This window comes from Thamnophis sirtalis, unplaced genomic scaffold (assembly GCF_051295495.1).
Source record: "Thamnophis sirtalis isolate CommonGarterSnake01/CBP01778 unplaced genomic scaffold, rThaSir2_p1.2 scaffold_3, whole genome shotgun sequence".
Taxonomy (NCBI): domain Eukaryota; kingdom Metazoa; phylum Chordata; class Lepidosauria; order Squamata; family Natricidae; genus Thamnophis; species Thamnophis sirtalis.
The window spans coordinates 22,488,832-22,603,069 of NW_028261383.1; the positions used below are offsets into that span (position 1 = coordinate 22,488,832).

General features: G+C 43.0%; 7 protein-coding genes and 1 long non-coding RNA gene across 10 annotated transcripts; all 8 read right to left on the reverse strand.

The window, feature by feature from the left end:
• Positions 1-14,410: 14,410 nt before the first annotated feature.
• LOC148047556 (uncharacterized) lies at positions 14,411-18,063 on the reverse strand. The gene is made up of 2 exons (XM_087711527.1): positions 17,938-18,063; positions 14,411-16,813 (listed from the first exon to the last, which is right to left on the reverse strand). The coding sequence occupies exon 2, from the start codon at positions 16,310-16,312 to the stop codon at positions 14,924-14,926; it is 1,389 nt and encodes a 462-aa protein (XP_087567653.1). The 5' UTR covers positions 16,313-16,813; positions 17,938-18,063; the 3' UTR covers positions 14,411-14,923.
• Positions 18,064-28,038: 9,975 nt separating this feature from the next.
• LOC148047557 (uncharacterized) lies at positions 28,039-29,572 on the reverse strand. Its single transcript, XM_087708080.1, has 2 exons — positions 29,466-29,572; positions 28,039-29,320 (listed from the first exon to the last, which is right to left on the reverse strand). Exons 1-2 carry the CDS (start codon positions 29,570-29,572, stop codon positions 28,276-28,278), a joined length of 1,152 nt encoding a protein of 383 aa, XP_087564206.1. The 3' UTR covers positions 28,039-28,275.
• Positions 29,573-29,919: 347 nt separating this feature from the next.
• LOC148047558 (uncharacterized) lies at positions 29,920-35,360 on the reverse strand. Its single transcript, XR_015695843.1, has 2 exons — positions 35,281-35,360; positions 29,920-30,055 (listed from the first exon to the last, which is right to left on the reverse strand). It is a non-coding gene; the product is annotated as an uncharacterized LOC148047558 (long non-coding RNA).
• Positions 35,361-37,174: 1,814 nt separating this feature from the next.
• Positions 37,175-40,043, reverse strand: LOC148047559 (uncharacterized). Its single transcript, XM_087708372.1, has one exon. It carries the CDS (start codon positions 39,373-39,375, stop codon positions 38,209-38,211), a length of 1,167 nt encoding a protein of 388 aa, XP_087564498.1. The 5' UTR covers positions 39,376-40,043; the 3' UTR covers positions 37,175-38,208.
• An 11,553-nt stretch (positions 40,044-51,596) lies between these two features.
• LOC148047560 (uncharacterized) lies at positions 51,597-55,693 on the reverse strand. Its single transcript, XM_087708371.1, has one exon. The coding sequence runs from the start codon at positions 54,741-54,743 to the stop codon at positions 53,013-53,015; it is 1,731 nt and encodes a 576-aa protein (XP_087564497.1). The 5' UTR covers positions 54,744-55,693; the 3' UTR covers positions 51,597-53,012.
• Positions 55,694-63,141: 7,448 nt separating this feature from the next.
• LOC148047561 (uncharacterized) lies at positions 63,142-79,475 on the reverse strand. Its single transcript, XM_087708387.1, has 4 exons — positions 78,689-79,475; positions 75,280-76,941; positions 70,470-70,474; positions 63,142-65,380 (listed from the first exon to the last, which is right to left on the reverse strand). The coding sequence occupies exons 2-4, from the start codon at positions 75,992-75,994 to the stop codon at positions 64,088-64,090; spliced, it is 2,013 nt and encodes a 670-aa protein (XP_087564513.1). The 5' UTR covers positions 75,995-76,941; positions 78,689-79,475; the 3' UTR covers positions 63,142-64,087.
• Positions 79,476-84,189: 4,714 nt separating this feature from the next.
• Positions 84,190-98,190, reverse strand: LOC148047562 (uncharacterized). Of its 3 annotated transcripts, XM_087708385.1 has the most exons (3): positions 98,113-98,190; positions 85,816-86,661; positions 84,190-85,779 (listed from the first exon to the last, which is right to left on the reverse strand). In XM_087708385.1, exon 3 carries the CDS (start codon positions 85,712-85,714, stop codon positions 84,944-84,946), a length of 771 nt encoding a protein of 256 aa, XP_087564511.1. In that variant the 5' UTR covers positions 85,715-85,779; positions 85,816-86,661; positions 98,113-98,190; the 3' UTR covers positions 84,190-84,943. The 3 variants fall into 3 exon arrangements, with proteins under 3 accessions (XP_087564511.1, XP_087564509.1, XP_087564510.1); XM_087708383.1 differs by having other exon boundaries at positions 84,190-86,661; XM_087708384.1 differs by lacking the exon at positions 98,113-98,190 and adding an exon at positions 88,408-88,514 and having other exon boundaries at positions 84,190-86,661.
• Positions 93,714-105,236, reverse strand: LOC148047563 (uncharacterized). Its single transcript, XM_087708081.1, has 2 exons — positions 104,019-105,236; positions 93,714-95,382 (listed from the first exon to the last, which is right to left on the reverse strand). The coding sequence occupies exons 1-2, from the start codon at positions 105,144-105,146 to the stop codon at positions 94,618-94,620; spliced, it is 1,893 nt and encodes a 630-aa protein (XP_087564207.1). The 5' UTR covers positions 105,147-105,236; the 3' UTR covers positions 93,714-94,617.
• Between the last annotated feature and the right edge of the window lie 9,002 nt (positions 105,237-114,238).

A 114,238-nucleotide genomic window follows, 5' to 3' on the forward strand; every position in this document is an offset into this window, starting at 1 on the left:
CTGAGATTGCGGTGGGTTCCGGCATGGGGACCAGCCTGTCTGACCCTTTTGCCATGGCTAGGAGGATGCTATGGTTCTATGACTAGGATTAGCTCAAAATTTTCTTTGAATGTATTATGAATTCTTTGAGTTCAATTCACTTTTTTTTATTATTATTATAATTTATAGGCCGCCCTTTTCCCTGAGGGGACTCAGGGCGGCTTACAAAACACGGGGAGGGGGGTACAAAGACAAAAAACATAAGACAATACATAATATTAAAAATAAAGCACAACATTCATTCATCATTCGGGAGGGGACTTGTCAGCCTCTAGGGTGCGTTGTCAGACTTTGTCAATGCAGGCGCAGTTCACATGACAGCCACTAGAGTGCATTGCAAAACTTTGTAGATGCAGACGCAGTTCACTGGTCAGCCACTAGAGTGCGTGTAAAGATGAAGTGAGGAAAGCTATGGCTCACAATGAAGAAAGGCTTGCCATAAAAGTAAAAAAAAATAAAAAAAGGCTTCTTCCAACATGTTAAAAACAAGAAAAAAGTTAAGGAAACAATTGGTCCATTGGTAGGACAAAGTGGCAAGAAGATGACAAGCCACAGGGAGAGAGCAGAACTATTTAACTTATGTTTGGCATCTGTCTTCACACAAAGGGATAAAACAGTCCAACCTGTCAAACGCAGCACCACAAAAATCAGATTAGGAACACAAGTTGAAATAGGGAAGAAAATGGTAAGTGAGCACCTGTCTACCTAGATGAGTTCCAATTAACAGGACCGGATGGATTACAGCCCAGGGTTCTGAAGGAACTGGGAGACAAGATCTCTGAACATCTGAACTATATCTTTCAGAAATCCTGGAGCACCAGGGAACTATCAGAGGATTGCTGATGTGGTTCTCATCTTCAGAAAAGGGAGAATAACAGATCCAAAAAACTATAGACCTATCAGCCTGACCTCAATACCAGGAAGATTCTGGAAAAGATAATCAAGGAACGAATTAGCGAACCCTAGGAGCCAGCAAAGTAATAGCCAAAAGCCAACATGGGTTTGTCAAAAACAGATCATGCCAGACTAATCTTATTGCATTCTTTGTTAATGTGGCAAAATTAGTGGACCAGAGGAATGCCGTCGATATAGTTGGACTTCAGTAAGGTCCTGGATAAGGTAGACCATAACCTACTACTAGATAAAGTAGCAGAATGTGGGTTAGACAGCATCACACCAGATGGATTTGTAACTGGCTGACCAACCACACTCAACGTGTTGTCCTCAATGGAACTGCATCTACATGGAGAGAAGTATGCAGTGGAGTACCCCAAGGCTCTGTTTGGGGCCCAGTACTCTTCAACATCTTCATCAATGATTTGGATGAGGGTGTAGGTATGTAAGCTAACAGTTGGTTTAGCAATATATAAGACATGATAGTAGTACTGTTTCTTTAATTACTGCTGTAAATGTGATTGGATGCTGTTGCCTCAAGCAGCCATAAGATGGAGCCAGAATGACTGTTAGCTCTCTGTTTGTTAAATGCTGATCGTGGGGGAACTCGTCAAATTTGCAGATGACACCAAGCTGGCAGGAATAGCCAACACTCCAGAAGACAGGCTTAAGATACAGAAGAATCTTGACACACTTGAACATTGGGCACTATTTAGTAAAATGAAATTCAATGGTGAAAGGAATAAAGTTCTACATTTAGGCAACAAAAACGAAATGCAAAGGTACAGTATAGGTGGTACCTTGCTCAACAGTAGTAATTGTGGAAGGGATTTTGGAGTCCTAGTGGACAACCATTTAAATAGGAGCCAGCCAGCAGCAGCTGCCAAAAAGGCCAACACAGTTCTAAGCTGCATAAACAGAGGGATAGAATCAAGATCACGTGAAGTGTTAATACCATTTTATAATGCCTTAGTAAGGCCACACTTGGAATACTGCATTCAGTTTTGGTCACCACAATGTAGAAAAGATGTGGAGACTCTAGAAAGAGTGCAGAGAAGAGCAACAAAGATAAGGGGACTGGAGACTAAAACGTATGAGGAACGGTTGCAGGAACTGGGTCTGTCTAGTTTAATGAAAAGAAGGACTAGGGGAGACATGATAGCAGTCCAGTTGCCCCCACCCTTGGATGGATCTTCAGGGGTAATCTCTAACTTGATTGGAGGTTCTTCTGTGCCTGTGTCCTCCGAGCTGCAGGGGCTCACCATCTTGGGCCACATGGGGCCTCTCCTCCCCCTTCTTTTCAAATGGCTCTGCGGGGCAAATACAATAGCCCTGCCCTCAGGACTTTAAAAAAATGGCTTGTGCTACTAAGAGCTGCCACTGTCACCTTTGGCCTCTTGCTGTTAACAGCAGATCACTGAGAACCTTCTAGCCCCTCCCCCCTTTCCGCTGTTTTCTTTTCTCTTCCTTAAGGGGGAAGTTTTTTCTTAAAGGGAAGACCTTCTTTAAAGGGGAAGCCTCAGCAATTATCTGAGCCTTGTTGCCCTGTCTGGGCTTCTCCGGCTAGCCAGGCAGTCAGAAAAGGATTGAATAGGCTTGCATAAATCGTCATAGCAAGGTTGCCGGAACACAGGATGACAAAGCCGAAAGGAATCCTCACCTGAAGGGAGGGGTCCCCTTCTGCAGCCTTGCCAGATGAAGAGAAAGGGCGTTGGTACTTACCTGATACGCCTCTTCTCATAGTGGGGGGAGGAGTATCCAGGATGGGTTTGACCTTATCCTCTCGTGATTGGTTTGAGTCAGATAAGCTCTTTGGGCTCCGCCCCCTGGAGGTGAGCCTGCCCAGTTTTATGACGAAAAGCTCTCTCCGACTCGTTGCCTCATTCACTCCAGACTCTTGATTCAGGTGTTGTTGTTTTTTTTTTTTTTGTCTTCAACATCAATAATTAAATAACAATATAACAATGAACATAACACTTAGTTGTACAAACCTAGTCAGGGAGGGACTGGATACTCCTCCCCCCACTATGAGAAGAGGCGTATCAGGTAAGTACCAACGCCCTTTCTCCATAGTGAGGGGGGAGGAGTATCCAGGATGGGACGTACCAAAGCCTGCACGTCCCAAGGGAGGGAGATCCCTGAGACCATATGTCCCCCACTCAGGCCTGTTGAGGCATGGGTCCAGCCCTGTGAACCGCCTGCAACACCCTGCGGCCGAACGAGGCCTCTGCCGAGGCAAAGGAGTCCAACTTATAGTTCCTAACAAAGGGAGAGGGGGAAGCCCACGTGGCTGCCCTGCAGATTTCGGCCAGGGGTGCTTGTGTGGCCCAGGCCGTGGATGTGGCTGCACTCCGTGTGGAGTGGGCTGTGATATGATTTGGTGTCCGTAACCCCTGCGATTGGTAAGCAGTGGCAATGCAGGTTCGCAGCCACCTGCCGATAGTGGTGGAAGTTACCTTATTACCCAGGGATCCTGGTTGGAAGGAGACAAACAGGGCTTCGGATTTCCTGTTTGGCCTGGTTCTCCTGAGGAAAATCCTCAGAGCCCTCCTAACGTCCAGAGTGTGCCACTTCCTCTCCAATGGGTGAGAAGGATCTGGACCGAAGTTGGGCAAAATCAGTTCCCGGGCTCGATGGAAGCAGGAGCACACCTTGGGAATGAAGGATGGATCCAGCCGTAACACCGCCCTATCTTGGTGGAAGACACAGAGATCCTCCCTGGTGGACAGCGCCTGCAGTTCGGATATCCGCCTGGCGGAAGTGATGGCCACCAGGAAAGCCACCTTCAGGGTCAGGAACTTAAGGGAAACTGCTTGTAATGGCTCAAATGGGGCACCCGTTAGAGCGTCCAATACCCTGTGTAAATCCCAGGAAGGGTACCTGTGTACCGTAGGTGGTCTGAGGTTGGAGGCCCCCTTAAGGAATTGCCTGACCATGGGATGGTGTGTCAGGCACTGATTTCTGCCACACGGGAGAACTGATGAGATGGCTGAGACCTGTCTCCTAATTGTGTTAGGAGCTACCCCTCTATCCAGGCCCGCCTGGAGGAAGTCCAGAGCCTGAGGCACCGTAGCCTGGATGGGGTTGGACCCCCGGGAGTTGCACCAAGAGTCAAAGGCCCGTCACGTGGAGCCATAGATGCGCTCTGTGGAGGGCCTGCGGGCGGCCTGGATAGTCCTTATCACCCTGGGGGGGAAGAGGTCTTTCCTCAGGATGCTCCGCTCCACCGCCAAGCGGTCAACTGGCTGCAGCTTCCGCTCCAAGTTGTCCCCTTGGTCCGGTTGAGCCAGCCGGCTCTGATGAACCCACCCCTGCTGTATGTTCTGCCCTCAGCGAATGTTGTCTAAATTCATAGGCTATCTGAGGTGCTTCTGCGATCTCTCATAGTCGGGCATCCCATTCTGAGTTTGTGGTGGGTTCTGGCATGGGGACTAGCCTGTCTGACCCTTTTTCTCCCCCCCCCCCCCGGCCATAAGGGTGCTATGATTCTATGGCTAGGATTAGCGCAGAGATATTCAGAATGTAAACGCAGACGGAGTTTAATGGGTGGCCACTAGAGTGTAAAGATGGAGTGAGGGGAGCTAAGGCTCACAATAAAGGCCTGCCACAAAGGTAAATTAATAATAATAACAACAAGAACCACAACCACAATAATAATAATGAAATAGAATAAAATACAAAAGGGGGCATCTTCCCGCCTGATAAAACCAAAAAAGATTAAGGAAACGATTGGTCCCTTGCTGGGAGAAGGGGCCCGAAGGTGACAAGCAGCAGGGGTAAGCCGAACTATTTAACTCGTGCTTGGCATCTGTCTTTACCCGAAGGGATAAACAATCCAACCTATCAAGAACAGCATCCCAAATTCAGATTAGGAACCCAAGATGAGATAGGGAAGAATGGTAGCCTGTCTATCTTAGGCAAGGTCCAATTCCCAGGACCGGGTGGGTTACACCCAGGGGTCTGAAGGAGCTGGCGGACAAATTCTCCAAACAACTGAAACTATATCTATCAGAGATCCTGGAGTGCTGGAGAACCACTATAGAATTGCTGATGTGATTTCCCCCCCCCCTTCAGAAAGGAAGAAAAAACCGTCTCGAGAGCCCAAGGCCCACATGGGTTTGTCAAAAACACATCATACCAGACTGGCCATATTAGATTACGGTGGCAACCCTAGTGGACCATAGGAATGCCATTGATATAGTTAACTTGGACTTCAGCAAGTCCTGATAAGGTAGACCATAACCTACTATTAGGTAAGTAGAAGAATGTGGGTTAGACCTAGTCACCCCAGGTGCCTTGGTAACTGGTGTACCCACCTGTACTCCTCAGTGGAACTGCCTCTTCATGGAGGGAAGAGTGCAGGGAGTCTCCCAAGGTCCAGTGTTGAGCCCAGTACTCTTCAACATCTTCATCAGTGATTTGAATGAGGGTGTTAGGTGTGTAAGCTAACATTTGGGATAGCAAAATATATGCCATGATAGTAGTACTGTTCCTTTAAGAACTGCTGTTATCTCAAGCGGTCATAAGAAGGAGCCGGAATGACTGTTAGCTCTTTGTTTGTTAACGGCTGATGAGGGGGGGGGGTCATCAGGTTAGCAGATGAACCCCCGGCTGGCCGGAATAGCCAACACTTCAGAATACAGGCTAAAGCTACAGAAGGATCTTGGTACCCTTGAACATTGGGCACTACCTAGGAAAATGGGATTCAAGGAAGTAATGTTCTACCTTTAGGCAATGAAGGTGAAGTGCACAGGTACAGGATACCTTGCTCCACAGTAGTAACTGTGAAAGGGATCTTGGGAGTCCTAGTGGACAACCCCTTTAATGTGGGTCAGCAGTGTGCAACAGCTGCCAGGAGAGCAACACAGTTTTTGGCTTCATAAACAGAGGACTAGAATCAATCTCCCGTGAAGTGTTAATCCCACTTTTTAAGGTCTTGGGAGGCCACACTTGGAATTCTGCACTCAGTTTGGTCCCCATGATGTAGAAGAGATGTGGAGACTCTTAAGGAGAGTGCAGAGAAGGCAACAGGGGATCAGGGTACTGGAGACTAAAGCCTATGAAGAACGGTTGCAGAAACTGGGTAGGTCTAGTCTACTGGAAGGAAGGACTAGGGGAGACGTGATAGCAGTGTTCCAATATCTCTGGGGTTGCCACAGAGAGGAGGCTGCCTGACTATCCTCTAAGGCACTTGAGTGCAGAACAAGAAGCAATGGGTGGAAACTAAACAAGGAGAGAAGCAACCTAGAGCTGAGGAGAAATTTCATGACAGTTAGAACAATTAATCAGTGGAACAGCCTGCCTCCAGACATTGTGAGAGCCCCAACAGTTTTTAAGAGGCTGTTGGGTGGCAATGACAATAGCAATAGCAGTTAGATTTATATACCGCTTCATAGGGCTTTCAGCCCTCTCTAGGTGGTTTACAGAGTCAGCCTAATCAACCATAGGAAGCCATTTGTCTGAGATGGTATAGGATATCCTGCCTGGGCAGGGGATTGAGCTAGAAAGCCTGCAGGTTCCTTCCCATTCTGCTATTGTATTGCATAGTATTGTATTGTATTGCATTAGCCGTTTGCCTAGTCACCCCCACCCTTGGAAGGTCTTCAGTAACCTGATTGGGGGCTCCATTGGGAGCTGCACTTTAGCAGCTGGGCTGAATATTCTCCCCCCCCCCCTGCGTTTTTCCAGGCTGCAGCGGGCTGCCGGCTTGGGATTAACAAAACAAAACACAGTTTTTGCTACTGGGGCCAGTAAGCCTCTCGCCTCTCCCGTTCTGTCTCCTAATTAAAGGAGAGTTTTCTTAAGGGGGAATCAAGAAATAGCCATGACAAACAGAGCTTGCTGGATGCCGGTCAGCCTCTCGCCCCCCCCCCTCTGTCTCCTAATTAAAGGAGAGTTTTCTTAAGGGGGAATCAAGAAATAGCCATGACAAACAGAGCTTGCTGGATGCCGGTCAGCCTCTCGCCCCCCCCCTCTGTCTCCTAATTAAAGGAGAGTTTTCTTAAGGGGGAATCAAGAAATAGCCATGACAAACAGAGCTTGCTGGATGCCGGTCAGCCTCTCGCCCCCCCCCCTCTGTCTCCTAATTAAAGGAGAGTTTTCTTAAGGGGGAATCAAGAAATAGCCATGACAAACAGAGCTTGCTGGATGCCGGTCAGCCTCTCGCCCCCCCCTCTGTCTCCTAATTAAAGGAGAGTTTTCTTAAGGGGGAATCAAGAAATAGCCGTGACAAACCCAGCTTGCTAGGGATGTCGATCAGCCTCCTAATTAAAGGAGAATGTTCTTATGGAGGAAGCCTTCTCCTGTTACTTGGCAGCCAGAAAGGTAGGGGGGGGGGTGGTTCTTCCGGCTTGGGGGGGGGGGTTGATCCACCACCTGCCTCTTTAACTCCTTTTTGCCCTTTGCTGCCTCCCTCGCTCTTGGCTAATGCCTCTGCGATCGGCTCTCACCTTTGTAGGTCTCCTCAAGTGGTGGTTGTTGTCCTGCCGGCCTCCTGAGCTGCTGGGGGCCGCCATCTTGGCCACGTGGCTTCAAGATGGCCCCCGGCTCCAAATTCAAAAGGCTCCTCTTTGCTGGAGCACATGGGAATGGCTTTTGCCTTTTCAGGCTTGCCATGCGGTTGCCGCTCATCTCCCGCAGCTGTTTTAGAGCCTTTCCGGCTCTCACCTTGTCCACTGGTGATAGCTGCCAGCACAGGTTTTCCTTTTTTTAAAAACCCTCGTGGCTGAGGGGAGCGGAGGAGCGCTTCTGCTCCTGAGAAGCCTCTCATCAAGGGCTGCCTCTAGGAGGCATGTGTGCCCGGTTCTCCTGCTTGCCCGGCAACGGTCCTCACAGAGTGACTCCACCTCACTCAATGGCCAGGGCAGCGTGCCGCCCCAGAGGGCTTGTGGCAATCCGGTCGTTGCAGGAGGAGGCTGCGATGAAGGGAGGCAGGGTTCGCCGGGTCCAAGTTTATTTTCTTTAATCCTTTGAAAATTACTGGAGGTCTGGAGAGGTGCAACCTTTCCCTTGATTGGGGTGAGTCAAATCTCCAGCTCTTACAAGCCTCAGCTGTTAGGGCTGCCTGCTAGAGGCTTCTGCCCGTCCTCCTGGTTAGGGCTACCTGCTAGAGGCTTTTGCCCTTCCTTCTGCTGCCTGGCCAAGCTCCTCACTGAGAGTCTTCGGATGTCCTCAGTGTCCAGGGCAGCCTGCCGCCCCAGGGGGGCTAGTGGCAGACCCAATCCTGCAGGAGGAGTGAAGCAGGGAGGCAAAACTCGACGGGTCCAAATGAATTTTCCTTTAGATCCTAGTAAATTCCTGGAGCTCTCGAATGAGCAACATCTCACAATCGTTTTGAGTCAGAAAACTGGGCAGGCTCACCTCCAGGGGGCGGAGCCCAAAGAGCTTATCTGACTCAAACCAATCACGAGAGGATAAGGTCAAACCCATCCTGGATACTCCTCCCCCCTCACTATGGAGAAACCTGATAATCTTTCCTCTGGTTCCAGGCGGGGGCGGGGGTGGTAGGGGTTTCTTCCTGCTGCTGGCCTTGTGGCAGATGCCTCTGCCTTTCATACTTGGAGGATAGGCTTGGGGGGGGGGATTGATCCACAGCCTGCCACTTTGGCCCCCTTGATGGAGATATGCCTCCTTTTGGCCTTTGCTTGCATCCCCCGCCCTTGGCTAATGCCTCTGTGATGGTCTCTAACCTTTTTAAGGGCTCTTCAGTGCCTCCGGTGGTTGCTGCTGCAGGGCTGAGAGCTCGGCTCCTGCCGGCCTCCTCTGAGCTGCTGGGGGCTGCCATTTTGGCCACGTGGTTTCAAAAATCACCCCGGCTCCAAATTCAAAAAGCTCCTCTTTGCTGGAGAACATGGAAATGGCTTGTGCCTTTGTAGGCTGCCATGCGGCTTGCTGGGGGCTCTCTCTCGCCTCCCCCTGTCTTCCGCAGCTCTTTCTGAGCCTCTCCGGCTCTCACCTTATTCTCTGGTGATCGCTGCCAGCGAAGGCACTCCGGCCACGGCTCGCTGCTCAACCCTTGTGGGGAGTGGCAGAGCGCTCCAGCGCCACTGGAGCCTCCGCGGCGGAGCTTGCCTTTGGAAGGCTTGTGCCCTTTGTCTCCTGCTTGCATGGCAGATTTCTTTTCTGAGTGACGCTTGTCTCACTCAGAGGCCTGGGCAGCATGCCGCCCCAGGGGGGGCTTTTGGCAATCCCTCGCAGCTCAGGGAGCTTCCAGCTCGCATCCGGCTGCTGCGGTAGGGAGACAATTGAATTTTTCCCCTTTCTTCAAATATCTTCAAATTTATCAGACATCCAGGATGGCAAACCGTCCAGTTGAGGGACTGAGTCGATAACTGGGCGGTGCCTGGTGGGCCAGGGGCGTATACCAAGAGCTTATCTGACTCAGTCCAATCAACGAGAAGATGAGGTCAACCCATCCTGCATACTCCTCCCCTCACTATGGAGAGAAAGCAAACATGCCACAATGCTAGAATAACCTCTTACATTAATTAATCATGAAATTCTCATTGATTTGGGTCAAACTTTTAGCAGTACAAAGGATTATCATCAAATATATCTGGAACTGCTGGGGATAAATCATATAATTTCAGACATATGCATACCGAGATAAATACAGATACAACCACACTTGAATAAATTGAGAAAATCTATGTCTGACCAAATGTCCCAAAATGGTTACGGTCAAACCTTCTGAGCTAACTTGGCACACGTGGCGGCTTTAACTGATAAAATGATTCCTAAAGTCTCTGCAAGATTTGAGGTACCAGTTTTCCTTGTGGAAATCCTCAGCTCCAAATAAGGCCAGAAAACACTGTCCAGAAGCACTCTGGTGACATCCCAGTTCAAGCAATCCTCACTTAACAGCCATAATTGGAACTGATATATGAGTGATTAAACAGCCCAATCATTAAGCATGGTGTCACATGACAGTGCCAACTTACATCTGCTCCTCTATAGTTGTTAAGGCTAATTACTCTGGATTGTTAAAGGCAATTTTGTATGACCGTGACTTAATTTCCTGCCAGTATACCAGTGGTGGGATTCAAGATCTTTTACTAACGGTTCGGTGGGCATGGCTTGGTGGCCATGGCTTGGTGGGTGCGCCAGGGGAAGGTTACTGTAAAATCTCCATCCCCACCTCACTCCAGGGAAGAATACTGTAAAATCTCCATTCTCTCCCCACTCCAGAGGAAGGTTACTGCAAAATCTCAATTTCCTCCTGATCAGCTGGAACTGGGGAGAGAATAGATGGGGGTGTGGCGAGTCAGAGGTGGTATTTACTGGTTCACCAAATTACTCAAATTTTTGCTACCAGTTCTTCAGAACTGGTCAGAACCTGCTGAATACCACCTCTGCAATATACCCACTGATTTTGCTTGCCAGAAGCTATCTGAGGTTACAAAAGGGGATCATGAGTGTAGGATGCTGAAACCACCATATATTTACACCAGTATGTAGTACCCAAATTGGTGCATCTCCTTTTTCTGCACCTTCACACCCACATGTACTGCTGAATGGTGGTCAATGAACAAGTGCTACAATAACCACAAATTAGTGGATCAGGTGTAAACCTTCTTTTAGGGGGCCATAGTAACTTTGAAGGCTCAGGGAAGAAGTGGTAAGTGAGGACAGTGTATACAACGGAACATTTCCAAATGGTTCTCAGTAGCTTTTTTTTAAAAAAAAGTGCTAGGGTGAGAACACATAAACCTGGCTAATACACAGATGGGGCACTAATAGGAAATATGCCAGAATAGGAAATATGCCCGGAAGAGCAATAAGCAACAGCTCACGTGCCCGGATAGATGGGTCTGTGTGCCACTTCCGGTACACATGGCATAGGTTTGCCATCACGGCCCTATACCATTCCAGACAAATAGCTGTCCAATCTTCTCTTAGAGGTTGCTGATGAATGTATCTGACAATATTGTCATCCAAAAGCTAGAGGAGAGAACTAGCAGGTCTCCTATAATTATCTAAATTTTTACTAGCAATGATGAAATGATAGAGGGGGGGTCAAAATGCCAGGAACTTTGGGGAAAGTGACCATGTCATATTGGAATTCAATACAATGTGGACACAAGCAATAGAGCAAAATTAAACAAGCATCTTAGACTTTAAAAGAACTGGTGTCAACAAACTTAGAGATAGCTTGGGAAGGATATTAAAATCTTAAAGAGGAAACTCAAGATGCTTGAGAAATTCTGAAAAATATAGTTACAAAAGCCCAGTCCAACAATATTACTAAAAAATAAAAATAGAAAATGCAAAAGAAACGAGGATGGTTGCATAAAAAACTCTCCGATAAACTGAAAGAGGGACACATAACTAAGGCAGCATACCAGCATATAGCCTGAATCTTCAAAGATGAAATCAGGAAAGCTCACACTCACAATGAACTAAGACTTGCAACAAAACTGAAAGAAAATAAAAAAAAATTTCAATATATAAGTAACAAACAAAAAGTCAAGGAAACTGTTTGTCCACTAATGAGAGAAGATGTCAAGGAAGTAACAGGCAGTAGACAGCAGTGTTCAAATATTTGAGGATTTGCCAAAAAGAAGAGAGGGGCAACTTAGTTTCCAAAACACAAGAAGGCAAGACAATTGAGCAATGACTGGAATATAATCAAGGAGAGAAGCAACCTAGAACTAAGGAGAAACTTCCTAACAGCAAGAACAATTAACAGAAGTTTAATTAACAGAAGTTGTGGGGGCTCCATCACTGAAGCTTTTAAGAAAAGACTGGACAACCAATTGTCTGAAATGTTACTGGGTCTCCTGCTTGAGAAAGGGGTTGGAATAGAAAACCTCCAAGGATCCTTCCAAGTTCCAACCCTGTTAAAAACCTCCAACGACGGAGCAACCACAACGTCTGGAGGGAAGCCATTCCCAAAGAATCAACCTTGTCTTGAAAGATACTTCTCACCAGCAGAAAATTGCAGCCAGCGTGGAGCACTCATGGGCTTAAATTTGGGGAGGGCAGCAGCTGAGATGCTTCAGCCCAGTTGCTTCTGTTTCCAGGCAGTGGAGGAAACCAAAGAGCCCGACTTGCTCCCGGACTCTCCTCCCACCTGCTCTCCTCTCACCTTCCAGCTGCTGCTTCGATCCCTGGAAGAGCCGCTCTGAACACCGCCTTCCACCCATTAGTCATCCGGAAGAGGAAGATCTTCTACCCTTCTCTTCTCAGATCCTTTCTAGAAATATAGAACTCTATGGTTTTAACTCCTTAAACTCAACCACAAGGACCCCGTATTGTTTTATGGGGTTTTCAGGCATAGACGTTGCCTGCCTGATCCGTCATCTCCTGATAGTGACTGAAAACACATGTTTGTCCCATATCTACCTAAGGCTCTTGCAAGATGCTTTCACAGATTAAATCCCATCAAGTCATTTTTATTTATTTATTTCTGGGTACTGACTTCTGAGCCAAGTGAAACATGATGCCTCTTAGCTTACGGAGATTAGCTACGCATTGAACTCTAAAAGTTCATGAAGATTTTACAGAATTACAGAATAAGCTTTCCTAGGGGTGATTCTCAGGGGAGATCAATACCTCTCTACGTCTCAAATCTTTATGACTGATTTAATGCGGCTCCTAAAGATTTATGACATTGCAGCATCAGGACAAATGCTCTCAAGGGAGGCAGCTTGTTAAAATATTTAAATGAATAGCTGTGACGGTTAGAAAATGAGTAAGAATACGCAGTTATAACTAATTGGTTGAAGAGAGCTGGCTGCTGCATGAGGCGATCTAAGATGAGATTGGCTGCTGTGAGTGTAAAGGGGAGTTTCCTTGTTTCCCGCCATTTTTCCCTCTGTGTGTGTTGTCTGTAATTTACCTCATGATGTTCCTGCTGTGTTGCTTTACCTGATGATGCTCCTCCTATCTAGTTTACTGTATATATAGTTGTAATATTTTTATTTACTTAAAAGTACAAGTTCATATCTATGACTCCATTTGCAACTCGGTTATGAAATTCCCTGACAGGTTATCGGCCCAGAAGTGCCCCCAAGAGCCAGAAGTAAAGTTTTTCTGAGGTAAAAGTTTCTTCATGAACCTGAGGGAGGTTGAGGATGAATCGCTTGTAAAGGCAGCACAATGCTATGTGTTATAGAAATGCAAGGGTAATTTTCTGTAGTTCCTCTAAAAAGAGATGAATTCTCTCTCAGGGAGCATAAAGATGGAGATGTTTCTGCAAAGGGAGGATCTGTGGACAGTTGTAAGCAATTCTCCAGCAGATTTCAATGAGGAGGGGCAAAGGCAAAATGGGAAAGCATTTTCCTCATTTTAGCCAGTAGTATTTTGTGCTTGGATGAAAGTCAGGTAATACATGTGTGTAAATTTACATCTGCTAGAGAACACTGGCTGGTCTTACGCAGGATTTATGTAAGAGAAACTGCAAGTAGCAAAGTAACTCTCACCAGAAAACTGTATAGAGCAAGGCTTAAGTCTGGAGAAAGTATGTCAAATCACTTCCAGTTAATGAGGCAAACTGTCCTTGAATTTGAAGAGCGGGGAATGGTGTTTTTAGAAGTGTACAAAGTATATGTTGCATTTAGCTCCTTTGATGATGTTTGGGACATGTTAGTAATAAGTCTTGAGTTAATGAACAAGTGTCACTTAACTATGACTTAGGAAACTGGGAGGCTTTTAGAAGAACAGAAAAGACTAGAGATTACAATAGTAATTTGCAACTCAGTCAGAAAAGAACTCCATTCCAGAGAAATAACAAGGTGGAACAGAAAGTTTATAGTCTACTGAGATTTAGGCTCTGCAAGAATGCAGATAGAAAGAAAGTATTTTTTATCTAGATGTGTTTAGAAGCAAGGATGATGTTTTCAGACACTGTTCAATGTTCCTATTGATAGGATGAAGCTGCACATCATTAGCAGCTCTGCACACAAACAAGACATTCACAAATGTTTATAGCACAGCACCTCCCTAACCTTGAGAAGCTAAGTAGGTCAAGGTTCACACTTCAAGCTTTGCTCAGTTGCAAAAATAGGTTTTGGGGTGTTATCCTGCATTCCCACTTCCCTGAAGTTTCCTTGGTTTTTGGAAGTGGATTCCCACTTTCCTAGTCCTGAGAGGACTGGACAGGTCAAGATCTCCACAATGACTTTGTGCCTCAAGCAGGACCAGAATTGAATATCTCTCAGGCTCTAGCCTGGTGACTACCAGACTGGGCCTTCTTTTCCCTCACAAAATCTATCCATTCAGCTGTTCCTGCTACTCCAGCCCCAAATTCAAGTCTGCAGCTTTCAAGATCCAGTATCCTCCAAATAATACCCCCATCCATTCTCAGCCTTCCAAGTACCAGCTGATGGGGAGGAAATGGGAATTTTGCAGTGACCTTCCCCTGGAGTGGGATGGGAATGGAGATTTTACAGTATCCTTCCCCTGCCATGCCCACCAAGCCACGCCCATAGAACCGGTATTGAAAAAAATTGAATCCCACCACTGTGCTACAAATAATGTTCCTCTCTTTATTTGAAGGCACTTTTAAAAAGAATTAAGGAGCCCTGGTGTAGAATTGAAAGAACAGGAATTGTCTCTCATCTGTTGGGAAGAGCTTTTCATTACCTTGTCCCAATGTTTACAGAAATGCTGAGAGTTCCTTTTTCTTTTTCAAAGCTATTTATCATTCTTACACAGTACTGTTTTACAAATGAAACATTACTGTACAATCTGCTTTCTCCTTTATGTGAGGAGCCATAATCTCTAACTAGTCTGAGTGCTCCTATCCTGAAGAGATGCTACCTGGGGAATTCTCAGACTGAAAAACTCAAGGACACACAGGGAGAGTGAGGCCGGGACTCTGCACATGGCATTTCTATCATCTATCATGATAAAAATGCAAAGAACACTCCCAGAAAGGTTTTTTTTTACCATGACATATTTGCCTACAAAAAATCAGGCAAATGCTTTGTAGTCAAATTAAATACTCAATTTCTCAGCTGAACTTACAATGGGACATTAGAAATGAAATTCAAGCCTTCTCTACACTGATTACTTTGGCCCTCAGATGAATTTTCTTGTGTGCGATAAGGGTGGACTGTTTCCTGAAGTAACGTCCACACTTGAGGCACTTAAATGGTTTTTCCCCTATGTGTATAAGCACATGATTTATAAGATTAGACCTAGAACTGAAATCTTTCCCACAGTCTGGACACTCATATGGTTTCTCTCCTGTGTGAGTCCTCTGGTGTCTCACCAGGCTGGAACGCTGACTGAATTTTTTCTCACAATCAGGACATTCAAAAGGTTTCACTCCTGTATGAGTCCTTTGGTGTGTAATGAGGTGGGAACTCTGACTGAAACTTTTTCCACAATCAGAACATTCAAATGGTTTCTCTCCTGTGTGAGTCCTCTGGTGTTTCAAGAGCCTAGAATTCTTACTAAAACTTTTCCCACAATCAGGACATTCAAATGGTTTCTCTCCTGTGTGAATCCTCTGGTGTGTTACCAGGCTGGAATTGTGGCTGAAACCTTTAACACAATCAGGACATTCAAAAGGTTTCTCTCCTGTGTGAGTTCTCTGGTGTGTTACCAGGCTGGAATTGTCGCTGAAACCTTTACCACAATCAGGACATTCAAAGGGTTTCTCTCCTGTGTGAATCCTCTGGTGTGTTACCAGGCTGGAATTGTGGCTGAAACCTTTACCACAATCAGGACATTCAAAAGGTTTCTCTCCTGTGTGAGTCCTCTGGTGTGTTACCAGACTGGAATTGGTGCTGAAGCCTTTATCACAATCAGGACATTCAAAGGATTTCTCTCCTGTGTGAATCCTCTGGTGTTTCACAAGGTGGGAATTCTGGCTGAAACCTTTCCCACAATCAGGAAATTCAAAGGGTTTCTCTCCTATGTGAATCCTCTGGTGTCTGACGAGGAAGGAATTTTTAATGAAACTTTTCCCACAATCAGGACATTGAAAGGGTTTCTGTCCTGTGTGAGTCCTTTTGTGTTTCACAAAGGAAGCATTTCTAATGAAACCTTTACCACAATCAGGACATTCAAACGGTTTTTCTCCTGTGTGAGTCCTATGGTGTATCACCAGACTGGAATTGTGGCTGAAACATTTTTCACAATCAGGACATTGAAAAGGTTTTTCTCCTGTGTGAGTCCTCTGATGTCTCACGAGGTGGGAATTTCTACTGAAACATTTTCCACAATCAGGACATCCAAATGGTTTTTCTCCTGTGTGTGTCCTCTGGTGGCTAATAAGGTGGCAATTTTTAGTGAAACCTTTCCCACAGATAGGGCATTCAAAGGGTTTCTCCCCTGTGTAACTCATTTGTTGCCTAACGAGGTGGGAAATTCCCATGAAACTTTCACACAATCTGGACATTCCTACATGATGAGTCCTGTGATGCATCATCCCATTGCCATGCTCACTAAAGTATTTACCACATTGGGAGAACTTTTATGGTTTTTCTCCTGTGTGGGTCCTTCCATATAGCCCAAGGGAGCGGTTTTGCCCAAAGGTTTTGCCAAATTCATCATATCTGTGTTCGTATGGCTTTTCTCCAGAATGGATCCTCTCAGGTGTAATCAACTGTGATTTCCAAGTTGTATCTTTCCCACAATAAGCACATCTATGGAACTTTTCCTCCCCACTAACTTCCAGATATTTCTCTCTTTTACTGAATAAAAATATTCTCCCTTGATACATCAAGTGATGTATCCTTGAGTTCCATATGATCTACATATTCCAGTTTGACATCTTTCTTAATTTTCTCTCTTTTGTCTGTCAGCTGCTGGAGAATTGTGTGAGTTTCTGAAGGAAATGGAAAACATTTTGATGCCTTGCTTGATTTTCTTTCCTTTTCAACTTTGTTTGTTATTTTCAGTTGTCCGAAGTGCTCTTATTGCCATATGTCTACAAGATTCAAAGAAAAGTTTAATTTTAATTGTGCATAAAATGGTTGCAGAAGATGTGAAAAAAGCAATATCTATATATTACAATGAAATAGCAAGCATGCCACAATTAGTAACCTTTTACATTAATTATGACTCATTTGACACATGGAAGACTACTGAGATCCAAGTTAAAATATCCATTCTCTTGTTGACTTGGGTCAATCAAAAATTCTTAGTATTGCAAAGAGTTCGTATCGAATATACTTGAAAGTGCTGGGGATAGATTATATAATTGTAGATATATGCATATAGAAAGAAATAGAAATACACACACATGTAACTGTATGTATGTGCAAAATCGATGTTTTTCGTGCCTGAAAGAGTGTCCTAAAATGGTTACAGTCAAACATTCTGAGCTAATTTTAAAGATGGGGCTTTAATTGATGAAATGATGCCTAAGGCCTCTGCAAAATTTAAAGCACCCATTTTGCTCACGGAAGTCCACAGTTCCAAATAAGGGCAGAAAATACTGTTCACAACCACTCTGGTGACATCCCAAGCCTGCTGGCCCCTTGGCAGAACACAAATACCGGTAAGTCTGAGTGTGGAGGCAGAGGCAGGGGGGAAGATAGGCGATATGGACATGCTGTGCAGCTACCTGACTCATGGGAGGCTTGCCTGGTGGCACTAGCAGCAGGCAGGGGCATGGGGGAGGCAGGAGATCCTGACACCCCATGCGAGGGCCTAGTCAGCATGGCCACAAGCAAGCAAGAGATGGTGGGAAAAGTGGGCGGCGTATTGGTATTGCCTCTGCCTCCTTGTTTGGTCGCCTATGGGGTGTGTGGGAATGGAGCAAATCGCAGTGGGCTGCACGCTTCAGGTTTTTTTTGCAAAGCAGTATTGCTCTATGCATAGTTGGTTCCCTCTCTCTTTCTTTCCCTCCCACCCACCCTCCCTCCCCCTCTCCCTCCTCAGCACTTCCTTAATTGGCTGGGTCTGGCTTGTTTTTCTGGAAGGCTGTTAGGATTCTCTCTATTCCCCCTCTTCCTTCCCACTTCCTTAGGAACAGAAAGTCACTGATGTAATCTGGAAGGGAAAAATTGTGTTGAGTTATTGAAAAGTGCAGGCAGTTGTCATTCACACCTCTTTCTGCTTCCTTGGATCTTCAATTGGGGTTTTCCTCTGGAGCAGAAGCAGAGAGCCTCTTCAAGTGAAGGGTTCTCTGTGTCTTCTGAGTTTCACCCTGGAGCAAAAGAAAGCCTAATTTAGTGAAAGCTTTCTTGTGTGTCATCCTGGTGTCATTCCCCCTCCCAGGTAGGAAAATGTTTGGGGACCACTGGGATAGATAGCATCACCATCAGATGGTTTTGCAATTGGCTGGCAAACCACATTCAATGGTTAGTCCTTAATGGAACTACATCTATCCGGAGGGAAGTAAGCAACAGGGTACCCCAAGGCTCTATCTTAGGCTCACTATTCAATATTTTCATAAATAATTTAGATGAGAGAACAGAGGGGAACTCATGAAATTTGGGGACAACACTAAGCTGGAAGGAATAGCCAACACCCCAGAAGACAAGCTCGACATATAGAAAAATCTTGATATATTTGAACATTGGGCCTTATCTAAAAAATGAAATTCGATGGAGAGAAAAAATAGGTTTTATTCTTAACCAGGAAAAAGCAAATGTCAAGGTACAGAATAGGCGGAACATGGCTCAATAGTAGTAAGTGTGAGAAGGATCTTTGTTACATATTTTGTTATATGTTATGACTATATCACAAATATAATACAAGTTATGAATATAGAGGACCTGTAATACAACCAAAGTTAGCTGTTTTATGAGCTCACTGGGAAACTCACATTGCTGGACTGTGTGTATTACTGTGTGTACTACTGATAAGGAAAGATTGTGAGTGCGGTGTGAATGATTTATTGTTGGTGATACCAGGACAACATTAATGGGCTTAAGGAGTGTAGTGGATTGCACTTTTCATGGAGTCTTGGAGCAAAGCGTTAGGATGTAAAGTTCCTAACGTGGCTGGGGCAAAATGTACCCTTACACGTGGATTCTGAGTAAACAAGTTGGCTGTAAAGGGAAGACTGTAATGAACCCAGACCCTGAAGTTCAAGAGACTCTTCTTGGAGCAGGGGAGGCCTGACTCAGCTCCCAGCCCACTTGAATTCAGCCTGATCACCTGTGTTGAGAGTGTATGTGAGTATTGTGTGAATGAATAGCCTAGTTGGGCAGCGATACTTACAGCAATTTGAGTAGTCGTGTTGGGCACAGTTATTTGAATAGACTTTTTAGACATACTAATCTGAATAGCCTTGTTGGGCATAATTTACTGTACTAGGATAACTTTGAAATTAGACAAGTATATGTACAAATATAAAGGACTAATTAAGTTTCATTGCATGCTTGCCTTGCTTTTTGTTATAATAACACAAGAATAAAAGTAGTATTAAAAACTGCACTTTGAGTGGTTTGGACTCAATTTTATAACATCTTTGTCTTAGTGGACAAAGTGGACTCTAGCGGACAATCACTTAAATCTGAGGCAACAGTGTGATGCAGTGGCCAAAAAAGCCAACACAATCCTAGGCGGCATAAACAGTGGGATAGAATCAAGACCACGTGAAGTGTTAGCAACAATTTATAATCCTTTGGTAAGACCATACTTGGAATGCTGCATCCAGTCTTGGTCACCACAATATAAAAAAAAGGTGTTGAGACTATAAAGAGCACAGAGAAGAGCAGTAAGGATTATTAGAGGGCTGGAGGCTAAAACATATAAAGAAGAGTTGCAGGAATTGGCTATGTCTAGTCTAGTGAAAGGAAGGACTAGGGGTGACATGATAGCAGTGTTCCAATACTTGAGGGACGGCCACAAGGAAGAGGGGTTCAACTTAGCACCGGAAGGCAAGGCAAGAAGGAATTGATGGAAACTAGTCAAGGAGAGAAGCAACGTACAAAGAAAAATTTCCTAACAGTGAGGACAGTTAACCAGTGGGACAGTTTCCCTTTAGAAGTTGTGGGTGGTTCCATCACTGCAGGCTTTTAAACAGAGATGAGACAGCCGTTTATCTGAAATGATATTAAGATTCTTTCCAGCTCTATTAGTTTGTTACAAACCTTCAGTGATGGAGCATCCACAGCCTCTGGAGGGAAGCCATTCCCAAAGCATCAAAAGAGACTTTTTAAATCTTCCCACCAACAGAAAATTGAAGCCACCAGTATTAAGGTGTGCAGCACCAGTGGGCTTAAATTTGGGGAGGGAAGGAACCTGCAGCAGCTGATATGCTTCAGCCCAGTTGCTTCTCTGCTTCCACATCATGGAGGGAAACCAAACAGCCCACTTGCTTCCGGAGTCTCCTATGACTTGACTCAACTCACCTTCCAGCTATTGTTTCAATCTTGGGAAAAGAACAAAAGCCACTTGGCACACACCCTTCCGCTCTTGAGATATGCAGAAGAGGAAGGAGGAAGTTTCTCGGCCTTTCTCCCATCTTTTCTAGCAATGCAGTACTCGATGGTTTTAACTCTTTTAGGTTCAACCACAGATGCTGCCTACTGCATTGCCCGTTTTCTAGACAAAGATGTTGCCTATTTATTCAATCAGAATAGAGCTGGAAGGGACCTTGGAGATCTTCTAGTCCAACCTCCTGCTCAACCCTATACAGCCCTATAAGAAAAATAGATTTTCTTAAAAACCTATTTTAAGAAAGCCTATTTGATCGCCATCTCCAGCTAGGGGGAAGAAAAACGTATTTGTCTCATCCCTACCTAAGGCATTTGCAAGATATTTTCACTGATGACATGCTATCAAGTAGTTTTTGACGTTAAGCAACCCACCTTTGCAACTGAACCAAGTGAAATAATGAAATGTGATGCAACGTGTGGATGTTAACTATACGCCAAGCCCTAAATGTTCATGAGGTTTTTACAGAATTACACAATCCGCTTTCTTAGGAGTGACTCTCAGTGCAGATCAAAACCTTTCTACATCCCAAATCTTTATGATTGATTTCCTGTGGCTGCCTAGGATTTATCACATAGCAGCCCTATCAGGTCAGATGCTCCAAGGGAGCCAACTTCAATCCTGCTGGCCAGAGCTGCATCCAAGAGCTAGACGTGGAAAAAAAAGCCCCACAGGACAGCAGAGGCAGATCTGTCCCATATTGTTCTCCAGAAAACAGTGTCCATAAAACCACAAGGAGTCAAAGCTAACCAAAGCAGACTTTTTATTTCTCTCAACAACCAGAAAATGTCAGGCACTGCTTTTAAAGCATGCAGCACCAGTGGAATAGAATTTATTTTATTTATAAAATAAGCAGCAGCCAATATATTTCAGCCTAGCCCTAGACCCATGATGGCAAACCTGTGGCATGTGTATCACAGGTGGCACATGGAGCCCTCTCTCCGGGCACGCGAGCCGTCACCCCAGCTCAGCCCCACTGCACATGCTCTCCTGCCATATAGGTGATTTTCGGGTCCCTGCCGCGCATGCAGGAAATCCACACACGTGGGGGGGGGGGAGAGGTTGTGTGTGCATGCGCAGGGGAGGGTTGTGTGGTGCCCACCTCCCTATTTTGGGCTCAACAGGCCTCCCTGCAGCCTCCTGGGAACAAAAACCGGCTGCACACCACCACCACCCCCAGTTCTGGTTCTAAGAGGCTTCTGTTTCAAGTAGTTTAATTAAAATGCAGTTAAAACACTATACAAGCCATCGAGAATATAAATATATACATACAACAGGAACAGGAAGTGCTTCATAGGAGCAGATAGAGATAATCCCAGAGAGGCAGGAAATGCATCACAAAACAATGTAGACTAGATGAATGCTAAAGAAGAATAAAGCTGCATGCAAAGCAGACATAACACCTGTGACAGGCCTGCTAGGCCCAAAACAGGGCATTGGGTGGTTGCGTGCACATGCGTGGGGGTCTTATGCGCAGGGTGCGGGGCACACGGGGGCATTGCATTATGGGTGTGGGCACGGCCGCCCACATATGCTTTTGGCACCCCACTAACCCCTAAAAAAGGTTAGCCATCACTGGCCTAGATGCTTCTGTGCTTCTATACCATGGAGAAAATCAAACAGCCAGAAGAGGAAGTTCCGCTGTCCTGTTTTCTTCTACATCCCCTTTAGCAATTCCATACAACACTGTTTTCTATTTTGACAAAACAGGAAGAAGTTATTCGAAAAATAATGGAGTGTGCTGAAATGAGTAAACTGACATTTGAAATTAGAGCACAAGACGACGAGCAATTTTATAAGATATGGGATTTGTTTTACCAGTGGCTGGGGGGACGACGACTTGGAAATGAAAAATGTTTTACTTATGTTTTAACTGAAGGAGCTAAATGATAATACAATTATGCTGTGAAATAAATTAACGATACAATGAAAAACTGATACATATATGAATTGAATACTTTAAAACTTTTTGTTTTAAAATGGATAAGGATAACAATGATTTTATGTATACTTGATAGAGGATGGGTGATATAATGTATAACCCTAAGAATATATTACAAAGATATCTTGTTGATAAATAATTTTTATAAGGAAGTAATTAAAAATTGGTATATATATATATATATATATATATATATATATATATATATATATATATATATATATATATATATATATATATATATATATATATATATATATGTAGTAACTATTTAGAATACCTTCTTGAAAAATGAAGGAATAACATCTCTGTTTGAATGTATGATGTACAAGGACAATAATGACATAAGCATACTCGATAGTTGATTGGTGGAATTATGCATAATTGAAAACAGTGATATACAAATATAAATGGTTGGTAAATCTTTCATATTGGGATCTGTGATTATATAAAGGTATACTGTTATTAAATAGACAATCAAGAATGTAAGGGAATTAGGTTTATTGAAAAAATAATAATACTAATTTAATTGAATATATATTGTACAATGAAAGTGAGGTATTTAGTTATACTAGATGAAAAATCTGTGATTGCAAATGCTATTTGAGAATATGGATGCAAAAACACTAGTAACCAAACGACATGCTGTATGTAATGGATGAGATCTTTTTTTTAATATTGTTTTTTTATGTTTAAAAATAAAAACATAGATTGGAAAAAAAAAGATAGAAAAATGTGAATTAGACAGCATTACCACCAGATGGATTCGTAACTGGCTGACTATTCGCACTCAACGTGTAGTGTCCTCAATGGAATCTACATGAAGGGAAGTATACAATGGAGTACCCCAAGGCTCTGTTTTGGGCCCAGTACTCTTCAACATCTTCATCAATGATTTGGATGAGGGAATAAATGGGGAACTCATCAAATTTGCAAACGACACCAAGCTAGCAGGAATAGCCAACACTCCAGAAGATAGGCTAAAGATACAGAAGGATCTTGACAAACTTGAACATTGGGCACTATCTAATAAAATGAAATTCAATGGTGAAAAAAGTAGGGTTCTACATTTAGGCAAAAGAAACAAAATATACAGGTATAGTATATGTGTAGTTCGCTCAATAATAGTAACTTAGAAGGATATTGGCGTCCCGGATGGTGGAGGACCTGGATAGCTTGGGAAATGGAGAAACAATGCGAGGCGTTGCCCTGTCAGATCCAGCGCACATGCGCGTGCTGGCAAGCTGATTTTTGCCTTGATTTTTGGCTGTTTTCTGCCCTCCGAAGTCTTCCCTGAAGCAAAAAACAGCCCAACACCCAAACTGGAAGTTTGGGAACAAACTTCCGGCTTGAGCATTGGGCTGTTTTTTGCCCTCTGGAGGCTTCACGGAAATCTCCTGAAGCCTCCAGAGGGAGAAAAATGGCCCAACAAGCAACCAGGAAGTTCGTTCCTGAACTTCTGGTGGGCCCCATTGGGCCATTTTTCACCCTACCCAGGCTTCAGGGAAACACTTGAAGCCTGGAGAGGGTGAAAAATGGCCCAACACGCAAATGGGAAGTTCAGGAACGGACTTCCAGGTAGCCCGTTGAGCTGTTTTTCTCCCTCCGAAGGGCAAAAACCACCCAATGTGCAACCCGGAAGTTCAGGGACTGACTTCCGGTTTGCACGTTGGGTGGGTTTTTGACTTCAGGGAAGCTTCTGGTGGGTGAAAAATGGCTGAATATCAAAGCTGAAAATCAGCTTTCCAGCATGTGCATGCGTGCGGGAGCTGACAGGGCAACACCTTGCGTGCCCTCAGCAGTGGTTTTGTGTTCCATCTGTGGCACGTGTGCCATAGCCATCACGGCTCGAAGGCTCTTGTCAAGGCAATGAGCTCAGCCTTTTGGGCTGAGGTTCCAGCAGGAAGGGTTGCCGTTTCCAATGCTTGGTGAAGATGATAGGTCTCAAAGTTGCTGGAACCTCAGAGTCATACTGTAGAAGGCTGCAGTACGGGGGTCAAACAAATTACTATGTTTCCGCAAGTATTGCATCGGCAAATGTAACACTTTACCAATATTCATTGGGGACATGAGTGCATATTCACACAAAATTTCATTGAAATCTGTGATGGTCGAGCAGGGACTCCCAGACCACTTGACATGGAATGACCCACGGATATTGCAGGTACACTATATTGCCAAAAGTATTCGCTCACCCAACCAAATAATCAGAATCAGGTGTTCCAATCACTTCTATGGCCACAGGTGTATAAAATCAAGTACCTAGGCATCCAGACTATTATTACAAACATTTGTAGACTCCTTTCAGTCTGGATTCAGGCCTGGCTACAGCACGGAAACTGCTTTGGTCGCACTGACCGATGATCTCTGGAGAGACAGGGACGGGGGCCATGCCTCCGTCCTAGTGCTCCTTGACCTCTCAGCGGCCTTCGATACCATTGACCATGGTATCCTTCTGCGACGGTTGCGAGAGGTGGGGGTGGGAGGCACTGTTCTTTGGTGGTTCTCCTCCTACCTCCTACCAGACAGGTCGCAGCCGGTGTTGGAGGGCAGAGGTCGACCCCTAGGCCCCTTAAGTATGGGGTGCCACAGGGCTCGGTCCTGTGCCCCCTCCTGTTTAACATCTACATGAAGCCACTGGGTGAGATCATTCGGCGGCACGGGATAAAATATCACCAGTATGCGGACGATACACAGTTGTATCTGTCCGCCCCGTGCCAACTCAGTGAAGCGCTTGATGTGATGTGTCACTGCCTGGAGGCTGTCAGGGTCTGGATGGGGGTAAACAAACGCGCTCAATCCTGACAAGACCGAGTGGCTTGTGTTTTTCCCTCCCAATAATTGGCCATGTATTCCAACTCTCAGGCTGGGGGGTGAAATAATACGCCCCTGAGACAGGGTTCGCAATTTGGGAGTCCTCCTGGATCCACAGCTGACTTTAGATCACCATTTGTCGGCTGTGACCAGGGGGGCATTTGCCCAGGTCTGCCTGGTGCACCAATTGCATCCCTACCTGAACCGGGAGGCTCTCACAACAGTCACTCATGCCCTTGTGACCTCAAGACTGGACTACTGCAACGCGCTCTACATGGGGCAGCCCTTGAAGAGTGTTCGGAGACTTCAGCTTGTCCAGAATGCAGCCGCACGAGCGATTGTGGGTGCGCCTCGGTACACCCACGTTACACCTATCTTCCGCAAGCTGCACTGGCTGCCTATTGGTCTCCAGATACACTTCAAGGTGCTAGTTGTCACTTATAAAGCCCTACATGGTATCGGACCTGGGTACTTGAGAGACCGCCTCCTGCCGATTACCTCCCAGAGACCCATTAGATCCCAGACTAGGCCTCCTCCGAATTCCATCTGCCGGCCAATGCCGGCTGTCAACTACCTGGAGGAGGGCCTTCTCTGTGGCTGCTCCGGCCCTCTGGAACGATCTCCCCGTGGCGATTCGGACCCTCACCACCCTTCAGGCTTTCCGTATAGCCGTTAAGACCTGGCTGTTCCAGCAGGCCTGGGGATGCTGAGTTCCATCCCCACTCAAACAGGTGTGCTTGTTGAGACCTTTTAAATTGATTCTGTATTGTTGTTTGTTTTTGTTCTTTCCTTTTGTATTGTTTCCCTTCCCTTCTGGTTTTGTTAGCCGCCCTGAGTCCCTCGGGAATAGGGCGGCATACAAGTTGAATAAAACCAAACCAAACCAAACCAATTTGTGAAAGAATGGATCGCTCTCAGGAGCTCAGTGAATTCCAGCATGGAACTCTGATAGGATGATACCTGTGCAACAAATCCAGTCATGAAATTTCCTCGCTCCTAAATATTCCATAGTCAACTGTCAGCTGTATAAAATCAAGAGCATAGGCATGCAGACTGTTATTATAAACATTTGTGAAAGAATGGGTCTTGCCAGTATACCCACTGATTTTGCTTGTCAGAGGATTCCTGGGAAGGTCACAAATGGGATCATGAGTGTGTTGCAACCATCATATCAGGGGTGGGTTCCATGGAAGACTACCAATATGCAAGTTCAAATATCCATTCTATCATGAAATTCTCTTGTTGAGTTGGGTCAATCACAAATTCTTACCTGCAAATATATATATATATATGTGGAAAATCCATGAACAATCACCTAAAATGGTTACAATCAAACCTTCAGAGTTAATTTTAGATATGGGGGGGGGGGGAGAGGAGGCTTTAACTGATGAAATGTTGCCTAATGGCTCTGCAAAATTTGACACACCAGTTAAACAAATCATTGGGTTGTTAAAGGCAACTTCACATTTGTGTGACCTGCAATTTCCTGCCAGTATACCCACTGATTTTGCTTGTCAGAGGATGCCTGGGAAGGTCACAAATGGGATCATGAGTGTGTTGCAACCATCATATCAGGGGTGGGTTCCAGCTGCTGCTAATGTCGATTTGCTCAGGGATGTGCTACATGCGCAAACTTTTTCAAGCACCAAACTGGTAATAATGCCAGCAGGAACCGACCCCTGGTATGGTGGATCCAAGTGCGAATGCCAAGAATCTTGACAGCAGTGTGGGTTGTAAGAATGACAACAAAAGCACCTTTCCAAGTCAGTCCAGGATTTCATGAGTCCCCAGCTCCAGGAAAGAAAGAGTGGAGTGGATGAGAGCTGGCTTATTGCCTTCCGTTGCCCTCCTCTGCTCTGTCCATCTGGGATGGGCCCCATCCCTTCTTCCTCCTCACTCAGCTAAGGCCCTGAAAACAGCTGCCTCTCCAGTTGGAGGCGGACAGAAGATCCCAGCTCTGCATCTGCCTCTGATTCTGCCTCCACATCAGAGCCTTCCAAAGGCTCTGAAACTGGCCCAGGCTACCCCTCCACCTCTTCCTGATTGCGCTGTTAGCTCTGGTTGGCTCTTTATATCTGGAAGGAAAGGTATAAGAAATGGGAAATTTTGTGTGTAATAACTTAGCAACAAAAGGTTTTCGAATATAAAATTTCATTCTCCTACTGCTTTCTAAGAACGTGAAAGCGTTTGGAAATGACAGCAACTCAGCCACAAAGTGGTAGGCCACATAAACCAGTCCAACATCAGTGTGTGACCTCACAAATGCGCTTCTGGAAGAATGGTCAAAATTTCTCATAAACACACTCCTGAACCTTGTGGACAGCCTTCCCAGAAGAGTTGAAGCTGTTATAGCTGCAAAGGGTGGACCGACGTCATATTGAACCCTATGGATTAGGAATGGGATGTCACTTACAATAAGTTCATATGCGAGTAAAGGCAGGTGAGCAGCTACCATTTTGGTCCCCGAGGCATGTGTGGCAAAATGGCAATCACTTCCACAAGTCCTCCACATGACCCAGGGATGAACCCCAAGCAGTGGGAATAGAAAGTGACTGCTGTTTCCAGGACACAATCATGTGGCCCAGGGATGTGTGACCTGCCCTCCTTTCCTAACATGAGAATCAAAGATCTTTAAAGGTAAGGAGGAGGATGTGAGTCCTGGTGGTACGAGAGTCACGCTTAAGGACTCCAGGGACCCAGTGGAAATGAGAAAAAGCTTGTGGGGACCCTGTGAGAGAGGGAAAGGCCAGTTGGGGGGGGGGTTGCCAAGGGTTAAGGCAGGGGACGCCTTTGGAAGGCAAGCCTGGGCCTGCTCTATGCCCTCAACACTAAGGTAGCCAATGTTCCACTTATGATCTGCATGTTTGTTTAACAGCTTCATCAGGGAGAGGTGGGTGTAGTTAAGCCAGGTAACTTCACTTAACCATTGCAACGTGCAACCAGACTTTTATCTTGAGGACTATTTCTTTGTTGGTAAGGCTCAAAAGCTGGAGGACACATCAAGGTAGAAGTTGAAATAATAGACGTGGGAATTCTTTCATCGATATACAAAAAACACCACCCAAAAGCCTTTTTTGAAGCATTCCACCATTTCTGCAAAAGGAAATATCCAGAAACTGCTGCTGATAAACAGAAACAGGTAATTAGCTGTTTTTTCCATTTTTCTTTTCTATCCACCTACACGTTTAATCTTGAGACATACTGTATTTGAGTACAAAACAATCAGGCCAGAATTAAAATAGTTAATTTTGCAATGGGGGAATCCCATTTGTATGGGTACTCTGGTGTTTCGTCAGGCTGGAATACTGACTGAAACTTTTTTCACAATCAGGACATTCAAAGGATTTCTCCCCCATGTGAGTCCTTTGGTGTTTTACCAGGCTGGATTTCTGATTAAAACTTTCCCCACAAACTGTACATTCGAAGGGTTTATTTCCTGTGTGAGTCCTCTGGTGTCTCATGAGGTGTGAATTTGTAATGAAACTTTTCCCACAATCTGGACATTCAAAGGGTTTCTCTCCTGTGTGAGTCCTCAGGTGTATCACAAGGTTGGAATTCTGACAAAAACTTTTCCCACAATAAGAACATCTAAAGGGTTTCTCTCCTGTGTGTATTCTCTGGTGTATCACTAGGTTGGAACTCTGACTGAAACTTTTCTCACAATTAGGACATTGATACGGTTTCTCTCCTGTGTGAATTCTCTGGTGGTTCACCAAGCTGAAATTCTCACTGAAACTTTTCCCACAAATAGGACATTCAAAGGGTTTCTCTCCTGTGTGAGTCCTTTGGTGTATCACCAGGCTGGAATTACGACTGAAACCTTTCCCACAATCAGGACATTCAAAAGGTTTTTCTCCTGTGTGAGTCCTGTGGTGTTTCACCAGGTCAGAAGTACAATTGAAACATTTCCCACAGTCTGGACACTGATAAGGTTTCTCTCCTGTGTGAGTCCTCTGGTGTATGACCAGGCTGAAAGAGTGACTGAATTTCTTCTCACAAATAGGACATTCAAATGGTTTTTCTCCTGTGTGAGTCCTCTGATGTTTTACCAGGCTGGAATTAAGACTGAAACTTTTCCCACAGTCAGGACATTTGAAGGGTTTTTCTCCTGTGTGAGACATCTGGCGTATCACCAGGTCAGAATTACAATTGAAACTGTTCCCACAGTCAGGACATTCAAAGCATTTCTCTCCTGTGTGAGTCCTCCAGTGTTTCACCAGGTTGCAATTCTGACTGAAACTTTCTACAATCAGAACATTCAAAGGGTTTCTCTCCTGTTTGAGCCCTCTGGTGTCTCAGAAGATGGCAATTTCTAATGAAACTTTTCCCACAGTCAGGACATTCAAAAGATTTCTCCCCTGTGTGAGTCCTCTGGTATATCACCAATTTGCCATGCTCACTAAAGTATTTACCTCATTTTGAGCAGTTGTACGTCTTATCTCCTGTGTGGAGCCCCCCATAAACCACAACAGGTTTTAACCAAAGGTTTGTCATAGAGTGTTTGTATGGTTTTTCTCCTTTGTGGATCCTCTCATGCATAATCAGCTGTGATTTGCAATCTTTCTCTTTCTCACAAAAGGCATGTCTATGAAGCTTTTCTACAACTGAAATTCCTGAGGAGGTCAAAAATATGGATGGTCCGCTGTTTACTGAAGCTTTGATTCAAGCCGTTTTTTCCCCTCCCAGAGCGTGGTCTGCATCACTGTCTGCTCTATATGGGTTTCCAAGAGACCTCTTCCTCCACACTGACTTCCAGAGTTATATATCCCTCTTTTTCTGAATGAAACATAATCTCCCTTGACTTTTTATATAGTATATCCTTATCATTCCACATAATCTACTTTTTCCAGGTCAGAATCTTTTTGACTTTCCTTCTTTTGTCTCAGCTGCTGGGGAAGGAGAACTGTGTGGTTTTCTGAAGGAAATGGAAAATAGTTTGATTGCTGGATCTGTTTGCTTTCCTTTTCAAAGTTGCTTGTTATTCTCAGTTGTCCAGAGTGCTCTCATTGCCATTCTCTTTGTCTATAAGATTCAAAGAAAAGTGTAATGTTACTTGTTTATAAAATGATTGCAGAAGATATAAGAAAAATAAAAAAGTATACATTACAACAAAAAGGGTGTTGGTATTACCTGATACGCCTCTTCTCATAGTGGGGGAGGAGTATCCAGGACGAGTTGACCTCATCCTCTCATTGATTGGACTGAGTCAGATAAGCCCTTGGTATACACCCCTGGTCCACCAGGCACTGCCCAGTTATTGGCGAAGAACTCTATCCGACTCGTTGTGCTATCCACTCCAGACCTTTATTATGGTTTCAAACTTTTTATTGAGTTATAACTTTAACATATTAGTGCAACAATCCTTCATAACACATGTTACATTACCATGTCAGGGAGGGTCTGGATACTCCTCCCCCACTATGAGAAGAGGAGTATTAGGTAAGTACCAACACCCTTTCTCCATAGTTAGGGGAGGAGTATCCAGGATGGGATGTACCAAAGCCTACATGTCCCTAGGGAGGGGTATACATTTGAGTTTATGCCCAAACTGATGCCTGGTGAGACCTCTCCCCCGCCTTATGAACAGCCTGCAACACCCTACGTCCAAATGAGGCTTCCGCAGAAGCAAAGAACTCCAAATTGTATTGCCTCACGAATGGTGAGGGGGAAGACCCCGTGGCTGCCCTACAGATCTCAGATAGTGAGGCCTGCATGGCCCAGGCTGCCAAAGTGGCCACACTGATGTGTAGAACACGCTGTGATCATTTTCAGTGTTTGCAGACCCTGTGCCTCATAGGCAGAAGCCATACAGGTTCTTAACCGCCTGCCTGTTGTGGTGGAGGTCACCTTGTTCCCCAGGGACCCAAGTGGAAGGAAACAAATGGGACTTCCGACTTCCTGTTCGGCCTGGTTCTTCTGAGGTAAATCTTCAGAGCCCTCCTTGCGTCCAAGGTGTGCCACTTCCTCTCAAATAGGTGAGAAGGGTCCAGGCAGAAATTGGCAATATCAGTTCCTGCGAGTGATGGAAACAAGAGTACACCTTGGATATGAAGGAGGGGTCCAACCTTAGAACTACCCTGTCCTGGTGGAACACGCAGAGATCTTCCCTGGTAGACAGAGCCTGCCGTTCGGATATCCTCCTCCTCCCATTCCGGGGTGTTTTAAACAGCCACGGCTCACCGCTCAACCTTTGCTGGGAGCGGCAGAGCGCTCCGGCGCCGCTGGAACCCCCGCGGCAGGGCTTGCCTTTGGAAGGCTTGTGCCCTGTGTCTCCTGCTTGCATGGCAAATTTCTTTTCTGAGTGATGCTTGTCTCACTCAGAGGCCTGGGCAGCATACCACCCCGGGGCTGCTTTTGGCAATCCCTTGCAGCTCAGGGAGCTTCCAGCTCGCATGCGGCTGCTGCGGTAGGAAGACAATTGAATTTTTTCCCTTTCTTCAAATATCTTCAAATTTATCGGATCCAGGATGGCAAACCGTCCAGTTGAGGGACTGAGTCGATAACTGGGCGGTGCCTGGTGGGCCATGGGCGTATACCAAGAGCTTATCTGACTCAGTCCAATCAACGAGAAGATGAGGTCAACCCATCCTGCATACTCCTCCCCTCACTATGGAGAAAAAGAAAACATGCCACAATGCTAGAATAACCTCTTACATTAATTAATTATGAAATTCTCATTGATTTGGGTCAAACTTTTAGCAGTACAAAGGATTATCATCAAATATATCTGGAACTCCTGGGGATAAATCATATAATTTCAGACATATGCATACAGAGATAAATACAGATACAACCACACTTGAATAAATGAAGAAAATCTATGTCGGACCAAATGTCCCAAAATGGTTACAGTCAAACCTTCTGAGCTAACTTGAGGCATGTGGCGGCTTTAACTGATAAAATGATGCCTAAAGTCTCTGCAAGATTTGAGGTACCAGTTTTCCTTGTGGAAATCCTCGGCTCCAAATAAGGCCAGAAAACAGTGTCCACAGGCACTCTGGTGACATCCCAGTTCAAACAGTCCTCACTTACCAGCCACAATTGGAACTGGTATGTGAGTGATTAAACAGCCCAATCATTAAGCATGGTGTCACATGACAGTGCCAACTTACATCTGCTCCTCTATAGTTGTTAAAGCTAATTAATCTGGGTTGTTAAAGGCAATTTTGTATGACCATGACTTAATTTCCTGCCAGTATACCAGTGGTGGGATTCAAGATCTTTTACTAACAGTTCTGTGGGCATGGCTTGGTGGGTGTGGCTTGGTGGGTGCGCCAGGGGAAGGTTACTGTAAAATCTCCATCCCCACCTCACTCCAGGGAAGAATACTGTAAAATCTCCATTCTCTCCCACTCCAGAGGAAGGTTACTGCAAAATCTCCATTTCCTCCTGATCAACTGGGACTGGGGAGAGAATAGATGAGGGTGGGGCAAGTCAGAGGTGGTATTTACTGGTTCACCAAACTACTCAAATTTTCGACTACCAGTTCTCCAGAACTGGTCAGAACCTGCTGAATACCACCTCTGCAATATACCCACTGATTTTGCTTGCCAGAAGCTAGTTGGGAAGGTTACAAATTGGAAATATGAGTGTGGGATGCAGCAACCATCATAAATGTGCACCATTTGGCAGAACACAATTTGGTGCAATTCTTTTTCTTAAATCTTCATAATCACAGGAACTGCTGATGTGTGGTCACAACAATTGCTATGATGACCACAAATTTATGTGGCTACGTGTAAGTTTTCTTTTCCACTGCCATTGCAACTTTGAAGGTTCAGGGAACCAATGGTAAACGAGGACTACTTATGCAACTGTACATCCCAAAGGCCTGCAATAGCTATTTTGCATGTCAGAAACTAGCTGGGAAGGCTACAAAAGGCTGTAGGATGCTGAAACCACCATATATTTACACCAGTGTGTAGTACCCAAATTGGTGCATCTCCTTTTTCTGCACCTTCACACCCACATGTACTGCTGAATGGTGGTCAATGAACAAATGCTACAATAATCACAAATTAGTGGATCAGGTGTAAACCTTCTTTTATGGGGCCATAGTAACTTTGAAGGCTCAGGGAAGAAGTGGTAAGTGAGGACAGTGTATACAACGGAACATTTCCAAATGGTTCTCAGTAGCTTTTTTTTTTTAAAAAGTGCTGGGGTGAGAACACATAAACCTGGCTAATACACAGATGGGGCACCAATAGGAAATACGCCAGAACCCGGAAGAGCAACAAGCGACAGCTCGCGTGCCCAGATAGATGTGGCTGTGTGCCATTTCCGGCACACATGGCATAGGTTCGCCATCATGGCCCTATACCATTCCGGACAAATAGCTGTCCAATCTTGTCTTAGAGGTTGCTGATGAATCTATCTGACAATATTGTCATCCAAAAGCTAGAGGAGAGAACTAGCAGGTCTCCTATAATTATCTAAATTTTTACTAGCAGTGATGAATTGATAGAGGGGGGGGGGGTCAAAACATCAGGAACATTGGGGAAAAGTGACCATGTCATATTGGAATTCAATACAATGTGGACGCAAGCAATAGAGCAAAATTAAACAAGCATCTTAGACTTTAAAAGAACTGGTGTCAACAAACTTAGAGATAGCTTGGGAAGGATTTTAAAATCTTAAAGAGGAAACTCAAGATGCTTGAGAAACTCTGAAAAATATAGTTACAAAAGCCCAGTCCAACAATATTACTAAAAAATAAAAATAGAAAATGCAAAAGAAACGAGGATGGTTGCATAAAAAACTCTCCGATAAACTGAAAGAGGGACACATAACTAAGGCAGCATACCAGCATATAGCCTGAATCTTCAAAGGTGAAATCAGGAAAGCTCACACTCACAATGAACTAAGACTTGCAACAAAACTGAAAGAAAATAGCAAAACTTTTTTTCAATAGATAAGTAACAAACAAAAAGTCAAGGAAACTGTTTGTCCACTAATGAGAGAAGATGTCAAGGAAATAACAGGCAGTAGAGACAAAGCAGACCACGCAAAAAGAAAAATTAACTCAGTATACTAAAAACAGATCCCACAAAGACATACTAGGAATGAAAGATTAAAATAGGCAAGAAGATGGTAAGAGAACACCTGTCCACTCTAAAATAGCTCTAACTACCAGAACCAGATTGATTACATCCCAGAGTTCGGGGGACCTGGCAGACATGATCTCAGAACCATTGAATCACATCTTTCAAAGATCTTTGAGACCAAAAAACTACCAGTGGACTGGAAAAGAGCTGATGTAGTTCCCATATTCAAAAAAGGGGGGGAAATGGATCCACAAAACTACAGACCAATCAGCCTGACATCAATACTGGGAAGTTTGTGGAAAAGGTAATCAAACAACAGATTTGTAAATACCTAGAAATAATATGGAGATGGAGTACCCCAAGTTGGAATACTCCAAGTTTCTGTTTTAGTCCTAGTACTTTTCAGCTTAGATGAGGGAATCCTAGGCTGTATTAACAGAGGGATAGAATCAAGATCACATGAAGTACTAATTCCATTTTATAAATAGTAAAGACCCCACTTAGAATACTGCATCCATATTTGGTCACCATGTTATAAAAAATGTTGAGACTCTGGAAAAAGGAGCTGGAAGCCAAAACATATAAAGAAAGGTTTTAAGAATTGGCTATGTGTAGTCTAGTGAAAAGAAGAACTAGGGGTGACATAATAGCAGTGTTCAAATATTTGAGGATTTGCCAAAAAGAAGAGAAGGCCAACTTAGTTTCCAAAATACAAGAAGGCAAGACAATTGAGCAATGACTGGAATGTAATCAAGGAGAGAAGCAACCTAGAACTAAGGAGAAACTTCCTAACAGCAAGAACAATTAACTAGCCTCCAGAAGTTGTGGGGGCTCCATCACTGAAGCTTTTAAGAAAAGACTGGATAACCAATTGTCTGAAATGTTACTGGGTCTCCTGCTTGAGAAAGGGGTTGGAATAGACAACCTCCAAGCACCCTTCCAAGTTCCAACCCTGTTAAAAACCTCCAACGACGGAGCAACCACAACGTCTGGAGGAAAGCCATTCCCAAAGAATCAACCTAGTCTTTAAAGATACTTCTCACCAGGAGAAAATTGCAGCCAGCGTGGAGCACTCATGGGCTTAAATTTGGGGAGGGCAGCAGCTGAGATGCTTCAGCCCAGTTGCTTCTGTTTCCAGGCAGTGGAGGAAACCAAACAGCCCGACTTGCTCCCGTACTCTCCTCCCCCCTGCCCTCCTCTCACCTTCCAGCTGCTGCTTCGATCCCTGGAAGAACCGCTCTGAACATCACCTTCCACCCATTAGTCATCCGGAAGAGGAAGATCTTTTACCCTTCGCTTCTCAGATCCTTTCTAGAAATATAGTACTCTACGGTTTTAACTCCTTAAACTCAACCACAGGGACCCCGTATTGTATTATGGGGTTTTCAGGCACAGACGTTGCCTTGACTTCTGAGCCAAGTGAAACATGATGCCTCTTAGCTTACGGAGATTAGCTCCGCATTGAGTTCTAAAAGTTCAATTACAGAATAAGCTTTCCTAGGGGTGATTCTCAGCGGGCATCAATACCTCTCTACGTCTCAAATCTTTATGACTGATTTAATGCGGCTCCTAAAGATTTAGGACATTGCAGCTTCAGGACAGATGCTCTCAGGGGAGGCAGCTTGTTACAATATTTAAATTAATTGCTGTGACGGGTTAGAAAATGAGTAAGAATACGCAGTTATAACTAATTGGCTGCTGCATGAGGCGATCTAAGATGAGATTGGCTGCTGTGAGTGTAAAGGGGAGTTTCCTTGTTTCCCGCCATTTTTCCCTCTGTGTGTGTTATCTGTAATTTACCTCATGATGTTCCTGCTGTGTTGATTTACCTGATGATGCTCCTCCTATCTAGTTTGCTGTAACTCGGTTATGAAATTCCCTGCCCCCAAGAGCCAGAAGTAAAGTTTTTCTGAGGTAAAAGTTTCTTCATGAACCTGAGGGAGGTTGAGGATGATTGGCTTGTAAAGGCAGCACAATGCTATGTGTTATAGAAATGCAAGGGGAATTTTCTGTAGTTCCTCTAAAAAGAGATGAAGCATAAAGGGAAGGAAGCATAAAGATGTTAGTAATAAGTCTTGAGTTAATGAACAAGTGTCAGTTAACTGTGACTTAGGCAACTGGGAGGCTTTTAGAAGAACAGAAAAGACTAGAGATTACAATAATGATTTGCAACTCAGTCAGAAAAGAACTCCATTCCAGAGAGATAACAAGGTGGGAGAGAAAGTCTATAGTCTACTGAGATTTAGGCTCTGCAAGAATGCAGATAGAAAGATAATATCTTTTATCTAGATGTGTTTAGAAGCAAGGATGATGTTTTCAGACACTGTTCAATGTTCTTATTGATAGGATGAAACTGCACATCATTAGCAGCTGTGCACAAACAAGACATTCACAAATGTTTATAGCACAGCACCTCCCTAGCCTTGAGAAGCTAAGTAGGTCAAGATTCACTCTTCAAGCTTTGCTCAGTTGCAAAAATAGGTTTTGGGGAGTTATCCTGCATTCCCACTTCCCTGCAGTTTCCTTGGTTTTTGGAAGTGGATTCCCACTTTCCTAGTCCTGAGAGGACTGGACAGGTCAAGAACTCCACGATGGCTTTGTGCCTCAAGCAGGACCAGAATTCAATATCTCTCAGGCTCTAGCCTGGTGACTACCAGACTGGGCCTTCTTTTCCCCCACAAAATCTATCCATTCAGCCGTTCTTGCTACTCCAGCCCCAAATTCAAGGCTGCAGCTTTCAAGATCCAGTACCCTCCAAATAACATACTTTATACCTTTACATCTGAGCTTCAAACTTTGATTCTGAGAAAATGGACTGTTCCTCTGACTGGGAACTTGCAGCTTTTGACCTCACCCTGTAGACCATCTCCTCTGACTCAGGTTGACTTTATTTAATTTTGCTTTATATTTTTATATATCCCTGTAAGAGATCCAGAGTTTTGGGATCATTGCAAGAGCTTCCAACTCCTAATCATAAGAAGATGAGACATGATAAAGATTTGCACTAAAATACCACACCAAGGAAAGAAAAAAAGAAAAATGATTAAATATAATTGTACTATTTTAAAGTTTAAAATATTTGCACATTAAATACAAAGTCACTTGGAGCTTAAGACTCAAGCCAAGAGTTTCTTGGATTACCTTGATTCGTCCAGGTTGTTGGGTGTCCTACAAAGGGATCAGATGCAATGTGACCTACTAAAAAAAATGCAACCTGTCTTTTTGAATGGTGTTTTGAAATATACAATCTTGGAATTCTTTGTTGTCTTCTAATCCCAGCAAAATCAGGATCATTTGTTTGCATAGCTAAAATATCACTTCCGATGCTACAACAGAGGTGGTATTCAGCAGGTACTGACCAGTTCTGGAGAACCGGTAGTGGAAATTTTGAATTCGGGGAACTGGTAAATAGCACTTCTAACTGACTCTACCCCCATCCATTCTCAGCCTTCCGAGTACCAGCTGATCGGGAGGAAATGGGAATTTTGCAGTGACCTTCCCCTGGAGTGGGATGGGAATGGAGATTTTACAGTATCCTTCGCTTGCCATGCCCACCAAGCCACGCCCATAGAACCGGTAGGGGAAAAAATTGAATCCCATCACTGTGCTACAAATAATGTTCCTCTTTTTATTTGAAGGGACTTTTGAAAAGAATTAAGGAGCCCTGGGGTAGAATTGAAAGAACAGGAATCATCTCTCATCTGTTGGGAAGAGCTTTTCATTACCTTGTCCCAATGTTTACAGAAATGCTGAGAGTTCCTTTTTCTTTTTCAAAGCTATTTATCATTCTTACACAGTACTGTTTTACAAATGAAACATTACTGTACAATCTGCTTTCTCCTTTATGTGAGGAGCCATAATCTCTAACTAGTCTGAGTGCTCCTATCCTGAAGAGATGCTACCTGGGGAATTCTCAGACTGAAAAACTCAAGGACACACAGGGAGAGTGAGGTCGGGACTCTACACATGGCATTTCTATCATGTATCATGATAAAAATGCAAAGAACACTCCCAGAAAGGTTTTTTTTTACCATGACATATTTGCCTACAAAAAATCAGGCAAATGCTTTGTAGTCAAATTAAATACTCAATTTCTCAGCTGAACTTACAATGGGACATTAGAAATGAAATTCAAGCCTTCTCTACACTCATCACTTTGGCCCTCACATGGATTTTCTTGTGTGCGATAAGGGTGGACTGTTTCCTGAAGTAACGTCCACACTTGAGGCACTTAAATGGTTTTTCCCCTATGTGTATAAGCACATGATTTATAAGATTAGATCTACGACTGAAATCTTTCCCACAGTCTGGACACTCATATGGTTTCTCTCCTGTGTGAGTCCTCTGGTGTCTCATCAGGCTGGAACGCTGACTGAATTTTTTCCCACAGTCAGGACATTCAAAGGGTTTCTTTCCTGTGTGCATCCACTGGTGTGTCACCAGGTTAGAATTTTCACTGAAACTTTTCCCACAATCAGGACATTCAAAGGGTTTCTCTCCTGTGTGAGTCCTCTGGTGTCTCATGAGGTGGGAATTTTCACTGAAACATTTACCACAATCAGGACATTCAAAGGGTTTCTCTCCTGTGTGAGTCCTCTGGTGTGTCATCAGGCTGGATTTGTGACTGAAACATTTCCCACAGTCAGGACATTCAAAAGGTTTCTCTCCTGTGTGAGTCCTCTGGTGTGTTACCAGGCTGGAATTGTTGCTGAAACTTTTACCACAATCAGGACAATCAAAGGGTTTCTCTCCTGTGTGAGTCCGCTGGTGTATTATCAGGCTGGAATTGTTGCTGAAACCTTTCCCACAATCAGGACATTCAAAGGGTTTCTCTCCTGTGTGAGTCCTCTGGTGTCTCACGAGGTGGGAATTTTCACTGAAACCTTTCCCACAATCAGGACATTCAAAGGGTTTCTCTCCTGTGTGAGTCCTCTGGTGTCTCACCAGGCTGGAACGCTGACTGAATTTTTTCCCACAATCAGGACATTCAAAAGGTTTCACTCCTGTGTGAGTCCTTTGGTGTATAATGAGGTGGGAACTCTGACTGAAACTTTTTCCACAATCGGGACATTCAAAGGGTTTCTCTCCTGTGTGAGTCCTCTGGTGTGTTACCAGGCTGGAATTGGTGCTGAAACCTTTATCACAATCAGGACATTCGAAGGATTTCTCTCCTGTGTGAATCCTCTGGTGTTTCACAAGGTGGGAATTCTGGCTGAAACCTTTCCCACAGATAGGGCATTCAAAGGGTTTTTCCCCTGTGTAACTCATTTGTTGCCTAACGAGGTAGGAAATTCCCATGAAACTTCACACAATCTGGACATTCCTACATGATGAGTCCTCATCATCCCATTGCCATGCTCACTAAAGTATTTACCACATTGGGAGAACTTTTATGGTTTTTCTCCTGTGTGGGTCCTTCCATATAGCTCAAGGGAGGGGTTTTGCCCAAAGCTTTTGCCAAATTCATCATATCTGTATTCGTACGGCTTTTCTCCAGAATGGATCCTCTCAGGTATAATCAACTGTGATTTCCAAGTTGTATCTTTCCCATAATAAGCACATCTATGGAACCTTTCCACTATTGATATTTCTGTGGAAATCAAAAGTATTTATGTTTAGTGGTGCTTTGATTCAAGCCATTTAATTCCTCCCAGAGTGAGGTCTCATCATTGTCCGCTATAAATGGTTTTCCAAATGATGTTTTCCTCCCCACTAACTTCCAGATATTTCTCTCTTTTACTGAATAAAAATATTCTCCCTTGATACATCAAGTGATATATCCTTGAGTTCCATATGATCTACATATTCCAGTTTGACATCTTTCTTAAATTTCTCTCTTTTGTCTGTCAGCTGCTGGAGAATTGTATGGGTTTCTGAAGGAAATGGAAAACATTTTGATGCCTTGCTTGATTTTCTTTTCTTTTCAACTTTCTTTGTTATTTTCAGTTGTCCGAAGTGCTCTTATTGCCATATGTCTACAAGATTCAAAGAAAAGTTTAACTTTAATTGTGCATAAAATGGTTGCAGAAGATGTGAAAAAAGCAAAATCTATATATTACAATGAAATAGCAAGCATGCCACAATTAGTAACCTTTTACATTATGACTCATTTGACACATGGAAGACTACTGAGATCCAAGTTAAAATATCCATTCTCTTGTTGACTTGGGTCAATCAAAAATTCTTAGTATTGCAAAGAGTTCGTATCGAATATACTTGAAAGTGCTGGGGATAGATTATATAATTGTAGATATATGCATATAGAAAGAAATAGAAATACACACACATGTAACTGTATGTATGTGCAAAATCGATGTTTTTCGTGCCTGAAAGAGTGTCCTAAAATGGTTACAGTCAAACATTCTGAGCTAATTTTAAAGATGGGGCTTTAATTGATGAAATGATGCCTAAGACCTCTGCAAAATTTAAAGTACCCATTTTGCTCACGGAAGTCCACAGTTCCAAATAAGGGCAGAAAATACTGTTCACAACCACTCTGGTGACATCCCAAAGCCTGCTGGCCCCTTGGCAGAACACAAATACCGGTAAGTCTGAGTGTGGTGGCAGAGGCAGGGGGGGAAGATAGGCGATCTGGACATGCTGCGCAGCTACCTGACTCACGGGAGGCTTGCCTGGTGGCACTAGCAGCAGGCAGAGGCATGGGGGAGGCAGGAGATCCTGACACCCCATGCGAGTGCCTGGTCAGCATGGCCACAAGCAAGCAAGAGATGGTGGGAAAAGTGGGCGGCGTATTGGTATTGCCTCTGCCTCTGTCTGTTCTGCTGTGCACTTTTCGCCCAGAGGGAGACGAAGCTTTGTGTGCTTGCAAAGTGGACGGTTTGAAATGGAGCTAATCATTTCATTTTAAACTCTCCACTTTGCAAAGACACGAAGCTTTGAGTCTCTATCATTTCTCCATCCGGGTGAAAAGTGTTTGGTCGCCTATGGGGTGTGTGGGAATGGAGCAAATTGCTGTGGGCTGCACGCTTCAGGTTTTTTTGCAAAGCTGTATCGCTCTATGCAGAGTTGGCTCTCTCTCTCTCTCTCTCTCTCTCTCTCTCTCTCTCTCTCTCTCTCTCTCTCTCTCTCTCTCTCTCTCTCTCTCCCTCCCTCCCTCCCTCCCCCTCCCTCTCCTCAGCACTTCCTTAATCGGCTGGGTCTGGCTACTTTTTCTGGAAGGCTGTTAGGATTATCTCTATTCCCCCTCTTCCTTCCCACTTCCTTAGGAACAGAAAGTCACTGATGCAATCTGGAAGGGAAAAATTGTGTTGAGCTATTGAAAAGTGCAGGCAGTTATCATTCACACCTTTTCTTGGATCTTCAATTGGGGTTTTTCTCTGGAACAGAAGCAGAGAGCCTCTTCAAGTGAAGGGTTCTCTGTGTCTTCTGAGTTTCACCCTGGAGCAAAAGAAAGCCTAATTTAGTGAAGGCTTTCCTGTGTGTCATCTTGGTATCATTCCCCCTCCCAGGTGGGAAAATGTTTGGGGACCACTGGGATAGCATCACCATCAGATGGTTTTGCAATTGGCTGGCAAACCGCATTCAATGGTTAGTCCTTAATGGAACTACATATATCCAGTGGGAAGTAAGCAACAGGGTACCCCAAGGCTCTATCTTAGGCTCACTATTCAATATTTTCATAATAGCAATAGCAGTTAGACTTATATGCTGCTTCATAGGGCTTTCAGCATATTGCCCCCAACAACAATCCGGGTCCTCATTTTACCCACCTCGGAAGGATGGAAGGCTGAGTCAACCCTGAGCTGGTGAGATTTGAACAGCCGAACTGCAGTCAGCTGAAGTAGCCTGCAGTGCTGCATTTAACCACTGCGCCACCTTGGCTCTAAATAATTTACATGAGAGAACAGAGGGGAACTCATGAAATTTGGGGACAACACTAAGCTGGAAGGAATAGCCAACACCCCAGAAGACAAGCTCGACATATAGAAGAATCTTGATATATTTGAACACTGGGCCCTATCTAAAAAAATGAAATTCGATGGAGAGAAAAAATAGGTTTTATTCTTAACCAAGAAAAAGCAAATGTCAAGATACAGAATAGGCGGAACATGGCTCAATAGTAGTAAGTGTGAGAAGGATCTTTGTTACATATTTTGTTATATGTTATGACTATATCACAAATATAATACAAGTTATGAATATAGAGGGCCTGTAATACAACCAAAATTAACTGTTTTATGAGCTCACTGGGAAACTCACATTGCTGGACTGTGTGTATTAGTGTGTGTACTACTACTGATAAGGAAAGATTGTGAGTGTGGTGTGAATGATTTATTGTTGGTGATACCAGGACAACATTAATGGGCTTAAGGAGTGTAGTGGATTGCACTTTTCATGGAGTCATGAAGCAAAGTGTGAGGATGTAAAGTTCCTAATGTGGCTGGGGCAAAATGTACCCTTACACGTGGATTCTGAGTAAACAGGTTGGCTGTAAAGGGAAGACTGTAATGAACCCAGACCCTGAAGTTCAAGACAACTCTTCTTGGAGCAGGGGAGGCCTGACTCAGCTTCCAGCCCACTTGAATTCAGCCTGATCACCTGTGTTGAGAGTGTATGTGAGCATTGTGTGAATGAGTAGCCTAGTTGGGCAACAATACTTACAGCAATTTGAGTAGTCGTGTTGGGCACAGTTATTTGAATAGACTTTTTAGACATACTAATCTGAATAGCCTTGTTGGGCATAATTTACTGTATTAAGATAACTTTGAAATTAGACAAGTATATGTACAAATATAAAGGAACTAATTAAGTTTCATTGCAAGCTTGCCTTGCTTTTTGTTAGAATAACACAAGAATAAAAGTAGTAAAAATAAAAGAGTAAAAAACTGCACTTTGAGTGGCTTGAACTCAATTTTATGACATCTTTGTCTTAGTGGACAAAGTGGACCCTAGTGGACAATCACTTAAATCTGAGGCAACAGTGTGATGCAGTGGCCAAAAAAGCCAATGCAATCCTAGGCGGCATAAACAGTGGGATAGAATCAAGACCACGTGAAGTGTTAGTAACAATTTATAATCCTTTGGTAAGACCACACTTGGAATGCTGCATCCAGTCTTGGTCACCACAATATAAAAAAAGGTGTTGAGACTATAAAGAGCACAGAGAAGAGCAGTAAGGATTATTAGAGGGCTGAAGGCTAAAACAGTTGCAGGAATTGGGTATGTCTAGTCTAGTGAAAGGAAGGACTAGGGGTGACATGATAGCAGTGTTCCAATACTTGAGGGACTGCCAAGAGGAAGAGGGGGTCAGCTTAGCAACAGAAGGCAAGACAAGAAAGAATTGATGGAAACCAATCAAGAAGAGAAGCAACATACAAAGAAAAAATTCCTAACAGTGAGGACAGTTAACCAGTGGAACAGTTTGCCTTTAGAAGTTGTGGGTGGTTCCATCACTGCAGGCTTTTAAACAGAGATGAGACAGCCGTTTATCTGAAATGATATTAAGATTCTTTCCAGGTCTATTAGTCTGTTACAAACCTTCAGTGATGGAGCACCCACAGCCTCTGGAGGGAAGCCATTCCCAAAGCATCAAAAGAGACTTTTTAAATCTTCCCACCAGCAGAAAACTGCAGCCACCAGTATTAAAGTGTGCAGTACCAGTGGGCTTAAATTTGGGGAGGGAAGGAACCTGCAGCAGCTGATATGCTTCAGCCCAGTTGCTTCTCTGCTTCCACATCATGGAGAGAAACCAAACAGCCCGACTTGCTTCCGGAGTCTCCTATGACTTGACTCAACTCACCTTCCATCTGTTGTTTCAATCTTGGGAAAAGAACAAAAGCCACTTGGCACACACCCTTCTGCTTTTGAGTGCTCCAAAAGAGGAAGTTTCTCTGCCTTTCTCCCATCTTTTCTAGCAATGCAGTACTTGATGGTTTTAACTCCTTTAGGTTCAACCACAGATGCTGCCTACTGCATTGCCCGTTTTCTAGACACAGATGTTGCCTATTTATTCAATCAGAATAGAGCTGGAAGGGATCTTGGAGATCTTCTAGTCCAACCTCCTGCTCAACCCTATACAGCCCCATAAGAAAAATAGATTTTCTTAAAAACCTATTTTAAGAAAGCCTATTTGATCGCCATCTCCAGCTAGGGGGAAGAAAAACATATTTGTCTCATCCCTACCTAAGGCATTTGCAAGATATTTTCACTGATGACATGCTATCAAGTAGTTTTTGATGTTAAGCAACCCACCTTTGCAACTGAACCAAGTGAAATAATGAAATATGATGCAACGTTTGGAGGCTAACTATACGCCAAGCCCTAAATGTTCATGAGGTTTTTACAGAATTACACAATCAGCTTTCTTAGGAGTGACTCTCAGTGCAGATCAAAACCTTTATACATCCCAAATCTTTATGACTGATTTCCCATGGCTGCCTAGGATTTATCACATAGCAGCCCTATCAGGCCAGACACTCCAAGGGAGCCAACTTCAATCCTGCTGGCCAGAGCTGCATCCAAGAGCTAGACGTGGGGGGGAAAAGCCCCACAATGTTGTAGAAAAAAACAGGACATGCAAGCCAGCTCTTCAGGGAAGGAATAGTTTATTGCGCAGGTCCAGAGACAAAGGCCTGGACCCCGAATGACATCAGGAAATTCCTTTTTATAGTCCTTAGCTTTTAGCTAAGCCACCTGCTAGATTTTGGATACACCCCCAAGATGTGACCTTGAATTACAGTAAAATTATGTCTACAGGAAGTAATAATACATAGTCAGCTAACAGCCAACATAGCATACATTTGAGGAAGTAAATTGTGTCCTTTCAGACAGTTTTTAAGTCAAGCCAGCAGATATATTAAAATAGAGACTTTTGCTACAGCAACTTTTATGTGCAGACTTCCTAAAAGCGAACGTTTGCAATTTCTATATACGAACAGCTAAAGCTTAATATCATGAGACCCTAGTTTGGTTCAGGCTTGAGGCCTACTCTGGTTCAGCCTGCTCTCTCAGTCCCCCCTTTGTGACTCATCTTCACCTGCAAGAAGAGTCACATAATTTGATTCAGGCTGAAGGGTAGTATATTCAGATTCTTGGTGAGCATATTCCCACATAGCCATTACCTTAACATCAACTCCATTCTATATCTGGTCAGGATTGTATGTGAGTTGTCGCATCCCCGTTGTCAATTATTTGATTATCTTCCCAGTTTCATCTTTTTATAGACAACAGTTTGAGAGATTGAATTTTCCATGACACCACCACCTTTCGCCAACAGATAGTCCAGGGCTAGCCTATTTTGATATACAGCAGTTCTGATTTTGTCTGTAGCTTCCGATAAAACATTAAGAGCTTTATCTAGTCTTTGTCCAGCCAAATCCTGAACTGCCTGTAGTCGTATGATACGATTCAACACTGTATATATATAGGGCTTCGTTATGCCCAGGATCCATCTTCAGCCCAGGTAGCCCTTCCATATGTGCACACAATTCTTTCAGAACTCCACATATTACTTCTTTCATATTCAGCTAATTCATTACATGGGAAGCTCGAGAATGCAGTTTCTGTCCCACCTTTTTCCCCTTTTGACCTATCTGCTCATACAATGGAATCCCTAATATCTGGCGAGCCTTCATAGGTAAACGGAAAAATGATGGTTGTATCCATCCCAACACACATGGCCCAGACCAATTTTTAGGTAGAATTCAATACATGTTTTTAGGAGCCATCCATTCATCGTCTATGGATGTTGAGTGTAAATAAGATAGATATATCATGTTGAATGTAGTGGGTCAGTAGCATTACTTGGAAAAGACCAGCTTTGGTATTTCATGTCCCAAAATCCCAAACAAGTTGAATCTCCTACATTAACAGTTCCTGTTCTCACAAAACACTTTCTTCCTACTAAATTGGTAGAAAGAGTCCACGCTATTCCAGTAACTTGTTATATTACCTGCTTGGGAGAGGTTATTAAAAACCATGTGGGGATAGAACGTGGATTGAAGCATATAAGGCTAATCATAAATACCTGTGTGAAACCACCCTCTCATGGGCCCATGGTAACCCAAATGAGTGGAAGCCTTATGCAGGATCCACTAGCTGCTCAGGATGGGATTGTGTTTGTGATTGTACAGGGGAAGGATATAAGGGGTGTCCAAAGGGGTGGCCTACTCTTTCCTTGTGGCTGTGCATGCACCAAATGTCAGAGTGAGTGGCTGTTTGCCCTGTTGTAATTGTAACGTGTGATGTAGAAAATACAATTTACCTTCTACTTCTGGCTTTAGTAATACAAGGGGTACAGTCTTCCTTTAGAGCAGGTGTGTGCTGCATAGATCCATTGGCAATGCTTAAAATGGTTCTAAAGTGTGGACTAGCATGTAGAGTCTGTGTCAGTATCCCTCTAGTAGTTCGATACCTACCACCTTTGGTAGTCCTCCCCTTCACAGTGCCACCCACCGGGTTGGTACGAATGATGCATGTCCCTTCCCAGCCTGGTCTCAATTGTTGTATATCAGTGACTGATATCCATCCCCAAAATAAAGGAGGCCCACAATCCAGTGTTAGTCCTGGTATTACCTTGATATTACCCCCTTTTGTGCATTGTAGCAGCACATGCCTTTTTCTAAGTATGTATCCTACATATTGACATGTTTGATGATTTGTGTAACGTCAAGTGTCAAGTGTCCTTGACCACCCTGTCAAAGACGTGAGGAAATTGACAAGGATGGGGCAAAACACCTATCCAGCATTCAGGCCTAAAGGTGATTGGGGGTTGTCCGTCACACTCTCCAGAGCCCATTGCAAATGATTGGATGATGCGAGGCTTTTTACTAGGGGGGCTCCATTGTCCTAAGTTGCGAATACACACATCATTACTACTCACTACTATAATATATGCAATAAGCAAAAGGATCCTCTTCATCCTGTCTTCTCCCGTGAGTCAAAAGCCAGCTTCCTGGGTGTGGCTTAGCAGGGGTTTTCTTCACCACTGTGTGAAGGAGACCTATTGCAGGTAAGGTCTCTACAGAGTGGCCTTGAGGTCCCAGACTGGTGCCCAGCAGGAAGGGGATTACACCTAGTCCAGATACAAATCAATACACACTATGCAAGCAACTAGCAATACACCTATAGCAAGGCAGAAAAGGATATAGTCCGAGGTCATTTTCAAGTGAACCTTAATTTCGTTGGATGTTCACTTGGTCACATAGCCCGTTGCTCCTCAGCAGCTCTTTTAACACGGGTCCAATAAATCCAGGTCTTGGATTCAGCAATCTTAATGGCAAGTGGAGATGACACGATTACAACATAAGGACCCTTCCATCTCCCCTCTAACTGTTCCTTTTTCCAGTGCTTTACCCACACTCTGTCTCCTGGTTTAAAAGTATGACACTTGGTCACTAATCTAGGTGGGGATTGTTCAGGACCATACGTTTTGGGCTTTTCAATTTGTTTATTCAACTCTTGCACCATTTCCATGGCCCACCCCAACCCCTTTATGGCCCAAATCTGGCCAGCCTGCTATGTTCCTTCTAAGCAAAGTGGGAGGGCGACCAAACATCAGCTCATATGGTGAGAGTTTATGCTGCTTTCTTGGTGCACTTCTAATTGCATACAAAGCAAGTGGCAAAGCATCTAGCCCTAACTAGGGTTAACCTTTGCACATGTTCCACACTGTGCTGTAACCTTCCTTGCACTACCTGCCAACCTATCCACATAATATTCCCTCAGTATTGCAAATTCCAATGCTGTCTTTCCCATATGAGTGGCATTATGGGATAACTGTACCAATTGCCAGGCCATAGAGGACGGTACATATATTCTTCCATCTGGAAGAATATACCACCCTTCCTTCACTATTGCTCTTAAGTCATTTACTGCTTTGTGACATTCAGACTGTGAGTACGATGGCTTAATGCTTTCTGGTATTACTCTCAAATCCATTGCTACATTGACATAAAGTTCAGGCAATGGTTCTATTCTTAAGGCTACTACACACGGGCTTCCAAATCTGCAGCTCGATTCCCAAGCGCAATTCTATCACTCCCACGTTGATGCCCACGACAATGCATCACAGCAATTCTAGCAGGCTTCTGAACTGCCTCTATCAACATCTGAACTAAGTATCCATGTTGTATATATTTGCCTGTAGAATCTCGAAATCCCCTTTCTTTATAAACTGCTCCATGTGCATGCAACATCAAGAAAGCATACCCCTACTATCAGTCCACACTCTTAATTTCTTTCCTTCTGCTCTTTCTAATGCCCGAATAAGAGCCCACAAGTCAGCAACCTATGCACATTTGCCTCCTCCCATTGGTCCACTTTCCACCACTCCTTCATCTTCTACAATAGCATATCCTGCTACCCTCTTCCCACTTGTGGCATGGTTATATCTGACAAATCAGCCGGGGTAGAATACACATTTTCCAACACTTGTACACAATCATGTTCCAATTCTGTCTCTATAGGCAAAAGAGTAGCAGGGTTCAACCTGTTAGATTCCACCAAATTCACAGGCGGATTTTCTATCATCATTGCCTGATATTTTACTATTCATTGACTGCTTATCCACAAATGGCCCTTCCGGACTAAAACAGAATCAACAGCACGCGGTGTATATACATTAATGGGACATGAAACTGTGAGCTTGTTGCAATCCTGTAGCAACTCAGCAACAGCTGCCAAGGCTTTCAAACAATGTGGCCATCCGTGTGCCACATAATTCAGCTGTTTAGACAAATAGGCTACTGACTGTTGCCACTTTCCAAGTTATTGGGTCAACTCCCCCAAAGCCATGTTCTTTCTTGTATCCACATACAAATTAAAAGGCTTACTTAAATTTGGTAAAGCTAAAGCTGGAGCCCTTGTCAAAGCCATCTACAAATCTACAAAACTCTACAAATGCCTGCTTTTGTACCTGTGCAATGCCACAGCCAATAGCTCAGTCTTCTCATGCATGCGGGCATCCTTTCCCTTTTTCTCTGCCCTGTCCCTATTAATGAACACTTTCCTAGCTACTTCCAACAATTCTGCAGTATTTTCCCTAAAGCGTCCTCTAGTTTCTGCAATGTTTTCCGGATTTATTGACTGTGCAATAAATCATTCAACATCCTCACATCCTCTGGAGCCCTCTAATCAACCTGTGTGTACAATTCATAAGCTTCAATCAACCATTGGTCATCTGCTGCCATCTGCTTCCTGTATTACTAAAGACAGCTTCAACGAATTCACTGGGGGTTTCCCCTCTCTCCTAAGAGCTTCCACTGTTAAATTCTGATATTCCTTCAATGCTATCATCTGATCCTGGTTCCTAGGACACCACCCTGGATCCCATTCTAGAACCCTAGCTACCAACTCTGGTCCTAAATCTTGCACATTCAGACTCTGACACCCTGCACATTCACAACCTGTGTAGCTATCTGTCTCAAACAAAAAAAAAGTCCTGCTGCGCAGCCGCCGCCTCCACCACCCTAGTCACTACTCCAATCGGTATATCACCCCCAATAGCCCCCTCATCCTCATCACTTTCAACCTCCTCACCCAGAGCAAATAGTTGTTTTTTTGTGGGCTTTTTCTCCTTATATCACATATCCTGTTCTGGCTTACCATATTCACCAGCTATCCTCCCTTCCTCCTTCCACAACTGCAGCAGCCACTTCCCCCACAGGCACGGGCGCATATGGAGGGGCCTCAGGAGTTCCTCCTCATCTTGCACTAAAACCGTCTTCTGCCTTTCACGTTCCCTGATCTCAGGCACCCTCACTTCCTTAATTCTTTCAGACGTTGCCTTCAAGCTCCTTCCTTTCGGTCTCGCCACACCGAGGCACACCATTTTAGCTTGATATTGCAACAATTCATCAGACTTGTCTGCCACCGCATCTCCTCACTGATCTATATACTGAAACTGGTTTGGCTCTTCGCAAAGATCTTTCATGCAATTTCCATTTATTCAAGCCACACAGATCTTTGTTGCTTTCTCTTCTTGCTAACTGGAAGGCTCTTTCTCCGACTGGGCATGGATTCTATCTACTTGGCCACTCCTCGACAATTCTTCCAGCAAGTCCCCTAGCCTCCCATTCTTTCTATCTTCCTTCTCTGAAAGTTGAGCCCCATGAACATACGCTTTGTATGCCTATTCCACAAGTTCAGAGATGCCTTTCCTGGCCCCCCTTTCTGTCTTCTGTATTTTGTTTATTTATGTACACTAATGTCATTTGCAGAATGACCAATGAAGATCATATTGATCATTCCCTTACTTTCTTCAAGCTCAGGATCTGAGCTTGTGATAAATGCATTCTAGGATTACCCCTGGATTTTCATCCTGTTCCTGTTGAATTTAATAGACCTTCCCTAAATTCTCAACTTTTGTTGAATCCTAACAAAACTAAGGTCCAGTACTTTTTCAGCTGAATGGACTAGGTTCCCAATCTGGTTCCTTCAGTAACCAATCTGGATTTTTTTTCCATGATCCTTTTGCAAAGGCTTATTCATGGTTATCTTCACCAGCCTTCTTTTCTCGGGGGTTTATACAATTTCCATCAGAATTTGTATGTCAGCTCAAGCATACTGGTGAGTTCAGAAAAATGGATGCAAAAAGGACATGCATCTCATCTGGAGTTTCTCTATAAGCAGGAATTTGATTTTTCCAATTATATAAATCAGCCAGTGAGAATGGAGCATATCCACATCTTATGTAGCTCCCCCTCAGCTTCTGGCAATGAAAGATCCCTTAGGGGCAACTTGAGTTTTGTCTCAACCGCTCCCTTGGACCAGGTTTGTGGTCCACTTGATCTGGTTTCCTTCCTCCTGGCCCCACCCAATGGGACCGTTTGTTCATTCTAACCAATATCTGATTCCACTCTTTATCTCCCTGGGTCTCCTACCCCTTCAGTGTCAACAGGTGGAGGGCACTGATCTCAGAGACACACTCTCTCCTTCTCTTGACACCCTAAGATATGACACCCTATATTCAGTATGATTAAAATAATCACGTTCCCTGATTCCAACATAAATAATCACGTTCCCTGATTTCAACATAAATTCCATCAGCGTGTGGGGCACACTGCCATTACCACCCATTCTAACACATTACCAGCGACCTGAGGCCCCAGAAGCCGGAACTCAATGGCCACCTGCAGGAACTGCGCTGGTTTAACCACCCACCCAACCTATACGGACTTCATTAGGAACGCCATCCCGAGTCCAGGGAGGTGATCAGGCCCCCTCTTCTATCTTCAAATGAGATAGGTACAACACCAGTTACAAATACTCGCCTGAGACGTCTTCACAAAAGCTCCTTCCTGGCCAGGATACAGTTCAGACCTACTTTCCTTCCCTTAAGGGATCTTGGACTAGCTTTCAGCACCATTGGCCCCAACGAGGTACCACAGCCGTCTCCTGGAGGCTCAATCCCCCGTGGCGCCTGAAGAATGTTTGGAGGTGGTCCCCTGCAGGGTCCAAGGGGTCAGGCTGCCCTCAGCGAAACATTGCCTCGCTTAGTGTCCCGGCAAAGGAGTCGCCAAAAACTGTTGTAGAAAAAAACAGGACACGCAAGCCAGCTCTTCAGGGAAGGAATAGTTTATTGCGCAGGTCCAGAGACAAAGGCCTGAACCCCGAATGACATCAGGAAATTCCTTTTTATAGTCCTTAGCTTTTAGCTAAGCCACCTGCTAGATTTTGGATACACCCCCAAGATGTGCCCTTGAATTACAGTAAAATTATGTCTACAGGAAGTAATAATACATAGTCAGCTAACAGCCAACATAGCATACATTTGAGGAAGTAAATTGTGTCCTTTCAGACAGTTTTTACAGTCAAGCCAGCAGATATATTAAAATAGAGACTTTTGCTACAGCAGCTTTTATGTGCAGACTTTCTAAAAGCGAACGTTTGCAATTTCTATATATGAACAGCTAAAGCTTAATATCATGAGGCCCTAGTTTGGTTCAGGCTTGAGGCCTACTCTGGTTCAGCCTGCTCTCTCAACAGGACAGCAGAGGCAGATCTGTCCCATATTGTTGTCCAGAAAACAGTGTCCATAAAACCACAAGGAGTCAAAGTTAACCCGAAGCAGACTTTTTAAATCTCTCAACCACCAGAAAATGTCAGGCACTGCTTTTAAAGCATTCAGCACCAGTGGAATAGAATTTATTTTATTTATAAAACAAGCAGCAGCCAATATATTTCAGCCTAGATCCATGATGGCAAACCTGTGGCATGTGTGTCACAGGTGGCACATGGAGCCATCTCTGCAGGCACACGAGTCATCACCCCAGCTCACTGCACATGCGCTCCTGCCATATAGGTGATTTTCAGGTCCCTGCCACGCATGCAGGAAATCCACACACATGTGGGGTGGGGGAGGTTGTGTGTGCATGTTCAGGGGAGGGGTGTGTGCCGCCCCCCTATTTTGGGCTTAACAGGCCTCCCTGAAACCTCCTGGGAACAAAAACAGGCCAACCCCCCCCCCCCAGTTTTGGTTCCAGGAGGCTTCTGTTTCAAGTAGTTTAATTAAAATGCAGTTAAAACGCTATACAAGCCATCGAGAATATAAGTCTATACATACAACAGGAACAAGGAATGCTTCACAGGAGCAGATAGAGATAATCCTAAAGAGGCAGGAAATGCATAAGGTGACCAGACGTACCGATTTCAGTGTGACAAGCACGCTTTATAACAATTTTTCCCGTGTCCCTCTGCCTTTTAAAAAAGTCCCGAATTTCTGGCTTCATGTTGAAAGCCCAGTGGATTTGCTTAAGAAATCCTAACCGGGGCAAGACAAAAGACACCCTGTATAATCCCTCTCTCTGTCTCAGTACTTTCATTGAAGATATTAAAACATTAAAGCAACAAAACGGACCTCTAAACAGAAACAGGTAATTAGCTGTTTTTCCATTTTTCTTTTCTCTCCACCTACAAGTTTAATCTTGAGACATACTGTATTTGAGTACAAAACAATCAGGCCAGAATTAAAATAGTTAATTTTGCAATGGGGGAATCCCATTTGTATGGGTACTCTGGTGTTTCACCAGGCTGGAATACTGACTGAAACTTTTTTCACAATCAGGACATTCAAAGGATTTCTCCCCCGTGTGAGTCCTCTGGTGATTTACCAGGCTGGATTTCTGATTAAAACTTTTTCCACAGACTGTACATTTGAAGGGTTTCTCTCCTGTGTGAGTCCTCTGGTGTATCACTAGGTTGGAATTCTGACAAAAACTTTTCCCACAGACTGTACATTTGAAGGGTTTATATCCTGTGTGAATTCTCTGGTGTATCACTAAGTTGGAACTCTGACTGAAACTTTTCTCACAATTAGGACATTGATACGGTTTCTCTCCTGTGTGAATTCTCTGGTGGTTCACCAAGCTGGAATTCTCACTGAAACTTTTCCCACAAACAGGACATTCAAAGGGTTTCTCTCCTGTGTGAGTCCTCTGGTGTATCACCAAGCTGGAATTACGACTGAAACCTTTTCCACAGTCAGGACATTCAAAAGGTTTTTCTCCTGTGTGAGTCCTGTGGTGTTTCACCAGGTCAGAAGTACAATTGAAACATTTCCCACAGTCTGGACACTGATAAGGTTTCTCTCCTGTGTGAGTCCTCTGGTGTATGACCAGGCTGAAAGAGTGACTGAATTTCTTCCCACAGATAGGACATTCAAATGGTTTTTCTCCTGTGTGAGTCCTCTGATGTTTTACCAGCCTCGAATTAAGACTGAAACTTTTCCCACAGTCAGGACATTTGAAGGGTTTTTCTCCTGTGTGAGACATCTGGTGTATCACCAGATCAGAATTACAATTGAAACTTTTCCCACAATCAGGACATTCAAAGCATTTCTCTCCTGTGTGAGCTCTCCAGTGGTTCACCAAGCTGGAATTCTGACTGAAAGCTTTCCCACAATCAGGACATTCGAAGGGTTTATTTCCTGTGTGAGTTTTCAAGTGGCTCAAGAACTGGGAATTTTTAACGAAACCTTTCCCACAATCTCGACACTCATATGGTTTCTCTATGGAGTGAGTCCTCTGATGTATCACCAAGTAGGAATCCTGACTGAAATGTTTTCCACAATCAGGACATTCAAAGGGTTTCTCTCTTGTATGAGTCCTCTGATGTTTCACCAGGCTAGAATTTTGACTGAAACTTTTCCCACAGACAGGACATTTGAAGGGTTTCTCTCCTGTGTGAGCCCTCAGGTGTATCACAAGATTGGAATTCTGAAAAAAACTTTTCCCACACTCAGGACATTCAAAGAGTTTTTCTCTTGTGTGAGTCCGCTGGTGTTTCACTAGGCTGAATTTATGACTGAAACTTTTCCTACAATCAGGACACTGATATGGTTTGTCGCCTGTATGAATTCTCTGGTGTATCACCAGGCTGTAATTCCGAATGAAACATTTCCCACAATGAGGACACTGATATGGTTTCTCGCCTGTGTGAGTCCTCTGGTGTTTCACCAGGCTGGAATTGTCACAGAAACCTTTCTCACAATCTGTGCACTTATATGGTTTCTCACCAGTATGTGTTCTCTGGTGTGTCACCAGGCTGCAATTGTGACTGAAACTTTTCCCACAATCAGGACATTCAAAGGGTTTGTCTCCTGTGTGAGTCCTTTGGTGTATCACCAGACTGTAATTCCGAATGAAACATTTTCCACAATGAGGACACTGATAAGGTTTATCACCTGTGTGAGTCCTCTGGTGTTTCATCACGGTAGAATTTTCAATGAAACTTTTCCCACAATCACAACATTCAACGGGTTTCTCGCTTGTGAATCCTCTGGTGTATCACCAGGTGGGAATTCTGAACAAAACTTTCCCCACAATCTGGACACTTATAGGGTTTCTTGCTTGAGTGTTCTGGTGTATTACCAGGCTGGGATTGTGATTGAAACCTTTCCCACAATGAGAGCATTCAAAGGGTTTCTCTCCTGTGTGAGTTTTCAGGTTTCTCATGATGTAGGAATTTCTAATGAAATTTTTCCCACAATCTCAATAGTCATACAGTTTCTCCCTAGTGTGAGTCCTCTAATATATTACCAAGTTGCCATGCTTACTACATTGGGAGCATTTATAGGGCTTTCTCCCTTGTGTGGGTTCTTCCATGAACCATGAGAGCTGTTCTGACAGAAGCTTTTGCCAGAGTGTTTGTATGGTTTTCCTCCAGTGTGGATCCTCTCAGGCATAATCAGCTATGATTTGCAATCTGTACTTTTTCCATAACTGGGACATCTATGGAGCTTTTCTACTACTGATATTATTGAGTGAAAAATATGGCTGATTCCTTGTTTAGTGGTCCTTTGATTCAAGCTGTTTCCTTCCTCCTAGAATGAGGCCTGCATCACTGTCTGCTCTACATGGCTTCCCAATTGACCTTTTCCTCTCTCCACTGAGTTACAGATATATCCCTCTTTTTCCGAATGAAAAATAATCTTCCTTGACTTTCACATAATGTATCCTTATCCTTCTACATAACCTACTTTTTCCAGCTCAGAATCTCTTTTGATTTTCTCTCTTTTGTCTATCAGCTGTCGGGGAAGGAGAATTGTGGGGTTTTCTGAAGGAAATGGAAAATATTTTGATTTCTGGATCCATTCGCTTTCCTTTTCAACGTTGCTTGTTATTCTCAGTTGTCCGGAGTGCTCTTATTGCCATTCTCTTTATCTATAAGATACAAAGAAAAATGTTACTTTAATTGCGTATAAAATGGTTGTAGAAGATGTGGGGGAAAAAGTATACATTACAATAAAAAAGTAAACATGCCACATTGTTAAAATAACGTCTTACATTAATTATGATTCATCTGACACGTGGAAAACTATCAGGATCCATGTTCAGATATCTTTTCAATCTTGAAATTCTCTTGTTGAGGTGGGTAAATCACAAATTCTTAGCAGTGCAAAGAAAGAAACCAAACATTTCTGGAAGTGCTGGGGATAGATTATAGAATTGTAGATATATGTATATAGAGAGAAATACAAATACTTACACCTATGAAGGTATATATGTAGAAAATGCACCTGTTTTTACAATGCTTTCATAACTTTGAATGCTCAGGGAAGAAGTCGCAAGTGAAGGCTACCTATACAAATGAAGATCCCAAGAGGTCTTCAATAGCTGTTTTTTTAATAAGTGCTGTATTAAGCACAGTTGACCCGTGTTAATAGATGGATATGGCACTAATAGGAGATACCATGCTTGTTGGCCAGACATATAATTAAAACAACAAAACTCTCAGAAAAGAACCAGTGCAGATTCAGTCTGATATTGTTGACATGAAAACAGCAAATCAATAATAGAATAACACAGTTTGAAGGGTCCTTGGAGGTCTTCTAGTCCAAAAGCAAAGCTGTGTAATTCATTCTTTGTATCTGTTTTCATGCCAAAAAAATAAATAAATAGCGCAACATACCAAAAATAGAACGGTAAGTGACAGACTAGGAATACCAATTAAAATGCGTAAGAAAATGGTAAGAGAACACCTGTCTGCTCTAGATGAGTTCAAATCCCCAGGACCAGACCAAATGAATTACTGTACATGCCAAGGTTCTGAAGGAGCTGGCACCTGTGATCTTAGATCCATTGAATCATATCTTTCAAAGATCTAAAGCATCAGGTAAGTACCAGAGGACAGGAACAGAGATAATGTGGCTCCCATCTTTAAAAAATTAGGGGGGGGGCAGGGAAAGATCCAGGAAACTACAGACCAACCAGCCTGATATCAATACCTGACCCTGGAAAAGATAATCAAGCAACAGATCTGTGAACTCCTAGAAGCAAGCAAAATTATAACCAGAAACCAACACGGGTTTGTCAAAAACAGACCATGGCAAATAAATCTTATTTAATTCTTTGACTAAATTAGTGGACCAGCAAAATGCAGTGAACATGGTCTATTTGGATGTCAGCAAGGCAGTTGAAAAAGTAAACCACAGCCTACTTCTTGGTACGTTAGAAAAACATAAGCACATACATCCTCACTGATAAATTCATAATTGGCTCACAAGCTGCACTCAGTGTGTATTTTTAATGGATCTACATCTCTACGGAGAGAAGTAAGCAATGGAGCATCCCAAGGTTTTGTGTTACATCCAGTAGATTTCAATATCTTCATAAACAATTTAGATGACAGAATAGAAGGGGAACTCATTAAATTTGAGATGGCACAAATGTACAGGTATAGAATAGGTGGAACCTGGCAGTATCTGTGAGAGGGAACATGGAGTCCTAATGGACAATAAGTTCAATGTGAGCCAACAGTGTGCTGCAGTGGTCAAAAAAAGCCAATGAAATCTTAGGCTGTATTAACAGAAAGAGTAGAATCAAGACCATCTGAAGTGTTAGTATCACTTCATAATGCCTTGGTAAGACCAAATGTGGAATACTGCATCCATTTTTGCTCACAACAATATAAAAATATTGAAACTTTGGAAAGAGTGCAGAGAACATCAACAAATATCATTAAGGTAGCTTGAGGATAAACCATATAAAGAAGGGTTGCAGGAATTGGGTACGTCTAGTCTAGTGAAAGGAAGGACTAGGGGTGAGAGGGTAGCATGTTCCAATACTTGAGGGATTGCCACAAAGAAGAGAGGGTCAATTTATTTTCCAAAGCACCAGAAGGCAAGACAAGAAGCAATGGATGGAAACTAATGTAGGAGAGAAGCAGCCTAGAACTAAGGATAAATTTATTAACAGTGAGATCAGTGAACCAGTGGAAGGTTTTCCCTTCAGAGGTTGTGGGGGCTCCATCCCTGGTGGCTTTTAATCAGAGACAGGACAGCCATTTGTCTGAAATGATGTTGGGTCTCCTGCTTGATCAGGGCGTCGGAATAGAAGCCCTGCAAGGTCCCTCCCAGCTCTGTCACAAACCCTCCGGTGATGGGAGCCCCCACAACCTCTGGAGGGAAGCCATTCCCAAAGAATCCACCTTCACTTGGAAGAGACTTTTCCAATCTACCCACCAGGAGGAAAATTGCAGCCACCAGTTTCACAGCGTGCACCACCATTGGGCTTAAATTCGGGGAGGGAAGGAACCTGCAGCAGCAGCAGCTGAGATGCTTCAGCCCAGTTGCTTCTCTGCTTCCAGGACTCTCCTCCCACCCGCCCTCAACTCATCTTCCAGCTGCTGCTTCGACCCTGGAAAGAGCACAGAAGCCGCTCTGCACACCATCTTCCTCCCATGAGTGATCCGGAAGGGAAAGTTGCTCTGTGCTTCTCCTCCCACCTGTTCTAGCAATACTGTACTTGATGGTTTTAACTCCTTTAAGCTCAACCAGAGTGGCGCTACTTGAGAGTTCTAGTCACTGATGCCAACTATCTGACTGCCATCTCCTGATAGCAGGCAGAAAAACCCGCTTCTCCCATCTCAAACCTCAGGCCGTTTACAAGCTGTTTTCACTGATTAAATGCTATCAAGTCGTTTTTGACTTCTAGCAACTGACCTTTGCAACCGAGCCAAGTGAAGTAGTGAAATGTGATGCTACATGGCTTACCAAGATTAGCTTTGTGCTCAGCCCTAAAAGTTCATGAAGGTTTTACAGAATTATACAACCAGCTTTCTTAGGGATGACTCTCAGTGGAGATCAAAACCTCTCTGTATCCCAAAACGTTATGACTCTGACTGGCACTGAAGGATTTTGGTCCTGGCAGCACCATCAGGCCAGCCAGAGGCTCCGAGCGAGCCTGCTTCACTTCTACTGACCAGGACTGCATTCAAGAGCACCCACCATATATCTATTAAATGCTAAAATGCCATGTACTTCTGTAAATTTGCTTGCACTGAAGTCTCCATTATGTCATAGAGAAAAAAATATGCAGCAAGCTCTAGAAAAAAGGTGCTAAGAAAGGGGATGGTTGTCAATACTATATATGGTAAAAGAATTTTTTCCCAAAATACATTTAAAAAAAGAAAACAAAAGGGAAGAATATCCTATCAAAGCATATGATTGGCTAATAATCAGACCAACCTTTTTAGGTTGCCATTTTTAATGTAGATTTAGTAAGGTTTGGATGGTGAGAGTTGCCATTTCAGCTATCGGATCTGAGCTCTTGCATGGAGAAATCTGGAATAAATTTTGGATGCTATTTGGAGCGCTGACAAGATGCGCAGGGTATATTTTATTGATTCCCTTTTCATTCAGAACTCAAGATGGCATACAAAGCACTTCCTGTGTTGCATGCTGTGATTTACAGGGTAAATGTAAATGTTCCCCAGACAGCAGAAAAACATTGGAATCGGTCTTCTGAATTGTGTTACTGAATTGAACAAACTTGTAATTCTTTGGGTCTTCTAAACTCAGCAAAATCAGGATCATTCATCTGCATAGCTTAAACATCCATTCATTGCTCCAAGTAGTGTGGCTCTCTTTACTTGTAGCAATTCTTCGGAAAACTTTAAATACATTTTTATCTTTCTTTGAAATGAAAATGATCGCATGGTATAATACGTTATATGTTTTTGTTCCTCTGACGTTTATTGACCTGCTTTTAAGAACTAAGGACCAGATGATTGTTGATTCTTAATAATAAAACTTTTCCTTAAGATTTTGGTTGAGAATGGTTGCAGGATTTGGGTAGGGCTAGAGAAAAGAAGAGCTAGGGATGACATCATAACTGCATTCCAATATTTGAGTGGCTACCACAAAAAAATAGGGGAGTCAACTTATTTTCCAAAGCAACAGAGGGTAGGACAAGAAAAAATGGATGGAAACTAATTAAGGAGAGGTTTGTCTGAAATTGTATAGGGCACTGATGGCGAACCTTTTCCGCCTTGGGTGCCAAAAGTACAAACATACACCCCCATAATTTAGTGCCCCCTGCTGCCCCATGCATGCATGCACAGCTTTCTTGGAGCCTGAGGAGGGTGAAAATGCCCCCCCCCCCAGGCCCTCTGGAGGCCAGAAATGGCCCGTTTTCCAACTTCCAATGGGCCCGGTAGATCTGTTTTTCACCCTCCCCAGACTCCAGAGGCTTTCTAGGAGCCTGGGGAGGGCGAAAACAGCCTCCCCCTCCCCCCGGAAGGCACTCCGGAGGCTTCAGAAGCTTCCCTGAATAGCAATAGCAGTTAGACTTATATACCGCTTCATAGGGCTTTCAGCCCTCTCTAAGCGGTTTACAGAGTCAGCATATTGCCCCCAACAACAATCCGGGTCCTCATTTCACCCACCTCGGAAGGATGGAAGGCTGAGTCAACCCTGAGCCGGTGAGATTTGAACCGCTGAACTGCAGATAACAGTCAGCTGAAGCGGCCTGCAATACTGCACCCTAACCACTGCACCACCCTCGGCCTCCGGGGGAAGAGTCGGGGAGGCTGTTTTCACCCTCCCCAGGCTCCTAGAAAGCCTCTGGAGCCTGGGGAGGACGAAAAAAGAACACCAAAAATGGGGGGAGCGCTGGTCGTGTGTACATGCGCACTGGGGTCATGCGCATAGCATTATGGGTGTGGCATGCCCACGCATGACCCCCCTCCGCTCACCTTGCTTTTGTCAAGTGAGCCAAAAAGGGTTTGCCATCACTGCCTTAGCTGCTATGTCACTTATCAACAGTCACACTGGGAGGATCCTCTGCCATTTGCAGAGGTGGCCTACTATAATGCAGTCCATAGGATTTACCCCCTTCTGGGTGGTGAATGGATGGGATATCCCCAAAAGGAATGGCTAGACACCCTGCCAGGGGTGTGGGAAGTGGTGAAAAAAGCCCTGCAGAAGGCAGCAGAAACCCAGAAGGTACAGGCAAATGAGCTCTGCGAAAGCTATTCCAGGTGGACCCTGGCCCATTTGATTTGCTTTAGTGCAGGATGGGAACGCAGAAGGTGGAGTAAATTTGTGCCTTTGCTCCAATTCTGGAATATGGATCGACTCTCCATCCCCCACTGTTGCCTTTACCTTCTGGGAAGGGAGGGTGAGGGGTGGGGCCAGCCAGTGGTGGGATCACCCAACAGGGAGTCACAGCAGAGGGATGAAAGAGCTGCATGTGGCTCTGGAGCTGCAGGATGTCAACACCCGGCCTAGACATACCTAGGTCCTTCAACCCTTTGTCATATAATTTTATTATTAAACTTATTGAATGCACCTCTCAGAGTTTGAAGCAACTCTGAGCATCTTGCCTTGCCCTAATTTTCATAGCAACAATGACAATACCCATTTTTTCCCTTGTCATTTTAAAATACCCATTTTTTCTTTTCCTTTTAAAAATGAAAATTTCCAGTGTAGAGTTTTTTCTCAAATCACCACCAAGGGGGATGCAACAAATAGCAATAGCAGTAGCAGTTAGACTTACATACCGCTTCATAAGGCTTTCAGCCCTCTCTAAGCGGTTTACAGAGTCAGCATATCGCTCCCACAATCTGGGTCCTCATTTCACCCACCTCGGAAGGATGGAAGGCCGAGTCAGCCTTGAGCCGGTGAGATTTGAACCGCTGAACTAGCAGTCAGCTGAAGTGGCCTGCAGTACTGCACTCTACCCACTGCGCCACCTCGGCACATTATGGTGCTGCTGTCACCCAGCAGCCATCAAAAGGAAACAAGTAGACACCTCCAAAAAATGATAAACCTGGAGATGCTGTGATCAAAACACAATCCCTTTTCTCCTCAACTCAATATTCCTACAGCTCTTCTGCATCGGGTTCATGTTCAAGGCAGAACAGCCTCTAAATGTGAAATTTTACACTGCTTTTTTTTCCGCCCAGCACACCTGTCACCCATTGCACTTACATTTTGAAGATCTCCTGGAAGCAGTCATCATTTTTAGTGCACCCACAATCCTTTAAGGCAGTCTGCAGTGTTAAGGTAGCAAAACAGAGTAGTTTCTCCCCTTCCTGAAAGTCAATGATCCAGAAACAGCCCTTATTTTGACCCACAGGCAGGTAGCAAAATGGCAGCTCTTCCACAAACCCAGTGCATGGCTCAGGGAGGAGTTCCAGGCACAATGAAAATGACGGATGCTTCCACAATACAGTCATGTGTGCCAGGGAGGTATGTCCTGCCCTCTTTCCCCAAAATGAGGTTCAGTGATCCCCCCACCAGTAAGTAGAAGACAATTACTTAAACCCTCAATTTATAATGGTAGAGAGAGAAAAGATAAAAATATGTTTAAAAAAAACAAAATGAAGTTTTGTGGATGGATGTTCAAATAATGCAACAGAAAGAGATGAAAGGCGCCCAGAAGGGAAAGTTTAGTAGATATTAAAAAATCAAAAAGTGATATAAGATTCCAAGAGACAGAGACAAAAGGCTGATCAAAAAATCAATTCAATAAATGATGGAATTTTAGAAAGATTGAGATGATGGATAATGAGAAAATACTGTATATTAATAAAATGGGGAAATATAACCCAAATAAACTTAGATTAGTAGATGGTAATTTAAGAGTAGGTAATTTAACTCTTATTAATACTAAGTGTGCTAAAATATTTGTGAATTTAAAATATTAAAGATTAGAAATGGATTTTGAGATACATTCCCGTGATGGATTGAATATTGTTAGTAATCCCACACATTTGGAATATTGATGCTATGGTGGAATAATGAGAGATTTTAAAATATTGGTTGATAACACTTAGTAAGGGATAACAAATACAAGATAAAAGTCTGATCAAAAAATTAAGAAATGATGAAAATTTAGAAAGATTAAGAGATGATGAATAATGAGAAAATATATTAATACAATGGGGAAATATTATAACACCAATAAACTTAGATTAGTAGATGGTAATTTAAGGGTGGATAATTTGACTGTATTGTTAATGCTAACGGTGTGAATTTAAGATATTAAGGATTAGAAATGGTGGGACTTTGAGATATACTCCTGTGATAGACTGAATATTGTTAATAATTGGTGTTATTAGTAATCCCACATATTTGGAATATTGATACTATGATGGAATAATGAGTGGTTTTAAAATATTGAATCAGAACCCTATGTAAGGGATAACAAAATATAAGGTGCAAACAAAATGTTATTTATGTTTTAATGAATGAATGGGAAAATGTAAAAGGAATATGAAATGAGACTAGTATTGTTGAAGTTGGAAGATTGGAATTCCAGATACTATTTGTATTATTATTATTAACAAGAGTTCTTTAAAAAAAAGACGTGACCCAGTCAATGCATTATCCATAACATATGTTTATATTGGAAAAAATAAAAAAATGCATTACAAAAAAAATGAGGTTCAGTGATCTTCAAACTGTAAGGAAGAGGAGGCTTTGAGGCCTGCCAGTGGGAGTGGGAAAAAGCCTGTGGGGACCCTGTGGAAAAGAGGAAGGACTGGGGAGACCAAAGGGTTGTGGTAGAGGAGGGCTTCGAAATGCAAGCCTGGGCATGGGCTATGCCTCCAACCATGAGGTAGCCAGTGTTCGGCTTAATAACTCACACATTCATTGAACAGCTCTATCCAGGGAGAAAAGGGGGTGGGGGTAGTTAAGGAAAGCAGTCTTGCTTAACGGTGATTGCAACATAAAACAGTAATTGTAATTGCAACATAAAGCCGCAATTGATACCCCCCCCCCCCATTAGCCTTATATCTTGAGCACTATACTTGTATGGTGCTTGGGAAATTGTGGCACTCAAAATCTAGAGAACACCAAGGTAGAAGATGGAAACTCCAATTGTGAGAATTCCATAATCAATATAAAAAAACACCACCCAAAAAGCCTTTTTGAAGAATTCAACAGTTCTGCTAAAGAAAATATCCAGAAAGTTCTGCTGATCTTAGCTTTTATAAAGGGTATGAGTTCTCTGTGTCACCAGACTGGAATTATGACTGAAACATTTCCCACACTCTGGAACACTCATATGGTATGTCTTGGGAATGAGTCCTCTAGTGTGTTATTAGACCACAATTCTGACTGAAATTTTTGCAATAATCTGGACAATCATAAGGTTTGTCCTGCGTGAGTTCTCTGGTGTCTTATCAGACTGGAAATATAATTGAAACTTTTCCCACATTCTGGACACTCATACACTTTCTCTCCCCTGCGAGTGTTCTGATGTGATACCAGGTGGGAATTCCATCTGAAACTTTTCCCACACTCAGGACATTCATATAGTTTCTACAGGTTATGAGTCCTCTGGTGTGACAACAGGTGGGAATTCTGACTGAAACTTTTGCCACAATCTGGACATTCATACGGTTTCTCCCCTGTGTGAGTCCTCTGGTGTCTTATCAGACTGGAAATATGATTGAAACTTTTCCCACACTCTGGACACTCATACGGTTTTTCTCCTGTGTGAGTCCTCTGGTGTGTCACCAAATGGGAATTCCATCTGAAACTTTTTCTACACACAGGACATTCAAACATTTTTTCTCCTGTGTGAATCCTCTGGTGTGTCACCAGGCTGCCATTATTACTGAACCTTTTCCCACACTCTGGACATTCATAGAGTTTCTCCAGGATATGAATCCTCTGGTGTGTCACCAGGTGGGAATTCTGACTGAAACGTTTGCCACAATCTGGACATTCATACGGTTTGTCCCCTGTGTGAGTCCTCTGGTGTCTTATCAGACAGGAAATATAATTGAAACTTTTCCCACACTCTGGACACTCATATGGTTTTTCCTGTGTGTGAGTCTTCTGATGTCTCACCAAGGTGGAATTCTGTCTGAATTTTTTTCCACACTCTGAACATTCATACGGTTTTTCTCCTGTGTGTGTCATCTGGTGTGTTACCAGGTTGGAATTCTTACTGAAACATTTTCCACACTCTGAACATTCATATGGTTTTTCTCCTGTGTGAGTCCTCTGGTGTGTTACCAGGCAGGAATTATGACTGAAACATTTCTGACACTCTGGACATTCATACTGGGAATGAGTCCTCTGGTGTATCATTAGGCTGGAATTCTGACTGAAACTTTTGCCACAATCTGGACACTCATATGGTTTGTCCTCTGTGTGACTCCACTGGTGTGTCACCAGATCAGAATTATTACTGTAACATTTCCCACATTCTGAACATTCATACGGTTTTTCTCCTGTGTGAATCCTCTGATGTCTTATCAGACTGGAGATATGACTGAAACTATTCCCACACTCAGGACATTCATACGGCTTCACTCCTGTGTGAGTTCTCAAGTGTGTCACTAGGGTAGAATTATGACGGAAAAATCGCCCACATTCTGGACACTCATATGGTTTCTCTCCCGTGTGAGTCTTCTGATGTGATACTAGGTGGGAATTCCATCGGAAACCTTTTCCACACTCAGAACATTCATATGGTTTCTCCAAGGTATGAGTCCTCTGGTGTGTCACCAGGTGGGAATTCCTTTTGAAACGTTTCCTACATTTTGGGCACTCATATGGTTTTTCTCCTGTGTGTGTCCTCTGGTGTATCACAAGGCTGGAATTCTTATGGAAACTTTGCCCACAATCAGGACATTCATACAATTTGTCCTGGAAATGAGTCCTCTGGTGTGTCATTAGGCCGGAATTCTGACTGAAACTTTTGCCACAATCGGGATACTCACATGTTTTGTCCTCTGTGTGAGTCCTCTGGTGTGTCACCAGGTCGGAATTATTACTGAAACATTTCCCACATTCTGAACATGTGTTAATCCTCTGGTGTCTTATTTGTCTAGAAATACAACTGCAACTTTTTCCACATTCAGGACATTTATACACTTCTGTTCTTGTGTTAGTTCTCTGGTGTGTTACTAGAGTGGAATTATGACTGAAAAATCTCCTACACTCTGGACACTCATATGGTTTCTCTCCTGTGCGAGTCCTCTGATTTTGCTATGTTTGCTAAAGTTTTCACCACATTGAAAGCACTTGCAGGCCATCTGTCCTATATGTGTCCTTTGATGAACCACAAGAGAGCTGTTCAGACTAAACTATTTCTCACATTTATAGCATTGCTATGGCTTTTCTACAATATGGATCCTCTCCTGAATAATCAGTTGTGATTTACAATCTGTACTTTTCCCATCATAGGCAAAATAGGAGCTTTTCCAACAGCGATATTCTTGAGGTCAAATATACTGTATGTGTGATGGTTTATTTACTGGTGCTTTAATTCCAGCTATTTTCCTCCTCACAGGGCTAGGTCTGCATCGCTGTCAGCCCTATATGGCTATCCAAAATATCTTTTTCTTTCGGCTGAGTTCCAGAGATACCCCTCTTTTTCTGAATGAAACATAAGCACCCTTGATCTTTCATGTAACGTATTCTTGAGTTTCTCATACTCTACTTTTTCTACCTTGAAACCTCCTCTTAATTTTCTTTCCTTTGTCTCTCAACTGCTTGGAAAGAAGAATTTTGTGATTTTTCTGAAGGAAATGGAAAATATTTTGATTTCTGGCTGGCTTTGCTTTCTTTTCCAATGTGGCTTGTTATTCTCTGTTTTCCAGAGTGCTCTTATTGACATCTTCTCGGTCTGTAAGAAAAATGTAACTTTAATTTTTTATAAAACAGTTGCAGATGATGTGAAAAAAAGTATACATTACAATAAATAAGCAAACATGCCACAATAAAGAATAACCTTTTACATTAGTTATGATTCATTGGACACATTTTTGTCCAAGTTCAAATATCCATTCAGTCATGAAATTCTCTTTTTCACTCTGGTGATTCACAAATTCTTAGCAGTGCAAAGGCTGATCATCAATAGCAATAGCAGTAGCAGTAGACTTATATACCGCTTCATAGGGCTTTCAGCCCTCTCTAAGCGGTTTACAGAGAGTCAGCATATTGCCCCCAACCATCTGGGTCCTCATTTTACCCACCTCGGAAGGATGGAAGGCTGAGTCAACCCTGAGCCGGTGAGATTTGAACCGCTGAACTGCTGATCTAGCAGTAACCTGCAGTGCTGCATTTAACCACTGCGCCACCTCGGCTCAAATATATCTGTAAATACTATAGATTGATTGTACAGTTGTAAATATATGCAGAGAGAGAAATACAAATACACACACCTATAACTGTACATATGTGGAAAATCCATATGTTTTTAGCTTGAAAATAATCCCAAAATGGTTACAGTCGAACCTTCTGAGATAACTTTAGGACATGGGTTTTTATCTGATAAAATGATACTTAAACCCCCTGCAAGATTTCATGTTCAGTTTTGCCCGTGGAAGTCCTCAACTCCAAGTAAGGGCAGAAAATATTTTCCACAACCACTCTGGTGACATCCTAATTCAAGTAGTGCTCACTTACTGACTGCAATTGTATCTGGCATCTGTGTCAGTAAGGAGCCCAATCATTAAGCATGATGTCATATGATAATGCAAATTTACATACCATGCTTGTTGGCTTTACAGAAAGGGAATGCTATGAAAGCAAAGATGGAAACCCACAGAGAAATTATGTGCCTTAAATAGACAGAATTTGGAGAAAAACTGAAAATTGGAAAGGGAAGATGGTAAAGGAATAACTAGAGGAAGCAGGACTGGGTCTATAGAAAATAAACAAAAACTCTGCACAGGGCATTTTATTACATGATTTGGAAAGGCACATACCTCCCCATAGAAGGCCTCATACTGAGAATGCATATTGTAGCAGAAGAATAGCTATGAGGTCAAAGGAACTGCCTGCAGAGTTCAGAGAGAGGATTATTCCCAGGCACAGATCTGGGAAGGCTACAATAAAATTTCTGCTGCACCAAGGGTTCCTATGGCTACAGTGGCCTCAATAATTCTCAAATGGAAAAAGTTTGGCACAGCCAAGATTCTTCCAAGAGTTGGTTGTCCATTCAAACTGAGCAATTGGGCTAGAAGGGCCTTAGTAAGACAGGTGACCAAGAACCTGATGGTCACTCTGCCCAACGTTATCGCAACAGTGAAGCATGGTGGTTATCGCAACAGTGAAGCATGGTGGTGGCAGCATCACACTATTGGGGGTGTTTTTCAGCAACAGTGATATCCTCAATGAAAACCTGTTCCATAGCCCTGAGGACCTCAAACTGGGCCGAAGGTTCACTTCTCAACATGACAAGAACACAGCTAAGACAACATAGGAGTGGCTTAGGGACAACTCTGTGAATGTCCTAGAGGGGCCCAGCCAGAGCTCTGACTTGAACCCTATTGAATATCTCTGGAGGCACCTAAAAATGGCTCTCCAACGATGGTTGCCATCCAACCTGACTGAGCTTGAGAGGTCTTGCCAAGGAGGAATGGCAGAAACCCGCCCCCAATCCTCCAGGTGTGCAAAGCTTTATCGCCTCATACTCAAAAAGACTTGAGGCTGTAATTGTTGCCAAAGGTGCTTCAACAAAGTACTGAGTGAAGGATCTGAATACTTATGCCAATGTGATATTTCAGGTGTTTTTGTTCTTAATACATTTACAGACATTTCTAAAATTCTGTTTACACTTTGTTGTTAGGAATATACATGAATGAGAAAAAATGAATTTCAACAAGTGCAAAATCAGGCTGCAGCATAACAAAATTGACAGAAGTGAAGGGGGTCTGGATACTGTCTGAATGAACTGAATGTGTGTTCCTATTGACAAAGAAATACAGAATTTATTTATGTAAACAATTATGTGCATTTCAATCTGCAAAATGATTCAGAAGTGCATTGTCTCTAATTTTTAATCTATTTTTGAAAAGGTGGGGGTCACTAACAGATGAAACGGTGAACAAATCCGATGCAAACATCCCTTTTGCCCATGAAACTCCTCGCTGGCCAGGAAAGCGACATGTCGTTAAGACCACAAGGATCCAAGTGTTAGGTGAAGGATGAGGGAGGCGGGTGGCTCAGAAATATGAGAAATATATCAAGATTTCTTTAAATCTCCCATATCTCCCAGCAGGAAATCATAAGCAGCAACTTTAAATCATGGAGCAAAAGGATAAAACCATTTGGGGAGAGAAAGAATATGCAGCAGCAGCAACAGCAGCCCGCAGGTTTCATTTTTCTCCCTTCGCTGCTTTCAGGCCGTGGAGGAACCCAAAGGGCCCGACTTTCTCCCCGCTTCTCCTCCGACCTTCCCTCCACTCACCTCCCAGGAGCCGCTTCGACCCTCCAAATGACACAAGAGGCTCTGTCTACGCCATCCTCCTTCTGCGGGTGAACCGGAAGACTGTACTCCTCTCTAGCAATCTAACCCTCTATAGTTTTAATTGTGTTCCAGCTCAGCCTCTCTCCCTCCGGTGTAATGTCAATAGCGACGATGCCGTTGCTGTTCTCCATTCTCTGCTTTTTAAGGCGCGAGTGTTGCTTCTTTGTAGATCGCCATCTAGCGACATAAGGTGGAAAATCACCCTCGGCATATCTCTAGCCTGACGCGTTTGCAAGAGGCTTTCATGGATTTCGTTCCTTCGATGCCATCAAGTCGTATTCGACTCCCATCAAGGACATGAATAGCTTTCGTCCATGACAATCTATCCTATACATTTTCTTTCAGTCCCCCAAGAGGGCACACTCATTTTCCCTCTTGCTGCAACGAAACCAAAGGAGAACGTCCTAGGAGGGGAATGACATACAATAACAATACACAACTTGAAAGTGCACCTCCCTTTGGGAGCTGGTGAAGATTGTTCCAGCCAGTTTTACACCTAGGGGTGTGCAGGATAAGCCCCTGAAACCTGCCTTGGCAAATGATTGAAGCTGTAACAGGGAAGCTGTTGAATGGAAGGCTCTAGCCTAGTCTGACAGGCCTCCCAGGGATGCCCTCATTGTCACTCCAACTCAGCCAGGAGCTTCTTTTGCAGGAACGAAACTAAGGAAAGCAACCCTGGGGAGAAGACAATGTGCCATCAGGCAGGGACAAAGTGCACCTCCCTTGAAGATAAGTGAAGACTTTTCCAGCCAGTTCCTTCTCTTGGGGGTGCAGGATAACTCCCCAAAACTATATTTCCGACTAAGGGAAGCTTGAAGGGTGATGCTTTCTACTTAGCTTCAGAAGATTAGGCAGGTGCTAAATTATAAAAGTTGATAATGGCCTTGTTTGTATGTGCAGCCTTAAACAATAGTCAGCTTCATCCCATTCGTAAAAAAAAAGAAATAAAGGTCAAGATCTTGAAGTGCCCACCCACATTGCTTCTAGACCCATTTAGATAGGAAATATTATTTTCCCCTCTCCATTCTTGGAGGTGGAACTGCCCGGATTTCCCTCAGCAAGTAACGTAGTTTAACTTCTACATGAAATCTCTAGGAGAGGTCATCCATCCTATCATATCCAATTATGTAATGGTAGTTTTTTTGATTTACACCACTTCATTTAGTGACTAGGGGCTGCGGATCCCTGATCTAGACAGTGATTTATCCTTTCAAAGCATTTGGGGAAAATGGACCACTGCCCTTCACCTTTAAAAACCCCAGTCAAAATACCATAATCCATGCGCCAGGCTGAGGTTCATAAGTTCTGAAGTGCTCCAAGGTTTACATTATATTAAAATACTTACAGAAATCCTTACAGAAAGGGGAATTCAACAGCAAGTTCTCCAGCTGGACAGACGTGGGGAATATGAGCTCTGAAGAGTCTCACATGAACCCTGTCTTGACAAATTTACTCGAGTGATCCTTTTTTTGGATGAGAACCATCGGGGGGGGGGGAGCAAGGAAGGGCATCGTTTCACCAGACCCAGAGGGAGGCAACAGGTCCCTCGCAGGTCGGAGATTTATGAATTGGAGTCGGGGCGGCAGTCTGCAATATGGCTGACAAGATGCTGACTTCTCGTCTAAGCAAATCAACAGGCTGGTGTGGAAGAGATAAAAGACCAGTAAGAAAATTTATCTAACCCACAGCCATAAATCCAACTTGGTAAAGGCAAAGAAATCTTGAGAGCATAAACAATATTGATGGTCAGACCGGGATTTTCTCCAAAAGAAAGAAAGAAGGAAAGAAAAGGAAAACGGACGGTTGAAACACCAGTCCCCCAAAAAGCTAAACAAATTCGGACAGAAAAGGAGAAAGCAAAGATTGACAAACCCCTTCAAATATAAACTCTATATTTGGTTTTGGATATGAAATAGAAATTAAACATTTCTTTGCTTTGAACCAACTACAAAAGATCAAGGAGGAAAAAAAAACACTTCTTCTCACTGATAACTGATAAGCTAACATTGACTGTGCGGGAAGTTTTAATTAACCAACTACCATAAATCAGAATTCGGAAAAGCAGGAGGCAAAAAAGAAACATACCTGAATCTGGCTGTTTGCAAGTTTGTTCCAATTGATATGTTTTGAGCAGCTGCGGGTGACCGGAGGCGGAATGTAACAGGGGAAAGAATTATCACAGGGTCAAGAACTGGGAAATGCAAGGGTTTTTTTTCCCTCCTTCTTTCGTCCTTTTTTTTCTCTGCATAAGAATAAGATGGCCCCGGCTCCCCTTCTGGTCCCACAGTATTTGAAATTTAAGGTGGACCAGACCCTCAAAATAAGACTTGTATAACTAACTGCAATTTTGGAACTGGACATTAAGGAAGAACAAAAGACCAAGATGGCTCCCATTGCTCTTCCCCACAGCAGTAGATAAATTTAAGGTGGAACAGAACTCTGAAGTAAGAACTGTATAACCAACTGTATCTTTGGTACTGGACATTATGGAAAGGTAGGAATTTGAAGAACTACATGAAATTATAAAAAATATGCGTAAATCATTAAAATCAAGTCTAAATAGAATTCTAAACCCAGAGAAGCGGATATCTAAAGAAGAATTAAAAGAAGAAGGGGGGCAAGGCAACGAAGGGGTAGAAATGGAGGGAAATAAAAAGCAGAGAAAAACCTCCATTAGTCTTGGCAGTGGTATAGGGAAAACTGTAAAAAGAGGAGGTGTCCCAACAAAAGGGAATAAAAAGCAGACAAAAGAGTTGAGGCTGTTAGTGGCATAAGGAAAATTGAAATAGGTGGTTTTGCCCCAACAAAGAAAAATATAAAATATCCTTTTGATGGTGACCTGGGGAAAATTGAAGAGAGTGGAGAGAACTGTGCAAAAGTTTTAGGCAGGTGTGAAAAAATGCTGTAAATAAAGAATGCTTTCAGAAATATAATGATTGTTTATTTTTGTCAAGTTTCAAAATGCAAAGTGAGCGAACAAAAGAAAAATATAAATCAAATCAGTATTTGGTGTGACCGCCCTCTGCCTTCAAACCAGCATCGATTGTCACAGATATACTTGCACAATGTCAGGGATTTTATAGGATTATAGACAGGTGTAAGATCAACCAATTATACCAAACAGGTGCTAATGATCATCAATGTCACACCTAGGTTGAAACCCAGTCATGAACTGAAACTGAAACAGCTGTGAAGGAGGCTTTAAACTGGGTGAAGAACAGCCAAACTCTGCTACCAAGGTGAGGTTGTGAAAGACTGTTTCATGTCATGGCAGGATTGAACACAGCACCAAGACACAAGGTAGTTATACTGCATCAACAAGGTCTCTCCTAGACAAAGATTTCAAAGCAGACGGGGGTTTCAAGATGTGCTGTTCAAGCTCTTTTGAAGAAGCACAAAGAAACGGGCAACACTGAGGATCGTAGATGCAGTGGTCGGCCAAGGAAACTTAGTGCAGCAGATGAAAGACACATCAAGCTTACTGCCCTTCGAAATCGGAAGATGTCCAGCAGTGCCATCAGCTCAGAACTGGCAGAAACCAGTGGGACCCAGGTACACTCATCTACTGTCCAGAGAAGTCTGGCCAGAAATGGTCTTCATGGAAAAGTTGCCACCAAAAAGCCATACCTCCGATGTGGGAATAAGGCCAAGCAACTAAAGTATGCACGAAAACATAGGAACTGGGGTGCAGAAAAATGGCAGCAGGTGCTCTGGACCGATGAGTCAAAATTTGAAACATTTGGCTGTAGCCGAAGGCAGTGTGTTTGTTGAAGGGCTGGAGAGCGGTACAATAATGAGTGCCTGCAGGCAACAGTGAAGCATGATGGAGGTTCCTTGAATGTTTGGGGCTGCATTTCTGCAAATGGAGTTGGAGATTTGTACAGGATTAATGGTGTTCTCAATGCTGAGAAACACACGGAGATACTTATCCATCATAGAGCCAAGGTGGCGCAGTGGTTAAATGCAGCACTGCAGGCTACTTCAGCTAACTGCAGTTCTGCAGTTCGGCTGTTCAAATCTCACCGGCTCAGGGTTGACTCAGCCTTCCATCCTTCCAAGGTGGGTAAAATGAGGACCCGGATTGTTGTTGGGGGCAATATGCTGACTCTGTAAACCGCTTAGAGAGGGCTGAAAGCCCTATGAAGCAGTATATAAGTCTAACTGCTATTGCTATTGCTATCATGTAATACCATCAGGAGGCATATGATTGGCCCCAAATTTATTCTGCAGCAGGACAACAACCCCAAACATACGGCCAAAGTCATTAAGAACTATCTTCAGCATAAAGAAGTACAAGAAGTACTGGAAGTGATGGCATGGCCCCCCCAGAGCCCTGATCTCAACATCATCGAGTGTGTATGGGATTACATGAAGAGACAGAAGGATGTGAGAAAGCCTACATCCACAGAAGATCTGTGGTTGGTTCTCCAAGATGTTTAGAACAACCTACCAGCCGAGTTCCTTCAAAAACTGTGTGCAAGTGTACCTATAAGAATTGCTGCTGTTTTGAAGGCAAAGGGTGGTCACACCAAATATTGATTTGATTTAGATTTTTCTTTTGTTCGCTCACTTTGCATTGTGAACATTGACAGAAATAAACAATCATTGTTTATATTCCTGAAAGCATTGTTTACAGCATTTTTTCACACCTGCCTAAAACTTTTGCACAGTACTGTATATAAAATTTTTAAGATGATGAATAAAGTGAGATGTTTACCGCTGTTATTCTATACAATAGCTAAGGGAATTGTAATGAACATTGAACAGCGAGGATTGCCATTTATAGACAATTAAAGAGTAATCTAATCTAAGATATGGAGCGGTTTTCATAATAGTTGGAGAACATCATTGATTCATAAACTTCAAATAATTAATAAATGAACTGTTGGAAGTTGAGGACTACTTGTAACTATTTTCTAAGTTGTCTCTAACAGAACTGGAGGAACATAGGGTTGGAAGGGACATTAGAGGTCTTCTTCTAATCAAATACCCTGCTCAAGGCCAAACGATTGTCCAATCTATTGTTGAAAACCTCCAGTGACAGAGCACCCACAAATCCAGGAGGCAAGCTGTTCCACTGATTGTTCTCAGAGAATTTCTCCTTACCTCTAGATTGGATCTCTCTTTCATGAACTTCCACCCATTACTTCTTGTCCCGTTCTTTGGTGCCATAGAGAATAAGTCAATTCCCTCTTCTTTGTGACAGACGCTCAATTACTGGAAGACAGCTTTCATGTCCCCCCAATCCTTCACTTCGATAGCCTAGACATACCAAGGTCCTTCAACCCTTTGTCATATAATTTTATTATTACATTTGTTGACTGTACATCTCAGAGTTGGGAGCAACTCAAAGCATCTTGCTTTGCCCTAATTTTCATAGCAACACTGACAATACCCATTTTTTCCTTTGTCAAAAGCTATTGAGAGTTCTTAAAAAATACATTTTTTAAAATGAAACTTTTTCCATTCCACATTTCTTTCTCAAATCACCACCACCAAGGGAGTTGCGACAAATACATCGGTATTATGGTGCTGCTATCACCGTAATTAATTCCAGGCACAATGAAAATGACGGCTGCTTCCACAATAGTCATGAGGCCCAGGGATGCATGTCCTGCCCTCTTTCCCCAAAATGAGGTTCAGTGCTCCTCAAAAGTTAAGGAAGAGGAGGCTTTGAGGCCTGCTGGGGTGAGAGTCGGGTCTAAGAACTGCAAGGACCCAGTGGGAGTGGGAAAAAGCCTGTGGGGACCCTGTGGAAAAGAGAAAGGACTGGGGTGACCAAAGGGTTGCGGTAGAGGAGGGCTTTGGAATGCAAGCCTGGGCCTCGGTTATGCCTACAACCCTGAGTTAGCCAGTGTTCGGCTTAATAACTCACACATTCATTGAACAGCTTTATCAGGGAGAAAAGGGAGAGAGGGAAGTTAAACAAAGCAGTCTCATTTAACGCTGATTGCAACATAAAATTGATAGACCCCATAACAGTTATATCTCAAGGACTACATTTCTGGTGGCTGGGAAATTCTGGCACTCAAAAGCTGGAGGATGCCAAGGTAGGAGATGGAAACTCCAATTGTGGGAATTCAATAATCAATATAAAAAACAATAACTCCAAAAGCCTTTTTGAAGAATTCCACACTTCTGCAAAAGGAAATATCCAGAAAGTTCTGCTGATTAACAGAAACAAATAGTTAGACTTTATCAAGTTTGTGAATCCTCTGATGTCTTATCAGGCTGGAGATATGACTGAAACGTTTTCCACACTGTGAACACTCATGCAGTTCCTCTCTTGTGTGAATCCTCTGGTGTTTCAAAAGGTTAGAATTCTGACTGAAACTTTTCCCACAAACTGGACATTGATACGGTTTTTCTCCTGTGTGAATCCTCTGGTGTGTTACCAGATTGAAATTCTGACTGAAACTTTTGCCACATTCAGGACATTCATATGGTTTGTCCTGAGAATGAGTCCTCTGGTGTTTCATTAGGCCGGAATTCTGACTGAAACTTTTGCCGCACTCTGGACACTCATACGGTTTCTCTCCTGTGTGAATCCTCTGGTGCGTTACTAGATTGAAATTCTGACTGAAACTTTTCCCACATTCAGAACATTGATATGGTTTGTTCTGGGAATGAATCCTCTGGTGTGTCATCAGGTTGGAATTATGACTGAAACTTTTGCCACAATCTGAACATTCATACGGTTTTTCTTCTGCGTGAATCCTCTGATGTCTTATCAGACTGGAGATATGACTGAAACTATTCCCACACTCAGGACATTCATACGGTTTCACTCCTGTGTGAGTTCTCAAGTGTGTCACTAGGGTAGAATTATGACGGAAAAATCGTCCACATTCTGGACACTCATATGGTTTCTCTCCCGTGTGAGTCTTCTGATGTGATACTAGATTGGAATTCCATCGAAAACCTTTTCCACACTCAGAACATTCATATGGTTTCTCCATTCATATGGTTTCTCCAGGGTATGAGTTCTCTGGTGTGTCACCAGGTGGGAATTCCTTCTGAAACGTTTCCGTAACACCAGATGGGAATTGTGACTGAAACTTTTCCCACAGTCAGGACATGCAAAGAGTTTACCTCCAGTGTGAGTCTTCTGGTGTATTACCAGGGTGGAATTGTGACTGAAAATTTTCCCAGTCAGGACATTCAAAGGGTTTCTCCACAGGGTGTGTTTTCAGGTGTCTCATGAGGTGGGAATTTCTAATGAAACTTTTCCCTCAAATTGGGCACTTAGTTTCTTCCTGGTGTGAATCCTCTGATTTTGCTATACTTGCTAAAGTTTTTACCACATTGAAAGCACTTGCAGGCCATCTGTCCTATATGTGTCCTTCAATGAACCACAATAGAGCTGTTCAGAGTAAACTATTTCTCACATTTATAGCATTGCTATGGCTTTTCTACAATATGGATCCTCTCCTGAATAATCAGTTGTGATTTACAATCTGTACTTTTCCCATCATAGGCATATTTGGAGCTTTTCCAACAGGATATTTTTGAGGTCAAATATACTGTATGTGTGATGATTTATTTACTGGTGCTTTAATTCCAGCTGTTTTCCTCCTCACAGGGCTAGGTCTCCATCACTGTCAGCCCTATGTGGCTATCCAAAATACCTTTTTCTTTCAGCCGAGTTCCAGAGATACCCCTATTTTTCTGAATGAAACATAAGCACCCTTGATCTTTCATGTAACATATTCTTGAGTTTTTCTACCTTGAAATCGCCTCTTACTTTTTTTTCCTTTTGTTTCTCAACTGCTTGGAAAGAAGAAGAATTTTATGATTTTCTGAAGGAAATGGAAAATATTTTGATTTCTGGCTGGCTTTGCTTTCTTTTCCAATGTTGCTTGTTACTCTCAGTTTTCCAGAGTGCTCTTATTGACATCTTCTCGGTCTGTAAGATTCAAAGGAAAATTAAACTTTAATTGTTTATAAAATGGTTGCAGAAGATGTGAAAAAAGTATACATTACAATAAATAAGCAAACATGCCACAATAAAGAATAACCTTTTACATTAGTTATGGTTCATTGGACACATTTGTGTCCAAGTTCAAATATCCATTCAGTCATGAAATTCTCTTTTTCACTCTGGTGATTCACAAATTCTTAGCAGTGCAAAAGCTTAGCATCAAATATATCTGTAAATGCTGGAGATAGATTGTACAGTTGTAAGTATATGCAGAAAGAAATACAAATACACACACCTATAACTATACGTATGTGGAAAATCCATATGTTTTTATCTTGAAAATAATCCCAAAATGGTTACAGCCGAACCTTCTGAGATAACTTTAGGACATGGGTTTTTACCCGATAAAATGATACCTAAACCCTCTGCAAGATTTCATGTTCAGTTTTGCCCACAGAAGTCCTCAACTCCAAGTAAGGGCAGAAAATATTTTCTATAACCACTCTGGTGACATCCTAATTCAAGTGCTTACTTACTGACTGCAACTATATCTGGCATCTGCGTCAGTAAGGAGCTCAATCGTTAAGCATGATGTCATATGATAATGCCAATTTACATACCATGGTGAAGCATGCTGGTGGCAGCATCACGCTGTTAGGGGTGTTTTTCAGCAACAGTAATATCCTCAATGAAAACCTGTTCCATAGCCCTGAGGACCTCATACTGGGCCGAAGGTTCACTTCTCAACATGACAAGAACACAGCTAAGACAACATAGGAGTGGCTTAGGGACAACTCTGTGAATGTCCTAGAAGGGCCCAGCCAGAGCTCTGACTTGAACCCTACTGAATATCTCTGGAGGCACCTAAAAATGAATCTCCAACGATGGTTGCCATCCAACCAGACTGAGCTTGAGAGGTCTTGCCAAGGAAAAATGGCAGAACCCCCCCCCCCCAACCCCCAGATGTGCAAAGCTTTATCGCCTCATACCCAAAAAGACCTGAGGCTGTAATTGTTGCCAAAGGTGCTTCAACAAAGTACTGAGTGAAGGATCTGAATACTTGTGCCAATGTGATATTTCAGGTGTTTTTGTTTTTAATACCTTTCTAAAATTCTGTTTACACTTTGTTATTAGGAATATACATGAATGAGAAAAAATGAATTTCAACAAGTGTAAAATAAGGTTGCAGCATAACAAAATTGACAGAAGTGAAGGGGGTCTGAATATTGTCTGAATGAACAGAACGTGTGTTCCTATTGAAACAGAAATACAGAATCTATTGATGTAAACAATTATGTGCATTTCAGTCTGCAAAATGACTCAGAAGTGCATTGCCTTCAATTTTTAAATCTATTTTTTAAAAGGTGGGGGTCACTAACAGATGAAACGGTGAACAAATCCGATGCAAACATCCCTTTTGCCCATTAAACTCCTCGCTGGCCAGGAAAGCGACATGTCAATGAGACCACAAGGATCCAAGTGTTAGGTGAAGGGTGAGGGAGGCGGGTGGCTCAGAAATATGACAAATATATCAAGATTTCTTTAAATCTCCCAAATCTCCCAGCAGGAAATCACAGGCAGCAACTTTAAATCGTGGAGCAAAAGGATAAAACCATTTTGGGAGAGAAAGAATGTGCAGCAGCAGCTTCTCCCTTCGCTGCTTTCAGGCCGTGGAAGAACCCAAAGGGTCCGACTTTCTCCCGGCTTCTCCTCCGACCTTCCCTCCACTCACCTCCCAGGAACCGCTTCGACCCTCCAAATGACACAAGAGGCTCTGCCGACGCCATCCTCCTTCTGTGGGTGAACCGGAAGAGGAACTTACATGATTAAGTAATCTAACCCTCTATAGTTTCAATTGTGTTCCAGCTCGGCCTCTCTCCCTCCGGTGTAATGTCAATAGCGGCGATGCCGTTGCTGTTCTCCATTCTCTGCTTTTTGAGGCGTGAGTATTGCTTCTTTGTAGATCGCCATCTAGCGACATAAGGTGGAAAATCACCCTCGGCCTATCTCTATCCTGACGCGTTTGCAAGAGGCTTTCATGGATTTCGTGCTTTCTTCGATGCCATCAAGTCGTATTCGACTCCCATCAAGCACATGAATAGCTTTCGTCCATGACAATCTATCCTATACCTTTTCTTTCAGTCCCCCAAGAGGGCACACTCATTTTCCCTCTTGCTGCAACGAAACCAAAGGAGAACGTTCTAGGAGGGGAATGACATACAATACACAACTTGAAAGTGCACCTCCCTTTGGGAGCTGGTGAAGATTGTTCCAACCAGTTTTACACCTAGGGGTGTGCAGGATAAGTCTCTGAAACCTGCCTTGGCAAATGATTGAAGCTGTAACAGCGAAGCTTTTGAATGGAAGGCTCTAGCCTAATCTGACAGGCCTCCCAGGGATGCCCTCATTGTCACTTCAACTCAGCAGGGAGCTTCTTTTGCAGGAACGAAAGTAAGGAAAGCAACCCTGGGGAGAACACAATGTGCCATCAGGCAGGGACAAAGTGCACCTCCTCCCTTGAAGATGTGAAGACTTTTCCAGCCAGTTCCTTCTCTTGGGGGATGCAGGATAACTCCCCAAAACTATATTTGCGACTAAGGGAAGCTTGAAGAGTGATGCTTTACACATACTTAGCTTCAGAAGATTAGGCAGGTGCTAAATCATAAAAGTTGCTAATGGCCTTGTTTGTATGTGCAGCCTTAAACAATAGTCAGCTTCATCCCATTCGTAAAAAAAAGAAATAAAGGTCAAGATCTTGAAGTGCCCACCCACATTGCTTCTAGACCCATTTAGATAGGAAATATTATTTTTCCCTCTGCATTCTTGGAGCTGGAACTGCCCGGATTTCCCTCAGAAAGTAACGTGGTTTAACTTCTACATGAAATCTCTAGGAGAGGCCATCCATCCTATCATCCAATTATGTAACGGTAGTTTTTTTTATTTACACCACTTCATTTAGTGACTAGGGGCTGCGGATCCCTGATTTAGACAGTGATTTATCCTTTCAAAGCATTTGGGGAAAATGGATCACTGCCCTTCACCTTTAAAAACCCCAGTCAAAATACCATAATCCATGCGCCAGGCTGAGGTTCATAAGTTCTGAAGTGCTCCAAGGTTTACATTATATTAAAATACTTTCAGAAATCTTTACAGAATGGGGAGTTCAACAGGAAGTTCTCCAGCTGGACAGACGTGGGGAATATGAGCTCTGAAGAGTCTCACATGAACCCTGTCTGACAAATTTACTCGGGTGATCCTTTTTTTGGATGAGAACCATCCTGGGGGGGGGGGCAAGGAAGGGCATCGTTTCACCAGACCCAGAGGGAGGCAACAGGTCCCTCGCAGGTCGGAGATTTGCCTTATGATTTGGGAGTCGGGGCGGCAGTCTGCAATACAGCTGACAAGATGCTGACTTCTCGTCTAAGCAAATCAACAGGCGGGTGTTGAAGAGATGAAAGACCAGTAAGAAAAATTATCTAACCCACAGCCATAAATCCAACTTGGTAAAGGCAAAGAAATCTTGAGAGCATAAACAATATTGATGGTCAGACCGGGATTTTCTCCAAAAGAAAGAAAGAAGGAAAGAAAAGGAAAACGGACGGTTGAAACACCAGTCCCCCAAAAAGCTAAACAAATTCGGACAGAAAAGGAGAAAGCAAAGATTGACAAACCCCTTCAAATATAAACTCTATATTTGGTTTTGGATATGAAATAGAAATTAAACATTTCTTTGCTTTGAACCAACTACAAAAGATCAAGGAGGAAAAAAAAACACTTCTTCTCACTGATAACTGATAAGCTAACATTGACTGTGCGGGAAGTTTTAATTAACCAACTACCATAAATCAGAATTCGGAAAAGCAGGAGGCAAAAAAGAAACATACCTGAATCTGGCTGTTTGCAAGTTTGTTCCAATTGATATGTTTTGAGCAGCTGCGGGTGACCGGAGGCGGAATGTAACAGGGGAAAGAATTATCACAGGGTCAAGAACTGGGAAATGCAAGGGTTTTTTTTCCCTCCTTCTTTCGTCCTTTTTTTTCTCTGCATAAGAATAAGATGGCCCCGGCTCCCCTTCTGGTCCCACAGTATTTGAAATTTAAGGTGGACCAGACCCTCAAAATAAGACTTGTATAACTAACTGCAATTTTGGAACTGGACATTAAGGAAGAACAAAAGACCAAGATGGCTCCCATTGCTCTTCCCCACAGCAGTAGATAAATTTAAGGTGGAACAGAACTCTGAAGTAAGAACTGTATAACCAACTGTATCTTTGGTACTGGACATTATGGAAAGGTAGGAATTTGAAGAACTACATGAAATTATAAAAAATATGCGTAAATCATTAAAATCAAGTCTAAATAGAATTCTAAACCCAGAGAAGCGGATATCTAAAGAAGAATTAAAAGAAGAAGGGGGGCAAGGCAACGAAGGGGTAGAAATGGAGGGAAATAAAAAGCAGAGAAAAACCTCCATTAGTCTTGGCAGTGGTATAGGGAAAACTGTAAAAAGAGGAGGTGTCCCAACAAAAGGGAATAAAAAGCAGACAAAAGAGTTGAGGCTGTTAGTGGCATAAGGAAAATTGAAATAGGTGGTTTTGCCCCAACAAAGAAAAATATAAAATATCCTTTTGATGGTGACCTGGGGAAAATTGAAGAGAGTGGAGAGAACTGTGCAAAAGTTTTAGGCAGGTGTGAAAAAATGCTGTAAATAAAGAATGCTTTCAGAAATATAATGATTGTTTATTTTTGTCAAGTTTCAAAATGCAAAGTGAGCGAACAAAAGAAAAATATAAATCAAATCAGTATTTGGTGTGACCGCCCTCTGCCTTCAAACCAGCATCGATTGTCACAGATATACTTGCACAATGTCAGGGATTTTATAGGATTATAGACAGGTGTAAGATCAACCAATTATACCAAACAGGTGCTAATGATCATCAATGTCACACCTAGGTTGAAACCCAGTCATGAACTGAAACTGAAACAGCTGTGAAGGAGGCTTTAAACTGGGTGAAGAACAGCCAAACTCTGCTACCAAGGTGAGGTTGTGAAAGACTGTTTCATGTCATGGCAGGATTGAACACAGCACCAAGACACAAGGTAGTTATACTGCATCAACAAGGTCTCTCCTAGACAAAGATTTCAAAGCAGACGGGGGTTTCAAGATGTGCTGTTCAAGCTCTTTTGAAGAAGCACAAAGAAACGGGCAACACTGAGGATCGTAGATGCAGTGGTCGGCCAAGGAAACTTAGTGCAGCAGATGAAAGACACATCAAGCTTACTGCCCTTCGAAATCGGAAGATGTCCAGCAGTGCCATCAGCTCAGAACTGGCAGAAACCAGTGGGACCCAGGTACACTCATCTACTGTCCAGAGAAGTCTGGCCAGAAATGGTCTTCATGGAAAAGTTGCCACCAAAAAGCCATACCTCCGATGTGGGAATAAGGCCAAGCAACTAAAGTATGCACGAAAACATAGGAACTGGGGTGCAGAAAAATGGCAGCAGGTGCTCTGGACCGATGAGTCAAAATTTGAAACATTTGGCTGTAGCCGAAGGCAGTGTGTTTGTTGAAGGGCTGGAGAGCGGTACAATAATGAGTGCCTGCAGGCAACAGTGAAGCATGATGGAGGTTCCTTGAATGTTTGGGGCTGCATTTCTGCAAATGGAGTTGGAGATTTGTACAGGATTAATGGTGTTCTCAATGCTGAGAAACACACGGAGATACTTATCCATCATAGAGCCAAGGTGGCGCAGTGGTTAAATGCAGCACTGCAGGCTACTTCAGCTAACTGCAGTTCTGCAGTTCGGCTGTTCAAATCTCACCGGCTCAGGGTTGACTCAGCCTTCCATCCTTCCAAGGTGGGTAAAATGAGGACCCGGATTGTTGTTGGGGGCAATATGCTGACTCTGTAAACCGCTTAGAGAGGGCTGAAAGCCCTATGAAGCAGTATATAAGTCTAACTGCTATTGCTATTGCTATCATGTAATACCATCAGGAGGCATATGATTGGCCCCAAATTTATTCTGCAGCAGGACAACAACCCCAAACATACGGCCAAAGTCATTAAGAACTATCTTCAGCATAAAGAAGTACAAGAAGTACTGGAAGTGATGGCATGGCCCCCCCAGAGCCCTGATCTCAACATCATCGAGTGTGTATGGGATTACATGAAGAGACAGAAGGATGTGAGAAAGCCTACATCCACAGAAGATCTGTGGTTGGTTCTCCAAGATGTTTAGAACAACCTACCAGCCGAGTTCCTTCAAAAACTGTGTGCAAGTGTACCTATAAGAATTGCTGCTGTTTTGAAGGCAAAGGGTGGTCACACCAAATATTGATTTGATTTAGATTTTTCTTTTGTTCGCTCACTTTGCATTGTGAACATTGACAGAAATAAACAATCATTGTTTATATTCCTGAAAGCATTGTTTACAGCATTTTTTCACACCTGCCTAAAACTTTTGCACAGTACTGTATATAAAATTTTTAAGATGATGAATAAAGTGAGATGTTTACCGCTGTTATTCTATACAATAGCTAAGGGAATTGTAATGAACATTGAACAGCGAGGATTGCCATTTATAGACAATTAAAGAGTAATCTAATCTAAGATATGGAGCGGTTTTCATAATAGTTGGAGAACATCATTGATTCATAAACTTCAAATAATTAATAAATGAACTGTTGGAAGTTGAGGACTACTTGTAACTATTTTCTAAGTTGTCTCTAACAGAACTGGAGGAACATAGGGTTGGAAGGGACATTAGAGGTCTTCTTCTAATCAAATACCCTGCTCAAGGCCAAACGATTGTCCAATCTATTGTTGAAAACCTCCAGTGACAGAGCACCCACAAATCCAGGAGGCAAGCTGTTCCACTGATTGTTCTCAGAGAATTTCTCCTTACCTCTAGATTGGATCTCTCTTTCATGAACTTCCACCCATTACTTCTTGTCCCGTTCTTTGGTGCCATAGAGAATAAGTCAATTCCCTCTTCTTTGTGACAGACGCTCAATTACTGGAAGACAGCTTTCATGTCCCCCCAATCCTTCACTTCGATAGCCTAGACATACCAAGGTCCTTCAACCCTTTGTCATATAATTTTATTATTACATTTGTTGACTGTACATCTCAGAGTTGGGAGCAACTCAAAGCATCTTGCTTTGCCCTAATTTTCATAGCAACACTGACAATACCCATTTTTTCCTTTGTCAAAAGCTATTGAGAGTTCTTAAAAAATACATTTTTTAAAATGAAACTTTTTCCATTCCACATTTCTTTCTCAAATCACCACCACCAAGGGAGTTGCGACAAATACATCGGTATTATGGTGCTGCTATCACCGTAATTAATTCCAGGCACAATGAAAATGACGGCTGCTTCCACAATAGTCATGAGGCCCAGGGATGCATGTCCTGCCCTCTTTCCCCAAAATGAGGTTCAGTGCTCCTCAAAAGTTAAGGAAGAGGAGGCTTTGAGGCCTGCTGGGGTGAGAGTCGGGTCTAAGAACTGCAAGGACCCAGTGGGAGTGGGAAAAAGCCTGTGGGGACCCTGTGGAAAAGAGAAAGGACTGGGGTGACCAAAGGGTTGCGGTAGAGGAGGGCTTTGGAATGCAAGCCTGGGCCTCGGTTATGCCTACAACCCTGAGTTAGCCAGTGTTCGGCTTAATAACTCACACATTCATTGAACAGCTTTATCAGGGAGAAAAGGGAGAGAGGGAAGTTAAACAAAGCAGTCTCATTTAACGCTGATTGCAACATAAAATTGATAGACCCCATAACAGTTATATCTCAAGGACTACATTTCTGGTGGCTGGGAAATTCTGGCACTCAAAAGCTGGAGGATGCCAAGGTAGGAGATGGAAACTCCAATTGTGGGAATTCAATAATCAATATAAAAAACAATAACTCCAAAAGCCTTTTTGAAGAATTCCACACTTCTGCAAAAGGAAATATCCAGAAAGTTCTGCTGATTAACAGAAACAAATAGTTAGACTTTATCAAGTTTGTGAATCCTCTGATGTCTTATCAGGCTGGAGATATGACTGAAACGTTTTCCACACTGTGAACACTCATGCAGTTCCTCTCTTGTGTGAATCCTCTGGTGTTTCAAAAGGTTAGAATTCTGACTGAAACTTTTCCCACAAACTGGACATTGATACGGTTTTTCTCCTGTGTGAATCCTCTGGTGTGTTACCAGATTGAAATTCTGACTGAAACTTTTGCCACATTCAGGACATTCATATGGTTTGTCCTGAGAATGAGTCCTCTGGTGTTTCATTAGGCCGGAATTCTGACTGAAACTTTTGCCGCACTCTGGACACTCATACGGTTTCTCTCCTGTGTGAATCCTCTGGTGCGTTACTAGATTGAAATTCTGACTGAAACTTTTCCCACATTCAGAACATTGATATGGTTTGTTCTGGGAATGAATCCTCTGGTGTGTCATCAGGTTGGAATTATGACTGAAACTTTTGCCACAATCTGAACATTCATACGGTTTTTCTTCTGCGTGAATCCTCTGATGTCTTATCAGACTGGAGATATGACTGAAACTATTCCCACACTCAGGACATTCATACGGTTTCACTCCTGTGTGAGTTCTCAAGTGTGTCACTAGGGTAGAATTATGACGGAAAAATCGTCCACATTCTGGACACTCATATGGTTTCTCTCCCGTGTGAGTCTTCTGATGTGATACTAGATTGGAATTCCATCGAAAACCTTTTCCACACTCAGAACATTCATATGGTTTCTCCATTCATATGGTTTCTCCAGGGTATGAGTTCTCTGGTGTGTCACCAGGTGGGAATTCCTTCTGAAACGTTTCCGTAACACCAGATGGGAATTGTGACTGAAACTTTTCCCACAGTCAGGACATGCAAAGAGTTTACCTCCAGTGTGAGTCTTCTGGTGTATTACCAGGGTGGAATTGTGACTGAAAATTTTCCCAGTCAGGACATTCAAAGGGTTTCTCCACAGGGTGTGTTTTCAGGTGTCTCATGAGGTGGGAATTTCTAATGAAACTTTTCCCTCAAATTGGGCACTTAGTTTCTTCCTGGTGTGAATCCTCTGATTTTGCTATACTTGCTAAAGTTTTTACCACATTGAAAGCACTTGCAGGCCATCTGTCCTATATGTGTCCTTCAATGAACCACAATAGAGCTGTTCAGAGTAAACTATTTCTCACATTTATAGCATTGCTATGGCTTTTCTACAATATGGATCCTCTCCTGAATAATCAGTTGTGATTTACAATCTGTACTTTTCCCATCATAGGCATATTTGGAGCTTTTCCAACAGGATATTTTTGAGGTCAAATATACTGTATGTGTGATGATTTATTTACTGGTGCTTTAATTCCAGCTGTTTTCCTCCTCACAGGGCTAGGTCTCCATCACTGTCAGCCCTATGTGGCTATCCAAAATACCTTTTTCTTTCAGCCGAGTTCCAGAGATACCCCTATTTTTCTGAATGAAACATAAGCACCCTTGATCTTTCATGTAACATATTCTTGAGTTTTTCTACCTTGAAATCGCCTCTTACTTTTTTTTCCTTTTGTTTCTCAACTGCTTGGAAAGAAGAAGAATTTTATGATTTTCTGAAGGAAATGGAAAATATTTTGATTTCTGGCTGGCTTTGCTTTCTTTTCCAATGTTGCTTGTTACTCTCAGTTTTCCAGAGTGCTCTTATTGACATCTTCTCGGTCTGTAAGATTCAAAGGAAAATTAAACTTTAATTGTTTATAAAATGGTTGCAGAAGATGTGAAAAAAGTATACATTACAATAAATAAGCAAACATGCCACAATAAAGAATAACCTTTTACATTAGTTATGGTTCATTGGACACATTTGTGTCCAAGTTCAAATATCCATTCAGTCATGAAATTCTCTTTTTCACTCTGGTGATTCACAAATTCTTAGCAGTGCAAAAGCTTAGCATCAAATATATCTGTAAATGCTGGAGATAGATTGTACAGTTGTAAGTATATGCAGAAAGAAATACAAATACACACACCTATAACTATACGTATGTGGAAAATCCATATGTTTTTATCTTGAAAATAATCCCAAAATGGTTACAGCCGAACCTTCTGAGATAACTTTAGGACATGGGTTTTTACCCGATAAAATGATACCTAAACCCTCTGCAAGATTTCATGTTCAGTTTTGCCCACAGAAGTCCTCAACTCCAAGTAAGGGCAGAAAATATTTTCTATAACCACTCTGGTGACATCCTAATTCAAGTGCTTACTTACTGACTGCAACTATATCTGGCATCTGCGTCAGTAAGGAGCTCAATCGTTAAGCATGATGTCATATGATAATGCCAATTTACATACCATGGTGAAGCATGCTGGTGGCAGCATCACGCTGTTAGGGGTGTTTTTCAGCAACAGTAATATCCTCAATGAAAACCTGTTCCATAGCCCTGAGGACCTCATACTGGGCCGAAGGTTCACTTCTCAACATGACAAGAACACAGCTAAGACAACATAGGAGTGGCTTAGGGACAACTCTGTGAATGTCCTAGAAGGGCCCAGCCAGAGCTCTGACTTGAACCCTACTGAATATCTCTGGAGGCACCTAAAAATGAATCTCCAACGATGGTTGCCATCCAACCAGACTGAGCTTGAGAGGTCTTGCCAAGGAAAAATGGCAGAACCCCCCCCCCCAACCCCCAGATGTGCAAAGCTTTATCGCCTCATACCCAAAAAGACCTGAGGCTGTAATTGTTGCCAAAGGTGCTTCAACAAAGTACTGAGTGAAGGATCTGAATACTTGTGCCAATGTGATATTTCAGGTGTTTTTGTTTTTAATACCTTTCTAAAATTCTGTTTACACTTTGTTATTAGGAATATACATGAATGAGAAAAAATGAATTTCAACAAGTGTAAAATAAGGTTGCAGCATAACAAAATTGACAGAAGTGAAGGGGGTCTGAATATTGTCTGAATGAACAGAACGTGTGTTCCTATTGAAACAGAAATACAGAATCTATTGATGTAAACAATTATGTGCATTTCAGTCTGCAAAATGACTCAGAAGTGCATTGCCTTCAATTTTTAAATCTATTTTTTAAAAGGTGGGGGTCACTAACAGATGAAACGGTGAACAAATCCGATGCAAACATCCCTTTTGCCCATTAAACTCCTCGCTGGCCAGGAAAGCGACATGTCAATGAGACCACAAGGATCCAAGTGTTAGGTGAAGGGTGAGGGAGGCGGGTGGCTCAGAAATATGACAAATATATCAAGATTTCTTTAAATCTCCCAAATCTCCCAGCAGGAAATCACAGGCAGCAACTTTAAATCGTGGAGCAAAAGGATAAAACCATTTTGGGAGAGAAAGAATGTGCAGCAGCAGCTTCTCCCTTCGCTGCTTTCAGGCCGTGGAAGAACCCAAAGGGTCCGACTTTCTCCCGGCTTCTCCTCCGACCTTCCCTCCACTCACCTCCCAGGAACCGCTTCGACCCTCCAAATGACACAAGAGGCTCTGCCGACGCCATCCTCCTTCTGTGGGTGAACCGGAAGAGGAACTTACATGATTAAGTAATCTAACCCTCTATAGTTTCAATTGTGTTCCAGCTCGGCCTCTCTCCCTCCGGTGTAATGTCAATAGCGGCGATGCCGTTGCTGTTCTCCATTCTCTGCTTTTTGAGGCGTGAGTATTGCTTCTTTGTAGATCGCCATCTAGCGACATAAGGTGGAAAATCACCCTCGGCCTATCTCTATCCTGACGCGTTTGCAAGAGGCTTTCATGGATTTCGTGCTTTCTTCGATGCCATCAAGTCGTATTCGACTCCCATCAAGCACATGAATAGCTTTCGTCCATGACAATCTATCCTATACCTTTTCTTTCAGTCCCCCAAGAGGGCACACTCATTTTCCCTCTTGCTGCAACGAAACCAAAGGAGAACGTTCTAGGAGGGGAATGACATACAATACACAACTTGAAAGTGCACCTCCCTTTGGGAGCTGGTGAAGATTGTTCCAACCAGTTTTACACCTAGGGGTGTGCAGGATAAGTCTCTGAAACCTGCCTTGGCAAATGATTGAAGCTGTAACAGCGAAGCTTTTGAATGGAAGGCTCTAGCCTAATCTGACAGGCCTCCCAGGGATGCCCTCATTGTCACTTCAACTCAGCAGGGAGCTTCTTTTGCAGGAACGAAAGTAAGGAAAGCAACCCTGGGGAGAACACAATGTGCCATCAGGCAGGGACAAAGTGCACCTCCTCCCTTGAAGATGTGAAGACTTTTCCAGCCAGTTCCTTCTCTTGGGGGATGCAGGATAACTCCCCAAAACTATATTTGCGACTAAGGGAAGCTTGAAGAGTGATGCTTTACACATACTTAGCTTCAGAAGATTAGGCAGGTGCTAAATCATAAAAGTTGCTAATGGCCTTGTTTGTATGTGCAGCCTTAAACAATAGTCAGCTTCATCCCATTCGTAAAAAAAAGAAATAAAGGTCAAGATCTTGAAGTGCCCACCCACATTGCTTCTAGACCCATTTAGATAGGAAATATTATTTTTCCCTCTGCATTCTTGGAGCTGGAACTGCCCGGATTTCCCTCAGAAAGTAACGTGGTTTAACTTCTACATGAAATCTCTAGGAGAGGCCATCCATCCTATCATCCAATTATGTAACGGTAGTTTTTTTTATTTACACCACTTCATTTAGTGACTAGGGGCTGCGGATCCCTGATTTAGACAGTGATTTATCCTTTCAAAGCATTTGGGGAAAATGGATCACTGCCCTTCACCTTTAAAAACCCCAGTCAAAATACCATAATCCATGCGCCAGGCTGAGGTTCATAAGTTCTGAAGTGCTCCAAGGTTTACATTATATTAAAATACTTTCAGAAATCTTTACAGAATGGGGAGTTCAACAGGAAGTTCTCCAGCTGGACAGACGTGGGGAATATGAGCTCTGAAGAGTCTCACATGAACCCTGTCTGACAAATTTACTCGGGTGATCCTTTTTTTGGATGAGAACCATCCTGGGGGGGGGGGCAAGGAAGGGCATCGTTTCACCAGACCCAGAGGGAGGCAACAGGTCCCTCGCAGGTCGGAGATTTGCCTTATGATTTGGGAGTCGGGGCGGCAGTCTGCAATACAGCTGACAAGATGCTGACTTCTCGTCTAAGCAAATCAACAGGCGGGTGTTGAAGAGATGAAAGACCAGTAAGAAAAATTATCTAACCCACAGCCATAAATCCAACTTGGTAAAGGCAAAGAAATCTTGAGAGCATAAACAATATTGATGGTCAGACCGGGATTTTCTCCAAAGGAAAGAAAGAAGGAAAGAAAAGGAAAACGGAGGGTTGAAACACCAGCCCCCCCCCAAAAGCTAAACAAATTCGGACAGAAAACGAGAAAGCAGAGATTGACAAAGCCTTTCAAATATAAACTCTATATTTGGTTTTGGATATGAAATAGAAATTAAACATTCCGAAGAATTTCTTTGCTTTGAACCAACTACAAAAGATCAAGGAGGAAAAAAACCACTTCTTCTCACTGATAACCTAACATTGACTGTGCGGGAAGTTTTAATTAACCAACTGCCATAAATCAGAATTCGGAAAAACAGGAGGCAAAAAAGAAACATACCTGAATCTGGCTGTTTGCAAGTTTGTTCCAATTGATATGTTTTGAGAAGCTGCGGCTGACCGGAGGCGGAATGTAACAGGGGAAAGAATTATTACAGGGTCAAGAACTGGAAAATGCAAGGGGTTTTTTTCCCTCCTTTCGTCCTTTTTTTTCTCTGTATAAGAATAAGATGGCCCTGGCTTCCCTTCCAGTCCCACAGCATTTGAAATTTAAGGTGGACCAGACCCTCAAAATAAGACATGTATAACTAACTGCAATTTTGGAACTGGACATTAAGGAAGAAGAAAAGATCAAGATGGCTCCCATTGCTCTTCCCCACAGCAGTAGATAAATTTAAGGTGGAACAGAACTCTGAAGTAAGAACTGTATAACCAACTGTATCTTTGGTACTGGACATTATGGAAAGGTAGGAATTTGAAGAACTACATGAAATTATAAAAAATTTGCATAAATCAGTAAAATCAAGTCTAAATAGAATTCTAAACCCAGAGAAGCGGATATCTAAAGAAGAATTCAAAGAAGAAGGGGGGCAAGGCAACGAAGGGGTAGAAATGGAGGGAAATAAAAAGCAGAGAAAAAACTCCATTAGTCTTGGCAGTAATATAGGGAAAACTAAAAAGAGGTGTCCCAACAAAAGGGAATAAAAAGCAGACAAAAGAGGTTGAAGCTGTTAGTGGCATAAGGAAAATTGAAATAGGTGGTTTTGCCCCAACAAAGAAAAATATAAAATATCCTTTTGATGGTGACCTGGGGAAAATTGAAGAGTGGAGAGAACTGTGCAAAAGTTTTAGGCAGGTGTGAAAAAATGCTGTAAATAAAGAATGCTTTCAGAAATATAATGATTGTTTATTTTTGTCAAGTTTCAACATGCAAAGTGAGCGAACAAAAGAAAAATATAAATCAAATCAATATTTGGTGTGACCACCCTCTGCCTTCAAACCAGCATCGATTGTCATAGATATACTTGCACAATGTCAGGGATTTTATAGGATTATAGTCAGGTGTATGATCAACCAATTATACCAAACAGGTGCCAATGATCATCAATGTCACACCTAGGTTGAAACCCAGTCATGAACTGAAACAGAAACAGCTGTGAAGGAGGCTTTAAACTGGGTGAGGAACAGCCAAACTCTGCTACCAAGGTGAGGTTGTGAAAGACTGTTTCATGTCACGGCAGGATTGAGCACAGCACCAAGACACAAGGTAGTTATACTGCATCAACAAGGTCTCTCCTAGACAAAGATTTCAAAGCAGACGGGGGGTTTCAAGATGTGCTGTTCAAGCTCTTTTGAAGAAGCACAAAGAAACGGGCAACACTGAGGATCGTAGATGCAGTGGTTGGCCAAGGAAACTTAGTGCAGCAGATGAAAGACACATCAAGCTTATTGCCCTTCGAAATCGGAAGATGTCCAGCAGTGTCATCAGCTCAGAACTGGCAGAAACCAGTGGGACCCAGGTACACTCATCTACTGTCCAGAGAAGTCTGGCCAGAAATGGTCTTCATGGAAGAGCTGCCACCAAAATGCCATACCTCCGATGTGGGAACAAGGCCAAGCAACTAAAGTATGCACGAAAACATAGGAACTGGGGTGCAGAGAAATGGCAGCAGGTGCTCTGGACCGATGAGTCAAAATTTGAAATATTTGGCTGTAGCAGAAGGCAGTGTTTGTTGAAGGGCTGGAGAGCGGTACAATAATGAGTGTCTGCAGGCAACATTGAAGCATGATGGAGGTTCCTTGAATGTTTGGGGCTGCATTTCTGCAAATGGAGTTGGAGATTTGTACAGGATTAATGGTGTTCTCAATGCTGAGAAACACACGCAGATACTTATCCATCATGTAATACCATCAGGGAGGCATATGATTGGCCCCAAATTTATTCTGCAGCAGGGCAACAACCCCAAACATACGGCCAAGAGCCGAGGTGGCGCAGTGGTTAAATGCAGCACTGCAGGCTACTGCTAGATCAGCAGTTCAGCGGTTCAAATCTCACCGGCTCAGGGTTGACTCAGCCTTCCATCCTTCCGAGGTGGGTAAAATGAGGACCCGGATTGTTGGGGGCAATATGCTGACTCTCTGTAAACTGCTTAGAGAGGGCTGAAAGCCCTAAGAAGCGGTATATAAGTCTACTGCTATTGCTATTAAGAACTATCTTCAGCATAAAGAAGTACAAGAAGTACTGGAAGTGATGGCATGGCCCCCACAGAGCCCTGATCTCAACATCATCGAGTGTGTATGGGATTACAGGAAGAGACAGAAGGATGTGAGAAAGCCTACATCTACAGAAGATCTGTGGTTAGTTCTCCAAGATGTTTGCAACAACTTACCAGCCGAGTTCCTTCAAAAACTGTGTGCAAGTGTACCTAGAAGAATTGCTGCTGTTTTGAAGGCAAAGGGTGGTCACACCAAATATTGATTTGATTTAGATTTTTCTTTTGTTCGCTCACTTTGCATTGTGAACATTGACAGAAATAAACAATCATTATTTATATTTCTGAAAGCATTGTTTACAGCATTTTTTTCACACCTGCCTAAAACTTTGGCACAGTACTGTATATAAAATTTTTAAGATGATGAATAAAGTGAGATGTTTACCGCTGTTATTCTATACAATAGACTAAGGGAATTATAATGAACATTGAACAGCGAGGATTGCCATTTATAGACAATTAAAGAGTAATCTAATCTAAGATATGGAGCGGTTTTCATAATAGTTGGAGAACATCATTGATTCATAAACTTCAAATGATTAATAAATGAACTGTTGTAAGTTGAGGACTACCTGTAGCTATTTTCTAAGTTGCCTCTCACAGAATCGCAGGGACATCAGGTTGGAAGGGACATTGGAGGTCTTCCAATCCAATACCCTGCTCAAGGCCAAACAATTGTTGAAAACCTCCAGTGACATAGCACCCACAAACCCAGGAGGCAAGCTATTCCACTGATTGTTCTCAGAGAATTTCTCCTTACCTCTAGATTGGATCTCTCTTTCATGAACTTCCACCCATTACTTCTTGTCCCGTTCTTTGGTGCCATAGAGAATAAGTCAACCCCCTCTTCTTTGTGACAGACGCTCAATTACTGGAAGACGGCTTTCATGTCCCCCCAATCCTTCACTTCGATAGCCTAGACATACCAAGGTCCTTCAACCCTTTGTCATATAATTTTATTATTACACTTATTGACTACACATCTCAGAGTTGGGAGCAACTCAGAGCATCTTGCTTTGCCCTAATTTTCATAGCAACACTGACAATACCCATTTTTTTCCTTGTCAAAAGCTATTTGAGTGTTCTTACAAAATATTTTTTTTTTAAATGAAACTTTTTCCACTCCACATCTTTCTCAAATCACTACCACCAAGGGGGATGCAACAAATACATCGGTATTATGGTGCTGCTGTCACCGTAATTAATTCCAGGCACAATGAAAATGACGGCTGCTTCCACAATAGTCATGCAGCCCAGGGATGCATGTCCTGCCCTCTTTCCCCAAAATGAGGTTCAGTGCTCCTCAAAAGTTAAGGAAGAGGAGGCTTTGAGGCCTGCTGGGGTGAGAGTCGGGTCTAAGAACTGCAAGGACCCAATGGGAGTGGGAAAAAGCCTGTGGGGACCCTGTGGAAAAGAGAAAGGACTGGGGTGACCAAAGGGTTGCGGTAGAGGGCGGCTTTGGAATGCAAGCCTGGGCCTCAGTTATGCCTACAACCCTGAGTTAGCCAGTGTTCGGCTTAATAACTCATACATTCATTGAACAACTTTATCAGGGAGAAAAGGGAGAGAGGGAAGTTAAGCAAAGCAGTCTCATTTAACGCTGATTGCAACGTAAAATTGATAGGCCCCATAACACTTATATCTCAAGGACTATATTTCTGGTGGCTGGGAAATTCTGGCACTCAAAAGCTGGAGGATGCCAAGGTAGGAGATGGAAACTCCAATTGTGGGAATTCAATAATCAATATAAAAAACAATAACTCCAAAAGCCTTTTTGAAGAATTCCACACTTCTGCAAAAGGAAATATCCAGAAAGTTCTGCTAATTAACAGAAACAGATAGTTAGACTTTATCAAGTTTGTGAATCCTCTGATGTCTTATCAGGCTGGAGATATGACTGAAACGTTTTCCACACTGTGGACACTCATGCAGTTCCTCTCTTGTATGAATCCTCTGGTGTTTCAATAGGTTAGAATTCTGACTGAAACTTTTCCCACAAACTGGACATTGATACGGTTTTTCTCCTGTGTGAATCCTCTGGTGTGTTACCAGATTGAAATTCTGACTGAAACTTCTGCCACATTCAGGACATTCATATGGTTTGTCCTGAGAATGAGTCCTCTGGTGTTTCATTAGGCCGGAATTCTGACTGAAACTTTTGCCACACTCTGGACACTCATACGGTTTCTCTCCTGTGTGAATCCTCTGGTGCGTTACTAGATTGAAATTCTGACTGAAACTTTTCCCACATTCAGAACATTGATATGGTTTGTTCTGGGAATGAATCCTCTGGTGTGTCATCAGGTTGGAATTATGACTGAAACTTTTGCCACAATCTGAACATTCATATGGTTTTTCTTCTGCGTGAATCCTCTGATGTCTTATCAGACTGGAGATATGACTGAAACTATTCCCACACTCAGGACATTCATACGGTTTCACTCCTGTGTGAGTTCTCAAGTGTGTCACTAGGGTAGAATTATGACGGAAAAATCGTCCACATTCTGGACACTCATATGGTTTCTCTCCCGTGTGAGTCTTCTGATGTGATACTAGATTGGAATTCCATCGAAAACCTTTTCCACACTCAGAACATTCATATGGTTTCTCCATTCATATGGTTTCTCCAGGGTATGAGTTCTCTGGTGTGTCACCAGGTGGGAATTCCTTCTGAAACGTTTCCGTAACACCAGATGGGAATTGTGACTGAAACTTTTCCTACAGTCAGGACATGCAAAGAGTTTACCTCCAGTGTGAGTCTTCTGGTGTATTACCAGGGTGAAATTGTGACTGAAAATTTTCCCAGTCAGGACATTCAAAGGGTTTCTCCACAGGTGTGTTTTCAGGTGTCTCATGAGGTGGGAATTTCTAATAAAACTTTTCCCTCAAACTGTGCACTTAGTTTCTTCCTGGTGTCAATCCTCTGATTTTGCTATGCTTGTTAAAATTTTTACCACATTGAAAGCACTTGCAGGCCATCTGTCCTATATGTGTCCTTCGATGAACCACAATAGAGCTGTTCAGAGTAAACTATTCCTCACATTTATAGCATTGCTATGGCTTTTCTACAATATGGATCCTATCCTGAATAATCAGTTGTGATTTACAATCTGTACTTTTCCCATCATAGGCACATTTGGAGCTTTTCCAACAGCGATATTTTTGAGGTCAAATATACTGTATGTGTGATGATTTATTTACTGGTGCTTTAATTCCAGCTGTTTTCCTCCTCACAGGGCTAGGTCTCCATCACTGTCAGCCCTATGTGGCTATCCAAAATACCTTTTTCTTTCAGCCGAGTTCCAGAGATACCCCTCTTTTTCTGAATGAAACATAAGCACCCTTGATCTTTCATGTAACGTATTCTTGAGTTTTTCTACCTTGAAATCGCCTCTTACTTTTTTTTCCTTTTGTTTCTCAACTGCTTGGAAAGAAGAAGAATTTTATGATTTTCTGAAGGAAATGGAAAATATTTTGATTTCTGGCTGGCTTTACTTTCTTTTCCAATGTTGCTTGTTACTCTCAGTTTTCCAGAGTGCTCTTATTGACATCTTCTCGTTCTGTAAGATTCAAAGGAAAATTAAACTTTAATTGTTTATAAAATGGTTGCAGAAGATGTGAAAAAAGTATACATTACAATAAATAAGCAAACATGCCACAATAAAGAATAACCTTTTACATTAGTTATGGTTCTCCATCACTGTCAGCCCTTTGTGTCCAAGTTCAAATATCCATTCAGTCATGAAATTCTCTTTTTCACTCTGGTGATTCACAAATTCTTAGCAGTGCAAAAGCTTATCATCAAATATATCTGTAAATGCTGGAGATAGATTGTACAGTTGTAAGTATATGCAGAAAGAAATACAAATACACACACCTATAACTATACGTATGTGGAAAATCCATATGTTTTTATCTTGAAAATAATCCCAAAATGGTTACAGCCAAACCTTCTAAGATAACTTTAGGACATGGGTTTTTACCCGATAAAATGATACCTAAACCCTCTGCAAGATTTCATGTTCAGTTTTGCCCACGGAAGTCCTCAACTCCAAGTAAGGGCAGAAAATATTTTCTATAACCACTCTGGTGACATCCTAATTCAAGTGCTTACTTACTGACTGCAACTATATCTGGCATCTGTGTCAGTAAGGAGCCCAATCGTTAAGCATGATGTCATATGATAATGCCAATTTACATACCATGGTGAAGCATGCTGGTGGCAGCATCACGCTGTTAGGGGTGTTTTTCAGCAACAGTGATATCCTCAATGAAAACCTGTTCCATAGCCCTGAGGACCTCATACTGGGCCGAAGGTTCACTTCTCAACATGACAAGAACACAGCTAAGACAACATAGGAGTGGCTTAGGGACAACTCTGTGAATGTCCTAGAAGGGCCAAGCCAGAGCTCTGACTTGAACCCTACTGAATATCTCTGGAGGCACCTAAAAATGAATCTCCAACGATGGTTGCCATCCAACCTGATTAAGCTTGAGAGGTCTTGCCAAGGAGGAATGGCAGAAACCCACCCCCAATCCTCCAGGTGTGCAAAGCTTTATCGCCTCATACCCAAAAAGACCTGAGGCTGTAATTGTTGCCAAAGGTGCTTCAACAAAGTACTAAGTGAAGGATCTGAATACTTATGCCAATGTGATATTTCAGGTGTTTTTGTTTTTAATACCTTTCTAAAATTCTGTTTACACTTTGTTATTAGGAATATACATGAATGAGAAAAAATGAATTTCAACAAGTGTAAAATAAGGTTGCAGCATAACAAAATTGACAGAAGTGAAGGGGGTCTGAATATTGTCTGAATGAACAGAACGTGTGTTCCTATTGAAACAGAAATACAGAATCTATTAATGTAAACAATTATGTGCATTTCAGTCTGCAAAATGACTCAGAAGTGCATTGGCTCAATTTTTTAAATCTATTTTTGAAAAGGTGGGGGTCACTAACAGATGAAATGGTGAACAAATCCGATGCAAACATCCTTTTTGCCCATGAAATTCCTCGCTGGCCAGGAAAGCGACATGTCAATGAGACCACAAGGACCCAAGTGCTACGTGAAGGGTGAGGGAGGCGGGTGGCTCAGAAATATGAAAATATATATCAAGATTTCTTTAAATCTCCCAATCTCCCAGCAGGAAATCACAGGCAGCAATTTTAAATCATGGAGTAAAAGGATAAAACCATTTTGGGAGAGAAAGAATATGCAGCAGCAGCAAGAGCAGCCCGCAGGTTTCATTCTTCTCCCTTCGCTGCTTCCAGGCCGTGGAGGAACCCAAAGGGCCCGACTCTCTACCGGCTTCTCCTCCGACCTTCCCTCCACTCACCTCCCAAGAGCCGCTTCGACCCTCCAAATGACACAAGAGGCTCTGTCGACCCCATCCTCCTTCCGTGGGTGAACCGGAAGAGGAACTTACTCTGTACTCCTCTCTAGCAATCTAACCCTCTATAGTTTCAAATGTGCTCCAGCTCGGCCTCTCTCCCTCCGGTGTAATGTCAATAGCAGCGACGCCGTTGCTGTTCTCCATTCTCTGCTTTTTAAGGCGCGAGTGTTGCTTCTTTGTAGATCGCCATCTAGCGACAGAAGGTTGAAAATCATCCTCGTCCTATCTATACCTTGACGCGTTTGCAAGAGGCTTTCATGGATTCCGTGCTTTCTTCGATGCCATCAAGTCGTATTCGACTCCCAGCAAGGACATGAATAGCTTTCGTCCATGACAATCTACCCTATACCTTTTATTTCAGGTCTCCCAAGAGGGCACATTCATTTTCCCTCTTGCTGCACCGAACCAAGGGGTGTTCAGGATAAGTCTCTGAAACCTGCATTGGCAAATGATTGCTGCTGTAACAGTGAAGCTGTTGAATGGAAGGCTCTAGCTTAGTCTGACAGGCCTCCCAGGGATGCCCTCATTGTCACTTCAACTCAGCCAGGAGCTTCTTTTGCAGGAACGAAACTAAGGAAAGCAACCCTGGGGAGAAAACAATGTGCCATTAGGCAGGGACAAAGTGCACCTCCTCCCTTGAGGATTAGTGAAGACTTTTCCAGCCAGTTCCTTCTCTTGGGGGATGCAGGATAACTCCCCAAAACTATATTTGCTACTGAGGGAAGCTTAAAGAGTGATGCTTTACACCTACGTAGCTTCACAAGATTAGGCAGGTGCTGCATCATAAAAGTTGCTAATGGCCTTGTTTGTATGTGCAGCCTTAAACAATAGGCAGCTTCATCCCATTCATTAAAAATGAAATAAAGGTGAAAACCTTGAAGCTCCCACCCACATTGCTTCCAAACCCATTTAGATAGGAGATATTATTTTTCCCTCTGCATTCTTGCAGCTGGAACTGCCTGGATTTCCCTCAGGAAGTAACATGGTTTAACTTCTACATGAAATCTCTAGGAGAGGCCATCCATCCTATCATATCCAATTATGTACCGGTAATCTTTGATTTATACCACTTCATTTAGTGACAAAGGGTTGCCGATCCCTGCTCTAGACAGTGATTTATCCTTTCAAAGCATTTGGGGGAAATGGACCACTGCCCTTCACCTTTAAAAACACCAGTCAAAATAGCATCATCCATGCACCAGGCTGAGGTTAGTAAGTCCTGAAGAGCTCCAAGGTTTACATTATATTAAAATACTTTCAGAAACCTTTACAGAAAGGGGAATTCAACAGGAAGTTCTCCAGCTGGACAGACATGGGGAATGTGAGCTCTGAAGGGTCTCACATGAACCCTGTCTGACAAACTTACTCCGGTGATCCTTTTTTTTTTAATCAGAACCCTCCTAAAGGATGGGGGGGGGGAAGGGCAGCATTTCACCAGACCCAGAGGGAGGCAACAGGTCCCTCGCAGGTCGGAGATTTGCCTTATGATTTGGAGTCGGGGCGGCAGTCTGCAATACGGCTGACAAGATGCTGACTTCTCGTCTAAGCAAATCAACAGGCGGGTGTGGAAGAGATGAAAGACCGGTAAGAAAATTTATCTAACTCACAGCCATAAATCAAACCTGGTAATGGCAAAGAAATCTTGAGAGCATAAACAATATTGATGGTCAGACCGGGATTTTCTCCAAAGGAAAGAAAGAAGGAAAGAAAAGGAAAACGGAGAGTTGAAACACCCCCCCCCCCAAAAAAAAAGCTAAACAAATTCGGACAGAAAAGGAGAAAGCAGAGAAGTGACAAACCCCTTCAAATATAAACTCTATATTTGGTTTTGGATATGAAATAGAAATTAAACATTCCGGAGAATTACTTTGCTTTGAACCAACTCCAAAAAATCAAGGGGAAAAAAAACACTTCTTCCCACTGATAACTGATAACCTAACATTGATTGTGCGGGAAGTTTTAATTAACCAACTGCCATAAATCAGAATTCGGGAAAGCAGGAGGCAAAAAAGTAACATACCTAAATCTGGCTGTTTGCAAGTTTGTTCCAATTGATATGTTTTGAGCAGCTGCGGCTGACCGGAGGCGGAATGTAACAGGGGAAAGAATTATTACAGGGTCAAGAACTGAGAAACGCAAGGGTTTTTTTCCCTCCTTCTTTCGTCCTTTTTTTTCTCTGCATAAGAATAAGATGGCCCCGGCTTCCCTTCCGGTCCCACAGTATTTGAAATTTCAGGTGGACCAGACCCTCAAAATAAGACTTGTATAACTAACTGCAATTTTGGAACTGTATATTAAGGAAGAACAAAAGACCAAGATGGCTCCCATCGCTCTTCCCCACAGCAGTAGATAAATTTAAGGTGGAACGGAACTCTGAAATAAGAACTGTACAACTAACTGTATCTTTGGAACTGGACATCATGGAAAGCTGGGAATTTGAAGAACTACATGAAATTATAAAAAATATGCATAAATCATTAAAATCAGTAATGTTAAGGGTATCTCCATTGGGAGACAGAAAGTAGTGCAGCGGAATGTACAGCTAGAGAGAAAGAATATTGCTAGTAGAAACACACAAATAGAGTTTCAGACATTACTAGTAAAAACAAGTACTTTACTACTGATAATTGCTTCACAAGCAGTGATAGTATATGCATAAATCATTAAAATCATTAAAATCAAGCCTAAATAGAATTCTGAACCCAGGGAAGCAGATATCTAAAGAAGAATTCAAAGAAGAAGGGGGGCAAGGCAATGAAGGGGTAGAAATGGAGGGAAATAAAAAGCAGAGAAAAAACTCCATTAGTCTTGGCAGTGATATAGGGAAAACTAAAAAGAGGAGGTGTCCCAACAAAAGGGAATAAAAAGCAGACAAAAGAGGTTGAAGCTGTTAGTGGCATAAGGAAAATTGAAGTAGGTGGTTTTGCCCCAACAAAGAGAAATATAAATATCCTTTTGACGGTGACCTGGGGAAATTGAAGAGAATGGATGTGTCAAAACAAAGAAAACGGAGAAGATAGGAACAGAAATGGGACAAAAGACTAGGAAAACAATCAGATAACTAGAAACTTTTATATGGGAAAATATAAAGCTAAGATAAGGGTTTTATTCCTAAACATGATAATAAAAAGGAGTTGCTAATTGGTTGAATATAATAATGGAAAGATAATTAAACAAAAGTTAAAATTTATGGAATATGGATAAATATGAAACTGATATGGGGAGGTTGTAAAGCAGAGTTTGTGATTCACTTTTATACATGATAATTAAACTGAGTTGTGAATTGACTGAATATGACAATAGGACAACTAAGCATGGGTTAAAATATATGAAACATGGACATACGGTATATAAAATTTTTAAGATGATGAATAAAGTGAGATGTTTACCACTGTTATTCTATACAATAGACTAAGGGAATTGTAATGAACATTGGACAGTGAGGATTGCCATTTATAGACAATTAAGGGTAATCTAATCTAAGATATGGAAAATGGAGAGGGAACATGAAATACACCTACAATGGGAAACTATTGAGATTTAAAGACAGAATCACTAACCGGGGGAATGTAAGGATGTATAATTATATAAAGATAATGATGAGAACAGCTGGGAACTGTAACCAGGTCTACATCTCGGTCAAAATTAGGCTGGGGGGGGGGGGAGGCTTTTAAAAGTACAATGACTATATATGTATACTTTGTATACATGTGATTATATGTTATGAAAATGAAAAAAAAACATAAAAAAAGAATTTTTTACAGAAAGGAGAAGATATAAAAGTGAAAGAGACTCAGATAAATTCTGTGCCTTATATACGGTAGTCATGAAATTTGGAAGGGAAGTTTGTAACGGAATAACTAGAGGAAGCAGCATTGGCTCAGCAGAATATAAGCAAAAACTCTCCAAAGGATATTTTATTCCAACAACCCAAGCCTCTTTGGAGCTCAACCAACATGCCTCTTGCGCATACAAGTCTCTCTTCCCCAAAATGGTCAAAGGCAATTCTTAGAGCTGGTCTTCCGGTTTCCACGTGTGCATGGGCCCCGCCCAGCTGATTGTCACGCACGCATACATGCCAGAAACCAGGAACACACATGCGCTGGAAACTGGATGTTCTAGTTTCCAGTGCACACATGCACACCGGGCAGCTCCTTTTCTGGGTCACTTCCACAACAAGCATATGCACTCCCATTTTGGCACTCGGTGTCGAAAAGGTTCGCCATCACTGCCCTAGGTCATTTCTAACTCTCTTATTCATTTCAATTATATTTATGAAATTGCCTTTCTATACATCATTGCATCTTTGAATGACTCATCTTTTTTCCAATTACTGGAGCAGTTCAGTTTTCATAATAGTTGGAGAACATCATTGATTCATAAACTTCAAATGATTAATAAATGAACTGTTGTAAGTTGAGGACTACCTGTAGCTATTTTCTAAGTTGCCTCTCACAGAATTACAGGAACATAGGGTTGGAAGGGACATTGGAGGTCTTCCAATCCAATACCCTGCTCAAGGCCAAACAATTGTTGAAAATCTCCAGTGACAGAGCACCCACAAACCCAGGAGGCAAGCTATTCCACTGATTGTTCTCAGAGAATTTCTCCTTACTTCTAGATTGGATCTCTCTTTCATGAACTTCCACCCATTACTTCTTGTCCTGTTCTTTGGTGCCATAGTGAATAAGTCAACCCCCTCTTCTTTGTGACAGACGCTCAATTACTGGAAAACAGCTTTCATGTCCCCCCAATCCTTCACTTCGATAGCCTACACATACCAAGGTCCTTCAACCCTTTGTCATATAATTTTATTATTACACTTATTGACTACACATCTCAGAGTTGGGAGCAACTCAAAGAATCTTGCTTTGCCCTAATTTTCATAGCAACACTGACAATACCCATCACCACCACCAAGAGAGTTGCGACAAATACATCGGTATTATGGTGCTGCTGTCACCGTAATTAATTCCAGGCACAATGAAAATGACAGCTGCTTCCACAATAGTCATGCGGCCCAGGGACGCATGTCCTGCCCTCTTTCCCCAAAATATGGTTCAGTGCTCCTCAAAAGTTAAGGAAGAGGAGGCTGTGAGGCCTGCTGGGGTGGGAGTCAGGTCTAAGAACTGCAGGGACCCAATGGGAGTGGGAAAAAGCCTGTGGGGATCCTGTGGAAAAGAGAAAGGACTGGGGTGACCAAAGGGTTGCGGTAGCAATAGCAATAGCAATAGCAGTAGACTTATATACCGCTTCATAGGGCTTTCAGCCCTCTCTAAGCGGTTTACAGAGAGTCAGCATATTGCCCCCAACAATCGGGGTCCTCATTTTACCCACCTCGGAAGGATGGAAGGCTGAGTCAACCCTGAGCCGGTGAGATTTGAACCGCTGAACTGCTGATCTAGCAGTAGCCTGCAGTGTTGCATTTAACCACTGCGCCACCTTGGCTCAGGTAGAGGGCTTTGGAATGCAAACCTGGGCCTCGGTTATGCCTACAACCCTGAGTTAGCCAGTGTTCGGCTTAATAACTCACACATTCATAGAACAGCTTTATCAGGGAGAAAAGGGAGAGAGGGAAGTTAAGCAAAGCAGTCCCATTTAACGCTGATTGCAACGTAAAATTGATAGACCCCATAACACTTATATCTCAAGGACTACATTTCTGGTGGCTGGGAAATTCTGGCACTCAAAAGCTGGAGGATGCCAAGGTAGGAGATGGAAACTCCAATTGTGGGAATTCAATAATCAATATAAAAAACAATAACTCCAAAAGCCATTTTGAAGAATTCCACACTTCTGCAAAAGGAAATATCCAGAAAGTTCTGCTGATTAACAGAAACAGATAGTTAGCCTTTATCAAGTTTGTGAATCCTCTGATGTCTTATCAGGCTGGAGATATGACTGAAACGTTTCCCACACTCTGGACACTCATGCAGTTTCTCTCTTGTGTGAATCCTCTGGTGTTTCAAAAGGTTGGCATTCTGACTGAAACTTTTCCCACACTCAGGACATTCATATGGTTTTTCTCCTGTGTGAATCCTCTGGTGTGTTACCAGATTGAAATTCTGACTGAAACTTTTGCCACATTCAGGACATTCATATGGTTTGTCCTGGGAATGAGTCCTCTGGTGTGCCACTAGGCCGGAATTCTGACTGAAACTTTTGCCACACTCTGGACACTCATATGGTTTCTCTCCTGTGTGAATCCTCTGGTGCGTTACTAGATTGAAATTCTGACTGAAACTTTTCCCACATTCAGAACACTGATATGGTTTGTCCTGGGAATGAATCCTCTGGTGTGTCACCAGGTTGGAATTCTGACTGAAACATTTGCCACAATCTGGACACTCATACGGTTTCTTCCCTGTGTGAGTCCTCTGGTGTATCACCAGGGTGGAATTATGACTGTAACTTTTTCCACACTCTGGACACTGATACGGTCTGTCTCCCGTGTGAATCCTCTGGTGTGTCAGCAGATGAGAATTCTTACTGAAATTTTTCCCACATTCTGAACATTCATACGGTTTTTCTCCTCTGTGAACCTTCCGATGTGTTATCAGATTGGAATTATGACTGAAAGTTTTCCCACATTCAGGACATTCATATGGTTTGTCTTGGGAATGAGTCCTTTGGTGTACCACCAGGCTTGAATTCTGACTGAAATGTTTCCCACAATCGGAACACTCATACGGTTTGTCCCCTGTGTGAGTCCTCTGGTGTGTCACCAGGGTGGAATTATGACTGAAACTTTTCCCACACTCTGGGCACTCATACGGTTTGTCTCCTGTGTGGGTCCTCTGGTGTTGAACCAGGTTGGAATTATTAGTGAAACATTTCCCACACTCAGGACATTCATATGGTTTTTCTCCTGTGTGTATCCTCTGGTGTATTACCAGGCTGGAATTATGACTGAAACATTTCCCACACTCAGGACATTCACATGGTTTCTTCTGGGAATGAGTCCTCCGGCATGTCATTAGGCTGGAATTCTGACTGTACCTTTTTCCACAGTCTGAACAATCATGTGATTTCTCTCCTGTCTGAGTCTTCTAATGTGTCACCAGATTGGTGATTTGTCATTTGTCATTTTTGTCATTTATTAAAATTTATAGGCCGCCCTTTTCCCTGAGGGGACTCAGGGCGGCTTACAATCACGAGGGAGGGGGGTGCAGTATCAAAAAACAAAACAAAATGTGAACAAAGAAAAATAATAAAACACAACTTTCGTTCAGCAATCAACACTCGGGCGGTGATATTCTTGAGGTCAAATATATGTGTGATACCGGTGCTTTATTCCATCTGTTTTCCTCCTCACAGGGCCAGGCCTGCATCACTGTCAGCCCTAGGTAGCTATCCAATAAACCTTTTTATTCTCTGACTTCGTCTTTCTCTGAATGAAATATAATCTCCTTTGATCTTTCATTTAATGTATTCTTGAGTTTCTCATACTCTACTCTTTCTAAACTTGAAATCTCCGCTTAATTTTTTCTCTTTTGTCTCTCAACTGCTGGAAAAAGAGAAGAATTTTGTAGTTTTCTTTAGGAAATGGAAAATATTTTGATTTCTGGCTCCCTTTACTTTCTTTTCCAATGTTGCTTGTTATTCTCAGTTTTCCAGAGTGCTCTTATTGACATCTTCTCTTTCTGTAAGGTTCAAAGAAAAATGTAACTTTAATTGTTTATAGAATGGTTGCAGAAGATGTGGGGGGGGAAAAGTGCACATTACAATCAGTAAGCAAACATGTCACAATAAAGAATAACCTCTTACATTAGTTATGATTCGTTTGACACATTTGTGTTCAAGTTCAAATATCTCTTTTTCACTTTGGTGATTCACAAATTCTTTGCAGTGCAAAGGCTTATCATCAAATATATCTGGAAATGCTGGGGATAGATTGTACAGTTGCAAATATATGCACACAGAGAGAAATACAAATACGCACATCTATAACTGTATGTATGTAGAAAATCTTATTTCCAATAGGAAATGCCATGCTTGCTGGCTTTACAGAAAGGGAATCTATGAATGCTATGAAAGCAAATGTGGAAGGACTCAGAGAAATTCTGTATCTTAAATAGAATTGGAGAAAAACTGAAAATTGGAAAGGGAAGATGGTAATGGAATATCCAGAGCAGGGACCGCATGTGGCTCTTTTATCCCTCTGCTGCAGCTCCCTCTTTTCATCCCTCTGCTGCAGAGATAAGCAGCCAGGGCCAATTCTCTGGTGCCTGATCTCTTGCTCAAGGGCGAGGGAAAGGGGGTTGGGCACACAGCGCCCATCCGTGGCTTTAAACCTCACACAGGTGATGCTTTTCCATCAACGCCAGTGGCGGCATCGCTCCACTGGAGAAGTAAAGACTCTCAGGGTAGCGAGAAAAGGGGAGCTGGCCCCACTGAAACTCACATGCTGATCCCGGGGCGTCAGGCTTCAAGAAAGCCAGAGCGCCCTCACAAAAAATGCTCACCCATCAGCCGGTCAACCCATCTGCCCCTTACACCTTCACTGCGGTTTGGCTGAGGCTGGCTGCTTGAGGAGGGTCTTCCTGCTCGTGTGCACACTCCCGCCCCCCACCACAGTAAGCCAGGGTGTTACAGGAAGAGTATTGTCTTTGGGGAAGCTGCTGCCGCAGCTCGCACTCAACAACAGAAACAGAGAGAGAGAGAGAGTGACATAGAGTGTGTGTAAAGGAGACAGAGAGCGTGAGAGAGAGAGAGAGAGAGACAGTGAAGGACAGGGAGAGAGACAGACAGACAGAGAGGAAAAATGAAAAAAGACAGAGATAGAGAGACATAGAGAGACATACATAGAGAGGGGGGGTGAACAACACACCTTAGACCGGGTGTGGCAAGGTGGCTGGGAGGGGAGGGGTGAGGAGGGGCTGGGCAGGGCAACTAATTTAACAACCCTTCTCTGCCCTAATGATCAGCTGGGTAGGCGTAGCTGAGGTGTATGTCATGTTATTGGATGGGAGTCAGTGATCATGAGTTGGCCATGCTCACCCAGCCACACCGGTTGTTAAGTTATTGACTCCGGTGTTTTCTTTTCTGTGGGAAACGGGTGCAAATGGCTCTTTGAGTGTTTATGGTTGCAGATTCCTGAACTAGAGGAAGCAGGATTGGCTCGATAGAATATAAGCAAAAACTCTGCAAAGGGCATTTTATTCCAACAACTGAAGCCTCTTTGGAGCTCAACCAACCTGCCTCTTGTGCACATCAGTCTCTCTTCCCCAAAATGCTCTGCAGGCAGTTATTGGAGATCTCAGGCCCTTGACCTGGGAATATTTTATCTTTCTAATTATTTCACAGAACCCTCTTGATCTCTTTGCAAAGCTGGCTGTAAAAAAAGAGCTGAGAGCCTCTTCTTCAGAATGGATTATACAATCCGTAAAAGAATTAAAATTTAAATTGAAAACCTCCATAGAAAGGGATGTTCACTTACATGGGCAGAGAGAAAGGAGGATGCAGCTGTCACCAGAAAGGGAATCTGGACAGGTCAGAGAGGCAGATTCAGGTGGTGCATCTCAAAGCAAGCCCACCTGGACGCCTCTCTGGTCTCCGCCACCCTCGAGATGCCACTGGCGTTCCCCTAGCAGGGTTCACGCCCACGGAGGGAGCCCTTCAGCCACGATCCTTCTGAGCCCAGATCCTCTTCCTCCCCTCCAAAACCTGAGAGGCTGATCCTCCACAGCAGCCACAGGGGAACGTGGGAACGGTGGTGCCCAACCTTCCCCAGGGAGCAGGGCTGCACCAAATATGGGGCTGCAGGGAAGGAGGGGGTGGAATGAAGGGAGGATTTTAAGGGGAGTCGGAAAGCCGTTCGCAGAAGCAGCAACCGAGGAGGAGGAGGAGGAGGAGGAGAAGCGGCGGCGGCGCAGCGGTTCCCACGGAGCAGAAAACCTTGCAAGGAAAGGCGGGGACTGGGAAGGGGAGGGGGCGCAACCGGGGAAACCCCACCTCTCTCTCCTTCCCTCCCCCAAGGAATCCCTCCTCCCCTTCCCGCACCTGGGGATCCCCCCTCCTCCTGCCCCCTCCACTCGCAGCGCCGTTGCCCACCTGGCAGCCCTTGAGCTCCTCTCCCCACGAGGAGATCTCCGCAGCACTTGGCGTAAGAGACATCTGGAGAGCAGGAAGGAGAGGTCGGAGATTGGCTTCCAGCCCCCTTACCCACCCTTTCCCCTTTCCTGCCTCCCCTCTAGGCGCAAAAGCTCTCTGCGTTTAACCCCTTCACTGAAGCCGATAAGGTGAGGGAGTGACTGGGGCATCCCCGAGTAATCCCAACGTCCTTCACCCGGGCATTATTACTTCTATTTTCGTCTCTGTAGCTGTTGGCACTTCTCATTGAGCCTTGAAGCTCCCTTCGGTGCATAGCTTGGAGTGTTACAGAGAGGAGCTTTGGGGAAAGCTCCCTGCCCTTAGGCTTCCTGTTGACCGTTTGCTCGTAATTTAGGGACTCTCATCTTGCAAAACATGCCTTTAAAGAAAAATAAGAAGAGGAAAAAGTGGAATGGCTGCTTTACAAAGAAATTCAAAAGGCCCATCAAGATAAGCCTTTTGCATGTTTATTCACAAGAAATGAACTCATTCCCTTCCCAATCAGGCACTTTCCAGAAGGAATAATTGACATGATTATCGCCTCCCAGTATCTTCCCGGGTGTTGATGTTAGGCAGAGGTGGTATTCCTCCGGTTTGCACCGGTTCACCCAAAGTAGTGGTGGTCATTTCCCAGAGATTGGAGAACCTGGCTGGCTGGCCATGCCCCCGAATTGGTACCCCTGTCACTGTTGCTCATCCCACCCAAAACATGCCCTGCCTCATGTTTGCAACGCCGTTCACTTTGGGAGATGCTAGCCCAGCGGGGACGTAGGGGGGGGGGGGGGGATGGCCTGTCAAACTTCCCAGCGTTGCAGCTGTGGCAGGGACGGGGGAGGCCTCGCCAGCTGTCCCCAGATGGTAAGTTTCCAGTCCCCTACCTTTCTCTCTTCCTCCCTCCGGGCTCAAGAGGTCCGGCACCCCCAGCAGAAGCACCAGGGTTGGCCCCCTCCCCGAAGCATCCCCGGAATAAGCACAAAATGCTAAGAACTTAAATTTGCAGTACCGTGCCAAAAAAGGCAATATGCCTCGAGAGGACCTAAAGCAGTTTGAAGGAAGTTAACTACTTAATCATGTAAGTTCTTCTTCCGGTTCTCCCACGGAAGGAGGATGGCGTCGACAGAGCCTCTTGTGTCATTTGGAGGGTCAAAGCGGTTCCTGGGAGGTGAGTGGAGGGAAGGTCGGAGGAGAAGCCGGGAGAAAGTCGGGCCCTTTGGGTTCCTCCACGGCCTGAAAGCAGCGAAGGGAGAAGAATGAAACCTGCGGGCTGCTTCTGCATATTCTTTCTCTCCCCAAATGGTTTTATCCTTTTGCTCCACGATTTAAAGTTGCTGCTTGTGATTTCCTGCTGGGAGATTTGGGAGATTTAAAGAAATCTTGATATATTTGTCATATTTCTGAGCCACCCGCCTCCCTCACCCTTCACCTAATACTTGGATCCTTGTGGTCTCATTGATATGTCGCTTTCCTCGCCAGGGAGGAGTTTCATGGGCAAAAGGGATGTTTGCATCGGATTTGTTCACCGTTTCATCTGTTAGTGACCCTCACCTTTTAAAAAATAGATTAAAAATTGAGCCAATTCACTTCTTAGTCATTTTGCAGACTGAAATGCACATAATTGTTTACATCAATAAATTCTGTATTTCAGTGTCAATAGGAACACACGTTTGGTTCATTCAGACAGTATCCAGACCCCCTTCACTTCTGTCAATTTTGTTATGCTGCAACCTGATTTTACACTTGTTGAAATTCAATTTTTCTCATCCATGCACATTCCTAATAAAAAGTGTAAACAGAATTTTAGAAATGTCTGTAAATGTATTAAAAACAAAAACACCTGAAATATCACATTGGCATAAATATTCAGATCCTTCACTCAGTACTTTGTTGAAGCACCTTTGGCAGCAATTACAGCCTTAAGCCTTTTTGGGTATGAGTCAATAAGCTTTACACACTTGGGAGGGGGGGTTTCTGCCATTTTTCCTTGGCAAGACCTCTCAAGCTCAGTCAGCTTGGATGGCAACCATAGATGGAGAGCCATTTTTAGGTGCCTCCAGAGATATTCAATAGGATTCAAGTCAGAGCTCTGGCTGGGACTCTCTAGGACATTCACAGAGTTGTCCCTAAGCCACTCCTATGTTGTCTTAGCTGTGTCCTTGTCATGTTGAGAAGTGAACCTTCGGCCCAGTGTGACGTTTCAGCTTTCCCTCAACCCTGACCAGTCTCCCAGTCCCTGCTACTGAAAAACACCCCACAGTGTGATGTTCTTCAGGTGCTCTTTTGCAAACTCTAAGGGGGCATTTATGTGTTATGGACTGAGGAGAGGCTTCTGTCGAATCACTCCACCATAAAAGCCCAGAACAGTGGAGGGCTGCAGTGATGGTTGTCCTTCTGGAACTCTGTCCATCTCCACACAGGATCTCTAGAGCTCAGTTAGAGAGACCATCAGATTCTTGGTCACCCGTCTTACCAAGGCCCTTCTACCACAATTGCTCCGTTTTATTGAAAGACCAGCTATTGGAGGAATCCTGGTTGTACCAAACTTTTTCCATTTGAGAATTATGGAGGCCACTGTGCCCTTAGGAACCTTTGGTGCCACAGAACCTTTGCTGTAGCCTTCTGAATGCACTGTATTTAGAAAGATAGAAAAATTTTAGATTAAGTGACAGGCCTGGATGTCTTGCCCAAAATAACTGCAGATCATTTGGGGGAGGTGGGACTGGTGTGCACAAGCAGCAGGTTGGTTGAGCTCCAAAGAGGCTTCAGTTGTTGGAATAAAATGCCCTGTCCAGAGTTTCTGTTTATATTCACCCAGTCCTTCTTCCTCTAGTTATCCCATCACCATCTTCCCTTTCCAATTTTCAGTTTTTCTCCAAATTCTGTCTATTTAAGGCATATAATTTATCTGGGTCTTTCCACCTTTGCTTTCATAGCATTCCCTTTCTATAGAGCCAACAATCATGGCATGTAAATTGGCATTGTCATATGACATCATGCTTAATGATGGGGCTGCTTACTGACACAGATGCCAGTCACAATTGCAGTCAGTAAGTCAGCACTACTTGAATTAGGATGTCACTAGAGTGGTTGTGGAAAATAATTGCTGCCCTTATTTGGAGATGAGGAAGTTCATAGGCAAAAGTAGTACATGAAATCTTGCAGAGAGTTTAGATATCATTTCGTCAAGTAAAAAGCCATGTCATTAAAGTTAGCTCATGAGGTTCGACTGTAACTATTTTGGGATAGTTTTCAGGCTAAAACACATGGATTTTCCACATACATACAGTTATTGGTTTGTGTATTTGTATTTCTCTCTCTATGCATATATTTACAACTGTACAATTTATCTCCAGCATTTCTAGATATATTTGATGATAAGCCTTTGCACAACTAAAAATTTGTGAATCAGCAAAGTGAAAAAGAAAATGCCTTGATTGAATGGATATTTGAACTTGGACACAAATGTGTCAAATGAATCATAACTAAAGGAAGAGGTTATTCTTTATTGTGGCATGCTTGCCCATTTATTGTAATGTATACTTTTTTCTTTTTTTCACATCTTCTGCAACCATTTTATAAACAATTAAAGTTACATTTTTCTTTGAATCTTATAGACAGAGAAGATATCAAAAAGACCTGGGTACTTGAGAGACCGCCTGCTGCCAATTACCTCCTCTAGACCGATTAGATCCCACAGATTAGGCCTCCTCCGAATTCCATCCGCCGGCCAGTGTCGACTGGCGATTACCCGGAGGAGAGCCTTCTCTGTGGCCGCTCCAACCCTCTGGAACGAACTCCCCGTGGAGATTCGAACCCTCACCACCCTCCAGACCTTCCGCAAGGCCCTCAAAACCTGGCTATTCCGACAGGCCTGGGGCTAAAAAAGCTTCTACCCCCTTCTCGAATGTTATGACTGTTGTGTGTTTTAAATTATGTATTGTTGCGCGTTGTTTTAATTTTTTGTCTGTATCCCCCTCCCTTGGTTGAGTTGTGAGCCGCCCTGAGTCCCCTTCGGGGGAAAAGGGCGGCATATAAATAAAATCAACATTCAACATTCAACATTCAGAGCACTCTGGAAAACTGAGAATAACAAGCAACATTGGAAAAGAAAATAAAGTCAGCAAGAAATCAAAATATTTTCCATTTCCTAAAGAAAACTACAAAATTCTTCTCTTTTTCCAGCAGTTGAGAGACAAAAGAGAAAAAAATAAGATGAGATTTCAAGCTGGAAAAAATAGAGTATGAGAAGCTCAACAATATGTTAAATGAAGAGATTATATTTCACTCAGAGAAAGACGAAGTCAGAGAATAAAAAATGTCTACTGGATAGCCACATAGGGCTGACAGTGATGCAGGCCTGGCCCTGTGAGGAGGATTGCATCTGGAATTAAGCACCACTAAACAAATGATCACACATATACTTAACCCCAAGAATATCGGTGTTGGAAAAACTCCTATTCTGCCTCTTGTGGGAAAAGTACAGATTATATACCACACCTGATTGTGCATGAAAGGATCCACATTGTAGAAAATCCATAGCAATGCTATAAATGTGAGAAATGGTTTAGTCTGAACAGCTCTCTTGTGGTTCATCGAAGGACAAATCTAGGACAGATGGCCTGCAAGTGCTTTCAGTCTGGTAAAAACTTTAGCAAGCATAGCCACATCAAAGGATTCACATAAGGGAGATACTGTAAATGCCTAGTTTGAGGGAAAAGTGTCGTTAGAAATTCCCACCTCATGAGATATCTGAAGATGTATCCCAGGGAGTCAACCCTTTGAATGTCCTGTCTCTGAGAACACAATTTCACCCTAGTAATACACCAGAAGACTCACATGTGAGAGAAACTCTTTGCATGTCCTGACTGTGGGGAAAAAAAATTCAGTCAGAATTCACATCAGTTGGTACACCAGAGGACTCACACAGGACAGAAACCAAATGAGTGCCCAAAGTGTGACAAACGTTTTCAGATGGCTCCCATCGGTCTTCCCCACAGCAGTAGATAAATTTAAGGTGGAAAGTTCTGAAATAAGAACTGTACAACTAATTCTCTTTGGTACTGGACATCATGGATATGCATAAATCATTAAAATTTGTAAAATCAAGCCTGAATAGAATTCTGAACCCAGAGAAGCAGATATCTAAAGAATTCAAAGAAGAAGGGGGCAAGGCAACGAAGGGGTAGAAATGGAGGGAAATAAAAAGCAGAGAAAAAACTTCTTTAGTCTTGGCAGTGGTATAGGGAAAACTGTAAAAAGAGGAGGTGTCGCAAAAAAAGGGAATAAAAAGCAGACAAAAGAGGTTGAGGCTGTTAGTGGCATAAGGAAAATTGAAATAGGTGGTTTTGCCGCAACAAAGAGAAATATAAAATATCCTTTTGATGGTGACCTGGGGAAATTGAAGAGAGTGGATGTGTCAAAACAAAGAAAACGGAGAAGATAGGAACAGAGAAGTGGGACAAAAGACTAGGAAAAAAATCAGATAACTAGAAACTTTTATATGGGAAAATATAAAGCTAAGATAAAGATTTACATCTCGGTTAAAATTAGGCTGGGTGGGGGAGAGGCTTTTAAAAGTACAATGATTATATATGTATACTTTGTTCTATTTTTTTTAAAAGGAGAATATATGTTAAAATTAAATATGTATATTGAAAAGGAATTATAAATACCATCAACATAAAATGGAGCTTGCTCAGAAGCTGAAATACACCAATTAAATGAGATGAAGAGTGGGAAACCGAAAAGAAAGAGGGAAGAAGAGAGGGATAAGAGAGATGGGAAGGGGAGGAGAGAAATGAGGAATAGAAAGGGGAGAGAAGAAGAAGAGAGAGGAAGGGGAAGTAGAGAAGGGAACGATGATAGAGGGAAGAAAGGAGGTAGGGAGGGGGAAGAGAAAGAAAGAAGAAAGTGATGGATAAGGTACAAATATGGTGTATGAAGAACAGAAGAGCCAATAATTCTTTTTGGGAGTTGATGG

Bases quoted from the DNA above. Each gene is read 5' to 3' on its own strand.
- LOC148047560 (XM_087708371.1), bottom strand. From the start codon at position 54,743: ATGAAACACCAGAGGACTCACACAGGTGATAAACCTTATCAGTGTCCT.
- LOC148047556 (XM_087711527.1), bottom strand. From the start codon at position 16,312: ATGATGCATCACAGGACTCATCATGTAGGAATGTCCAGATTGTGTGAA.
- LOC148047562 (XM_087708385.1), bottom strand. From the start codon at position 85,714: ATGGAGAAACCATATGAATGTTCTGAGTGTGGAAAAGGTTTTCGATGG.
- LOC148047557 (XM_087708080.1), bottom strand. From the start codon at position 29,572: ATGCATGAGAGGATCCACAAAGGAGAAAAACCATACAAACACTCTATG. The intron at 29,321-29,465 runs GTACAACTGCTC...CTGAGACACCAG, and splicing joins CTCCACACAGGAGATAAGAC to AGGGCTCAAACAGGAGAGAA.
- LOC148047563 (XM_087708081.1), bottom strand. From the start codon at position 105,146: ATGACATGCCGGAGGACTCATTCCCAGAAGAAACCATGTGAATGTCCT. The intron at 95,383-104,018 runs TAACTATCTGTT...ATATGAATGGAG, and splicing joins TTCACAAACTTGATAAAGGC to AAACCATATGAATGTTCTGA.
- LOC148047559 (XM_087708372.1), bottom strand. From the start codon at position 39,375: ATGGGAATTTCCTACCTCGTTAGGCAACAAATGAGTTACACAGGGGAA.
- LOC148047561 (XM_087708387.1), bottom strand. From the start codon at position 75,994: ATGGAGAAACCATATGAATGTTCTGAGTGTGGAAAAGGTTTTCGATGG.